We start from the raw sequence: 130,758 nt of genomic DNA on the forward strand, positions 1-130,758 counted from the left end.
TATGCCTCCTCCATACCCCACCCCTGTAGCCTTGGCTTTTTTTATTATTTTTTTTAAATTGATGCTATGTATTTATTTTTTATTTGGCTGCATGGGATCTTAGTTGCAACATGCGGAATCTTCGTTGTCATGCAGGATCTTTCTCTTTGGGGCATAGACCCTCTAGGTGTGGCACACAGGCTTCGTTGCTCTGTGGCATGTGGGATCTTAGTTTTCTGACCAGGGATCCTACCCATGTGCCCTGTATTACAAGGCAGATTCTTCGCCACTGGACTACCAAGGAAGTCCCCGCCCTGGCTTTCGAGTTTTCTTTTTTTTTTAATCACTAAAGAGCTACTGCTGCTGCTAAGTCACTTCAGTCATGTCCAACCTTGTGCGACCCCATAGATGGCAGCCCACCAGGCTCCCCCGTCCCTGGGATTCTCCAGGCAAGAACACTGGAGTGGATTGCCATTTCCTTCTCCAATGCATGAAAGTGAAAAGTGAAAGTGAAGTCGCTCAGTCGTATCTGACTCTTAGCGACCCCATGGACTGCAGCCTACCAGGCTCCTCCATCCATGGGATTTTCCAAGTGAGAGTACTGGAGTGGGGTGCCATTGCCTTCTCCGAAAGAGCTACTGGTACAGCATAAATAATAAAAACAGAAATGCCAAATTTGGAAAGTTCCCCCTCACCTACTTCAATTCCCTTTCCTAGGTGTAACCTGGTGAATGTGCATTCTTCTAGATCATTTACCAATACTGGCATGTGGGAGGCTGTGGGGGTGAGCATACAGGATTTTTTAAATATATAAATGGAATCATGCTTTATGTAGTTGTCTCCAGCTTGCCTTTATCATTTAAGTGTAGACCATTTTCTGTGTTATTTAACGTGGAGCTGCCTCGTTATTTTCATGGCTGCATGATAACCCATTGTATGTAACGATAGCATCATTTAACACATTGTGCCGTTGGAGGCTTTGCTTGCTTCCCATTTCTCTGTGACGACAATGCTGCAGTGAATTCCTTTGGGTCCATGTTGTTGTGCCATCTACTGACTTTGAGTGTTGCCACTGCCAGAAAACCCCTGGCTCCAACTATTCATACCCCAGGGTATCTCTGCTCCTCCGGAACTCATTTAAACCCTGGAGGAGCACCACCAGGCTCAGTCCTGACCTCTGCTCTCGCCCTATTGTTTTGCTGTTGTAGTCACAGTACACATTATGGCCCAACTTCCAGAGTCCTGACAACCCCACCACGTCAAAGTGAAAGTGTTGGTCATTCAGTTGTGTCCAGCTCTTTGCGACCCCATGAACTGTAGCCCACCAGGCTCCTCTGTTCATGGAAGTTGCCAGATAAGAATACTGGAGTGGGTTGCCATTCCCTTCTCCAGCGGATATTCCCGACCCGGGGATTGAACCTGGGTCTGCCACATTGCAGGTGGATTCTTTACCATCTGAGCCACCAGGGAAGCTCACCACATCATGGAAAGGTGCAAAAAGTACAGCTAGTGTCCCTCTGACTATTGGGAGGGAAAAAGAAGGCCAGCTACTCCAAATGCAATCAAGCTGGAGGAGGTGTCAAAGTGGTTTTTAAGATTTCCACTCTTACATCCCGAGATGGATTGAGAGTTCGAAACAGCAGTAATCACTGACATAGGAGACAGAAGCAGCTGAAGCGGTGTGAGAAACTCTCCAAAGCAGCAGGGGGAGCCAGGGTGTGTGTGTGTTTGTGTGGGTGTGTGTGTGTAGCCCTAGACCAAATGTCCTTGGCCCATGGATGAAGATAGCCAATCCTTGATCTAACATGTTGTTGTACTTTTGTCCTTTAAGATTTTCAAGCCCCCTCATCCTGTTAGAAGCAATAAGGGCTGATGAGAAGCAGGCTGTACTCTGGGCAACAGGAAATCTGGTTCCATTTATGAGTTCATCAGGCCCTGCCATGGAATTTTGAACAGCTTCAGTTTGCTTCCCTGTGTTTTGTGTTTTGAGACTCTCTTGTCTAGAGGTGCCATCTGCATCTTTGGGGTGCAGGGGTTAGATTTCTTGTTCTGTTTTCCCTACAAGGTAGTGCTAGTGTTAAAAGCGAGACAGGCAGGGAAGCTTTGCCATTTGGAGATGTTTGCTGGGTTTGACTTACCTGCTTGCATGTTTCCTTTTTTACTTTCTGGACACCCCAAATGAACATATGTTAGGAGTAGTGGAGGCTGGGGATGAACTTCCTGTGTGGCAGCCCTCCTGAAATGTATTTTTGCACGCACAAACACAAAGGCAGATGTTGACCTGCTCTCTCAACCCTTCGAGAACTCTCTGGGGAATGGTGATGTGGTCACTGTTGGAGTCGAGCAACAAACAAGTCTGCTTTCATCAGGGATGAACCACATTTGAGTAGTAATAAAGTTGCTCATGGAAAAGTTATTTAACTTTTTATATACAGCTTGGTGAATTTGTGCAAATTGACACCCCTGTCCCACTCAGATGACTGCTACCTAGGCCCAGAAGTAGAACATTACCGGCACCCCAGTAGACCCCTGTGTCCCCGTCCCAGTTACTAGTAGTGGTATAACCGCTAACGTGTCCGACTCTTTGCGATCCCATGGACTGTAGCCTGCCAGGCTCCTCTGTTCATGGAATCAAACCCAGGTCTCCTGCATTACAGGAAGATTCTTTACCGTCTGAGCTAACAGGGAAGCCCCAACCTTTCAATATTTTGTATTAATTTTGCTGTTTTGAACTTTATATAATTTGTGAAATTTTTTACATTTTGCATAAATCTTGTTCATTTATTCTCATTACCACATGGAATTCATGATAGAAATATACCACAGTCTACTTATCCATTCTGTGTTAGTTGGACTTGGGGTTGGTTTCCCTTTGGGGCCAGTTCACGTTATTCTGCTATGAACAGTATTGCATATACTTTCGGTGCCTGTGTGCATGCATTTCCGCTGTATACATTCCTCCAAGTGGAATTGCTGGGTCATGGGGTTTGCATACATTCAGCTTTTAATAGACCTTGAAACAGCAGTGCTGAGGGTTTGGAATGTGTTTTTGATAGGGGACAGAGCACAAGGCTATCGGGCCCCAGGCATCTAGTCCCCTCCCAGGCTTAAATTATAGGGAGCCAGAGCAAATCATTCACCCTCTGTGTTTCCTCAGCTGTAAAGTGGAAATAATCAGTATCTGCTCTGTTCCTTGCTGTGGGTGGGAAAGCCCTCTCTGCAAAATCTCAAGTTGCATGAATGGAAGCTGTCATTAACATGGAAGCAGGGGAAGGAGGCTTTTAATTATTAACGAGAACTAAAGAACAACTATACTTATGTGAATTTCCATTTCCAATTAAAAATCCAGAGATTAGATTAACTGCTCTGCTAGGCCAAGTGGTTTTGCCAGAGAGGCCTGTAGTATTATTCTCTCAAACCCAAACACAGAGAGTAACTCCCAAGCCTGCCTCCTCTGTATCTTACCAGAAGATTCCTTACCTGCTTGGAGGCCCAGTGATTTAGTCGCTAAGTCATGTCCAACTCTTTGCGACGCAGTGGACTGTAGCCCACCAGGCTCCTCTGTTCAGTGAATTCTCCAGGCAAGAATATTGGATGGGTTCCCAGTTCCTTCTCCAGGGGGTCTTCCCCACCAGGGGATCGAATCGAATCGAATCTGGGTCTCCTGCAGTGCAGGTGGATTCTTTACCAACTAAGTCATGGGGTCTTCCCAGTTCTTCCTGTCAGTCCCCAAATGCCTCAACTTCCTCCTTTCCTCTGCATCAGCCTGGATTTTCTTGATCTGAAAAAACCGTTTAGTGTGGCTCTGCCTAACTGCATCAGGGAAGCCAAAGGACATGTGCATTCTACGTCCTCTTGCATTATTAAACCTCAAGTTTCAGTGATGACAGGGAGGTACTTTGGTCTCACAGTGAAACTAAAAGTTTACAGGCATTTATTCTATCAAGGTTGTGCTATGGTAACTCAGGGGCTGTAAAAAATAATAATTAATTGAAAGTCATGTCAAAACCTCTTCCATCCTATTGGTTCCCAAGCAGATAGTCACACAAGTAGGTGGCAGTGCCCTCTTCTGGCCAAAGCCAGACTTGCATGGCTGTGGCTAAGGGGAGACGCTTGTGACTGGGGTACGGGGGCTGGTTGTCCACTTGGGAGCACACACATCTCAGGGTTAGTCTTGTGATAGTGGATCACACTTGGGAATCCACCCTCCCTTTCCTCTTTAAAAAGGAAAGATCATAACTATGATAGTTAATTTTATGTGTGGTTAACATTTAAATCGGTACTTTTCTACCTTCAAAATGCAGGTGGGCCTTTATCCTTAAGAGCAAATACTGAGGTTTCCCAAAGATATTCTGCTTCATGGCCACAACAAAGAAACTCTGTGTTTCTAGTCTAAAGATTTTAAATTCAATACTACAACATCAAAACTTTTCCCTGAATTTTCAACCTGCCCTACAAATTCCAGACTTGTCAGAGCCCACAGTCATGTGAGCCAAATCCTTAAAATAAAACTATGTGTGTGTATGTGTGTACAGTTGACCCTTGAATAATGTGGAGTTTGAAGAGTGAAAGTGTTAGTTGCTCAGTCGTGTCTGATTCTTTGCAACCTCATGCCTATACCCTCCAGGCTCTTCCATCCATGGAATTCTCCAAGCAAAAGTACTGGAGTGGATTGCCATTTTCTTCTCCAAGGGATCGAACCCAGGTATCCTACACTGCAGTCAGATTGTTTACTGCCTGAGCCACCAGGGAAGATGAAACCATTATTATGTCACAAAAGTAAGTTCAATAAATCTTGGTAATTATTTGAAACAGTAAAGTTATTCTTTTAAGTCTTAATATGAGGCTCCCATAAAATTTAATCTTCATCATACAGCTTATCATCAATTAACAGTTGTTTGCCTTCTGACAATTTAGAAAAACTTTCACAAGATTATTTAATTGGTCAAAATCTGTTATTTTTTTTTAATAGTGAAAACTTTTATACTTGGAATTAGCTGGCTGGACTCAGTTTAGATGATCCCAATTTTGCAGGCAACATCCAAAGCACCATAGGAGCCAGTCAAACATATGCCTTCTTCTCTCCGATAGGCCTGACCAAGGTGTTGACCTCAGCCACATCAGTGTCGTAGAGCTTCTTCACATCCTGTTTCATGTGGTGCTTCTTGGCCTTGACATCCACAGTGAACACCAGTGAGCTGCTCTCTTTGCTGTTTCCTTCGCAGTTGATTTGGTGGTGAGGGGGAACTTGATGATGACATAGTGGTCAAGCTTGTTTCTCCTAGGGGCGCTCTTCCAAGGATATTTGGGCTGTCTCCTGAGCTGCAGTGTTTTGGGACTTAGGAAGGTGGGTTATGTCCAGATCTTTTTTTTCGTGGCTGTGGGTGTCTTTCAGTACTGCTTTCTTAGCCTTCGAAGGCTTTGCTTTGGCTTCAGCTTTGGAGCAGCAGGGGCTTGCTTCCTTGCCCTCAGCGCCATCTTTGAGCAGTCAAGATCTATTTTGCTTTTTTTTTTTTTATTGGAGGATAATTGCTTTACAATGTTGTGTTGATTTCTGACATACATCAACATGAATCAGCCATAGGTATACGTATGTCCCTTACCTCTTGAACCTCTCTCTCCCACCTCCCACCCCTCTAGGTTGTCACAGAGCACTGAGTTTGAGCTCACTGCATCATATAGCAAATTCCCACCAGCTACTCTCTCAATTCATCCCACCCTCTACTTCACCCACTCTCTCCACAAGTCTGTTCTCTATGTCTTCATCATCTGTTCTCTATGTCTGCGTCTCTCTTCAGTTCAGTTCAGTTCAGTCACTCAGTCATGTCTGACTCTTTGCAACCCCAGGGATTGCAGCACACCAGGCTCCCCTGTCCATCACCAACTCCCAGAGCTTGCTCAAACTCATGTCCATCAGGAGTTGGTGATGCCATCCAACCATCTCATCCTCTGTTGTCCCCTTCTCCTTCTGCCTTCAATCTTTCCCAGCATCAGGGTCTTTTCCAATGAGTCAGTTCTGCACATCCAGTAGCCAAAGTATTGGAGTTTCAGCTTTAGCATCAGTCCTTCCAATGAATATTCAGGACTGATTTCCTTTAGGATTGACTGGTTTGATCTTCTTGCAGTACAAAAGACTCTCAAGAGTCTTCACCAATACCACAGTTCAGAAGCATCCAATTCTTCTGTGCTCAGCTTTCTTTATAGTCCAACTCTTACATCCATACATGACTACTGGAGAAACCATAGCTTTGGCTAGATGGACCTTTGTTGGCAAAGTCATGTCTCTGCTTTTTAATATACTGTCTAAGTTAGTCATAGCTTTTCTTCCAAGGAGCAAGCATCTTTTAATTTCATGGCTGCAGTCACCATCTGCCGCATTTCTATTGCTGCCCTGCAAAGAGGTTCATCAGTACCATTTTTATAGATTCCATATATATTCAATAATGTATGGTATTTGTTTTTCTCTTTCTGATTTACTTCACTCTGTATAACAGTCTGTAGTTCATCCACCTCATTAAAACTGACTCAAATGTGTTCCTTTTTATGGCTGAGTAATGTTCCATATATATATGTACACAGCCTCTTTATCCATCCATCTGTCGATGGACATCTAGGTTGCCTCCATATCCTAGCTATTGTAAATAGTGCTGCCATGAACACTGAGGTGCAAGTGTCTTTTTCAGTTATGCTTTTCTCAGGGTTTATGCCCAGGTAGTGGGATTGCTGAGTCATATGGTAGTTTTAATTCTAGTTTTTAAGGAATCCCCATACTGTTCTCCATAGTGGCTATATCAGTTTACATTCCCACAACAGTGCAAGAGGATTCCCTTTTCTCCACACCCTCTCCAGAATTTGTAGATTTTTTGATGATGGCCATTCTGACTGGTAAGACCTGTTTTTAAAGTTAGCCCAATGGTTATATTTAGGTGGAGGGATTTTTATTTATGTGTGTGTGTGTGTGTGTGTATTGTGTTTCCTTCAGTGATTCATCAGAAGGACCCATGAGACCTAGTAGCAGGTTATACTCACTGAGATTTATGATAGCAAAGGTTCAGAGCAAAAGCAGCAGGAGGAAGATATGCATTAATGGGATCCAGAGAGAGTCCACCCAGGCTTCCAGTGTCCTTCCTTGTCTGAGGTCACACAGGAGTACTCTTTCACTGTTGACCACGGACTCATCTGTGAACTGTCTTTGCCCCTAGAAGCCTTGTGAGTCTCAGAGTCCAAAGTTTTTATGGGGAGCTGGTCACATAGGTATCTCCTGTTATGCAACCAACCATGAGAAGGCAAACTCAGGACCCTAACAATGAAACCAGGTGCAGACCGTCGATTTTTATGTTAGTGCAAAGCAACCTGACAAGCAGGTAATGATATGGTCCATTGCTCCAGGTGTATATAACACACCCATCAATCACTAACAGAAAGAACACTCTAAGGCCACATTCCCAGGGGTTGGGTAAGGGTTAATCACGGGTCCCTTGAATACAGGTAGTGAGTAGGCAACCAGACCTGCTGAGTTAACTCTTTCCTCACAGTCTGTATTTCCTTAAATGTCTATGATTAACCTCTATTATTTAATCAGAAAAGTAACTATTAATATAAAGGCATCCATAGTTAATGATTTTCCTTTTTAGTCATTTAATGATGCTGCTTTATGATCTCAGTGTGCTTCCCTGTAGTCAGCAGAGCTGCTGAGAGAAGTAAAGTCACCCTACTAGACACTTCCTGGATGGCCAGCAGAGCCTTCATACTCTGAGAAAACCATAACAGGCTGGGACAGAGCACGGGAGACCTAGAGGGAACCACAGCAATACCTAGTTCAACTTCCCCACCTTAGAGATGAGGCAGTGGGAATACTAAGCAGTGGAAGGACTCACCCAAGGTTCTAATTTAGGTCTTTCAATTAAAAACCTATCTTCATATTCCTGAAATGGGAAAAGACAATGTTTGATCAGTTGCTTCTGATTAACTTCGGCAGAACTGAAGGAGCCCTGCCTGAACTAAGTGTGTATGGTCCAATCTCCTTTGGTCTACATAGAGGCTTCCCATCCCTTCCCACCAGCCCCTCCGTTCTCCAGTGGCCCTACAGAGGCACCAGGACTCTGTATCTAGAACCTTGCCCATGTTATTCGGCCAGTGGTCTGGCTTAGTTTCAGCTTTACTAAAATTTCTCTCTTTCCCCATCAGTGACTCTGTTATAGTTGGGAGATGGTATCTGTGGTGGCATCTGTCTCTCCGTGAGTGCATGCTTAGTCAGTCATGCCCAACTCTGACCGCATGGACTGTAGCCTGCCAGGCTCCTCTATCCATGGAATACTCCAGGTGGGAATGCTGGAGTGGGTTGCCATTTCCTCCTCCAGGGGAATCCTTCCAACCCAGGGATGGAACCTGCGTCTCCTGCGTTGGCAGGTGGCTCCTTTACCACTGAGCCACCTGGGAAGGCCATCCGCCTCACCACTGGGCTGCAAATTCCTTGAAGGCCTCTTGGAATCATGGTGTCCAGAGGGTATGATTACAGGCAGTGAAGTCAAGGGTTTGAGTTCTGGCTTAGCATCTCACTGGTTTATGTAATTTGAGTGAGTTACTTAATCGAAATAATACTGTCTCCCTTATAAAGTTACTGGGAACTAGTAACTTGATTAGCATATTGTTTACCATTCTAAAATGTTCAATGAAAAGTGAAAGTGAAGTTGCTCAGTTGTGTCCGACTCTTTGTGACCCCATGGACTATAGCCTACCAGGTTCCTCCATCCATGGGATTTTCCAGGCAAGAATACTGGAGTGGGTTGCCATTTCCTTCTCCAGGAGATCTTCCCAACCTAGGGATTGAACCCGGGTCTCGCACATTGTAGGCAGATGCTTTGCTGTCTGAGCCACCAGGGAAGTCCAAATGTTCAATAAATGTTGGCTATTATTTTTTTTAATAGGTATTACATTTATTTTGGCTAACTCTATTCTCTGATCTTTTTAAACAGTTTTATTGAGGTAATTGAGAGGTAGCATACACTGTATATATTTAAAGTATATAATATAAGTTTTAACATGTACACACCTATGAAACCATAATCAAGTTAATGAATAATACATCCATAATCTCCCAAAGTTTCCTTATATCTTTTTTTAATTTAAAATACTTTATTGCTAAAAAACGTTAACTTTCATCTGAGCCTTCAGCAAATTGTCCTCTTGCTGGTAGAAGGTCTTTCCTTATATCTTTTTGTAATCCCTTTATTTGCCCTCAGGCAATCACTACTCTTTCTCTATGGATTAGCTTCCATTCCTTAGAACTGTATATAACTGAAATCATATAGTGTGCACTATTCTTTTGGCTTTTCACTCAGCATTATTTTGAGTTTCATCCAGGCTCTTGAGTGTATCAGTGGCTCAGTAATTCTCTTCTGTTGAATTTATCAACTGCTAAGTAGATATACCACAATTTGTTTATGTATTCACCTCCTGATGGACATTTGGGTTGTTTCTGGTTTTGAAATATTAGAAATAAAGCTTCTGTGAACATTTGTTTACAAATCTTTGTATGGGCACATTCTTACATTTCTCCTGGGAATAGAATGGATAGATCATAAGGCAGGTAAAGATTAATTTTTTAAAAGAAATTGCCAAATTATTTTCCAAGTGCTTGTACCATTTTGCATTCTCCTCAGCAGCGTATGAGAGGTCCAGTTGCTCTGCATCATTGACGACAGTTGGTATGATCAGTCTTTTTAATTTTAGATATTCTAATAAGTGTGTAGTGGTATCTCTTTGTGATTTTAATTTTGACTTCCCTAATGACTAATGATGTTGAGTGTTTTAAAATATGCTTTTTTTTGCCATCCATGTATCTTTTTGATGAATTATCTGTTCAAAGTATTTGCTCAATTAAAACTTTTTAAAATTTTTTAATTCTCTTTCTTTTTTCTTTTTTAAATCATGAGAATATGGTAACACATTTACAGGAGACTTGGTATTTGCACTGTTTCAATGGGGTTTTTGTTTTCTTATTTTTGAGTTTTGAGACTAAAATTCTTAAAGAAATACAATTTATTAGTTTTTTTATTTTAGGGATCATGCTTTTGGTATTCTTATCCAAGGTCACAAAGATTTTCTCCTATACTTTCTTCTAGAAGTTTTATAGTTTTAAGTTTTATGTTTAAGTCTGTAAATGTTAAACTAACTTTTGTATATGGTGTGAGACATAAATCAGAGTAGTTTTTATCCCCCTTGGGTAGCCAATATTTCAGCAGTCTTAAGATAGTCCTTTCTCTGCTAAATCACTTTACATGTTTGTTGAAAAATCAATTTACCATATATGTGTAGTCTATTTCCACACTCTATTTTTCCCCCAGTGATCTATCTTCATGCCAACACTATACTGTCTTGATTACTGTGTCTTTTCCACAGTCATTTAGCTATTCTAGGTCTTCATTTTCAAATAAAATTTAGAATAAGTTTGTCAAGTTTTACACAAAAACCTGCTGGGGCTTTGAGTAGAATAGCTTTATATGTAAATTCAAGAAGAACTGACATCTTAACAATACTGTCTTCTGGACCATCGAGATATTCATTTGTTGAGGTCTCCTTTAATTTTTTTTAGCTATGTTTTGTATTGATCGTTTTCAGTGTGCAGGACTTGGACTTCTTCTGTCAGTTTCATTGTTATATATTTGACATTTTTGGAAATAGAGTAAATGGTATGATTTTTTTTTTTTTTTGCCATGCTGCAGGATCTTAGTTCCTTGACCAGGGATTGAATTCAGGCATGTGGCAATGAAGGTGCTGGACTGCCAGAAAAGTTCCAAAATGGTATGTTTTTTATTTCAATTTTCAATTGTTTGCTAATATAAGAAATTTGGTTGATTTTTTATATATTGAACTTGTATCCAGCAGTCATGCTAACTCAGTTATTACTTAGAAGCTATTTTTGTAGACTCCATAGGATTTTCTTCATTGACAACCATGTCCTCTCTGAATAGACAGTTTTACTACTTCCTTTTCAATCTGATTGTGTTTTGTTTCTTTTCTTGCCTTATTATACTGGCTTGAACCAGAACAGTGTTAAATAGAAGTGGTGAAAGCACACATCCTTCCCTTAGAGGGAAAACCTTCAGTCTCTTATCATTTAGTATGATGTTATCTGTAGATGCCCTAAAACAGATTGAGGAAGTTCCCTTCTATTCCTAGTCTGCTAGGAGGCTTTTTTTTTTCTTTTAACCAAGAATCAATGTTGGATTTTGCCAGGTGATTTTCTGCATCTATTGATACAATTTAGACTTTTTCTCTTATAGTCCTTAATATGGTGAATTATATAGATGGCTATATATAAATAATAGCTTTACTAGGATGTAATTCATAGAGCATAAAGTTCACCCTTTTAGAAGGTACAATTCTGTAGATTTTACTGTATTTATAGAGTTGTGCATCCATTACCACAATCAAAATTCCATAACATTTTCATTCCCCCGAAGAGAAACTCTGTACCTACTAGGAGTCACCCTAATTTTCCCCACTGTCCCCAGGCCCTGGCAATCACCTATCTACTTCTATGGTTTTGCTAATTCTGGACATTTCGTATAAATGGAATCATTCCCAATGTGGTCTTTTGTGACTGGCTTCTTTGATTTGGCATGTTTTCAAGGTTTATCTATGTTATAGCATATGTCAATATTTCATTCCTTTTTAGGTCTGACTATTTTATGGTATGCATACACCACATTTTGTTTATCTGTTTATCAGTTGATGAATCTGGATTGTTTCCACATTTTGGCTGTCATGAATAATGCTGCTATGAATATCTGTGTACAAGTGTTTGTGTGAACATGTCTTCATTTTTCTTGAGTATATACTTAAGGAGTAGGATTACTGGATCATATAGTGACTCTGTGTTTAACATTTGAAGAAACCGCCAGGCTGTTTTCCAAAGTGGCTGTATCATAATGGAAAGGTTTTACTGTTGTTGCTTTTATATTTCTGGCTGTGCTGGGTCTTGGCTGTGTGCGGGCTTTCTCTCATTGCTGTGGGGGGTGGGGGGTGGGGGGCTACTCTCTAGTTGTGGTGCACAGGCTTCTTACTGCAGTAGCCTCTGTTGTTTAGCACAGGCTCTAGGTGCATGGGCTTCAGTAGTTGTGACACCATGGGCCTGGTTGCCCCTCGGCATGTGGGATCCTCCCAGACTAGGGATCAAACCCATGTCCCCTGCATTGGCAGGTGGATTCTTAACCACTGGACCACCAGGGAAATCCCACAATGAGAAGGTTTTAAATTACAACTTCAATTTCCTTAAAAGATAGTGCTATTTAGATTATTGTTTCTTCTTGAGTGAGGATTGATAGTTTATGTTTTCCAAGGAATTTGTCACTTTCATCTAAGTTGTTGAAATTATTGGCATGTGAAAGTCGCTCAGTGGTGTATGACTCTTTGTGACCCCAGATTGTGCAGTCCATGGAATTCTCCAGGCTAGAATACTGGAATGGGTAGCCTTTCCCTTCTCCAGGGGATCTTCCCAACTCAGGGATCGAGCCCAGGTCTCCTGCATTGCGAGCGGATTCTTTACCAGCTGAGCCACAAGGGAAGCCCAAGAATACTGGAGTGGGTAGCCTATCCCTTTTCCAGTGGATATTCCCGACCCAGGAATCAAACCAGGGTCTCCTGCATTGCAGGTGGATTCTTTACCAACTGAGCTATGAGGGAAGCCCTTATTGGCATAAAGTTGTTAATATTTCCTTATTCTTCTTTTAGAATCTGCAGAATGTGTAAAAATGTCATCTCTCATTCCTGATACTGGTAATTTGTATTTCCTTTTTTTCCCCTGATCAGCCTGAAAGTAAAAGTGTTAGTCACTCAGTGATGTCCGACTTTTTGCAATTTCATGGGCTGTAGCCCTCCAGGCTCCTCTGTCCACGGGATTCTCTAGGCAAGAATACTGGAGTGGGTTGCTATTCCCTTCTCCAGGGGATCTTCCCAACCCAGGGATTGAACCTGGGTCTTCTGCATTGCAGGTAAATTCTTTACTGTCCGAGTCACCAAGGAAGACCCAAACTAGCCTAGGTTTATCAATGTCATTGATTAGATCAGCTAATTTAAAAAATTTGTGTGTGTGTGTGTGTCACTCTGTTATGTGGAAAATTATCTTCATCTAATAACAGCCTCTAAATATACTACTAGACAAGCTGTCCCAGAATTCATGGAATATAAAAGATCACACAACAAACTGAAATGCTTGGATTACAAAGTTTATTAAATAGTCAATGTAAAGCATAGTATGAGAAATGGGTTAGAAAGAAATCTATGGCAAGATAGGAAAATTGGGGTTGCTCCCAAGTGAGCTGACCAAATTATGCAATCAAGGATTTCTCTAATTTCTCCTTTGGAATAAACCCAGGGATGGACAGCCCATTCCCCAGTCAGCACAATGCTGACAATGATTCTTCCACTAAATGGCTTATCGAGTGTGGCAAAGTCAGGCACTTTGAAGCATATTAAGGTTATAAAAAGAAGACTGCCTCTTACACCAGGCTGGGAAAATATTAGTTTAATGGGACCGCAGAAAACCCAGATCTCTATGAAAAGGATCTCCCTGATATGGTTACCCTGGATGGTCAAGAGAGCCTAAAGACTTGAAACTGAGTTTATTGGAGTCTCTGCATTTGTCAGTGGGAACACAGCTGACTTAATCTAGTAGATAAAACTGGGGGGAAGGAAGTAGAGCCAGTCACAAGTCTTCCACCCTGTTGTGTGTGCTCTGTTTCACATCCTCTACCACATGGAGGCTTCTCTCATAGCTCAGTTGGTAAAGAATCCACCTGCAAAGAAGGAGACCCTGGTTCAATTCCTTGGTTGGGAAGATCCCCTGAAGAAGGGAAAGGCTACCCACTCCAGTATTCTGGCCTGGAGAATTCCATGGACTGTATAGTCCATGGGGTCGCAAAGAGTTGGACATGACTGAGCAACTTTCACCATCCACATGGAGGCAAGTACCCCCACTCCTGGCCCTCCCTCCTGCACACAAGGGTTGCCCACTTGGCCCTCTTATATTGTCTTCCGGTCACCCCTCTCCCAATTTGTCTCCTGCCAAAGTGCTGCTCATCCTTCAGATGGCAGCTCAGATGTCGTTGCCTCTGGCAAGCTTTACTTGACTCCTATATATTAAGTTATACTTTCCTCCCCGTCATTTATCACAAGTGTGAAAGTGAAAGTCGCTGAGTTGTGTCTGACTCTTTGTGAACCCATGGACTATACAGTCCTTGGAATTCTCCAGGCCAGAATACTGGGGTGGGTAGCCTTTCCCTTCTCCAGGGGGTATTCCCACCCCAGGGATAAAACCCAGGTCTCCCACATTGCAGGTGGATTCTTTACCAGCTGAGCCACAAGGGAAGCCCCTATCACAAGTGTAATTAATATTATTTAGTAGTTGTCTCTTCCACTAACTTGTGAGCTGTGTGAGAGCAGAAACTGAATACTTCACTATTAAATTACTAACATTTGGCAGAGTCAGTGGTTAATAAAAATAACAGTTGAATGAAAAACTCTTGGTGCTGATATATTTTTGCTCATTTAAGTTAGGGCTGTTCTGTCTGCCTTCGTCTTAGGTCAAAGTCTTTTCAATTCCCTTTATCCAAGGCTCTCACACACATTTCAAGAAATGACCCTCTTATCTATTCCCTGATCCAAGTAGCCCATCACTGTATATGGGCTAAAATCTCTCGTGTAATTTGGAGCAAAGGAGCCTTGGAAAAGCAGGGCTCTCTGTTTAAAAATGAGGTGTTCAGAGTTCCGAGTGGCCCGAGGCTCTGTAATGAATAGGTCTTGTGTACTCCCAAAGCCCAGCAGGAAGGAATGGTGTAGCTGTGGGCAGCCATGAAGTGAGTTGTGTTCCCAGGTATGCTGCTGCTGTCACTGGGAGTAATGCTGGGAAAGCTGTTCCAGGGTGGGGCTGGCCATTCTCTGGAATGTTGGGAACACAGGCTCCTCAGTGGTAGAATAGCTACACTCAACCTGTTTCAGTCACTTCCTCTCAGAGTACTTGCCTGCCTCTCATCCTACCGGAAACTCACTCATACAGTCCTTAGCCCACCCCAAAGTCAGCTGCTTTAAAACTGAGTAAAGATGGTAAAGAATCTGCCTGCGACGCGGGAGACCGGGGTTCAATCCTTGGATGGGGAAGATCCCCTGGAGAATGAAATAGCAACTCACTCCAGTATTCTTGCCGGGAAATCCCATGGACAGAGGAGCCTGGCGGGCTACAGTTCATGGGATGTCAGAGTTGGACACAACTGCGCAACGACCACATATTTACATGGGTGTGATTAGGAAACTGTGGCTGGAGCAAAGGAGCTGGAGGTAAGGACTGTCTCCCTCTTGTATTCCCCCTTTTTTTTTTCCTGCACTGGGGCTTCACTGTGGTGTGTAGGCTTTCTCTTGTTGTAGAGCATGGGTTCAGTTGGGTTCCAGGATGTCGGCCTCTCCAGTTGCCTTGAGCTGGGTTATTGCCCCATGGCACATGGGATCTAGTTCCCCACCAGGGATTGAACCCGCATCCCCTGCATTGCAAGGCACATTCTCAACTACCAAGGAATGTCCCAGGCCTTTTCCTGAAGTGCCAGATGCCTTGAATGGAGACCTGCGTCACAGAGGGGAAAGAATGCAGCCGGGGGCACTCACAGAGCTGAATTTTACCCTGGGACTCAATGGGATAATGCAATTCAAGCCCTTCGGAGACTGTAGTGCTCGAAACATGATAGCTGTTCGACTATTAGGTGCTTCCTGGGTCTTCTCAGTCAACTGCGCCTCCTGCATCTGGAACATCACACTGGATGAAAACGGCCCGTTTACTTTTCTCTTTGCTCTGCTAGACTGTAACACATAGAAAAAATGCCTTCCAGGTTCCATGATATGTTCATATTTGTTGAGTGCCTATGACATCAAGCAGTAAATTCTTTACCTGGATTACTTCATTTAATTCTTAAAACCCTGTGGAGGTAGGAATTATTGTTATCATCCAATGTGATATATCTTGTTCTAGTCACTAAATTGTGTTCAGCAGTTTTGCAACCCTGTGAACTGTAGCTTGCCAGGCTCCTCTAGACAGTGTATTAAAAAGCAGAGACATTACTTTGCTGACAAAGGTCTGTCTGGTCAAAGCTATGGTTTTTCCAGTAGTCATGTATGGATGTGAGAATTGGACTATAAAGAAATCTTGAGTGCTGAAGAACTGATGCTTTCGAACTGTGGTGCTGGAGAAGACTCTAAAGAGTCCCTTGGACTGCAAGGAGAGCAAACTAGTCAATACTAAAGGAAATCAGTCCTGAATGTTCATTGGAAGGACTGAAGCTGAAGCTGAAACTCCAGTACTTTGGCCACCTCATGCGAAGAACTGACTCCTTGGAAAAGACCCTGATGCTGGGAAAGATTGAAGGCAGGAGAGGGGGATGACAGAGGATGAGATGCTTGGATGGCATCACCGACTCGATGGACATGAGTTTGAGTAAGCTCTGGGAGTTGATAATGGACAAGCCTGGCGTGCTGCAGTCCAGGGGGTTGCGAAGAGTCGGACATGACTGAACAACTGAACTGAACTGACTGAGGTTCCTCTGTCCATGGGATTTCCCAGGTAAGAATACTGGAGTGGTTTGCCATTTCCTTCCTTAGGGGATCTTCCTGACCCAAGAATTGAACCTGGATCTCCTGCATCTCCTGCACTGGCAGGCAGGTTCTTTACCACCGAGCCACCAGTAAGTGGTATATAGGCCTGGTCAGGTTCCAGAACCTGTGCTCTTTACACTGTACAAATACGACCTCATCCTCACTCTAATTATGTTTCCCTCCCTTTTCTCCATTTATCCTGCCACCACCATGGAACATATCCTCCCAATCATCTCCTCCTGTGTGTGGGGACTGTCTTTACTCTAGGATTCTCTTTGTACTAACCTAACCCAATGCCTTATATAATCGGATGCTTTATAATCACTTCTCCACTTGCCTCATGCTGGGTTTAGGTATCTGTTATACTTTCACTAGACTGAGTGGACCACTGGACAGACTCTATGCTTTTGTGGGGTTTTTTGGCCACACTACAGCATATAGGATCTTAGTTCCTTGACCAGGGATTGAACCTCTGCCCTCTGCAGTGGAAAAGTAGTACCTAACCACTGGACCACCAGGGAGTTCCTGTGCTTTTGTGTTCTTAATGACAACCATCTGTTTCCTAAAGCAACTGAGATTTTGTTATTAGGAAAAAATAAAACATTGATACTAGGTATGACTGTATGCTACTGATATATATCTGAATTCTGGCCTTTCTACCTTTCTTAAAGAGGGTCTGTGTGAAACTGGGGTTTCCTTTCAGTATTATGTGCTCAGGCTCCATATGCTTTAGCATATAAATTGTACATCCCAAAGAGTATTACATATCTTTGGAGCCAAATAAAATAGAGTGAATACTCATGTATAGCCATCATCCCTATCAAGAGAACAGTATCAGACTCTATCAAGTCCTCATGCACACATCGCAATTGCCTCTCCTTCCAACCGTCCCCCTGGTAAATGCTAATATGCTTTTCATTAAACAGAGTATGAGTTGCTTGAGAGCAATAATTTTCTAACCAATAAGTCAGATGTGACCCCCACGTACTTTGTTATGAAAGGTACTAGCAGCAAATGGATATTCAAACGAAGTATTTTGAGGTTTCACTTTCTATTCAAACATTTCATCAGATGTTTTCAGTGAGCTGTTTCCAGTTCTAACTTCACCACCACTGCGGCATAATAATGCACTAAGCACAGATGTGTCAACTAAATTGTGGTCAATGTGAAAAATTTATTTTTGCCACAGCGGGGGACATGTGCTTTTATGACAATGCTGTCAGAATGCTAAGCTAGGAAGATGCTGCAGGTGGTGAAGATCAGTATTGAAACCGTTGGTGTACCAGTACACCACCACCAAGGAGAAATGGTTTCCTCGACTCCAAGAACTTTGCCATGTAACCATGTGAGAAGACTTGAGAACTTGGTTGTGGCAGCAGAAATTCTTCTAACAGCTTGATGAAGACTAGTGTGGTAACACCTGAAGCACTGAATCCTTACAGGAGAGCCACCAGTTTTGGTATTCAATGTGCCTCAGAACAAAAAAAATGGAAAACTACTCCTCCTGCCAACTGTTACTCTAGATATTTCTGAAGTGGTTTAACAAGTTTTCATCATTTATTTCCTGCCACTAATATACCCTATGTTGGTAATTTCACTGTCCCCTCCCCTCTACTATCATTATGAATGAGAAGCACTCCTATCAGCCCAGGACTGGAGATGAAATGCACTTCTACCAGAGATTTGCTGTTTGTATGCAGCAGCTAAAGAGCCTCTGAAACTGGACATAGTTTTCAGCATCACTCAGTTTGTGACAGGATTAAGTCAGGAAAGAACTTGGAGCTTTAAGGGAAATTGCTTCCAGAACGGGGGGAAAAAAGACATTTGAGGCTGATGCAGAAACCTTTGGACAGATGCCCAGAAAAGTAGGAAGCCTATTCCCATCTCTCCTTCTCAATATCTAGCATCTCTATTTAAAAAGTCACAGCTTCCTGGTCTAGGATCAGAATGTGCTCTTTTTGTTGGGAATTTTTTGAAGGCAATTGTGGCTGCAATTAAGTGAGATATTGTTCTTCACTTTAATAAGATGCAGTGTAAGTGCCACTCTAGATAATATATGTGAAGGAAAGGTCAATTATATGCTGAAACATGTTTTTTTTAGGATGATTTTTTTATCTCAGGAAACAAACATGGAAAATCTCCATTTGCATTCCAGTAGTCAAGATAACCATATAATTTATCCTTAAATCCAGACCCTTTTGAGACTACAAGGAGTGTGCTATTAATAAGTACACCTGGGCAACATAAACCAGAGTTGTCTCAGGCAAACTGGCATGTATGATCACTTATAATGCATCCTTTGTGTTTAATAAACATACCAACACACTGTGGACATTTTAGCCTTCAAAGTTGACTGATTCTGATTTTACCAAGGTCTTTTAATTTGCCTGACTTCCTGGTGGCTCAGACTGTAAAGTGTCTGCCTTACAATGCAGGAGACCTGGGTTCAATCTCTGGGTGGGAAAGATCCCTTCGAGAAGGAAATGGCAACCCACTCCAGCATTCTTGCTTCGAAAATCCCATGGATGGAGGAGCCTAGTAGGCAACAGTCCATGGGGTCGCAGAGTCGGACATGACTGAGCGACTTTTATTTGTTCTTAGTTGCATGTGAGACCTAATTCCCTGACCAGGGATCGAACCCAGGCCCCCTGCATGGGAGCAGAGTCTTAGCCATTGAAGCACCAGAGAAGTCCTGACAATCTGATTTTTTTAAAAAAGCAATTATACAGATACTATATATTACTAGATGTGTAATCTTTTAGTTATGCTAATATACTAAATAGAATCATTTGGCTAGAGGTAAGAATGTTCCACTTTTCCCTCTTGGTACTTTGAGCATTATCATCTGTTTTACAGATAAGGTAAATCAGCACAGGAAGCTAGTCAATTGCGCCAAATCACACTGCCAGGCTGAGCTCAAGGCTAAAAGCTCTGTGCATGAATCCCCAGCAATTGTGCTGCTCACTGAATCATGAACAGCTACATTCTAGAATTTGATCAGATTTCTATTACATACTCACCACAGGTGGAGACTTATTACCACCTTTCAGATGAGAAGTTTTGTGAAGTTTGTAAACAGGCTTTTCTTAGTTCAGGTCAATCGTCTTCATTCCCCTTCTATAAACAGACCAAGATCCAGTCCTGATAGTTAGTCCTGTAGTTTGGTCTTTTTTTGTAAAGATTTCTTTGGGCATTCAAGAAGGGATCCAGGTATTCATTAAGTTTAGCACTTGGGATTTTTCTGTGTTGCAGTAACTAAGCAACAGTTAAGAGGTTTTAACTTAGCATGTCCTGTATTGGCAAGTTTAAAAAAAGAACTGTCAGGCCATACTTGGCAGAACCTCCCTTGGACTCTCCCACCCTCTGTAGAGTTCCTGTACATCTTGGCTGCTCATCTACTAGTAACAGAGACCTCTTTTGTCTCAGCCACTCTGACAGCCTTGTCCAAGCCTTTGCCGCTTGGGGGCAGATGGATAACCAGTGTCTTCAATAATCGGTAGGGCTGACACTAGTGATTCGATCATCCAAAACCTTTTGCTAACAATTCTCACATCCATATTTAACCTACTTTAAAATGCTACACCTCTGAAGATTGTTTATGAAAATACAACTCAGTAAGTTAGCTGTGTAAGAACTGTGCTTATTTACCAAACTGCAAGGATATACATTTCAAACACTAGCTTTTTAAAGTATCTGATGAAACTCATTCAGCGACATAAACTGTGTGAAAGGTATGAAAGTGAAAGTTAGTCACACAGTTGTCTGACTCTTTGCGACCCCATGGACTATAGCCTTCATGGCTTCTCTGGCCGTGGAATCCTCCAGACAAGAATACTGGATTGGGTTGCCATTTCCTTCTCCAGGGGATCTTCCCGACTTGGGGATCAAACCCGGGTCTCCTGCATTGCAGGCAGATTCTTTACAAACTGAGCCGCTAGGGAGGCCTATGTGAAAGGTTTGCTATGTAACATTCAATGTTACATGGATTTGACTTCCCAGATATACAATTTTGGAAGCAGTGCTACAGCACTGAGGCAACCATGGCAGGCACATGTGAGATGGAGAAGCTGTTCTTAGGAAAGCTGCATTTTGCAGCAAAGCAGAGCAGAGTAAAACTTTGCTGTCAGTCACACCTGACTGTAACTCAGTTCCGTAACATACCAGGTTAGGCTGTCTCTACCTCTTAGCTGTAGTTTCATTATCTATAAAATCGAAACTAAAAACTACCTTTAGTTTTGTTGTAACTTAATTCCAGGTGTTAAGAATTCAGTGGGCCAAAGTATATAAAATGTACATTAGAGATATCGTTATCAGCTCCCAGGAAATGAAACTGGTTAAGTAGGACAATACATGAAGCTCAGTTTAACTTGGCCTCTTTATCTAAAAAGTTAACCAAATGAGTGTCTTCCTAACCTCCCCATAGCTTTGGAAATCTACTCAGTGGTGTCTTAAGGGGACAAGAACAGGTCAGGATGTCCACTGAAAAAGGCAGAGGTCTAGACTGATAATCAAGGAACTGCATATATAAAGGTATCTGGTACTGGGTATCTGAGCAAGGTATAATCTAGTGGACACAATCTTTAAGTCTTGATGCCATTCTCATGTAATTAGACCTTGGGGTTTACTTAACCTCTTTTAAAGATATTCTTACCCCTAAAAAAGGCTCTTTTTATCTGTCTTACAAAGCAAAAACTTATCTTGAGTGACACCAACACTTTAAGGATAGCTTAGAAATCTAGATGGAGGGAGACTCTACTGTAATCTGACCTCAGGTAATCTCAACTAGATGTGGTCTAAAATAATAGCTTTAAAAGTTTAAAAGGAGCCAAACTTTCTGTCCCCTCAAACACCTTATCTGTGTTATAAACAATATTGTGCCCCCTTTTCCCCCCTAATCCATGTTTAAGTCATATGCTGCAATGTAATGGTTTATGGAGATGGGACCTTTACAGTGGGAACAGTGTCCATTTAAGAGTCCGCTGAGAGCTTTCCTCTCTACGTGGGAGCAAACGGTGAGGAGCTGCTAGCCAGGAAGCGGCTCCCACCAAGTAACCCAATCAGCTGGCATCTTGATCACGGACTTCCTAAATTCCAGAACCGTAAGAATTTCTCGTTTGAGTCATCCAGTCTATGATCCTTTGTTACAGCAGCCCAAACTGACCTATAGTGGAACTGTGGAACTGCTTCAGGGAAAGCAGAGAGGAACCAAGCTGAACCTGCTGTCTTCACTCCTGGAATCTCAGAGAATTAACACAAAAACCTGCCCCCATGAGAATAACGTTCAGATGCTGTAGGAACAGACTCTAGGGCCAAATTCTCTTCCGGTATTAGAACTCTATTGCACTGTCTTGTCTAAAGTGTGCTTGTGTTAATAGTTAGGGTTCCACTTTAGAGATCTGCTGCAAAGGGACCAGTGCTGACTTTTAATATGGTGATGAGACTGCTTGTGTCAGACATCCAGGCAAGAACATGTCTGCCAAAGGAATGTCCTTTCATGATGGGAAAAGCTCCCAGCCCTGCTCCAGAGTGGTCTTATATTTCCCTACCTATTTCACAGCTCCACTTTAAGTGGGTCCTTTTAGGAGATATGAGTTAAGACATCAAATGCAAATTAAAAAAAAAAACAAACGTTTTTTTTTTGAGGGGTCCAAAGCAAAAAGCAGAAATCCTTTTCAAAAATAGAATATACCACAAATTATTTCACTCATTTATAGCCCCACTCATATCGGGTTTCAAGAAATGCTAGCAAACCCCCTGTGGACAGAAAGCAGCAACTTTATGCCAAGTTAACAATGTGACCCTTACTGCAGGCACAGCAGCATCTTTTGTAGAGGAAAGGAGGGGTGTGCGGCAGCAGGGGCAGATAGGGAAGGCTCCCTGATTTCATGTGCACAGATAACCTGGTTACAAAGAATAGGCCAGCCTTAAAGGGAGGAGAGGGGATCCTCACCAGGGACACTGCGTGGCTGAAAGATGGGTTTGTGGAGGAGGCATGTTCCCAGGCAGCCTTAGTGAATGCAGGTCACATGAAGGGGGGGTGTCCCCTCAGGCTGGTTTTCTTTCTTTATGACAACAAATTTGTAGTTAATTAGGCTCGGGACTTTTTCTGGGAAGCCCAGAATTGGGCCTAAAGATTAAAATAAGTGAAAAAAACTGCAAAACCATGAAAATACATTAAAAAAAAAAGTTTTCAGTATAATACACAAAAGCAAACAAGTTTATCTTAAAAAATATCAAGTATCACATCCATATACTATCCCTAATTATAATTACGTCTTAAAGCAACATTTGTCTTTGTTTACAAATACAGCAGCAGGTGATAAAACCTAACATCTCCAACGGATTGCTTACAGTTTATAATACAAACAAATGTATATGTGGCAAATCACATTTTAGGCAGTTTAACTTAAAATGCATAGACAATTACATACATTAAATTTGTCATTATTAAATCAATGAAAAAAATTACAATATCAAGGAAAAAATACAAAACCTTTATAGAGCACACATAAGAAGTCAAGTTTACTTAATGGCAACAAATCGGGATCTGCTGATCAGTGGCAGGCAGTGAAAGTGCCTTTATCCAGGGGAAAACTTGAAGAGGCAAAACATCCCGTTACTCTGTGTGCTTGAATAGTTCCATCAACAAACACTACAGTCTTGAAAAGCATTTTCTTACTTAAAAAAAGAAAAAAGGTATTCCATACTTTGTTCTTTAAATGCCCAAAGGCTAGTCCAAAACTTCCACCAGCAGGAATACTAAAATGTTTATCCAGGGAACCAATACTGGGTGTACTCATCAAATCTGTAATGCCTGCCCCTACCTAGGCTGTAAGCCTCTGAAGAGCCTCCTCTTCATCTCTGTATCTCTGGCATCTGACAAAAGCACCTGGATTATGGACATTTAAGTGTCTGCTGAATGAATGCAGTCTTCAGAGGCTTTCTATTGCCAGAAGCTTGCATGGCCATTTCTTTAATACCAATTATTTTATTGGCAATTTTTGTTTTACCTGGCAGAATTCTGAAATTAAAAAGAACAGTGCCTGTCCTCAACACTAAGTATTGCTCTATTAAGATAAAATTATAGTCTTCCCTGAAAGCCACCCATCACTTTCTATGCATAGTACAGTGGATCAGTGTGATCCATCTGAATTAAGCCTTATGCTTTTCAAAAACTTGAACACTTGAAGGTCTGTGCTTAGGTTTAATTTCCAAGGTTTGTAAACCAGGCATTTTATAAATCTAGCACTATTCAGGGTGAGAAAGGAAGACACTGGCACGAATCTCCTCGAAGTGTAGGCAACTGACTGATTTGCAAGCTAGGCACAGTATTTTAACTGAAACTCTTGAGTAGAGCTATATTGATATACACAAAGTTCCAAAAGTTGTACATCTCAGTACAAAAGGTAGCACTAATAACTGTGAGGTAAAAATATCAGGGGCAAAACCGACTTGTCTCCTAGAAAATATTCCAATATCCCACTGTAGCAGTGCGACAGACCACCCCCTTTCTTCTCTGTCCCTTTATTATTCTCTGTCCATGGAATCCTCCAGGTAGGAATAATGGAATGGGTAGCCATTCCCTTTTCCAGGGGATCTTCCTGACCCAAGGATCGAATCTGAGTCTCCTGCATTGCAGGCTGAGCAATTACTGTCTGTCCATTACTGCCTGAGCCACCCTTATTATTCTCTACTGAAAATGGTAAGCAATGAAACTAACAAAGGAAGGAGGCCCTTTAGTAATTAAAAAATGCACTTATTCCTGAATAATCAATATATTACTTTACAGAAAACAGGGCTATGCAGTCAGAGCTGTAAACAGCTATCTTCAAAAGCATTAGGCCAAGTCTAGTAAGACAAGCCAAGGCATTGTAAGCACTTCTTTAAGGAGCCTTGATTTTTGAGGACTGTGTGTATGAGTGAGGACCCAAGGTCTGTATTTGAATTTCTGCCACCTTTAGGCTCAACAATTTGAAAACCTAAGATCCTAACTCCAGACATACTATTCCTCAACACATCTCAACTATCTCCATCAAATTTATCTTAAAGTTTCTGCTCTGAAAGTCCAAATGCCAGTATATTTACTGCATACCCCCTTAAGGCCAAACATACTTTCTAACAAGTAGCCTGTTCCACAAACCAATCTCAGCCTAGCATAATTTGTTTTAAAATATTCCCTAGTAAAGACAAAAAACCTTAGATGCTTTCTTCCATTTTGCCCTTGAAACAACTTCTGCTTTTAACTCCACCCTGAACCCCAAAATACCTGCTGGCCCAGAGTATGTTTAAGAATTGAGATGTCCCTCCCCCAAGCAGAGAAATTCTACTTCCTTCAATTTTGATTCATTACAAAAATTTTCCCAAGTATCAGATGGAAAACCCTTAAAAAGCCAATTTTAAAATGGCAGTATCGTCTAGGGCACGCTGGGCAGTGTGGGTCGCAGCAGTTAATATAAGGGGTAGTAGTTCCAAATCTTGTATTCATGGCCCTTCAAATCCTTTAGCATAAGATTTTCTCTCATAATAATAGATTCCACGATTAAGATTCCCAAACTTGCTACCTCTTCTTCTTGTAGTCAAACATTATCCTCTCTAGTGTTAAATATTTTATCTAAAGCCAGAGCTGTCAACTTATCCCAAGGTAGGACAATGAAAATAAGCAAAAGGAGAGAGATCTTTGTTGCCATCTCACTTTTCCTATCATCCTTCCAAAATTAGCTAATATTATGATATTAACTGATAATTTAAGCTATGATACCTTCTAAGGCTACTGCCTTACAAATTGAAGGCTAGAACAGATTTCAAGAGTACTGTAGATAGCTGCCACTTGTCCCTGCAAAGAAGTGAAAGAAAAAGATTGTGCCACTATGAAAAAGCTAACATTCCCCAGTCTGAAAATACCTAAACAAATTAGTTTCAATTCTGAAAGCTTGAATCTATCATTTACTTAAGGGAGGCCTAAATACTGAATGTTACTCTAGAAAGTTGACAATCTTGCTTTCTTAAAAGGAGGTAGCTAACAAACCATTAAACTGGCAGCATTTGGCATTCTTGACATTTTAACTATGAGAGATAAAACCACCAAATATTTTCTTTCTAAGCAAAAGTAAGAGCTCCTGCATAAATCTCTCATATATTGGTCAAGAAAGTCACAAATACATTTTAGTAACCTAATGGATACATTCAAAATTTCAAAATGTTATTGACAAGTAACATGGTCAGTTCTATCCCAAATCTAAAAATATGATTTAAAGATAAGGTGCCAAAAAGCTATTTTGAAGGTTACAAACAACACTTATTTTTAAGTAACACAGTCACACTACTTTAAACTCAATTGTAGAGATCTATACTTTATGATTATGCTCAGTGTTAGAGCTAGAGAATAATTTTTGGGTGGCACTCATTCTTCTACCTATTTACCTGTCTTACTGTCAACAAATACAGAACTGAACTGTTAACCATAAGCACTTTACAAACAGATCCAGGAAAACTATGGGAGACACAATGATATAGCTTAACCAGACTCTGAAAGACATTACCATATTTCGATCACACTTCTACAAAGAACAGTCATGTCTGTATGACTGAGGTTCTCTAAACATAACTTCTGTGTTTGTGATAGACTCCTAGAGGGGGCCAGTTTTCAGTATCAGGGAGGAATTATGGGATGTGCCCCTTCTAAAAAATTGAGGGAAAGGGGACTACAGGAAGGGCCCTGTAGAAGAGTGTTTTGTGGGAATGCAAATTACTTATTACTATGAAGTAGTTCCCAGGGTCTCCTCCAATTTGAGGTTCCAGACAAACGAGAGAATTATTTCCTCCTTGAGCTCTTCCCAAAGCAATATGGACAGTTCAATCTATTCTAAAACAATACAAAGAGATCACCAATTCTCTAAGAATATAATTTACATTTACACGTCGGCCTGCATTAAGAAGAAACAAGTTTCCACAAAGGGCATATTTTAGCACTGCATGGCCCATCTGGCTAAAAATAAGACTTATCAGTGGAACTAAAAACGAAGGAAAAGTTTTCACTAAAAGCTCAAGGATAAAAATGAACTCAACATCTGACAGTAATCACCAACAGTTTTAAAATGTATATCCAAATTTTAACCTCAGAAGGACCAGGTTTATTTATCCTGTAGAGAGAACAGCTCAAGATGTTGAGAAGCATCATTTGTTTAAATTATGACAATGTGATTGTTTTCAAAGTGTGTTTATTTGGGGGAAAAAGTGATTATATAAGTGTTTAGTTTCATAATTTAAACAAATTGAATAGTCTGTTTTAAACAAATTGTAGCAAAGAGCTATTCAATATAAGTAATTACTTTAACTTTCCATAAAAACCAAATAAAAATCACATTTGAATAATTTCCGTTTACATTTTTATCTGATTGTATCCATCAGATGTACTATACATCCAAGCACAAGAGGCAGACATCTTCTGAGAGGTGCAAGAGTTGTTCTTTCATGAATGCCCTCTAAGAATAGGGAAACAGCAATTTTTATATATGCATTCATGTGCATATATCTATGTACTTCAAAAAGCAAAGCGTCATCTCTTCATCCATTGTTAACTTAATGGTAAGACTGCAATAGAAAAAAGAAAAAGTAAACTTCTAGATTTTGTACATGGAGTTTATTAACTCCTTGCTGTGACTTAAACTTACTGCTTAATAAATCCAAACAGCAAATCATCACTTATTCTGGCATACACTTAACTAAAATATTTAAAACCATATATACATGGCAAAAAGTTACACTAATGAAAAGTTTCAGGGACACTTTATTAAGATTAATTGGTTGTGATTAATCTGGTTGGAGATCTGATTAGTCCTTTTAAGAATAAACAGATTTTCTTTTCCCCTGTGGAGAATGTGACTTGGCTCAATTCATAGGGGAACATGGTGCTTTTCTACTTGGTCATATGCCCAAGACAGGTCCTCAACTAAGATGTCAACCCTACTCCAGCTTGGCTGACAGCAGAGCACACAGCATTGCATATAATTGGCAATGCAGAAGAGTGGGATAATCTTGAGCTCAGTACTGTGAAGGATCTAACATAACCCTGGCTGAGAAACACGACAGCTGCGTGAACGATGGGCAACGTTACACATTCATGGCTCTGGATTCTCTAAAAATCTACCTCTGTATCTAGCCAGACTGCGAGAGATGACTTTCATTGAACTTTGTGCTTTGGTTTGATGCTATTAAAACATTACTGAGAGAAGTTAAAAAAAAAAAAAAATCCAATGAAACACATCTCTGAGTTCACCTCAAGAATGCTGTTGAGGATACCGCTTACTACATTACAGATCCTTTGAGGGATATCTGAGCAATTTTTGTATTTATAATACCAGGAATACCTGTGCTTTCATCCTTTTAAATGCTTTATCTAAATTTGTCTGAAGGTTGAAATTTACTTATTTTATATATACACCCCTTTAAAAAAAAAAAAAAGGTTTAAAAGCTTTCTAATTGTCCATCCAAAACTGGAGACAGTTTTTCAGCTTATGGGACTATTACTGCATGTTAATAACAAATTAAACACTCACATGGGGGCCACCAGGCATCGGTGGAGCACCAGAAGGTCCTGAAGGCACTTGAAAAGGATTATTGGGAGTGGGATACAGTCCTGGTGTGGGATACGATCCTGCAGGGGCAGGATACGGCGCTGGTGGTCCCCAGGCTCCTGGTGGCACAGTGCCCCACGGAACAGGTGGGGCCGCCCCTGGTGCCTGGGGAGGAGGAGGAGCGGGGTATGGCCCTGGAGACGGATATGGCATATTGGGGGTGGGATACTGCCCTCCCATTCCTGGTGCCCAGGGTCCTGAAGACATGGATCCCCATGGACCTAAAGGACCAGCTGCAGTTGGATCTGTGGGTGCACCATATGGTCTTGGAAGCTCAGGAAAGGGCATATTTGGTGTAGGATATGGCCCAGTGGGGCCAGGGCCTGGATAAGGACCCCCAGGTGGGGGGCACGAGGGTCCAGAAGGAGGAAAGGGAGCCGGGGGTCCTGGAGGCGGTCCGGTGGGAGGCACGGAGGGGTACATCCCTGCTGGCGTTGGTCCAAAAGGCACGGGGGAGGGTGTTGCACTTGGCGGGAGTCCAGACGGCACGGCAGGTGGAGCACTTGGGTTATTCCAGGGGTTGGAACCTGGCCAGCCTTGAGGAGGTTGGCCGGGTTTTGTATTGCTCACAGCAGAGGTTTTGGCAGGGGAGTTTTCAGGTAGCGCATCTGCCAACTGGAATACAAAACAAGCATGTCTTATTGATCTTATTCAGGGACAGGCAATGCCATACACGATTATCAACCTATGAAGGATGGTAAGCTATAAGGTCAGGAATTCTTCAAAAGCCAAGCTGTTCCATTTAAAACCACCTCATTTAATACAAAATTTAGGAGTTTCCTTGAATATCAGCTTTACAATGCAAATTCCTCAGAGAAGCTCAAGTTTTCTAAATACAACTGATCAACACAGCATGAACTGAATCCTGGCTTTTCCTCAAACAAGTGACATACCCTCTCTGAGCTTTGGTTTCCTTTTTCAAAACAACAGTTTAGGGTTAACCTGAGGCCTAAATGAGATAACTCACTCAATGCACTTAACACAGTGCCTGGTATACAATTATCAATAAATGTTGGCTATAATTAACACTATCCGGTTAAAAGAAAACAGAAGTAAGCCTTTAAAAAATTATACTTAAAGATTCATCAAGAAATAAATACTACAGAATGCATTTTCAAATATTATAGCTAAATAAAGACAAATCATCCATCAAAATCACATGCTTAAAAAAAAAAGAAGAATCACAAAAAGCATTTCTTTTAAATTGGAAGACTTCGGGCCCACAGTTAGGACCATGTCTTTTTTCTAAGAGCCAAAAAACTTATGAAGAATAAATGCAACAACTTACCGAAAATTCATCAGACATTTTCCTAAAAACAAAACCAAAACAAAACAAAAAAAGAAGGAATATTTCAAAACCAGTTTATTATATTTTATATTCTTTAAGGAATTATGCATATATTATTTTATTTAAATGGAATCTTAATAATTTATAAAATGACTTTCTTCATGTAGGAAAAATCTCCAAAATAGTTCATACACCTTGATAAACTTCATCCCTTTTTACTGGCTATACAGCATATAAAAGTGATCCATAATTTACTTTGTACTCTCAAGTTGGTGGCTGTTTAGGCTGTTGCATTCTGAGTTTTTTAAAATGACGACACTGTGAACATCTCTAAACACCTATCTTTTTGAGTCTATTACGAGGAAAAAGCACTAGAAGTGAAATACACAGTCAACAGGTAAGGTCATCTAAAATCCATCTCAAAAAGGCCATCCCAATTTACACTACTTTTTTAAAGCTCCTCTTCCCCACTGGATGTTACTAAATTTATACATCATTTTCAATGACAGGTTAAAGATTGGCATCTTGTTTTAACTTACATATGATTATTAATTAAGTGGAAAGTAGAGCATTATTTAAATTTAATACCCCATTTAGACTTTTTTTTCTGTGAATATGCTTGGACCACTTTCTACTCATGCTATTTCCCAATCTATTCCTAAGAAAGCAATCACTTTTTTAGTTTTTGCTTGTTCCTTGATTTCATATAAACAGAATAATACAGTATGTAGTTTTTTTGCATTTGATCATTTACTAATTAGTACTACTAGTACCAGTTTGACTCAGTTGTGTCCGACTCTTTGTGACCCCATGGACTGTAGCCTACCAGCCTCCTCCCTCCATGGGATTCTCCAGGCAAGAGTACTGGAGTGGGTTGCCATTTCCTTCTCCAACTAATTGGTAGTACATCTTTTTTTTTTTTTTAATGCTTTGTAAGACATTAAGGGTATTAGATGACACACAAAAAATTCATCTATGCTTTCTAATAGTATTTATATAGTATAACTTGTTTAAAAATCTTGTTTTTCTTTCAAATAATAATTACTGAGTAATCTTACTCCTTGGAAGAAAAGCTATGACCAACCTAGATAGCATATTGAAAAGCAGAGACATTACTTTGCCAACAGAGGTCTGTCTAGTCAAGGCTATGGTTCTTCCCAGTGATCATGTATGGATGTGAGAATTGGACTGTGAAGAAAGCTGAGCGCTGAAGAATTGATGCTTTTGAACTGTGGTGTTGGAGAAGACTCTTGAGAGTTCCTTGGACTGCAAAGAGATCCAACCAGTCTATTCTAAAGGAGATCAGCCCTGGGTGTTCTTTGAAAGAAATGATGCTAAAGCTGAAACTCCAGTACTTTGGCCACCTCATGTGAAGAGTTGACTCACTGGAAAAGACTGATGCTGGGAGGAATTGGGGGCAGGAGAAGGGGACGACAGAGGATGAGATGGCTGGATGGCATCACTGACTCGATGGACACGAGTCTGAGTGAACTCCAGGAGATGGTGATGGACAGGGAGGCCTGGCGTGCTGCGATTCATGGGGTCGCAAAGAGTCGGACACGACTGAGCGACTGAACTGAACTGAATCTATCTTTTCTTAACTGACCCAACAAGCTACCTTTAACACATTCTACAGCTGCTATTGATAACAAACACTGAAAATCTATCTACCATGCTAAGTGCTTTAGGTGCATAATCTCACAAATAGATGCAGATTCTATTACCACTCCCAGTTTACAGCTGGAGAAAAGGAAGCTTAGCAAGTTAACTTGTTTCAAGTCACAGAGCTAGTGACAAACACTGAGATTCAAACCCAGGTACAGTCTGATTCCAAAACCATCAGGCCACAGAGCCTCCATCATTTCCCAAAGGTCCTGTGAACACTATTCTACTGATCCACAGTATAACATTCCATCTTATTAGGGCAGCTTTATACTTTTAAACAAATTTTATGACCTACGATTACTATTTTTTCGGGTTTTCCTGACTATTGTCATGCTTCTTTTTTCTAAGTCACTTTGTGAAACCAACAAAAAATCCCAACACCACAATGATAAAACATAATTAAATTTACAGATTTAGGGGACATTTGATATATTTAAAATATAAAAATATTATCATTTGAGAAACAAGGTATATCATCCTGGTTCCCATCACTGTCATTTATTATCACTCAATAGTTTTTAAAAATCAAGACTCCTATACATTTTTTGTGAGTTAGATTTCTAAATGGTAAACTTTTTTTCATGGTTGTAAACCGGGTCTTCCATTATGTTTTCTAATTGGTTGGTTGTTCATATATGGGAAAAGCCTTTTAAATTTTAGTGTTACTTTTGTAAGCAGTGACATTACTGAATTATTTCTGAAAGTCTCTCAGCTGAGTCTCTGGAATCTGCAGATAAAGAATTATGCCATTAGCAAGAAATAATTTTACCTTCTCTTTGCAATGTTTATACCCTTTTTCTCTTTTGCATAAGCTAGAATTTAAACAATGAAATGTTAAATAAGATAGTGCGAACACAGTAGTCTTCCCAACTCTCCTGGTAATGCTTATAATGTTTAAATATGATTCTCATTTTTAGTTTTGAGATTTAAAAAAATTACAGTAAGGAAGTGTCTATTTATGCCTATTTTTGCTAGATTTGGTCCTTTTTTTTTTTTTTCTAACTTAAAAAAAAACCCACTGAATTTCTTCAGATTTTTTGGGCATCTAAAGATTTGATCTCACTGTTTTTTTCTCTGCCCCACTAGTACACAATATAGTTATATATATGTTGCTTAATATTGAGCCATTTACAGTTTTAGTTCATGTGGTATGGTTATTATGTGGAATGATAAAATGAACAGGAAGCCTGCAGTCACAACAGCTATAAATTCATAAGCTCTTAATTTCATAAGATTCATAATTCATAAGATTCATTCATAATTCAACAGCTCTTAAATTCATAAGATTAAAAACACATCATGAATGTATAACAAATATATTTATCCATTTGTTTCCATGTTAAGGTTTTATACTAAAAAGTAATATCACACAACAGTAGATTCTTAGGACTAACACTTGAAAGAAAGTTGATCCATGCACAAGTTTCAAGTCTACCTAAGACAAACATTCTTTTCACACAGGGTGAGCCGTTTAGAAACAGAGAGTGGTTCTGTATCAAAGTTCACATTAATTCTGGAGCAAAAAACCTAACTAAGCAACCCCATTCAACTTCACCTGGTCTTACAGTTCAGGTTTTTAGAATTACTCATTTCCTTCTTAGTTTTGAAAAACTATGGTTAATTAATCATAGCATGACATTAAAATCTAACTCTGGCTTTCAGAAGTTTAAATTCAACATCAAATCCTGGAAGATAGAGGAAATAATAAAACCTTGAAAGGGATTAGAAATAGAGGTCACTTCCTGTTTTACAGCACTGCACTGTAAAGCAACTTGTTCTCCTGCCCAAACAGTTATCAACTGGAAACATTCCAATTTACAATTTGGGGAATACTTTCACCATAAACTGGTTAAAAAAATAGAGCTGGACATCAGTACTCCAATCTAGAGTACAATCCAATAGAGTGGACATCGAGTAGACTTGCAAAAAAACCCCCAAAACAACCAACAAACCATTGGACTGCCAGGAAATCCCCCCAAACCCTAGATTTTCTCGAGGAAGAAAAAAAAAACAACCTCCAAAACATACAGATTATGCTAATTAAGATGAGTCTAATGGGATCTTGAACTACAAAAAAAAGTTTATAATCAAGGAAGACTTTAATTTTTTGTTTTGGAAAAAGCTAAAGCTGTCACTTCGAAAAGTTTCCATTAACACTTTATGGCAATACACATCATGTGTAAAATAAATCATTGTATTTTCTGAGGAGCAATTTTAAAACAAGAGTACACAATTTCTTTCAACTAGCACTAGAAACATAAAGCATTTCTGTAACACCTATGGCCTTTAGAATAAAAACAGTAATTCAATCATGGGGGAGTTTTAAAAAGTTGAATTACTGGTGAGTACTGGACAAGGAATATTTCAAAGGGCCATCAAACTGTAGGAGTCAAAAACAGTATGGGACTACACAGTTATGAAACCTGGACACCAAATCTTTTGTCTGAATCTTTTGACAAAGACAGTTTTTAGCCAGAGACAATTTTTCTCATCAGCAAAACAGTTACAATTCCTGACTACTTCACAGATAAGTAAAATATCTAAAAATCTACAGTTATAAACAAGATATTTATTAAGAGTCACTAAGCAAAATCAGGATTTTTGCATTGACTTGTTTAGTATGGGGAAAGAATACTAGAAATATATTGTACTGAAAATATAAACTTTGAATGAGCATTTTTATGTGATAGTTTCTAGTATTGGCATTTATTAGCCAACACTCTGTTTTACATTTGGACAACTCAAGAAATTGGGATCTGCATGTTTTTGAACATTTTAAATTACTGAAAAATATGTAATTAAAAAAATAACTTTTCAACAAGGTCCTGTTAGTCCTATTTTCTACACTCATATTTATTGGAACCTAAGTGCCTGGTACTGCGTTGGGCCTTGGGGAAATCAATAGTCTTAGGGGGAATAAACACTTAACGGCAGTTCAGTCTGGTGGAGAACTACCATTTAAACAGTAGGCTTACCTGGGTTAAGTGCAGGGCACTATGGGAGCACCCTGAAGAGCTCCTAAAGGTATCAAGGAAAGGATTATCAAGGGAGGAATCCTGAGGAGTCCTGTCTTTGCAGTGTGGGAGAACAAAAAGACCTGGGGTAGGTCCTAGGGAAAGGAGCAGTTTGTGCAAAAGCTGGGGCGGGACGTATAAGCAGATTAGATTGGCTGCAATGTAGAAAGGGGAGGAATATGAAAGCTTCAACCAGAGATTCTCTAGACCAAAGTTTGATCATCTCAGAGATAGCTCACCTCAATGAATCTGTTACTTCAACTATAATAATGGGTTCTTAAGGTCAGGGCTAAATGGGTCAGGACTAAATGGGACTGGTAAATCAAGTGCCTATAGTAAAAGTGCCTAGAAAACATAAATAAACATATCATCTTCTCTTCCTCGGTGTACGGGCTATTGCATATGGCTACAAGCCTGGGGGCGGGGGTCGGAGGGAAGTTCAAGAAGGAGGGGACATATGTATATACCTATGGCTAGTACAGGCTGATGTATGGCAAAATCCAACACAATACTGTAAAGCAATTATCCTTCAACTAAAAAAGCATTAGAAAAATAAAGGCGTGCACACCACAAGTATTTAAAACTAGGTAATTTTGCAGTTCACTGGTGGGCTCTGGACAAGCCAAGCTGTGCCAACCCCAGAGGTGAAAGTTGACAGTAGTATCCACCTCACAGATTTGCTGTGAGACTTACACAATAAATCTCCTGGTCACCGTCTGGCACGCAGCAAAAACTCAACAGGTGTCAGTTTCTACAAATTGCTATGATAGGTTTGTAAATTTTTACCTGCAGTTCTCAATTTAGAAACTTCTAGAAATGAAAGAAGTGTTCCCAAGTTTGACATAAAACTTACTTGGTGGACTTCCCTGATGGCTCAGACGGTAAAGCGTCTGTTTACAATGTGGGAGACCTGGGTTCGATCCCTGGGTCGGGAAGATCCCCTGGAGTAGGAAATGGCAACTCACTCCAGTACTATTGCCTGAAAATCCCATGGACAGAGGAGCCTGGCAGGCTACAGTCCATGGGGTCGCAAAGAGTCGGACACGACTGAGCAACTTCACTTTTCATCGCTGCACAAATATTAATGCTGGATTGGGGACGCTGCCCCGACTCCGCTGGTGTGATCTCTCGTCTTTGCACCTTATCGTCTTTTCTAAAACCTAAAGATAAAATTTTAGGATTTCTGAATTCCAAAACACACTGGTCCCAAGGATTTCAGTTAAGGGGCTGTCTCTAGGTCTCCGTTCCTCGTGGAGAGAGGAAAAGGGACACTCCAGTACACATAACTCAAGTTTCTGAAACAAACTAGCTTTGAATAGAAAGTTCAGAGACACTCGTATTGAGAAAAATGTCTATTCCTCCTGCCCGAAGACCACTATTCCCGAACAAAGAGCTTCTGAAAGATTTCTGAAGGGTAACTTCGTCTTTAATGGAGGGTTCGTTTTCAAAACAAACTCACAGCCATCAAGTGTACGAGCGTGTATTTCTTTAGTAGCAACCCTATAAAAATGTTTTTCGTCTTCTGTCAGATGAGTATGCTTCTATGCTTCAACATTACGATCCCCATTTATTAAAAGCGCTACTCTTGGTTTTCAGAAGAAAACGGTCCAAAGCCACCAGGCGCTCCTAAATCCTAAAATAAGGGAGCACTACAGAACTCAACACTTCTCAGTTTGTCATGGATATTCATCTGAGTATCTGCTAGGAACTCCTCTAGAAAATGATGACCAAAAAAAAAAAAAAAAAAAATGATGAGCAAAACCTCATATTGCGAATAATCTTAAACTAGCACCAAAGACTCCTACAAGAATCTTTCAGCCTTCCTCTCCCTTTCATTAGCAATTAATAAGTAGGGGAGGGAGTCGGGGCCAAGGGGCGCTAGGCGGGTAGCCCTTCAGAGCCCAGCGAACAAAAGGAGTCCGGGATTAACCGGAGCGAACCGGCCTCCGAGCGGGTCGCGCCCGCCCGGGAAAGGGTGGGGGAGGGGCCAGGCCCGCTCCCCGCCCCGCCCCCCGAGCCAGGCCTGACGTCACCCGCCGAGAAATCCAGCGGTACGACGTCACCCGCCCCCGACGCCTTCTCCTTGGGGGGTTAGCGGGCTGATTGCCCACAGCGGAGAGGAAAACCACGGGGAGAGACTCTTAGCCCCCGGCCCCCGCAAAGAGGCGTCTGAGGCACCTCCGTTACTGTCCCCGCGTCCCGCTTGGGCGGGCTCCCTCGCTCTCCTCCATGACCCGCTAGCGCCGAGGCAGCCTCACCCGGCAAGATTCGAACTCGCAGCAAGATCTAGAAGTGGCGATGGGTCCGCGAGAACTGGGCGCTGAAGAACCGAGCGTAGCCCGACCGACGACGGCAGCGGAGACGGAGACGGGGGCGGCAGCAGCACCAGCAGCGCGCGGCTCCTCCTGGCGCCGGAACAGGAAGCGCCGTGCTCGGACGCGCAGCCCCCACCCGGCTCCGCCTCCCCACTGGTCGGCGGGGCCCGGCCGCGCGCGCCCTCCTCAGGGGGCCGGTGGAACTGCGGCCAGCCAGTCCACGGCTGCTTGGCTGTTTTTCTCTCGGTGGGCGGGAGGAAAGATCCCTAGTTTCCCGGAGTTCTGAGCGTCTAAAGGAAACGCCAGTGGCGGGTTGCGTTCTGGCAGCTTGGAGGAAATTGTCTCCTGGAGAGGCTTGAAAGCAAGTTCTGGATTCCCTACACTTGCGGCATTTAAGAGTTAGGCCTCGAAGCTGGCTAGGTGTGAATGCCTTCTAACCCGGGGCACAGATCCGTTGGCCAAAATTGTGGAGAGCTAAAGGAAATGGCAACCCACTCCAGTACTCTTGCTTGGAGAATCCCATGGAGGGAGGAGCCCGGTGGGCTACAGTCCCATGGGGTCGCAAAAGGTCGGACACGACTGATTTTTATGTATTCTATGTAAAGCAACACGGCAGAAAAGTGAAGACGTTTGCAAATGGCTTGACAAATTGATATTAACAAAAGGAATGGATATCTTTGCAGGTTTTTTCTGATCAATATTTTTTTCTCCCCGTAGTTTAGTTTTGAATAAACCTTTACCTATCTACTCTGTGACAGACCCCAAAGGGGTCTGACCGCAGCGGTCAGGGAATGTGCTAGCTAACAATGAAGATGTCATAATTACGTGTTGTGCAAAATATACATATATAACACGTACATATGTTTTAGTGTAAAAATTAAAACGTATGCAGTATTATTAGATTTTATTTTCACTTGCTGTTAGTGGATTGGTGGGTGGACGTTTTACTATTAGCTTCTTAAACGAAGACTTATGTGGATTTATTCCACAGCACACGTAATTCCCATACTGAAAAACGAGCGATAGAGAAACTTCAAACACCTAAGCCTGGGGAAAGTGAAAGAGGAGAGTGAAAAATTTGTCCTAAAGCTCAACGTTCAGAAAACTAAGATCATGGCATCTGGTCCCATCAATTCATGGCAAATAGATGGGGAAACAGTGGCAGACGTTTGGTTGTTTTTTTTTTGGCTCCAAAATCACCGTAGATGGTGACTGCAGCCCTGAGATTAAAAGACGCTTACTCCTTGGAAGCGAAGTTATGACCAACCTAGACAGCATATTGGAGAAGGCAATGGCACCCCACTCCTGTACTCTTGCCTGGAAAACCCCTGGCCGGAGGAGCCTGGAAGGCTGCAGTCCATGGGGTCGCTGAGGGTCAGACACAACTGAGCGACTTCAGTTTCACTTTTCACTTTCATGCATTGGAGAAGGAAATGGCAACCCACTCCAGTACTCTTGCCTGGAGAATCCCAGGGACGGGGGAGCCTGGTGAGCTGCCGTCTGTGGGGTCGCACAGAGTCGGACACGACTGAAGTGACTTAGCAGCAGCAGACAGCATATTAAAAAGCAGAGACATTACATTGCCAACAAAGTTCTGTCTAGTCAAGACTATGGTTTTTCCAGTAGTCATATATGGATGTGAGTTGGACTGTAAAGAAAGCTGAGCACAGAATTCATGCTTGTGAACTGTGGTGTTGGAGAAGATTCTTGAGAGTCCCTTGGAGACTGACTCAAGAGCAAGATCAAACCAGTCAATCCTAAAGGAGATCAGTCCTGGGTGTTCACTGGAAGGACTGATGTTGAAGTTGAAACGCTAATACTTTGGCCATCTGATATGAAGAACTGTTTCATTTGAAAAGATCCTGATGCTAGGAAAGATTGAGGGCAGGAGGAGAAGGGGACAACAGAGGATGGGATGGTTGGATGTCATCACCAACTCAATGGACATGAGTATGGGTAAACTCCAGGAGTTGGTGATGGACAGGGACGCCTGGCGTGCTGCAGTCCATGGGGACGCAGAGTCGGACATGACTGAGTGACTGAACTGAACTTAAGCCTGGGGAAGACACATCTTTGGATAAGGGCAGTGGTCTATGGAAAAGGATACTAGTGTGACTTACTTGATCCTCATAGGAGGCTGCAAATCAGCAGTGCCCTGTGAAGCCATGGGAATTCAGAAGGAACCGTAAGTCAGCAAGAGTGCTAAAATAAGTTTTTGATATTTTGCTTATCATAGGGGTCATTGTGCATTAATACTGAATTTTAAAGTCACACCAAAAGTTATTTTCATTACTGGGTTTATGGTTAAAAAAAAAAAAATGCCCACATTTAAGTGCCTCACTCTAGTCCTAACCATGAGTGACCAACAGCCTTCAGCTTTTCCCATAATCCCAGTCAATAACTGAGCACAGTGGGAACTATCAAATTAGCTCATTCCTGTCCCATGTGGGCTCCAACAGGCAACCTGTTAGGAACTAAATCCACAGCCTGGCCTTTTCAGAACTGCACTGCCCACCCTACCCAGTGCTTCCTTCAATTTCTTTTACAGATGTCAGACCTGCAATGTGGTAGAGACTTCACCACCTTTCCCTGCTTTCTTTCTTATTCGTGTGTGTGTAACCAACCTAGATAGCATATTCAAAAGCAGAGACATTACTTTGCCGACTAAGGTCCGTCTAGTCAAGGCTATGGTTTTTCCTGTGGTCATGTATGGTTTTGAGAGTTGGACTGTGAAGAAGGGTGAGTGCCGAAGAATTGATGTTTTGAACTGTGGTGTTGGAGAAGACTCTTGAGAGTTCCTTGGACTGCAAGGAGATCCAACCAGTCCATTCTGAAGGAGATCAGCCCTGGGATTTCTTTGGAAGGAATGATGCTAAAGCTGAAACTCCAGTACTTTGGCCACCTCATGCAGAGTTGACTCATTGGGAAAGACTGATGCTGGGAGGAATTGGGGGCAGGAGAAGGAGACGACAGAGGATGAGATGCCTGGATGGCATCACTGACTCGATGGACATGAGTCTGAGTGAACTCCAGGAGATGGTGATGGACAGGGAGGCCTGGCGTGCTGCGATTCATGGGGTAGCAGAGTTGGACACGACTGAGTGGCTGAACTGAACTGAACTGAAGCAGTTATAACCACTGGACCACCAGGGAAGTCCCATTCCCCTTTATTCTTCAAAGGTGTCCATCGGCCTTCAATACATCTCTTGTACATTTAATCACATTTTGACATCTGTTTCTGGAAGACCTAAAATGACACACTAAAGAACTGAAAGGAAAATGTGTAATACAGATTTAAAAATTTCTCTAAGTTGAACGTGTCAGGTAAGGATATACACAGTAGTGTTTTGAAAACAGACTACAAAGCCTTTGGATTTTATATATGAGGTTTTAATTAATAAGAAATGAAAATGTATTCAGATCAATTTATTTGAACTCACATCCAAGAGGGAACATTCAACTTCAGGATTAGAAATAAAAAAGGAAACACTCTACTTCTTTTTAGGTAAGGGATGGATCATACAAGGCTGATTGATGAGTACTAACAGCTTTGTGAAGTTACTAAACTCTGTATATTCAGGTATATATCTAGTTCATACTTGATTTATACAGAATTTATCCAATTCTAGCAAAGTCAGCATACTTTAAGTAAACCTCCTTGAGTTTTATACTTAAGTCTGAAAGCTTAAATTTGAATAACTATGGCAAAAGTGATTATCTTTACTTCCTGCAAATGTAATCAACTTTTAAAATAACATAGGCAAACATCAATTTTACATAAATCTTATTAAGAATAAGAGGAAATTGCAACTGTTCATCTAATTGCAGAGTCTAAACCATAAATTCAAATTGTACCATTATCTTTATTGTCAAATCAAGTCAAGAAGGCCTTTACAGACTAAAAGAAATGAATGTGAATCTGCAGGGTTCTCTAAGGGGATACTTTGAAAACCTGTCATCACGTTAGTACTTAACAGCTATACAGAAATATTTAAGTATGCTCCAAGGGTCACCTCTTAACTAAAGTAACCCGCAGGAAGTCAAGTGACATATATTATCATCTATATTTTATGTGCTAGGAAATTAAAGATATAGAATTGAGTAATGTATTCAAAATTAAAAAGTAAAGACTGTCTTTATTTGAAATAGGAGTCATGTGCCTTAAATTCCTTTTCCTTGGATTATATCCATTAGTCTACATTTTTATTTAGAAGCCATAGTTACTTCCCCTTTGTCTCCAGTATCTTCATGTGTTAATAGTACAGACTCTTGTAGTGTTGCTTATTTCTAGACCATTAAAAGAGAAAAACCCCTTGTGCTTTCTGTCCATTCTTTAGAAGTAAAAACGAATGAAAAACTGTGTATGTAAAATGAAGATTGTAAACACTTTTTTTCCACAGCAGAAACAATAATCTGCTTGACTTAAAATCTTTTATTCATTTGGGCATTAAATTACCTAACACACAATCTACTTTACATTTAAACATTGTTTTCCTTGTGTTGCCTCAGGGAATGTCGTATAATTAAGTCCACTTCCTGTGAAATTTCCTCTGCCAAAATCAATGTATAATCTATTTGACTCTGATTATAGCTAAACGTGACAAAAAATATTTTTAATGAAAAATAAGAGTCTAAGAGTTAGGTCTCAAGATTTTCATTTCATAGGAAGGAAGCTCTCTATTACATGGATCTATAAAATGATCCAAATTTCAGAGAGGCAGGAAGCTGATAACTTGATTTATCTTCTTAATGGCTTTGGCTCATGAATAAATGATAATGGTTTGTTTTTCTTATAAAAAGAAATGGAATTTGTATAATGATGAATCCTATTTGCCACATTTGCTCTACTTTTTAAAGAGGATTTCTAATTACTTAGACATTCTTTATATTATTTACAATAAGAAGTCAAAACTTTAACTGAAAGCCATTTTTTGACCACAGTTTGCCATTAGCTGAAATTCAGGAAAGAACACAAGTCTGATCACCAAATCAATAAATCTAGCCACAGGCTGACTAAAAGCTTCCTTTAATCTTCTTCCTATTAGGTCTTCCTTTAAATTAAACCATTCCATGAATTATTTAAGTGAATGGCACAGTTATAGAAAGATCAGATATAATTCTTCATACAAAAATGCTCAGGTAACCTAAAAAAATCCATTCAGCATGTTTCGGGAAGTACAGTATGAATCAAGATGCTGTAGCTTAAAAAAAGGGGAGCCGGGCTTGGGGGTACTCTTGAAAGCTTCAGAGAGAAATAGAAAAATCAAGTTTATTTCCTGGTTAGTGCAGGATGATTCCCAAAGCGCATTTAAGTGTCTGGTCCAGACTAGCTATTAGCGATTAAGTAGTTCCCTTTCACTGTCAAGGCTTTCCCCTGAGGTGATGCCTAAATTCTTAATTTTAATATTTTATCTTGTTTCTTTTAGTCCCATCCTCTCTCACCAGTAAGCACGACATTTCCACCATGCTGAATGCTTTCTCCGACTCTGAAATTTACACTTTTCAAATGTTCAGTGTCCAACTTAGCTACAAAATTTATATTTATATATCTCCCCACATTGTTCCTCTCAAAATTTATACTCATTTACTTACACATAATTCCAGTAAGTATATTTTTAATGAGTTAATTTCTGAATGCTGAATCCTCTTTCAAATGTGTCCTCAAAAAGTCACTGAGAAAGACTTCACCTTTCTAAATTCCAATCCCTTCATGCTCTAAAGAATTCTTACTCTTCTTTTTCCTTCATGGTAATCAATTCCCTTCTCAAATCTTACATTTCTACTTTCCCAATTTCTTTTCACTGTAGCAAATACCAAAGGAAAAAATACAAACTGTTTCAGAGTAAATGAGTCTCTTTCCTGCTCTCATTTATTAGATCATCTACTTCAAGGCTATATAAATGGCAGTATTTTGAAAATGTTAACAGCTATCAATACCTTGAAGTTGAAAAAATAAGAAAGCCAGAGAAAATATATCACAAGCAACCAGTTTGAATATATGAAAGGCTACTTAGATCTTGATTTTCATATAAATACTAATTTTTACCATTATAAAAGACAGCATATTTTCTTTTTCTTTATAAAATTACCTTTAACAGAATATTCATTAGCTAATCATTCCTTAGGTTTTTCTGTATTGATAAAAAGTTATCTTTAAAAGAAAAATATTTAAAACAATATTGTTTCATAGAAACAGAAAGTCTCAATATCAAATTCTGATAAAAAGCTATAATTATGGGTAGAGTCTAACCATACTGTTAATTTTCTTCACCAAAGATGGATGTTTAGGAAGCGTTATATTGGTAAATAAGATAAGCTTCTCAGTGATCTACAAAAGCGCCACAATAAAGATGAGGTAGTATGAGACTGTCCAACTTTTGTAAAAGGGAAATATCATCTTTAGAAGCGATATTTATCCTGACACTGATGTTATCCTGAGCCTCATCACTGCTGAGAGAGGTGCTATTTTAGTAGCTAACCCTCACTGGAACCAAGACAATCTTGAGATCACTTGAGAAAAAAAGATGCTAGAAGATAATGGTATGAGATTTTCTTGTTCAATTTTGTGATAACTGCTAAAAACTTATTTTAAAGCAATTAATTTTAAATGCCATTTTTATGTTAACAGCAAAACTGTAGGAAAGGGAAATGCTACTTCGACATAAAAGCAATACTTAAGAAACATCTATTCTAACTGGGAAATTTGAGTCAAAGTTCTTTCAACCAAGTAGAAACAGCTTCCTACTAGATAAACTAGCATCAAGAGATCAATTTACTATATTAAAAATGCTAATTTGTATAAAGGGGTAGACAACTCACCAGAAGAAATAACTGTCTAGGAAATTTATTATTGATTCTTTAAAAAAGAAAAGTTAAATAGGCTATCACTCCATTTATTTTATTATATTGGGATAATGTTCTCTACAAAATGCTTCTCTGTTCTTGAGATGCTAAACTTAAAAATATTATACCCAGTGCCCAGTATTGTTCAGTATGGCATAAGCAGTATAGCTCTCAAAATGTTTTCCTTTTTCTGAAGCCATACTAAAGATATGTTAGTTCTGAAAATAGGAATAGTTACCTGAAATCTGAAGATCAAAACCAGTATTAAGTTCCCTGAATACTAAGCTCCATGTTTACTTCTTGAATCTTTATTCAAGCTCAGTTCAAAATAATGGAAAACTACTTAGGTCTCTTTGGTTACCAATGGAAATTTGTGGCTGTTTATAAATTGTGGCATCTCTCCAAAGTAACAGGCTGTTTCTAAAAAAGAGCTAAGCAGAAGCAACAGTTCACAAGTCAATACAGAAAAAACCCCAGTTGCTTTATTATTTAGTAATTACTAGTTCCTAATAGTAGTATCATTATTTTTAAAGCTTCCAGTGAGAAGGGAACAATACTTATGTTCTGAAGATGGTAACTCTTCCAAGTTTGAGAGAAAGATCTATTCAAGGAATAATGACCATGCCACATTACAGAAGAATAAATTCACCTCTAAGATATCATGTCCTCATTTGATTCTTACTGACCTGATAAATCAAATTTAGTAATTCAGCTTTACAATTAATATTTAAAATGAAAACACATCAAGTTTGATTTGAAGCCATTGTTAACTTTTAACATCCCTATTAGTAAATTACAACACACACACCTTTACTGAAGGCTTTTACAACAAATGAAAGGATGATGTGGAAACTATATCTTATGTATAGGAATGCCAATGACACAGGTTAACAAAGCGTTTTATATGTTATATGTAGGAAAAGAAACAATTATTTTTAAAGAAAAGTATGAAATACAGATTATTTAAATGTGTTTGCAATGCCTACAAACTTCAAATATCCCTGGATCATAGTTAAGTTACAATTAAGAAAAGAAAAAAATTAAGTAAACAATCTACATGGTAAAAACAAAAACCAAACCTGGTCAAAAATATCCATTAACCCCTAGTGTGTAACAATTATTATTGTTCAACAATTACTGTATCCTAAGAAAAATAAACTGATCTGGAAGTAAAATTTAGGGCAGAAGTTTATTTTGGACTTCAACTGCCCTTGTAGAAAAATTCAAAGTGGTATAATAAGAAAAATAAAATATTAAATGAAAATACATATATAACCACACCCTTGTTCCTACCCTTTTTCTAGCATTGTTGTTCTGGTGCATCAATCCTGAGTACTCTAACTTTTGATTTATAGTGATATTCCTTCAGATATAATTTCATGGAAGAAGGAATTGGAAGGGCATCAATGCCATCGTAAGTTGTACAGTTACAAATAACTGTTCTGCATATATGCTGCAGGGAAAAGGGGAAAGTCCGAATTAAAGGAGTGGATAAAAGCGGTTCGAAGAACATACAGGCACTCGGGTCCTTATAATGCTCTAGGAGCCCAGTAATGTCAGGCGAATGGAAGACACAAGGATCATGTGCATCAAAGCTAAAGTTGTGATTCCACTGTTCAATTCTCGCGTGAAGAGAACGACTATAGCGTCTAAAACTCACGGAGAACAGATAGTCTTCCTGTGCTGAATCTCGCAGTAAAAAGGTGCCTTCTGGTTTTCCTTCTAGTAGAGCTTCAGCTGCATATTTATCCATAACACCCCAGTAACATGGATTATTATTGATCTGAAGGAGATCTGGTACAAGACAGTGGACATAATCAATCTGAGTATGGTACTTGGGAGGTGTTTCCAGTTGCAGGATTTCTTCATCAATTTCCCACTTGGGTTTGTTTCTTTTCCGGGAACTTGTGCAAAGTGTTATAATTTCATCATCTGAATCCATATCACTATCTTCTATGCTGTTATTTGAGGCCAGGTTCACTATAGAGTCAGTCCCAAGACCACCTCTACCCGAAGAACTGTTACTGGTTATGACACAGGGCTGAACACTGGTATGTGAGAAGCAGCTCACCTCTTCCATGTTTCTTCGCTGCTTTAGTTGACCATCCCTCAATTCGCTCTGAGACAAGTCTGTGCTTACCCATTCATCTGATTTGGGACTTATAGGAGCAGTGTGTCGTTTAATAAAATGCCACCTAAAGGCTAAATCTGATCGAGGTGGGAAAGGACACTTATCTAACATGAGTTCACTGATATGAATTTTTCTTTTAGATGGAAGCCCTGAAGAGTGCCGACTACTACAATTCTTTATTGGAAAACACTGCCCCACAGCATCTTGCAGTTTCTGTTTAAGAGATCGGCCTAAAAATCTATGCCCACAGGAATGATCTAAATCCAACTCGATAGATGAACAGCTGTGCTTCCTTTCTTGGCTCCTTAAAGGAACTTCAGTTTTCTCTATAGCACTGACTGTTTCAGCATCTGAACAACTTTCACTCTTTTTTGACCAAGATAACTTCTTTCCACTCCACACATAACCATCCTTTCTGTCAGCACTTCGACTCCGGCTAGTTTTGGGCCTTACATCAACATTTTTACTATTACTTTCACTATTTTCTGCCATTTTAACAAATTGTGCACAAATTCCAGTGTTATAAATAATGCTTTTTCAGTTTTTCCAGTAGAATGTTTCTTCTGGGTACTTTCTGGATGTATCTAAGGAAAAAAAATAAAGATCATTAAGTGTCTGTCATTAACATTGCATAGTTTATATATCAAGTCCCAATTATATACAAGATGAAAAGGGATAGTTAATACACTTTTTTTTTGGTTTTTAAAAAATTAATTTATTTTAATTGGAGGCTAATTGCTTTATAATATTGTAGTGGTTTTTGCCAAAGATTATTAATATACTTTTCAAAAAAGTACTGGAAATGTTGGAAGGCAGTTCCAAGATATTTTGTTCTCATTTAAATAAACTACTTTACCATATACTAATAATTCTACAGTGTCATTGAGTCAACAATCTGAGTTTCTTTCCCATAGCTAGTTGTCAATGTGAATCAAAAAAGCTAAGCATCCTGTCAGCCAAAATATATGTCTGAAATATGAATAATTTGTGGTTTATTTTTAAATTTCACAGCAGACCAGGGAATTCTTTGTCAGAGATGAGAAAACTATGAGCTGGTAATTAACGATCACTACCCTCCTTCTGGGTTCAATCCCTGGGTTGGGAAGATTCCTTGGGGAAGGGAAAGGCTATCCAACTCTGGTACTCTGGCCTGGAGAATTCCATGGACTCTACAGTCCATGGGATTGCAAAGAGTCAGACATAACTAAGCGACATTCACTTTCACCCTCCTTGTAGGCTTCCTCAGTGGCTCAGTGGTAAAGAATCTGTCTGCAATGCAGGAAATGGGTTCTGTCTGCAATGGGTTTGATCCCTGGGTCAGGAGGATCCCCTGGAGAAGGAAATGGCAACCTGCTTCAGTATTCTTGCTGGGAAATCCCACAGAGAAAGCTGTCGGGCTATAGCCCACAGAATCAAAAGAGTCAGACATGACTGACTTAGTGACTAGACAACAACAACAACCTTTCTTCTCTCTCATTTTCTTTTCTACTGATTGAAAATATGAATAATTTTAAGTTATAAAAGCTGTTAAGAATTTATTAAATAAATAATCAGCACTGAACAGTAGAAACGTCATGCAAGAATTCCTAACGTAATTTTTGTCAACTCATTTAAATATTTGGTCAATTTCACTATTAGTCTACATAGTGTGTGGAAAATTTGGAATTGGATAAAAATGTGTTATTTTATACATACACACACACACATATATTCTTCCTGATAATTTCAAAAAAACAAACATAAAGTTTATAGGGCAATGCCTTTCCTATGAAATTGGCTAGATACCCCAAAATTTATAATGTAAACAAAATTTTAAGATTAATAATAATGATCAGTCATAGATAAAAACTACTTAGCTATTCTTAGATGGAATAAGATTTAAGTCCAAGTTTGGGGGGAGGGATGCTATAATCTCAAGTATTTTATAAATGGATATTGAATTTTGTGATTAAGAAAATCAGTTGTACTCAATATTCTCAACCATCCCAACAGTCAAGAAAATGTTGAGAGCTACCAGAATCCATTTTCATAGCAGCGGAGTTTGAAATAAGCATCTGCAGTGACAAATATGATTGGGATGGGCTTAAATGTATGAACTAATGATAAAGGCTTGCCATATAAAGTTGCTGTTGTTTAGTTGCTAAGTTGTGTCTTACTCTTTGCAACCCCATGGACTGTAGCCCGCTATGGTATTTTCTAGGCGAGAATACTGGAGTGGGTTGCCATTTTCTTCGTCAGGGGATCTTCATGACCCAGGGATTGAACCCGCACCTCCTGCATTGGCAGATTCTTTACCACTGAGTCACCAGGGAAGCCCTTGCAATATAAAGTACCTGATTACTAAACAAAGAATAGCATCAGGTGATTATACTTATTATTTTGATTTAGTGAGCTCACTGGTACATAATCATTTAAAATTCACAGAGAAAAAATATTTTAAAATCTAAATTTGAAAGAAACATGATCACTTAGTATACCAAATTATATTTAACAATATGCTTTGGTTGTTCATTGACTAAATTTCACTGAACAAAAATAAACAGGCAGAAGCTACAGAATATGAAGAATATGAAGTCATTGATTAGAAGAGTCTCTTATTACTAAGAGCTTATACTTACACTTTTCAAGATTAAAAAAATTAAATAGGAGCCCCAAGCATTTTTTTGTTAATACTACATACTTTCAACTTTTTTATTCAATGTGATAATGTGAAAAGTATATTATGTAAGATTTAAAATATCTAGTTTTTATTTACTTTAAAAATATCAAAAGAGCAAATTTTAAGGTCAACTTTACTCCACTGCATATAAACATGCTCATCTTCCTTTATTTGTTATCAGAGCTAATTCCACACCTCTGCTCTTGATGACATTTCCATCTTTACCAGGGTCTGCTTCCATCACTCTTCAAAAACAACCAAGTCTCCTATAAACTTTTCTAGTGATTCCAATACTTTCTTTAGTTATAATTGCTGCTATCCATATTAAATTTCTTAATGAATAGCTGGTTTCCCCTCAAAAAGAAAATAGCTTTGGTTTTTTTCTAATTATAAAAGAAGTGATGATGCAGTTTAAAAATGGCTAAGTGAAAATCTTTTTGCTCCACCTTTCTCTCAGAAGTCAGCCCAAAGCAAGGGAAAATGAGCAATAAAAACACAAATCTCATCTTCAGTGAAACTATCACGTATCTATACCCTGAGTGACAAAATACAAGGACAGAAAACAAACAGAGGAGCAATGACTGACTCAGCAGTGGAGAGGTTGGTGACACCAGGCACAGAGGCAATGCTGATGAGAAGACAACGGAGCAGGCAAAGTCCAGAACACTCAGAGGCACCAGATTCTACAGAAAGTGTGTATGGAGAACAGGTCAGAAACATGGGGAAGCAGGTTGAAGATTTGTATTAGGGCAGTTAGATCTCTCTGGTTCTTACTCTCATACTTAGAGGAGACAGGATTTTATTATTTGGAGAAATTGAACCAGAAAGGCTCAAGACTTTGGATACCAGGCATAGTAAGGATAGATGGGAGGCCTGGGACTAAAATCAGAAAGTTTCTTGCTCCATTCTTCCATCCAGCTTCCAGAATTCCAGTGGTCAAACTTACACCTCCCTAATAAGAGATTGGACAATACTAAACTGGAGAAACAGAATAACCAAAGAGAAAAGATCTACAGATTCTGGTAATTGGAAATCCTCCAATAAAAAGCTGGAGGGCCACCCAGGCATTCTGTGAGGCTCATCCATCCATAAGCCATGCCTACTTACTTATACTTTCAGACAGCATTGTTGTGCTTCATTTATAACAGGTCACTAGACTTTTGAGGAAAGCCTTTAAAATAAACAAGTTACTAAGACACAAAGAACTTCGAGGGAAAAAGTAACCATGAAAGTAATAAAAAATAAAATAGATTTTGTACTAGCCATATGACCTTAAAACCTCAGTTTCTTCATCTGGAAAATGGAGACACTGATGCTATATATTTCATTAGGCTGGTAGGAATTAAAAGAAATAAGGTATGTAGAATACATATGTAGCTCAGATTCTAAATGGAGCAAGTATACAATAAAGGTTAACATATTTCTTTTTTAAAAAAGAAACAGACATTACATATGTTGTTTTATTATAGCACCCAAGACAGTTTTATAGAAATAGTACATAAGTAAAGAAATCACTGAAATACCTCTGTCTCTAGCCCAATGCTAACTATAAAGTTTATGAGCACATATAACTTTCAGGATGATAACTAATATTTCAAAACAAAAAAGGATTAATAAGCTAGACATAGCTAAAACTCAACAGACTATGAAGTATGAAGCTAAGAACAATCTGACGTTTTCCACCAGAGAACTGACTTCCAGCCTCACTCAAAACAAGTTTAAATGCTAACATAATTGATTTATTTTGGCAAGGCTTACCAACCTGTACATAATAAGAGTAATCAATCAAGTATCTCTGGATTTTAGGTTAATTGTTCTTACATATATTAATACTACAGGTATCCAAAAAATAAAGTGAAAAATACCATTGTCCTAGATGAATTTTCCATACCTGTACTTGAAGAGTTAATGCACAGAAAATCTTCTGACTGGTTATCTTTTGGTATCTAAGCACTATAGCCTTATATAAATCTTACATAGCTATTCTTTTAACAGAAGACTCAGTTCATGCTTCAGAAGTTGCACTTTTTATAAACTGTTAAGGAAAAAGATATATTTGGTAAAATATACCGTATCAATGGGTTTCCCTTGTAACTCAGTGGGTAAGAATCTGCCTGCAGTGCAGGGGACCCGGGTTCAATCCTCGGGTCCCCCCTGCAGAAGGAAATGACAACCCACTCCAGTATCCTTGCCTAGAAAAATCTCATGGACACAGGAGCCTGGTGGGCTGCAGTCCATGGGGTCGCAAAGAGTTGGGCACGACTGAGAGACTAACACTTAGTTACTTACCATATCGATATATTGGCCAGAATGTCACTTAATGTTGTAGTCTTCAAAGCAGGAAGAAAATTTAACTTCTACTTATACTTGTCTAAAAATTAGAAAACTCTATTAATATTGAATATATGATTGGCAATGTTCCCATTACTCATTGTGAGATGGGTACTTCTCTGATGAGGTGCTGTTCTGGGGGGAGGAATGGGAGCTCCAAAAAGCTAAGTACTTGATGGCAACCCTCTCCATTTCTTTGTGCACTTTTAGTGGATCACAACTGCTTCTATGTTGTTGGAATACATTTGTGGATTATATTATCTTACATAAGAGAATCTTTACAATACTTTGTGAATAGACATGACCATGGAAATTCTATAACACCAAGTTTGCTAGTTATCTCAGGGCAGAGTTCCATCACTCAGTTGTTTCCAACTCTTTGTGACCCCATGGACAGCAGCATGCCAGGCTTCCCTGTCCTTCACCATCTCCCAGAGCTCACTCAAATTCATGTCCACTAAGTCAGTGATGCCATCCAACCATCTTATCCTCTTTTGTCCCCTTCTCCTCCTGCCTTCAATCTTTCCCAGCATGAAGGTCTTTTCTAATGAGTCGGCTTTTTTTTTGGCATCAGGTGGCCAAGTAGTGGCTTCAGCATTATTAGTTCTTCCAGTGAATATTCAGGACTGATTTCCTTTAGGAATGACTGGTTTGATCTCCTTGCAGTACAAGAGACTCTCAAGAGTCTTTTCCAACACCACAGTTCAAAAGCATTAATTCATCAGCGTTCAGCCTTTTTGTGGTCCAACTCTAACAACCATACATAACTACTGGAAAAAACATAGCTTTGACTAGACGCACCTTTGTTGGCAGAGTGATGGCTCTTCTTTTTAATACTCTGTCTAGGTTTGTCATAGCTTTTCTTCCAAGGAGCAAGCATCTTTTAGTTTCATGGCTGCAGTCACCATCTGCAGTGATTTTGGAGCCCAAGAAAATAAAGTCTGTCTCTGTTTGCACTCTTTCTGCATCTATTTGCCATGAAGAGATGAGCCATGATCTTATTTTTTTGAATATTGAGTTTTAAGCCAGCTTTTTCACTCTCCTCTTTCACCTTCATCAAGAGGCTCTTTAGTTCTTCTTTGCTTTCTGCCATAAGGGTGGTATCATCTGCGTATCTGAGGTTATTGATATTTCTCCCGGCAGTCTTGATTTTGGCTTGTGCTTCATCCAGCCTGGCATTTTGCATGACGTAGTCTGCATATAAGTTAAATAAGCAGGGTGATAATACATAGCCTTGACATTCTCCTTTCCAAATTTTGAATCAGTCTGTGGTTCCATGTCCAGTTCTAACTTGCTTCTTGACCTGCAAACAGATTTCTCAGGAGGTAGGTCAAGTGGCCTGGTATTCCCATCTCTTTAAGAATTTTCCACAGTTTAGCTGCTAATATTATAAGACAAGTTATGTATTTTTCTTTTTCAAAATGACAAGTGTTCTTAGTTTGATGACCTTTATTGGGATAATAAGCAGCTCTGAGAAGTTGCTTAGCAGATACATTAAGAAAAAAGGCAAAACAAAATATTTCACTGGCTATTCATGGTTTAGGTAACATCAGAATTACTACTGAGAAAGTAACTGCTTTAAAAAAAAAAAGGCTATGGAGAGATCTTTTTAGAAAAAGAAAATATTCAGAATTTCCTTCACTATTACATGATTTTGTTACAATAATGATAAAAATGTATTATATAAACTCTGGTATCTTTACACTTAAACACATGACAGAATATCTAATCTCTTCTGAAAGTTGCATTAAACCAAAATTCACAAAATTAAAAAACTCAATTACATTTCTCTCAATAAAAATAACATTATTAATTTTTAGTGAAAAAAATCTATTTTTAAAGACTAAAAATGAGTTTAAAAAAACGTTTTGGTGTCTTGCCAAACGTTTGTCTATACACATGAAGTTTGAATGTTAAAAAACAGTGTAAGATTCTGAATCTGAATGAGTCCCCTCAACCCCATAATTAATAGTTGGAGTTTTACATAAACTTTGTAAAAATGAAGTAGAAGATGAGATACAAAATGAAAAAAAAAAACCAGTGGCTTTACTACCATTTTTATGTAGTATAGAAATCAAAGATGATATCTTGAAAAATGTTGACACATCAACAGTCTTTGTTAGTAACTGCAAAGAAGCTTTTCTTTTTTTAAGAGAGTGAAAGAACCACTTGGGAGAAGACTGCTTTGACTCTTGATTCAACAATTAATTTTTTATGAAGGCATCTAAGTTACAATACCTTGGGGACTACACAGTGACATTTTTAAAATTATTATTTCTTAATGAGGAAGTGGCAAGTGTCTAAAGTAAGTTGATATAAAAGCCTTTTTCAAGAAATCAAGTTCCCAGATTCACTAGCCATTTGATCCCAGGTTCTACAATCAACTGCACAGATAGTGATAAAAGACTGAATACCCAAAGTGACCATCCTAGACTAACAACAGATTTAAATGACATTTAGTTAGTTCTCTGGAATAAGGCTGGAAAGATGATTTTAATTCAAATTTCCATTGAAAACTGTTGTAAAAGTTAGTAAACAAAGGGTTAAACTTCATTTACCTAGAAACTTCATTTGTATTCTCTATGATGTTAGATAACAGAGGATTATTGTATATATTAATTAGTCGTTGAACTACTAGCTGACGGCTACTTAGGACCAGAATTCATCTAAGTATTAAATTTGACCGTATAAAGAATAATTTACTATACTATATAAAGAATTCACAGCTAAAGTATTATTCTGGTAGTATTTTCCTTATTATAATCTATTATTCCAAAGTTTACCTGCTATTATGTGTCCCAAAACTCCTTGAATGCATTCTGATCATAGTCCATGATATTTAAATTGGATTCTGTGGGTCAGAGTCCTTGATATTTGATCATAGGCTAATATTTGAGTTGGATTCTAAGGAAACACTTAAGAGTCCACAAATGGAATATACTGGATAGTACACGACAGATAAATTCCTCACAATGTTAATCAAAAAACATGAAAAATTTTTTTCAAATGTTTAAGTGAGAAACATCTCTGAACTATAAAGTGCTTTTTTCTCATTACAAAAGCAATTTTCCAGTAAATATTTTAAAGTACCTCCTTTTCAATGCTAACAAGCCATGGCTCAGGGGACTTAACTGATTTGGAAAAAGAGAAAAGTGAAAGTGAAGTCGCTCAGTCATGTCCGACTCTTTGCAACCCCATGGACTATATCCTACCAGGATCCTCTGTCCATGGAATTTTGCAGGCAAGAGTACTGGAGTGGGTTGCCATTTCCTTCTCCAGGGGATCTTCCTGACACAGGGATTGAACCCAGGTCTCCCACACTACAGGCAGACGCTTTACCCTCTGAGCCACCAGGGAAGTAAACACACACACTGATTGGCACCACTATACCCTTTCTTGGAGAAGGAAATGGCAACCCACTCCAGCGCTCTTGCCTGGAGAATCCCAGGGACAGCGGAGCCTGGTGGGCTGCCGTCTATGGGGTCGCACAGAGTCAGACACGACTGAAGCGACTTAGCAGCAGCATACCCTTTCTTCCTTTCTCCAAACGTTCTTAATTTCCTACATTTTGCTTATACCAGTGTTCCCCAATCTGAACTTCTTTGTACACTAGTGCTAGAAGGTATTAATACGTGTTCTATAGAATTGGAAGTTTCATTATCAAACAAGTTTGGAAATCACTTCCCCACTGAAAGATAGCAAAAGGTTAAGAAACCTGATTGGGCCACAGTTTCCTATATTTAACTCAAAGTAAACACTTTTTGTGGAATAAACTGTGGGAGAAACATTAACTTGGGCTAACATTAAAATGAATGTACATCATGGGTATGCAAGCTAAAGAGAAATGTCTAGGACCAGTCACTGAAGAAGGTTAATCTAGAGTGAAGAGGGAACAGAAAACTAACGGCTGGCACTACAAACTTCTAAAAGCACAAAAACCGTAACAGGATTTCAGAAACCAGAAGCTTAAGATACCTGATTATGACTCTCAGAGAATAAATTGGATTGTACAGATCTATTTTGTCCTTTCAATTTATAGTTTTTTAATTATAAAAATAAAAATAATATATACATATTATAATATAGGAAACATTCAGGCAGGTTCAAAAAGGAGGGGAAAAGATGGTAATTCAATTACCTAGAAGTAATCAATTTAGACATTTTGGCCAATTTCCTTGCAGTCTTTCTTCCTATGAGTATAATTTGGTCAAAAGAGAAAGTTTTTAAGTTTTAAAGGTCCCTAAAAAATTAACAATCTAGTTTTTGACTATATCATATTAAAAAATGAAGCATGGTGCAGATGAAACAGCATGAGTTACTGTTGATCAAGCTGATCATCAAGCATGATCTAAAATCTAAAATTTGTCGCTTACTAGCTGTCTCTCCTGATTTTTAAAATCTCATTCAGCTTCAGTGTTCACATTATTAAATCTGGATAATGCCAGCTGCCTCATGTTTTTACTGCCAGGGTTAAAATGTATGAAAATAGCATACATTGAGCTTAATGAGAATATGTATTACATTCTGCAATATGTTATGTTTTCTCAGAACCTTCCATGTAAAATAAGCTAATTTCAAAAAATAAGAGCTAGGAAAGTGGTAATAAGGAAAAAGAATGAAAGGAAACACAGGCTACATAAAAGGCTAGAAAATCCACACAAAAACATATCTCAAAAATCTGAGGCTGAAGATGCTTCATCATTTCTGAAATATCATAAAGCTCTTTTTATTACTCCTGATATTAAATATGCTCTTTTAAAAAAAGTTTTTAAGTTTCAAATTCTTGAAAAATATTATGGGTATAAATAAATCAATTTCAACAGAAACAGTAGGCAAAGTGTTTTTTTTTTACTGATCATAGATTCTTCTTTTCATGGCTTTATGATAATTATATATGCTTACATTTAAGCCTAGGTAACAAGTTTTACATACAAACCAGTATAATGTTATTCTAGACTTAAAATTGCCTTCATATTCTGATAAAACTAAATTCTAAGTTTTATGGCAACAGTTATGACTTGGAGAGGCAGTCTGGCAGACTACTTGGATCAGAAGTAAAAGATCTATTTCTGGTTCTGACACATGGTTAGGTGTGTGACTTTTGACAACTCATCACCTTACTGAGCCTTGATTTTTTTTATTGATAAAACAATGATTATATCTATTTTGTTGTGGTAAGGATCCACTGTCATTGTAACAACACAGGAGTCAAATACTAGCTGTCCTTAGCCAGCGGAATTGGGTAGGTTGAGAGAAGGTCTTTCACTGTATTCCCTTTAATACCTTAAAAATTTTTATGTATGCAAGTATTATTTACCCCCAAAATAAATTAAATAGGCTGGTAAGTTTGACACTTTCAGAGATATAAAAATCTTCAGATTTCTAAACTGTCTTCAATATTTTTTTTACTCTGTTCTCAGTTTTGTTATTACTCTCTTCTTCTAACCTTATCTTTCATAAGATTAATAATTTTTATATCAAATACATATTTTATTAAAAAGGAATTTAAACATTCCTCCCATAAGGCAATATTGATATGCCTCCTGGATAAACTAAGATTATGTGATATTATTATTATATAGGTCATACTGCCACAGTAGAATGGTAATATACTCATGTTTTCTTACGCTATTGTCCTTGAGAACAACAATATTTGTGAGCCTAAGGGTAGTATGAATGGTCACCACAGAGCAAAGCTAACTAACCTTCACTGCAGTTGAAGCTGCGACCTTGGCATCATTTTCAGTGAGTTCATTTAGCTATCCACTCCTATGAGACATACACTGCTATGATAAATTCATTTGGAAAACTCTGACAGCCACATAAGTGGCAGCCTGCAACACTGGTTTCTTTTTAAAAATCTATATTATCTTAAATAACCAGGCAATTTTTTACTAAGATTCAAGTTATACACATTTCATTACCACACTATTGTCTTGTATGTATTATCTGAATGTTTGTTTCCCTCAACAACATCATGAATTAATTGAAGACATTAAAATTTTTGTTTTTAAAATTTGACTGAAAAATGGAAATGTGAAAACACATTGGCAAAAGCAAGAATACACCTTTTAATGTTCAAAAAATTTTACTGAATAGTGATTCAAACAACTCCATTTTGAATGAACCATTAAATGCCCACCCAAAGTACCCCATTAATAACACAAGACAATTACTTTTATACATTCATGAGTATCTTCTATGTACTGTAACAGTTCTATGGAAATAGGTGTCATCTTCATTTTAGAGATGAGGAATCTCACGTTCAGAAAAAGTAAAGAAGCATATTCAAGGTCACACAACGAGTAACTGTGAGAGTCAAAATTAAAATCTAGGTTTGTTCAGCTTTAAGGCCCAAGCTTATTCCATACATGTTAAATCTGTAAAAAAACAAAACATATATACATTTTTTTTTTAACCTATGAATCAAATGGCTTGATTGCTAAGGCAGAGTTAAAGGAGAGAAGCGCGAACACCATTCATAGTTTTAAAGTCACATGGTGTTACAGATTTTATAGTTAGAGCATTTGATACCTACAAATCTTGTTCCAAATTTGCAGATTCTTCTTATGCTGAGCTCTGAAAAGTCCTACACTGAAATCTCATGATGATATATTGATATATTATCGGACTTCGTCTCGAACCCCATAGTCTATGCAATGATATTTACTTGGATTAAAAAAAAACAGAACTAGAAATCGGTCTATCTAAACAATGAAACATCTCCGGACAAAAATTAAGTCACTCGGAAAGAATCACCTCAGGAATCTTTTGCTCTTGTGTAAAAACAATAGGTTGGTTATTTCCCCACAAATCCCAGGTTCTTTTCAGCCAATCACTCTTCATTTGGAGCCTTAGTACTTAAAGCAACACCTTACACAATGCCAACACGGTAAGAACAATACTACGGTTTGTCTAAATGTGTTTGCAACTTTCCCCAATGAAACTAGACTGAAAAACAATGGGGAAAACTCTACAAAGGAAAAACGTTTCACTTAAGTCATAATCAAATTCCGACTGAGACTAGAAGGTGGGTACCACAAAAAAATATCAGTTGTGAAGGTTTTCATGAGAGATCGGTCTCCCAACATGGAGAACGTAAAGATCCAACCAAAGCATAAATTTAATGGCCAAGACCTTAGCAAAGATCGCAAGGATCCAATGAAGTATTCAACAATACACTTTAGTTTAGCTCTTCTTTTATAGATATAAAATTAGATATGCACTTCATTGAACTTTAGGTGGAGTCTGAATAGGGAAACACGAATTACTTCAAGGGATACATGTACAATGTCCTATAGAACAAGCATTAATGTACAAGCCGCACCTCCAGGAATCGTGAACTGAGATTAGGTCTTTTCTCCTTTACCGCTATAGAAATGACAAGATGAAGGCGTCAAGGATGCCAAGATTAAAGGCTTGAAAAGGGTCTCGTCTTCCTTTTCTTTAAAGAACAAGCCCAGACATTTCATTCTCTAGCCCGGTCCCAAGGAGGGGCTGGACCCGTTCAGGGACCCGGATATGGCTGCCAGTGAGGAGCGCCAGGAAAGTAGAGGCAGACCCCGCGAGGGCAAGGCCAAGCAGAAACCACCCTTCCCCCACTCACCTCTCGGAACGCAGTTTACCAGGGGCTATCCTTGGAACTGCCGCCATCACCACCGCCATCACTCTGGGTATTCGCTGAGGTGGACAAGGGAGGCCCAGCCACTCGGGCACCTCATGTAACTCCTACGAAGCGACTGTCTGTCTGCAGGCCCCCATCCTGCGGTGCCGGGTTCTCGTCGCAGACATCGCACTCACTGCCTCCACCTGCTCCGCCGGCGCGGCCACCACTTCCGTGTTCGGCTCCCTCCCTTTCTTCCTCACTCCCCCAGCAACCGGCTTTTCCCCGAGCGGCGTGCGCGCCGCTGACGCCACCGCCCGGCGTCCCGGGTCTGGACCGCGCTGGGAGTGGGCGGGCCGGCGCAGGCGCAGTGTGGGACCACGCCGAGCGCGGGAAGCGTCCGGCGCCGGCGCTCGCTCCCGCTAGCCTTTCCTCGGCTGTGGAGGTTCGGTCGTCTAGGTGAGTCGCCCTTCTCAATGGCCTCGTCCTTGCCGCCCATCGAAGACAAGCGTGTTCTCTTCCTGCCTATGTCGGACGGACCCTTCGCTATATTCTGTTTGCGCCCCTCGGGTCGGGTAAAGGGGCTGCCGAGGGCGTGTCCCGCAGAAGACTGACCTCCCTTCTTTACCATCAGCCCCCGGCTTTCCTGTCCTTTAAAATAATACTAACTTTTATCAAACATTTTCAGATAAGTAAAGGAAAAAATGCCTGCCACACAGAAGCCCATGAGATATGGCCACACAGAGGGACACACAGATGTCTGTTTTGATGATTCTGGGAGGTAAGGTACTTTGAGAACCAAAAAAGGAGGTTTCAGGTGTGAATATTAGTTATTATTCTATGTCATGTAACTAGTGCTGCGTAAAGTGGCTCATCCAGATAGAAATAAGGTTGAAATCCAAAATGGCACATGTGTTGTCCATAGATTTACTGTTTCATTCAGCCCAGCGTGGTAGTTTTAGTATATCAAGAAAGCTAAGGAGTGTGAAATCTTACTTCCAGAGGAATTGGAAAGATACGAGCTTTGCCCCACATTCCCCTTTATGCATCTCACATTATTAGTTATTTTGCCAGAAAGCTAGCTGCCTGATTGTCAAATTTAGTGGTTAATTCAAACTTTTTGGAGGGCCTTTTGTGATGCTCTTTGCTTTTTAAAACTGTTCAAAACTTTTTGATATGTTCCCCCACCCCCACCCCCCGCCCCCAACTTATTTCCTCTGCTTGATTCCTAGTTTGTGATATTTTGTCAGGATTATTCTAGTCCCTTGGAGGGGTATAATCTATATTAACAGTCTACACTCGGAATAGGAAAGAGTTTTACTTGAGCCAAACTAAAGACTATAGTCCAGGAGATACAGATTAAAGAAGCACTTGAATTGTGTTCTGTTGAACTACAAAATGAGGGAGACTTAAAACAGCCCAGATTGCAAAATTGCATGAGTAGTTTGTCAGAATTATGATTGGTGTGGGCAAGAAGTAAGGGTGCTTGTTAAGTAAGGATTAGCTGGAGTCCAGTATGATTGTATAGTTATAAGGTTGCAGTTGGCAGCTGCTAGCAGATACTGTTTTGAGAACAGCTGGTGGTATCCTTGAATCTGATATAGTTCAGAAAATTCAAATTCTCAGCAATTCAGGAATGTATTTGAAACCATATCCACAATGCCCACCCAGCTCTAATTTGAATGCCTGAGTTACAATTAGTCCATTTTAACTTTTCAGCATATTCTTTTCTTAATCGGTTAAAGCAGTTGTACAGTGTATGTTTGACAAGCCATAAGACATGTTGATATAAGTAGCATAGAGTTTACATTAAATCATGTATAAGCCACAGTGATTTCCCCATATCTCACTGTGTGAATATCTCTCCCAGCTTCCCTTTTAGCTTTCTGAATTCCTATTCAGTACTGTCCAGTTGTGTGGCTTCTGCTGTCACTCCTGTATTGATTGATTCACTGAGAAAATACTGCATGTCTACTCCACTGGGTGCTAGAGATACAATAGTTTAAACAAAGCACAGTCTTCTCCCTCATTGACCTTAAAGTCTTTGTAGATTGACAGAAACAGAATACAAATTAATTACAAAAAATGCATTTAGAATTACAGTTAGAGTTATTAAGTGATATGTATAGTGATAAGCATATAGGAGGGGGAAGTTGGCCTAGTTTCAGAAGGGAGGGATATTTAATACTGTGAACTTGGATGAAATCATCTAGGGATGGAGTGAATGTTTTATTTTTTTAAGAGATTGTAGGTCTAAGCCCTGGGCACTCCAGAATATTAGGATACCAAATAGGAGAAGGAGGTGTAGCCAAAGAGGATAAGAAGGGATTGTAAGAAAAGTAGAAAATCAGGAGACAAGAATGGTATCAGTAAGCCAAATAAATGTTTTAAGGAGGAGGAAATACACTATGGCAAATTCTGCTGGTGGGTCAAGTTGAGGGTATTTTTATTTGTTTTCTTTTTTAATGGAGTGGTAAGAATAAAAGCTTTGTTACAATGGATTTAGGAGAATAGAAAATGATTGGAGTTTATGAGGATGACACTGAAAGAATGAGAGTAGTGGAATAGGAATGTGAAGTCAGGAAAGGTAATCTTTTAAGGTGAGAAAGATTACAGCATATGTTTCAGTGGAGAGGAACCAAAAGAGGGTTAACCCAATATTAGAATAAAAAGGAGAATGGCTATGGTGATGTCTTTGAGTGGATGAGAGGCGCTATGGTAGAGTAAAAAGCAGGAGGGATTGGCCAGAGATAGGAGCACGGTCAGTTTTATAAACAGAGGAAAGGAGCACCTAGAATGAATGTGGAGAACATGTGGATAATTTCTATAGACTGTTTCTGTTTTCTGAGTGAAATAGGAAATAAAGTCATTAGTTGAGAATGGACAGGAGGTAGAGGTTTGAAGGAAGAGGAGTAGATATGAGATAGGTGGTTAGTAGAGAGGGTAAGTTGAATGAACTAGGGAAATGTAATTGGATTACAGGGCAGCACTAAAGGCCTAATTCAAATTAATAGTTATGAATTTAGATTGGGATGAAATAATCTGGTTCTGTGTTTTCTCCAATTCTGTTTAGTTCTGTAAGTGCAAATTTATTAATAGGCAGTGAGTTGGATGTTTAACCAGGGTTGTTGTTGTTGTTTTTTTTTTTTTTGGTAGTCAAAGTGAAACCCAGAGGATTTATTTGAGTATAACATAAAGAATTCATTTTAGTGACAGTATGGATCTAAACCAGATTAGGAGGTATGTGAGAATTTGAGGGAATGAGAAACAGTGAAAAGGTACTTTCAGTAGATTGTAGATAGAATTGTAATAGAATTTAAAAATAGTGAAACAATAAGTGATTAAGATGCTTAAAGCAGATTATGAACCAATTGCAGTGTTGATAAAGACAAAATTTGAGTCTGAGATGGGATGGAGGTACAAGATCAAGTATCAGAAGGTTTCATCTACATGGATATTGAAAATACAGAATTGCATTAGGAATAGTGTTAGAGAATAACAAGGAGCCTTCTGCTTAAAATTGTTAGGGAACAAGGGATTTCTCTTGAAGAATTTGTAGCTAGTCTGATGACAGTTTCAGGCTTTTTTTTTTTTTCTCCTGAGAGAGTAGGGTGTGGTGATAGAATGGCCAGGGTAATAACGTGGGGTCCCAGAGGGATATAGAAAAGAAGTCAGCCACCACTTAAGAAGGCTGAAGAGGAAGCAGTGTTTTCAGAGGAATGTTCAGAAAAAAGCTGATTTTGCTGGTCCCTGACCATGAATCTCATGAGGCCCACTGGAAGGGTTAGGAAGGGGTGGTTAGATTAGGGAAAGAGCATTGCTGTGGGAGAGAGGATAAAGGTGTGATAGAATTAGTCCTTTGCTTAAAAACTTACAGTGGATTTCTTCATTTATTATCTAACCTAGGACACCTTTGAGAATGGAGAGAAGGGTTTCAAAATAAAGTACAGTTTTTTAAATTATTTAATGATTGGCAAATTATTCTTTTTAATAGATCTGTAACATACTACTATTTAAAAACTATTTCAAGACAATGTTTTTGTAAAAAAATTTGTGTCAAAACATTAAAAAAATTTTATCAGTTAACACCTGTTGTCTCTGAAAAGAGGTGTTATGTTATGTCAAGAAAGGGTTGGAAAGGGAGAGATGGGTATCAGTGGTTGTCTTGCAGATTTACCTACATGTTGAGGTGAGAACTCGATTCATGGCACTTGTTACACCGCAAACAAGATCATGGCAGAACCTGAAAGGGAAAAGAAGTCTGTCAAATTCACCAATTTTGACACAACTAGTGCTAATGTGTTTTAAAGTGAAAAATTAGGACAAATTTTAATGCAACTAATACTGATATATTTTAAAGCAAAAAATTAGGATAAATGCCAAATCAGCGGGGTGCATAAATCAGGAATGTCCAGGGCAAACTGAGACTTACAGTCCTCTTATTTATTTCTTATAGAACTGAATCCAAACTCCTTACTCTGGCATTAAAGTCAATCTACTTTTTCCCCCCTCAGTTTCCTGGCATGCCTGCTCCATGTAAACTCCCCTATGCTTTACTAATTTCTTATTTTGATTCATGTAGTATTGTCTGTTTGAAACTGTCCTTTTTACCAATCTCAGCATATCCAGTCCTACCTGTCCTTTTCTTACGAACCCTTCTGACTTTCCAAGTGGAAATTAATTTTTTTCTCCTGAACATCCATAGTTTTGTTTTTATTTTTGGCTGTGCTGGATCTTCATTGCTGTGTGGGCTTTCTCTGGTTGTTACAAGTAGGAGCTACTCTCTGGTTTTGGTGCACAGGCTTCTCATTGTGGAGCCCTCCTGTTGAGGAGCATGGGCTTCAGTAGTTGCAACATATGAACTCAGAAGTTACCACTCCTGGGCTCTGGAGCACAGGCTCAGTAGTTGTAGTGCATGGGCTTAGTTGCTCTGCTGCATGTGGGTTCCTCCTAGATCAGGGATCAAACCTGTGTCCCCTGCATTGGCAGGTGGCTTCCTTACCACTGAGCCACCAGGGAAGCCCCCATCCATAGTTTTTTATATGGCTACTCTTTGCCATTTACCATTTTATTTTTGTATTTTATTTACTGTTGTGTCTAGAGAGGACATAACAAATGAATAACATCACTCAGAAAATAAGATTTGAGAGATGACAGATAGCCACTTGAATAATCAGCTTTGGATAATTGAGCTCTTGCATTCATCCATTTATTCATTCAGCATTTATCAAAGCTTCTGTCAGAGACTGCTTTGTGCTGTAGGCACAATGGTAAGCGAAGTAGACCTGGTCTGTGTCCCTGTTGTTACAGAGATTACAGGTTTCACTGTCTTACATTATTGCAAATATCTAAATAATTTTATGCCACGGAGAAACTGTAGAGAACATAAACTTACATTTTATTTTATAGAATGAGAGGTTAACAGTCCTTGTTATTGAGGTTAATATATGTAAAATAAGGAACCATTGGCTGATAACCTTGATTTAATTAAAAAAGAGATGAAGTAGCATTCTAAAAAAATTAATAAACCTAAAACTGGGTGACTTTTTAATGAGTGTGTTTCCTTCACAGCTGTATTGTAACTTCTGGAAGTGATGGTGATGTGAGGATTTGGGAAGATTTGGATGATGATGACCCTAAATCCATTAATGTTGGAGAAAAAGCATATTCATGTGCTTTAAAGGTATTGCAAACAATTACAGCAATTGATATGAAATGACACTGCCATGTGATGTTTGGATGAAAAATATTTTTATAGAAGTTCTGAATGCAGATTTTTTTTTTATTTCTCTTATGAAATAATATTTTAAAATGTGTAATAATGCCATAATTTAAAAATTTTTACAGGTAAAATCTGAGAGGTGATTAATGGATAGTGACAGCAGTTAAAATATATGCAAGAAATTATACCTTATCTTTAGAGTTTTAAATGTTCCTATTCTCCTTTGGAAAATTAACAATATATTTTCAAAATTTTAGCTCACTAATTCACATAACTTGAGAAATTGTACTGGAAAAAAGGACTGTTTCATTAACTTCAAGATACAGACTTATTTCATATTTCTAATATTTTATTTAAAGTAAATATGGGAATGAGATATAGGTTCCTTGGAGAATGGAGCTGTGTTTTCAGAAGGACTTTGCAAACTAAGTATCTGAGTTTTTATTTTTGATGAATTTTGAGTTAAGTGTATTTTATTTGGATAGAAAAAATAATCTTTCTATAGAATTCATATATTTTTCAAACCTAGACTCATTAAGGTAGATGAGATGGTCTTAAATACTTTACATATTCTTTTTTAAATAGTCATATAGAATAGAAAATGTCTTCCCAGGAGAAAAATATAAATGACTGTTGTACATTAAATATGAGCTAAATCATAGCAAGGTTATGCTCAAAATCCTTCAAGCTAGGCTCTAACAGTATATGAACCAAGAACTTCCAGGTGTATATAAGCTGGGTTTCGAAGAGGCAGAGGAGCTAGAGATCAAATTGCCAACACTTGTTGGATCATGGAGAAAACAAGGGAGTTCAGACAGGCAGCTACTTCTGCTTCATTGACTACGCTAAAGCCTTTAACTATGTGGATAACAGCAATCTGGAAAATTCTTAAAAGAGATGGGAATACCAGACCACTACCTGTCTACTCAGAAACTTGTATGCAAGTCAAGAAGCAACAGTTAGAGCCAGACATGAAACAACTGATTCAAAATTAGGAAAAGAGTACAACAAGGCTATATATTGTCACCGTGCTTAAATTTCTATGAAGAGTATATCATGCGAAATGCTGGGCTGGATGAGTCCCAAGCTGGAATCAAGATTGCCAGAAGAAATATCAACAGCCTCAGATACGCAGATCATACAACTCTAATGGCAGAAAGTGAAAAGAAACTAAAGAGCTCTTGAGTGTGATAGAGGAGATTGAAAAAACTGGTTTGAAACTCAACACTAAAAAAACTTAAGATCATGGCATCTGGTCCCATCACTTCATGACAAATAGAAGTGGAAAAAGTGGAAGCAGTGACAGATTTTCTTTTCTTGGGCTCCAAAATCACTGCAGTGGTGACTGTGGCCATGGAATTAAAAGATGCTTTTGCTTGTGGAAGGAAAACTATGGTAAACCTAAAGAGCATATTCAAAAATAGAGGCATATAGTCAGAGGTCCATAGAGTCAAAGCTATGATTTTTCCAGTAGCCATATACTGATGTGAGAGTTGGACCATAAAGAAGACTGAACACTGAAGAACTGATGCTTTAAAATTATGGTCTGCAGAAGACTTGAGGGTCCCTTGGACTGCAAAGAGATCAAATCAGTGAATCCTAAAGGAAATCAATCCTGAATAGTCAATGGAAGAACTGATGCTGAAGCTAAAACTCCTATACTTTGGCCACCTGGTGCAAAGAGTGGACTCATTGGAAAAGACCCTGATGCTGGGCAAGATTGACGGCAAAAGGAGAAGGGGATGGCAGAGGATGATATGGTTAGATAGCCTCACAAAGTTGGTGGACATGAATTTGAGCAGTGCAAACTCTGGGAGATAGTGGAGGACAGAGAAGCCTGGTGTGCTGCAATCCATGGGGTCGCAAAGAGTCAGACACAACTTAGGGACTGAGCATCAACATCATTCAGCCCACTAGAAGTCCCATGTTAAGTGCTAAAATGTTTGGCTTTAGGAATGGAATTTATAGTATGGTATATGGCCGTGTAGGGTTGGCCGTGTAGGGTTGGCTGTGTAGGGTTGGCCATGTAGGGTTGGCCGTGTAGGGTTGGCCTCAAAGTTCATTCTGGTTTCATAATGAGATGAAATCAGTTCTGGTGTGGTGAAGCCATAGAGTGCAGGCTGTGTTCTACCCAGCTCATGGCTCCTGTTGGGAGAAGAATTCCCTCATGGAAATAACAGAAATCACTCAAGGCTTGTGGCAGATAGAGTTTATTGAAAAGGAGCAGAGAAAGTTTCTGACATAGACATCAGAAGGGGGTAGAGAAAATACCCTTGTCATCAGTTTGAGCAGAGCGTTACATACTTTTAATTCGTCACTAAGAATAAATTAAAAAACTGTTTCAAGGTTGTAAAAGCTCTATTGGACCTTTCCCCCCCATAACATACATCTTGAGATAACATCAGCACAGGATTAGCTAGGGGGGATGTATTCCTACAACAGTCTTGAGGGAAAAACAGATTCTCAGACAAGATATGTGGTTACCATTATAATCATTAACATGGAGTTAAAAAAGAAGAAAAAAACATAACACGTGTGCAAGATGTATTGTTTGTGGAGTCTATGTGACTAGATGCTTTAAGGCAAAAGAATGTATAAAGAATGTTGGTCTCCCCTCCTCCTTGAGGGTCCTTGGACTCCCTATCAACTGGCCTAAGCTTTAGCTGTCTCAATAACATAAAATAAAAGCCTGAATGAACTTTTTGGCTAACCCAGTACTTCAATGAAAAGATATTTCCAAATAGCCATGCAAAGTTGACAGTTTTGCAATGTATTTCATTTAAAGCATAATTGGTTATAAGGAAAATACAATTAGGTGCTTTAATTGAGAACAAAGCAAAAAAAAAGTACCACCCTCCAAAATAGTAAAAGTGGGATGTATCAATGTATCTGTGAGTAGTTAACTATTGTTAATACTTGCCTAGTATTTTATACTGTCTTTTTTTTCTGGGAAAAATCAAAGCTCATAGGAAGGTCAAATGGCTCGTAAGGAACACAGTGGGTCCAAGTTATCCTTTACTGGGGTTCCTTCCTCCCTGTGTACCAAGAAAAAGAATAGTCTTGACCTGGTCCAGAACACAGCTCTGATCCTTTGCATGGTTTCTTTTTTTTTCTTTCGTTTTTACTAGTTGACATTATATACTGGTAGTGAGTTGATTTCCTAATAGATTTGTTTGAAAATGACTTAAAAGCAAGGCCTTTATTCCGGGCTTGCAAGGGAGTTAGTGTAGTTATGTATTTTAACATTTTCACATGAATAGAGGGCTAGTTAAAGTTGTGTTAAAGAACTGCCAAGATTCTTTACTGGAGATAACTGAGGATGCTTAGTATTCTACTAAGAAATCTGTCTGCAAAGTAAAGAAGAGCCAGGTTGCAGAATTTCTGCCCATGCACATAAATAAATAGTTGGTGTTTTAACAGTTTGGCCAAAGAACACTTTGCACCATCAGTGTTGTGTTGAGTTGTTTATAGTTTTTTGTTAATTCTCTTCTTGTTTTCACATTTAAATTATTGTTAGCTTATCTTCAACATTATCAATTTAGTTTATTGTGGGTTTTTAATTATATACAGTAGTTGCAAACAGGCATAAACAGTATTTTTCACCAGTGTTCCGGTAATTGAACTCAGAGGTGTTTATCACAGTTCAAATTTGAATTGTCTGTACTGTTGTTTGAACAGATGGATACATCTCCCCAAATACTGCTGTATGGTAACTTGCCAGTATATTACCAGGTTCTTTTCCCATTAGAATGGGAGTAGATGCGGCAGATAAGCTGAGAGATCCCAAGTATGCAAATACGGCTAAGACCTATTGGTGTAGGGTAAAGTAAGTTCATTAACAAACTTGAGTAGTTTGTGTTTTTCAGCAGTTATTATTCAATATAAATTAATAAATTGACCATATGATATTTTAAGTTGTGTGTGGGGTTGGTAGACTATGTCTTGCCCATCAGGACTTAATTCTTCCTGGATAAGTAATAAAAATTAAGGTGGTAGGGCAGATCCTTAACCTTTTATGATTCTTAGCTAAAAGCTCTGCAGAACAACAGTGTTTGCTGATCATATTCAGATCCTAAAATTTTCTATGTATTCAGGTGTTTTTATAATACTAAATAAACACTGCACTTCCATTACAGGGGACCTGGGTTCAATGCGTGGTTAGGGAACTAAGATCCTGCCTGCTATGTGGCGTGCTTAAAAAAAAGGGAGCTGTGAATTCTGCATTTAGACTTCACCCTATTCCACAAAGACATCTGATGCTTGTTTTCCGGAACATAGGGCAGCACTGATAGCGTGTCCATTGTGCTGTTCCCTCATTGAGACGAGCTATGCTTTCTTGTCAGATTCTCTTTTTTTGTGACATTTGGAAATCCATAAAACACTATTTAATTATTTTTCTTGGCAGAAGTACAAGAAAAATCAGAGGCTGAAAGTTGGGCTGATGAAGGGGGAATTAAATTTTCTAAAGACAGCAAATAAGTTTTTCTTGCTAATAGCTATTTCAGAAAAGTTGTACATTGAGTGATTATTTTTCTCTTAACATGGATTCAGTTCACTTCAGTTCAGTTCAGTTCAGTTGCTCAGTCGTGTCTGACTCTTTGCGACCCCATGAATCACAGCACGCCAGGCCTCCTTGTCCATCACCAACTCCCGGAGTTCACTCAGACTCACATCCATGAGTCTGTGATGCCATCCAGCCATCTCATCCTGGGTCGTCCCCTTCTCCTCCTGCCCCCAATCCCTCCTAGCATCAGAGTCTTTTCCAATGAGTCAGCTCTTCGCATGAGGTGGCCAAAGTACTGGAGCTTCAGCTTTAGCATCATTCTTTGCAAAGAAATCCCAGGGTTGATCTTCTTCAGAATGGACTGGTTGGATCTCCTTGCAGTCCAAGGGACTCTCAAGAGTCTTCCCCAACACCACAGTTCAAAAGCATCAATTCTTCGGCACTCAGCCTTCTTCACAGTCCAACTCTCACATCCATACATGACCACAGGAAAAACCATAGCCTTGACTAGATGGACCTTTGTTGGCAAAATAATGTCTCTGCTTTTGAATATACTGTCTAGGTTGGTCATAACTTTTCTTCCAAGGAGTAAGCGTCTTTTAATTTCATGGCTACAGTCACCATCTGCAGTGATTCTGGAGCCCCAAAAAATAAAGTCTGACACCGTTTCTACTGTTTCCCCATCTATTTCCCTTGAAGTGATGGGACCAGATGCCATGATCTTGGTTTTCTGAATGTTGAGCTTTAAGCCAACTTTTCACTCTCCTCTTTCACTTTCATCAAGAGGCGTTTTAGCTCCTCTTCACTTTCTGCCATAAGTGTGGTGTCATCTGCATATCTGACGTTATTGATTTCTCCCAGCAATCTTGATTCCAGCTTGATTACATTTGTAAATTTTTTGTTGTTGTTTTTTACAGGATTTTTAACTACTGAGGGACTCCCAATTAGTTCATTTTTACCAGTGTTTCTTTTATTTTTCTTTTAGAATGGAAAATTGGTCACTGCAGTATCTAACAATACTATTCAAGTGCACACATTTCCTGAAGGAGTTCCGGATGGAATATTGACTCGCTTCACCACAAATGCAAACCATGTGGTCTTTAATGGGGATGGTACAAAAATTGCTGCTGGATCTAGGTAAGGCTCTTTGGTATCAGAAAATGAAATAATATTAGAACAAAATGGCCTCATTCATTGGACTCAGGATAACATATTCGGGACTCTAGTCCTTCTTTGTTGTTGTTATTTAAGTATTATATTTTAGTCTTTTTCTGGTAAAGGTTTTTGATGATAAACTAGTGCTTCTTTGTGAATTGAGGTATATTGCTTTGTTGACAGCCTGCTAAGTAAATATTGGAAAAGACTGAGGAAAGATGATAGTTGGATACAAAATTTTAAAAATTATTTTAGACAGAATGTACATTGTACTCTTGCCTGGAAAATCCCATGGACGGAGGAGCCTGGTAGGCTGCAGTCCTTGGGGTCGCTAAGAGTCAGACAGGACTGAGCGACTTCACTTTCACTTTTCCCTTTCATGCATTGGAAAAGGAAATGGCAACCAACTCCAGTATTCTTGCCTGGAGAATCCCAGGGATGGGGGAGCCTGGTGGGCTGTCGTCTATGGGGTCGCACAGAGTCGGACACGACTGAAGCAACTTAGCAGCAACACTGTACAGTTAGGAGTTTTGTTTCTCTTGATGCTTATTTGTCATAGGAAGAAAGTGTAATTGGTGAATTTCTGAGTTGGAGTAAAAGGCCTAGTGCTTTTTTTTTTTTTAAGATTTACTTAATTTTTTGGCTATGGTAGGTCTTTGTTGCAGAACACTGGCTTTCTCTGGTTGTGGCAAGCAGGGGCGACTGTTTGTTGGGATGTGCGTACTTCTTATCGTGGTGGCTTCTCATGTCGCAGAGCATGGGCTCTAGGGCTAGTGGGCTTTAGTAGTTCGGTGTGGGTAGTTGCGGCTCGAGGGCTTAATTGCTGCACAGCATTTGGGATCTTTCCAGACCAGGAGTCAGACCAGTGTACTTTACATTGCAGGGCAGATTCTTAACCACTGGACCACCAGGGCAGTGCTGGCAAAGTGCTTTTAAAAATGATTATTACTGTAATTAGATTAGCAAGTAATAGAAGCTTAAGATTTAACTAAGGAAGCCACTTTCTAAAAGTATTTGTATTGAACATATAGGAAACCTTGAGTTATGTTTTATAGCATCTTTATAGAACAGAAGGAGAAGGCAATGGCAACCCACTCCAGCACTCTTGCCTGGAAAATCCCATGGACGAAGGAGCCTGATAGGCTGCGGTCCATGGGGTCGTGAAGAGTAGGACACAACTAAGCGACTTCACTTTTTGCGTTAGAGAAGGAAATGGCAACCCACTCCAGTGTTCTTGCCTGGAGAATCCCAGGGACGGGGGAGCCTGGTGGGCTGCCATCTATGGGGTCGCACAGAGTCAGACATGACTGAAGCGACTTAGCAGCAGCAGCATAGAGCAAAACTAAAAGGTAAGTTATTAGATATGGGTGCCAGATTTCACATGTTGCAACAAAGAAATGATGGCATTTACTCTGGTGTTTTTGAAATATTTGGGTCATAGCTTTTGAGAGCCTTTGCATTGGCATTTATTGATATACATTACTCTTTTTGTTCTTAGTGACTTTCTAGTCAAAATTGTGGATGTGATGGATTGCAGCCAACAGAAAACATTTCGAGGACATGATGCCCCTGTTTTAAGTCTTTCCTTTGACCCTAAGGACATCTTTCTGGTAATCATTTTTTCTCCTCGTTTTGCATTTTTTGATGAATATGTTTAAAGCTGTAAGAAAATTAGCATAAAATTTCATGCAATTGATAAAAGCCTGTTTGAACCAGTTTCCATATAGTATTATGGGTCTAACTATAGAGAAATCTATTGTTTCATTCCTGCAGGCATCAGCTAGTTGTGACGGATCTGTCAAAGTGTGGCAAATTTCAGATCAGGTAAACTCATCAATTTGAATTTTAAACTGTTTGCCTATTTGGTCATATATTGGGTGTTACATAATGTATTATTGGGCCAAATTAGTAATTCTTTTCCTTCATAGTTCGTTTCTTTTCAGTAGCATAAAATACTGGTTTTGTGATTGAATTCCATGGTAATTTCAAAAGTAAATATGTTGAAGACTAATTGATTTTGTACCCAATCACAAAGGAAATTATAGATTTATATTTCATTTTTAGGTTTGGTAAGTCAGTAAGGGAAATTTGATCGTTATATATTTACAAACTAATTACCATATTTTGGTCCCTAGATGTTGGGGATTCAAAAATAAGACATGGGCCATACTTGATTTGGAGAGTCACACAATTTATTCTAACCCAGCCTGATAGTAGTTTTAAAAGAGGTATGAAGAAGGTGCTTTCTGGATCAGCGGAAGGAACAATTAATTCTTCCTGAGGCAATGAGAGAAGGCTTGGCATTTGTGGGGATGATGTGGCTGATGAGAAAAACATCCCCTACAGATACGATTCAGCTCATAGCCACAGTCCCTTCCCTCATGTTTGAACTGTTTAAAAGAACTGACTTTGACAGCTTGATATTTTACAGTAAATCTCTCAAGTTTCTTTTCATAGTTACTTTAAGATTTTAATGTACTGGGGGTTTTTGTTTGTATTTATTCAGTGAGTATATTGTTTGTTTGTCCTACATAGGAAATACTCTTATTGAGTTAATTATTTAAGACTTGTGCTCTTTATAATTCTGAAAAACTTAAAGGAACTTAGGTAAATCAAATACTGTATTATAATTAGGTTAAAGTGAATTAAGTTGCTTTTTTCTGAGTGATGTATCAGTTTGAAGAAACCATTTATTAAATGTATTTAGTGCTGCTTATCTTTTGGGGAGAATTTTCATAAAGGGAAATAAGTTTTTATTTTGCATTTTATTTTTCATTTTTATTTATTTAAAATGGTTATTTTTCAGTCAGAAGACTTGGATTTTCCTGTTTTTTTTTTTTTTTAATCAGACATGTCCTGTTAGTTGGCCACTGCTACAAAAATGCAATGATGTGGTAAATGCAAAATCGATCTGCAGACTTGCTTGGCAGCCGAAAAGTGGGAAGGTGAGCGACTCTCATTTTTCAACCTTTGTTTTATTTATGTGTTTCGGTCCTTGTTGCCTTTGAGTGTAAGAATAGTTTTTTTAATTGTAACTATTTCATTTATTCTATAAATTTTAGAGCTAAAGCCAATTAATTATTATTGAAAAGTTTTAAGAAACATTTCAACTTTTGTCTTTTTTTCTATTTTTTTTTCCTTTATTTTTCTAAATGAAACAATGTGGAAACAGTCTTGTTATGTTAACTTTTACTACTAGTGTTTAACATCTTGGGGGTACTTGTTGATACAGTTAGACAATGGAAGGATATGAGACATTTGAAAGAAGAGAAGGAGAATATATACAAGAAAATGCTTGTATCCCAAGAAAATCAACTGAGGGAAAAATATTACTGATATGAAAATTCAGTCTGGTAGTCAGAAGCAAAATTAATATATGAAACTAGTAACAGTCCTGTATATAAACAGCAGCCATTTAGAAACTATGGTGGGAAAAGATAAAATAACTTGGAGTAAACTCCAAAAAATGTGTAAGAGCCAAATAAAGAGAAACATGCTACCCAGAAGGGTAAAAGAAAACTTTAGAAAAAAATTTATCCCATTCTTTTTTCTAAGTTACTTATTTATTGAGGAATAGGTGATTTACAATGTTTCATGGTGTCAGATATACAACATAGTGATTCAGAATTTTCTTAGACTGTATTCCATTTAAAGTTACATAAAATATTGGCTGCATCCCCTGTGCAATATATTCTTTTAGCTTATTTATTTTATACAATATAGTTTGTACTTCTTAATCTCTAGCCCCTCTTGCACTTCGCCTCTCTTCTCAGTGGTAACCACTTAATTTGTTCTATTTATCTGTGAGTCTGTTTCTGTTTTATTTATTCATTTTATTTACTTATTTTATTTTTTAAATTCCAGATGTAATAACATACAGTATTTGCCTTTCTCTGACTTATTTCACTAAGCATAATACCTCCTGGTTTATCCATGTTGTTGCAAATGAAAATATTTAGAAAAGTACATTAAAAAATATATCCCATTATTTGAAATGAATTTTTGATATTACTATATCAGTTATTGCCTAAATTATTTATAGTGTTGAAAACATACAATATAAAATATCAGTAAGATGTTTAGGGGGACCAAAGAACTTATTCTAAAGCCATATGGAAAACTAAAAGTTTTGAAAAAGAAAAATGGCGAAATCTAGTTAAATATAACATATAATGCGCTATGGAAATTAAAAGTTTGCTGCTTACTCATGAATAGATATCTATTAAACAGAGAGGTAGATCAAGCAAATGTGGGAAGTTAGTATATTAAAGAGGTGAAGAAAAGGAGATTAAATAAAGGTACTGGCAAAAGGCATAAATACCAGGAGGTGAGAATTACTGAGAACCATCTTGAGGCCTTCCTATCACATGGTGAATCTCATTATATAGATATTTGCTGTATTGTTTTTCAAATTCTCTGTGTATGTGAAAATTTTGAGAAGAAATTTATAAGTTCGGTAATATGAAAAAAATATTTCAGTGGCAAAGGACAAATGTAAACTGAGAGCTTGAAATAATTATAATTTAGAGTTCATTTCTTTGATAGTCAAAGAGTTCTTATAAATCAGTAAGATCCCAATAAAAAGATGAACAAGGACATTAGCAGACAGTGTATAGAAAAAGATACACAAATGGCTTTTACATATGAAAATACATGCAGCCTTTTATACTAAGGACTTCCCTAGTTGCTAAGATGGTAAAGAATGTGTCTGCAACGCAGGAGTGGAAAATTCTACAGACAGAGGAGCCTGGTGGGCTACAGTCCATGGGGTTGCAAAGAATTGGACAGGATTGAGCAACTAACACTTGCTTTCATACTGAAAGAAAAATTGAAACATCATCTGTTTTTCATTTGTCTGATGCTCAAACTTCAAAGGGTTGATATAAACTGTATGGAGGAGTATGTGGTAGTTTTTATTGGAATGCATGAACAATAGAACTAGTTCTAGGCATATATTCTGTAGATATATTTGGCACATACGCACTATGTATCATGTATGGCAAAAATGTCTTATCATTATTTGTAGTAGCAAAAGATTGTAAACATCCTAAATGTTCTTTAGTAGAGAATTAGTCAAATTGTGGTGTTTATTCCTGGGAGTGGAATACTCTGCAACTGTTAGAATGAGGTATATCTGTGTCTTCACAGGGAATACTCAATCTTTGGGAATACTCAATCTTTAGAAATACTAAAAACATCAGGCTATAGAGCTGTAGATACAGATAGTAGATAGAATGCTGTTTATTGTTTCTTTGCATATATGTACATAATGCATTCATGTATAGACTGTGCTTAAGTTCTTTGCTTTTGGGAAGTAGAAATAGGATTTAGGGATTAGAGAGAGTTACTTTTCAATGTATACCCTTTTGTGTCATGGAAACTTTTATGAGTACATTCAGCATTAAAGTGATAGTTGAGAAATCTGGTATGTATTTTTCTTTGCTTATGAAACAATAAAATTTTAAAAACCATACATTTTTTTGGTAAGTGTGAAAAGAATATGTCATTTTTTACTAATCTATTTCTTTGGAAGAATACGTAAGAAGATAAGTTTCCTTTTTCTAAGATACACAAAGTATTGTGGCTCTTTTCTTTCCTTCCAGCAAATGAGATGAATTAAAAAAAAAATTTTTTTTTGTTTGGCCACACATTGTGGCATGTGAAACTAGGACCAAAGGTTAAACTTGAACCCCCTGCAGTGGGAGCACAGAGTCTTAACCACTGGACTACCAGGAAAGTCCAAGATGAATTTCTAGATCCACAGTGCTTATATGCCTCAAGAAATGGTATTAAAAATACGAGTATTATAAGTGCTTTGTTTTTCAGTACAAGCAGTTGAGTGATCATCACCCATTCTTTGCTTACTAGGATTTTAAGTAACCTTCTGAGTTTGGTTACTTGCCAATTAAAATATAGCTTTGCTCTTATTTGGATGAATTTTCTGCTTTTTTTTCCTCTTTAAACCTAATGTCAACTTCTATTTAAATCATTTATCTTTCCTAATAGTTATTGGCAGTTCCTGTGGAAAAATCTGTTAAGCTATATAGAAGAGAAACTTGGAGTAACCAGTTTGATCTTTCAGATGATTTCATCTCTCAGGTAGGTTTTGTAAGTGATACTTTCAAGAGGCTAATGGGAATATTTACTGCATAATTTGCTTTAATACAGTTACAGTTAAATATTGTTAGACATGGAGAAGAACTCCATCTTCCACCCCTCAGCCTTTCTTCATTTAGCAAATAATTGGACAGTAGATAAGTCTTTATTAGGTTCTTATTTGACCATTCTCCTTTGTGAAATTTGATAAGAAAATCTTTTAATTTGTAAGAAGTCAAATGCCTAGCATAGTATTAGAATAGATAACTCTCACATTATTAGTAGTAAGCATTTATTGTTAAGTGAACTTCCTTGAGACTTGTTTATTAGACCCTGGAATTTTAGAACAGGAAAGGTTGTTGGTCTATGTCTCTGTCTCACCCTCACCCTCTTTTCTCTCATTCTATCCATTTTGCAGTTAGGAAACAGGCCCAGTAGGTCAGCAGTTATGCTCCTTAGTATGACTCACTTCACTTCCTGGTTCTTCATCTTGATGACTGCTAAGAGGATAACTTGTGTTGTCTCTCCAGGATAAAAGCAGTTCTTAGATTCTGTTTTTAAAATTGTGCTCTTGTAATTTTCTGATGATAAGCAAACTAGTAGCTGCTATTACTTTGTTAAGTATTACTGGAAAAGAACATTAAAAAATAAATAAACTTTGTCTTGCCATTTGTGTATCAGATTTAAGTAAAAATTGGATATAAAATTTTGAATTTGGTAATAAAATGAGTTTTTTAGTTTCAAATTAAATAAAATAGTTATTTATTAATTGTTTTTCTTTACTAGACACTGAATATAGTAACCTGGTCTCCTTGTGGACAGTATTTAGCTGCAGGGAGTATTAATGGTTTAATTATAATTTGGAATGTGGAAACCAAAAATTGCATTGAAAGGTATGATTCAGTAAATCTTTTGTCTCTTTTTTGCTTATTTCTATTAGATTTTTGCTTTTTATTAAACATTTCAAATTTGTAATCATTAGATTGTTAAAATGCACACTAATACATTTATCAAAACTTTGCTAAATAAAATTTATCTATAGAAATGGATAGCTTATAATTTTCTTGACAAGGTTTTAAGAGCTTACATTTTAATTTTTAGGGTGAAGCATGAGAAAGGTTATGCAATCTGTGGCCTGTCATGGCATCCTACTTGTGCTCAAATAGCTTATACTGATGCAGAAGGAAATCTGGGGCTCCTGGAGAATGTTTGTGACCCCAATGGAAAGATGTCAAACAGTAAGGTAATAAGTAATAGGGTTGAACAGTTTCTTCAGTCTTTCTGTGGTCGTATGAACTTGGGAAACACTGCAAACTAGGTTACCTTCTTTGAAAATTATAATTTATGTTATTAGATGTTCAGTAATGCTCTGTCATAGAACTGTTTAAACTTGTTTTATCCTAATGTTTCACAAATACCCTTTGCTAAGGAACTTTTTTCCCTCCATACAATGTCCGTTAATATTCCATGGCTCTCCAAGAAATGCCTTTGTGAAATACTGCTTTAGTATTCATGTGTTCTAGGAATTTTTAGTTAAATGTTTTATAGATGAAAATTAGAGTTAATAGCTGTAATTTAGTTTAACCTGAAGTTTTTCTGTCCTGCATTAGCCTTAACTCTCAGAGCTTGTTTTACATATGCTCAAATACCTGATACCTGAAAGCCCTACCAAAATGACTGAATTTTATTTTTTTATGTTTATTTATTTATCTTTGGCTGTGCGGGGTCATTTCTGCTTTCTTTAGCTGCAGCGAGTGGGGGCCACTCTCCAGCTGTGGTCCATGGACTTCTCGCGGTGGTGGCTTCTGCCGCGGAGCACAGGCTCAGTAGTTATGGATTTCTGGCTTAGTTGTCCCATGGCATGTGGGATTGTCCCAGAACAGGAATTGAACCCAATCCGCAGTCAAACCCAACCCAACCCAATTGAACCCAATCAAACCCAGTCCGATTCTTAACCACTGGACCACCAAGGAAATCCCGACAATCTTTTTTAAGTGCATGATCTCATAAAGGAGATAGTTAAAATGATGATAGTAAAAAAATAAAAAATCTGGAAGTTGGAAAATAGAAGGACAATTAGAAACTAGATTGAACTTCTCAAAAAGCTGAGTCCTAAGACTGCAATGGGGGTCAGCTGAGGTGCCATTTAGCTTGCTTGACTTAGTCCCCAAAATTCAAAATTTGGTAGCCCTAGGTATATAAAAGTGTAGCTGGAAACAGGAGGGTTGATTTAATAAGCAAATAGACCCCTCCAGTCTCAGCAGCAGTGAGCACAGCTGGGTGATTGTCCTCCCTAGCCCGCGTACATTCTGGCACAAAGCTGGAGACTTGTCCTCCAAGTAAGGTTACACTGGGTACCACTGAGTGGTGTTGGGTCAAGGGGAAAAACTGTTCTGAAAAAGAATATATGAAAATGTATATATTTGAACATTCGGATTTCCAGCTCACTTTTCATACTTGGCTCCCAGAGCATTGTCAGCCAGTCTTATGCTTTTCAAGCAGGAGATTGGAAGATCTTTGGGGGAAATCTGTGTAGGGAAAAAGACCAAAACAGAGAGAAGAATTTTTTTTCTGAAGTATAGTTGACGTACAGTATTATGTAAGTTACAGGTATATAATATAGTGATTCCCAATTTTTAAAGGATGTATTCTACTTATAGTTGTTAAAAAATATTGGCTATGTTTCATGCTGTACAGCATATCCTTATGGCTTATTTTTTCCTAAATAGCTTTATTGAAGTACAATTGATACAAAGTAAACTGTACATACTTGAAATGTATGATTAGGTAAATTTTGAAACCATAACTATAATCAAGATAGTGAACAAATCCATCATCTGTTTTTATATTAAACCTGTAACACTGACTATATGTATATATAACATTGATAAAAACAAAAAGTAAATTGAGAAATAATTTTTAGTTCAACAAGGTCCTATTGTATACCACAGGAAACCTATGATAAACCATAATGGAAAAGAATATGAAAAAGAAAACACATATGTATAACTCAATCAGCTGAAATTAACACTGTAAATCAACTGTACTTCAATAAAATTTTAAAGAATTTTAAAAAATTTGTTATAATTTAGTTTGTCACCTCTTATAAAACCTTAGCCCTTCTATTTAGAGTTGTCTTCTCTCTCCTTTTTGCTTTTGTTTCTCACAGTACATATTTCTGTTACAACACCTCTAGCACTGAGTGGCCCTCTCTGTAAGGAAAAGATTAAAATCCTCATTTTTGATAACAAAGTTAAAAGCAAATTTATTACCAACTTGAGTATGTAAACATTTAGGACTATGGATAAAATAGTTAAATACCTTCTTTTAGCATTTAGTTATTTAACTATTTAGTCATATGAACTTAGAAATATTTTTCCTGTTCTCTTCATTTTTTAAATGTCAACTTTCCAGAACACATTTATATGCATTTCCACCTAACAGATTTGTGATATAGTCCCTTTCAAATCCATTAATGGTGTTCTTACTAGACTTTTATTCCCAGCTATAAGTTTTTCCTTTGACTTAACATTGTATGGTTTTTATTCATTCTGTGTTAATAACTGTGATCTTTACAGCATAACTGCTTACTGCTCACTTCTTAAAGTGATTTCAAAAATTTTTTACAGTGACATTCAGTACTTGCAATATATTCATATTCCTAGGAATCAATGATAAATGTTGAATTTAATTGCCACTTTTATTTTTCTGTTGGTTCTGTTTACTTCTATAAGCATCAAAAAATTTCCAAAAATATCCCCAGAACAAGCTTTAACTGAGATCATTTAAACATCTTACCTAAGCAGTATCTTGTTCAAAAAGAAAATAAAGAGAGAATATCTTATAGTGAGAGACTTTTTAAGGACTCATAGGTGACTTCTTTTCTGGATAATGATTGTGAGGAATAAAATCTTGCTTTATATTTGGATATTCACATGTATTCTTTGCGTGTCTGGCTTATACTTCCAACTTATCTATAGACTATAACGCATTTAAAGTAAGGACTAGGTCTTTCATAATGTAAATAACAGTCCTAATAAATATATTTCCTAACTGTTTTTACCAAGGCATTTGCTTACTCAGTAGAGTTTATAGGTACATGTTAAAAGGTTGCCTTCTGAGTAATTGTGTTTATCTAAATAGTTCACTAATGCTTTCTTATTTGTATTAATTTGTTCAAGGTGTCTAGCAGAGTAGAAAAGGATTATAAAAATCTTTTTGATGGAGATGATACAAGTAATGTCAGTGACTGTCTAAAAGACAACGCAGTCAAAACCCACTCTTTTTCAAAAGGGATTGTGAATGATGAGGAAGATGATGATGACCTTATGCTGGCTTCAGGTCATCCTAGACAGCGAAGTCACATCCTTGAAGATGATGAAAACTCAGTTGGTATGAGTTGACTGTGAATTTTCCATTTTTTATTAAAACTATTATTCAAAGTCAGTATTGAGTTGGTAAGTAAGGAGTACATCGAAGGCTGTATATTGTCACCCTGTTTATGTAACTTACATGCAGAGTGCATCATGAGAAATGCTGGACTGGATGAAGCACAAACTGGAATCAAGATTGCCATGAGAAATATCAGTAACCTCAGATATGCAGATGACACCACCCTTATGGCAGAAAGCAAAGAACTAAAGAGACTCTGGATGAAAGTGAAAGAGGAGAGTGAAAAAGTTGGCTTAAAACTCAACATTCAGAAAACTAAGATCATGGCATCTGGTCCCATCACTTCATGGCAAATAGATAGGGAAACAATGGAAACAGTGGGAGACTTTTTTTGGGAGGGGCTCCAAAATCACTGCAGATGGTGATTGCAGCCATGAAATTAAAAGACGCTTGCTCCTTGGAAGAAAAGCTGTGACCAACCTAGACAGCATATTAAAAAGCAGAAACATTACTTTGCCAACAAAGTTCTGTCTAGTCAAAGCTATGGTTTTTCCAGTGGTCATGTATGGATATGAGAGTTGGACTATAAAGAAAGCTGAGTGCTGAAGAATTGATGCTTTTGAACTGTGGTGTTCAAGAAGACTCTTGAGAATCCCTTAGACTGCAGGGAAATCCAACCAGTCCATCCTAAAGGAAATTAGTCCTGAATATTCATTGGAAGAACTGATGCTGAAGCTGAAGCTCCAATACTTCAGCCACCTGATGCGAAGAACTGACTCATTTGAAAAGACCCTGATGCTGGAAAAGATTGAAAGCAAAAGGAGAAGTGGACGACAGAGGATGAGATGGTTGGATGGCATCACTGACTCAATGGACATGAGTTTGAATAAATTCTGGGAGTGTTGGACAGGGAGGGGCCCTGGTGTGCTGCAGTACATGGGGTCACAAAGAGTTGGATATGACTGAGCAACTGAACTGACTGATGATTGAGTTGGTGAAGTGTTGCCATACTATTAAATACATATATTGAAAAACATTTCATCCTTAAAAAAACAATGATCTAAAGCTTCTGCTTTAGCAGCCTAGAAAAAGAGGAAATTAAATCCCAAGCAAGCAGAAGGAAGGAAATAATAAAGAACAGGCTACAACATGGATAAACCTTGAAAACATTATACTAAGTGAAAGAAGCCAGTCACAAAGCTATAAATTACATCATTCCATTCATGTAAAGTTTCCAGAACAGAGAAATCTGTGGAGACAGAAAGTATATTAGTGGTTGCATAAGGATGAATAGAGAAATAGAGGGTGATAGCTAAGAGGTACAGGGTTTCATTTTGAGGTGATGAAAACATTTTAAAATTGTGCTGATGGTTGCACATTTCTATGAATATACCAAAAACCATGAAATTGTACACTTTAAATGGGTCAATTATATGGTATGTCAGTTATATCTCAATAAAGCTGTTAAATTTTTTTTGAAGAGTAGACAACCAAAAGGTATTTGTTGTTGTTCAGCCACTAAGTTGTGCCCAGCTCTTTGTGACCTCATGGACTGCAGCATGCCAGCTTCCTTGTCCTTCACTATCTCCTGGAGTTTGCTCAAACTCATGTCCATTGAGTCGATGATGCCATCCAACCATCTCATCCTCTGTCGCCCTCTTCTCCTCCTGCCCTCCATCTTTCCCAGCGTCATGATCTTTTCCAGTGAGTTGGCTGTTCACATCAGGTGGCCAAGGTATTAGAGCTTCAGCTTCAGCAATAGTCCTTCCAATAAATATTCAGTGTTAACTTCCTTTAGGATTATCTGGTTTGATTTCCTTGCTGTCCAAGGGACTGTCATGAGTCTTCTCTAGCACCAAAAATTTGAAAGCATCAATTCTTTGGCACTCAGCTTTCTTTATGGTCCAACTCACACATCTGTACGTGACTACTGGAAAAACCATAGCTTTGACTATACACATCTTTGTCAGCAAAGTAATGTCTCTGCTTTTTACTATGCTGTCTAGGTTGGTCATAGCTTTTCTTCCAAGAAGTGAGCCTCTTTTCATTTTGTGGCTGTAGTCACTGTCCATAGTGATTTTGGGGCCCAAGAAAATAAAATCTATCACTGTTACTTCACTTTTTGCCCTTCTAGTAGCCATGAAGTGATGAGACCAGATGTCACGATCTAAGTTTTTTGAATGTTGAGTTTTACGCCAGTTTTTTTATTTTCCTCAGGAGGCTCTTTAGTTTCAGTTCACTTGTTGCCTTAAGGGTGGTATCATCTGTATATCTGATGTTATTGATATTTCTCCCAGCCATCTTGATTCCAGCTTGTGCTTCTTCCAGTTCAGTGTTTTGCATGATGTACTTAAATAAGCAGAGTAACAAAATACAGCCTTGACATGCTACTTTCCCAATTTGGAACCAGTCCATTGTTCTTTGTCTGGTTCTAACTGTTGCTGCTTGACCCACATAGAGGTTTCTCAGGAGAGAGTTAAGGTGATCTGGTTCTCCCATCTCTTAAGAATTTTCCATAGTTAGTTGTGATCCGCACAGTCAAAAGGTTTAGCATACTCAATGAAGCAGAAGTAGATTTTTTGGAATTCTCTTGCTTTTTGTATGATCCAGCAGATGTTGGCAATTTGATCTCTGGTTCCTCTGACTTTTCTAAATCCAGTTTGTACATCTGCAGGTTCTCAGTTCATGTACTATTCAAGCCTAGCTTGAAGGATTTTGAGCATTACTTTGCTAGCGTTAAACCAAAAGCTAATTCTTTGAAAAGGTCAATAAAACTGCTATATCTCTATCCTGATTGATCAAGAAAGAAAGACACAAATGCTTGATATAAGTAGTGAAGGTGTATCATCATTGTGTATCCCATAGACCTTCACTATCCAATATTATGGCCACTAGCCCCTTGTGGCTATTGAGCACTGAAAATGTGGCTAGTTCAAATTGAGATATGTTGTGATTATTAAATGTGACAAGATTTTGAAAACAGTACAAAAAGAATGTAAAATATCTGGCCTTTTTTTACATTGAGTACTTACTGAAATTATATTTTAAATACAGTATATTATTAAAATTAATTATACCTGCATTTTTTTACTATTTAAAATATGGCTGTTAGAAAATCTTAAATTACATTTATAACTCACGTTATATTTCTCTAAGATAGTACTGCTATTAACAAATGTTTAGTAACTGAATGTTATGAACAACTTTATGCTTATAAATTCAACATCTTAGATGAAATGGACGGATTCTTTTTTATTATTTACCTCGTTTTGGCTATGCTGAGTCTTTGTTGCTGAGAGGGCTTTTCTTTAGTTGTGAGTGGGGGCTATTCTCTAGTTGCAGTGAGGGCTTCTCATTGTAGTGGCTTCTCTTGTTGGGGAGCATGGGCTCTAGGGCATGCAGGTTTCAGTAGCTGAGGCATGTGGGCTCAGTAGCTGCAGTTCCTGGGCTCGAGAGCACAGTCTCAATAGTTGTGGTGCATAGGCTTAGTTGCCCTGCAGCCTGTGGGATATTGGCAGATCAGGGATTGAACCTGTTTCTCCTGCCTCGGCAAGCAAACTCTTTACCACTGAGCCACCAGGGAAGCCGGAAATGGACAAATTCTTTGACAGGCACAAACTGCCAGGCTAACTCAAGAAATAGGTGACCTGAATAGTTTGGTATCTGTTTAAGATATTGAGATTATAATTAAGAACCTTTAAATAAATGATTATTACAACTTACATACTAAAATTAACACATTTGAACATTACCAAGTAAAATGCCAATGTTAATGGTAAATTGTGCTACATTTAAAGCATGCAGGATTTATAGTATAGTACTCCTCAGATGTTTAGTCTTAGGAACTCATTACATTCTTAAACTTTTTGAGGATCCCAAAGAAAATTGTTTGCCAAGTTATGTTTATTGTTATTTACTATGTTAGAAATTAAAACTGAGAAATTTTTAAAATATTCACTTTAACAACAAACTCATTATATGTAAACATAAATAATACTTCTTATGAAAATAACAATTAGAAAATAAAAGTTAGAAAAGTGGTGTTACTTTACCCTTTTGCAAATCTTAGCGTAGAAGACAGCTAACTGAATTCCCTCACATGCCTCAAGACTCAGTCTACTGCCATACATGTTTTGTTTGAAGTATATGAAGAAAATTTAGCCTCACACAATATATTGTTTGAAAAGGGAGAAGTATTTTTAATAAGTCTATTGAAATAACTACAGATATTCTTCTTTGATGCTTTACCAAAATGCAGCAAATGATAGTTTCTTAAAGATTACTTGCAATGCGGAATCTGAAAACTTGCTGGTGAACTTTCCAACTCTCTTATTATGTTAAAATCCATTGGTCTAACTTGAGCTTTGAATGGATCTTTTACCATGCTTGATTCTGTCACATATGCATTGGTAATTTGGAAAATGCTGGTTTATTGAGCTTTGCAGACCTTCTTGATACTGGCACGTTATTGAGAATATTTGTTAGTATCATTACCAATCTTATCAGAAGCGGTCAAGTTCATGGTGGCAGATACAGGTTTTTCATTATTCTGATTTTCACTTGAAAGCTCAAATTTTATCATTAACCACAAATTCTGTCAGTTATTTTTCTTAAATGACCAGTTCACTTCATTTTTAAGAAGATGTTTACCACATTCCTGAGTTGGTATAACTGTAGTTTATCTGGCATTCTTTTAGGTAAAAATGCTGTTACATGAAAAAATTAAGCTTACAGCTCAACAAATGCTTTTTTTTTGGAGACAGTCATCCCAATTCTGTATACACATTTCCCATTTTAACACAGAGAACATTTTTTTAAAGTCTATGCAAAACTCAAAATTTAATAAAATTAATATTTTTACTATTTTTCCTGCAGTTGGTTGACAATACATTGACTGCTAATACACATTGGTGCCACTGACTTACTTCATGCTAAGGTACCAACAGTTTAACCCTCTGACGTTTGAACTATTACCACAGATATTAACACAGTGAAAGAGGCAAATAGCATGTTAGTATTATTAAATATGATTGGACATGGTTAGTAGATTTCACAATACTTTTCCAAGATAGCTGGTATTTATGATTCTCTAATTATAATCCTTTGTTTTCTAGATGTTACAATGCTAAAAATTGGTTCTCATCTTTTCAAAGAAGAGGAAGATGATCAGGGAGGCAGCATTCATAATCTACCAGTTGTAGCATCCCAGAGGCCATTTTATGATGGTCCTATGCCGACTCCCCGGCAGAAGCCATTCCAGTCAGGTTCTACACCTGTGCATCTCACTCACAGATTCATGGTAAGCCGCTGGTCTGCATGTAACTTTAAAGTAGTTTTATCTCACTTTAACATTTTATCTCATTATAGTTAATTTTGTTTGGTAAAAAATATGTTTTAAAAACCTTCATTAACTGACTTGGAGCACTTTGGTTGCTTATAATTTTGTGGTTGGTTTATTTTATGGTTAACTAACAGTTTTAATCTTATTTCAATCTGATTTTTGAAAATTGGGTTAAATAAAATTCTGCTTCACAAAATGACATATAATGAACATAAGTAAATGTGACTGTATATCTTGCAGTTTCTCTTGACTGTGCTTCCAACTTTTATTTCTCATGTTAGTTTTATATAGAAGATTGTACAGATTCGAAAAGACTAGTTAGAAGGTGTTTTTTAGAAAGTATAAAATAGTATCAGAAGGTAATAAGTACTGTAAAAAATTGTCTGCCCCTTTTACCCATGCTACTGGAATTTTTGCTCCACAAGTGTAGAGATTTTTCTGTTTTGTTTATTGATAGCACTTAGAACAAGGTATGGCACAGTAGGCATTTAATAAATATTTATGGATAAACAACTACATTAACTTTTTGTCTTAAATTTAAGAGCTAAAAAAGTTTAATATGTTTATTTGTTGACTGCTTGAGTTTTTCCACTGAGGACTTGAACAGTTGTCCTATTTGAATGGTATGGTCCTGGCATAAATTTATAGATAAATATTAAAGGTGATGTTTTATTTAAAAAGAAAAACTTTTTATTGTCTCATCAGTCATCATCATCAAGTGATAGATCTTAATTTTTCTAATATTGTTAAGTACTTTATATTAATAGTTATATTTGTGGTAGAATAAAGGAAACACTAGGGCTTAGGGGGAGCCAGTAATGTACATGAGTGGAATACAGGTTTTCAAATGGTATCAATTTATGCTGCCTTATAATGTATATATTTATGCCATGACTATAAACCATTTGGTTGGGCCAAAAAAGTATGCAGTCATTTATATCCATATTTGTAAATAAACTTTTGAAATGTTTCCTTTGAGGAATTTAATGGTTCAACTGTTCAAAGGCCAATTGTAAAATATTTTTTATGAAAGTAATATACTTTAAAAATATTAAGTAAAATACTACATTTGCTAATAAATATGTGTGTACCTTCTCATGAGGAAAAGGATAATTAGTAATTGTTGCTCTGATGCTCAAGTATCTCCTGTTACCTGAAAGTGGTTGCTTCCATAACTTAATCCCTTATGCAGACTACATTATTTGTTAATTTTTAGTATTTTAGCCTGCTGATTCTAAGAACTTTAATCTTTCTCACTTGTATTTAACCTTAACATGTTTGTAGGTGTGGAACTCTATTGGAATTATTCGCTGCTATAATGATGAGCAAGACAATGCCATAGATGTGGAATTCCATGATACCTCTATGCACCATGCAACACACTTATTGAACACTTTTAACTACACAGTAGCAGATCTTTCCCATCAAGCTGTTTTGTTGGCATGTGAAAGCACTGATGAACTAGCAAGGTAAATTCAAGATTTTTAGGAGAACTTCATTACTGTTGAACTTTGAAATTCAGTACATAAAGTTGTAAGACAAAAAACAAAATTATAAATCTTTTGTAGTATGGAATTTCAGGTCGAAGAACTTAGTACAAATACAGTACACCTATAATACCTCAGAACATATGTCTGATTTTGCCTGATTGTCCCCTTCTTTCATAAGAATAATATACATATTAATTGTAAACAAGCAAGTTTAAGTAGTACAGAATTTTTAGAAAATGAAAATTGCCTGAAGAATTCTTCTCTCAAATATAATTACTCTTAACAATTAACATTTAGTCTAATTCTAGTTGAACAACTGCTGATCTGGGTTTTGTCACTGTAGATTAGATTTGCAACTTCTCTTTTAAAAAAGGGAGGAGGGAACACATTGAAAAATTTTATGAGTACTATTTATCATTTTGACTTTTTGACTTAATATACTTCAGACTTCTTAGATATGTTAGTAGGTAGGTAGGTGGGGTAGGTAGGTAGATATGGAGACAAGAAAATTAAGCTGGAAAAGCAATGGATGCAGAATCTGTATTTTTTTAAAAGAAGAAAGCATTTTATTCAGTTTTGTTATTTCAGCTTGCCCTCTCCTGTTAATTTTTTAAGCTGATCATGGTGCTTATTATACATTTGATCATAGATCTTACTAACTCCCAGGTTATTTGAAATTAAAATCCTTCTGACTGATACACTCCTTGCTGCTCAGTGTATGGTCCACAAACTACAGGCATGGTCACCTGGGAGCATGTTGAAAACAGAATCACAGACCCAACTCCATACCTTCTGAGTCAGAATCTGCATTTTAACAAGATCCTCAGGTGGAAGAGTATGCATTAAAGCCTGAGAAATACAAGATTGGGTCATTTTAATATTTTAATTGGTTTCCTAATTTATGCAATGTAAAATCAACTCAGTACTTGATTTTTGAATTAAATCAGTTTACTCAGTCACTGTTGACTTAGTGTCTAACTCAGAATATCTTACATAATTAGAACATTTATTTCCATGTGCAGTTTTTTTTAATTGAAATATAGTTGTTTTACAATATTATATTAGTTACTGCTATATAGAAAAGTGATTCAGTTATATATGCATTCTTTTTTATATTCTTTCCCATTATGGTTTATCACAGACTATTGAATATGGTTCCGTATGCTGTTCATTTGGGCCTCATTGTTCATCCAGCCCTATATATATACTAGTTTGCATCTGCTAACCCCAGACTCATAAGCCTCCCCGCTGCTCCCCCTGCAGTTCTTCCCTTGGCTCCATGTGCAATATTGATTTCAGATTGTTAGGATTGTTATGATTTCCTGATTGATGATTGTTCTTCTTTTTGTTTTCCTAGATATATTATTTCACAGTCTTGGACAATATTATCCTTTTGTTTTTAATTTTTTATTGAAGTATAGTTGATTACAATGCTGCATTACTTTCTGCTGTATAGCAGTGATTCAGTTGTACATATATATTCTTTTCCATTGTAGTTTATCACTGGATATTGACTATGGTTCCCTCTGCTATACAATAGGAACTTGTTTACCTATCCTATATATACATTAGTTTGCATCTGCTAATTACGAACTCCCAATCCTTTCCCCCCTCCCCACTTGGCCACCACAAGTCTGTTCTCTATGTCTGTGAGTCTATTTCTGTTTTGTAGATATGTTCATTTTCATCGGGGCTTCCCACTCCAGTATTGTTCCCTGGAGAATTCCATGGACAGAGGAGCCTGTTGGGCTACAGTCCATGGAGTCACAGAGTCAGACATGACTGAGTAACTGACCCCTCACCTCATTTCTGTCATATTTTAGATTCCATATATAAGTGATATCATATGGTATTTTGTCTTTTTCTGATTTACTTAGGTCAGTTTTTTTTGGCTGTGCCCACGTGGCTTGTGGCATCTTAGTTCCTCAATCTGGGATTGAACCCACACCCTTGGCAGTGAAAGCAAGGGGTCCTAACCACTGGACTGCCAGGGAATAATTCCCATTGCCCTTTATTTTAAATTTGAATTTAAAATTACTATTCAGGAAATCAGTATTGCCTCTGATTCTAAATACTATGACATCTACATTCTGAAGCTTGAGTTTCATAACAACTTACGTGTATATATAGATGGAAAAGTAAAAAGACTGGAAGCACAAATCAAATTGTTAGCAGTGGCTGGTAATCGCCCTGGTGTGATAATATTTAATTTTTTTCCTCTTTATTCTCCCATATTAAAGGTTTGTTTTTGTCTTTGGCAATGAGAGCACTCTTGCTGATCATTTTGATGCTTCCTTTCTTTTAAAAAATATAGTCATGATTTTTGTATGTGTGTGTAACCTTGGATCATGTTCTGCTGATTTTATCCTGGGTTTTTTTCCATTTAACATGTGAGCATTTTCCTGTATCTTTAAATATTCTTTAATAACATGACTGTGGAAAGTTTTAACATAGTACATTTTAAGGATATTTCATAATTACTTTCTTAAAGCTGTCTTGTTTATAAACGGTCATTTTTTTGGTATATTATATGGCATATAAAGATGCCAGTATTTGTGTATAATAGAAAAATAAACTTTTATTTTGTTATTGTTTATCAAAAATAAACTATTTGATTTTGTTCTATTTGTTATAATAGAAAAATAAACTATTTGACTTTGTTACTTGATTTTGAGTATCATTAGTTTTATATATATATACAATATCAAATGTGAAAGTTTGATTGTTTTTGTCTTGTTTAGCAAGCTTCACTGCCTGCACCTTAGTTCTTGGGATTCGAGCAAAGAATGGATAGTAGACATGCCTCCAAATGAAGATATTGAAGCCATATGTCTTGGTCAGGGATGGGCTGCTGCTGCCACTAGCTCCTTGCTTCTTCGCTTGTTTACCATTGGAGGTGTTCAAAAAGAAGTCTTCAGTCTCCCTGGGCCTATTGTGTCAATGGCTGGACATGGAGAACAGCTTGTCATTGTTTATCACAGAGGTAGATTTTTTCCCTAGTATTTTATATTCTTTTGTATTCTTCATATTCTATCTTCAGTACCCGTCATTGTGCTAAGACTTGTCTTAATAGGTTACTGATCTGGATTAATTTTATGACTCACAAGTCAAAAAATACAGTTTGAGAAACTATCCTGGGTTATTTCTTTAAGACCCATGGCTTTAGTACATCTCTGTGTTCATGACTTGTAAGTTAGTATCATCAACCCTACTCCCTTCTTGTATCTGCAGACTTACATATCCAATTGTCAACTTGAAATCTCTATGTAGAGTTTTGATATACACCTCAAACTTAACTTGGTCACAGTAAAGCCTCTGGGCTTTTTTTCCCCCACTGAACTTGCTTCTTCATTTTTTGATCTTGATAAATGGCGTACTACCAATATTCAAGGCAGAAATGTAAGAGTTATCTTTGATCCTTCTCTTCCCTCACACCCCTAGCATCACTTGTATCAGCAAAATCATATCATGTCAGTGCACACAACACATTCCACACCTCCACTAAAACCTCAGTCCAAATGAGACATCATCTCTTAGGTGTTACAATAACCTCCTAACTAGCTTTTCATCTTCAGTTCTTACTGGTAGTTTTTTAAAAACATAAATCCAGTCACTTCCCTCTCCTGCACAGATTCCTCTCATGATTTTCTGTTGCTTGTAGAATAAAACTCAAACTTGTTTTCACGGGTGGCAAAGTCCTACATGATCTGACCTTTGCCTGCCTCTTCAGCCTCATATCTTACTACGTTTTCTCTTGTCAGCGATTCTGGCCCTACTGACTGCTTTGTGTTCTTCGAAATCACCATGTTTGTTCCGTTAGGCCCTTTTTGTTAACTGTCCCCTATAGTGCTCCTCCTCTTACCATTTGTATGGCCAGCTCCAACTTGCAAACCATCTCTCAGTTTAAATTTCACTTTTTCCAAAGGTCACCTTTGTCCAGTCTAAAAGTAGCCACTCCGTGTGACCCTCTGTATCACATTAGTATTTTAATCCTCAGTGATGACCCTTAGTATTTTCTTTCTTTTTTAAATTGGTTTTTCCTCTCCTACCTGAATATGAATTTGATGAGAACACTGACGTTGTCTTATTTACATTACAGCCTCTACCCGGTACAAAGAAAGCTCTCTGTAAATACGTTTTGAGTATTTACAGTTATATTCTTGAGAATTACCACTTTTTGAATATTTACAGTTATATTCTTGAGAATTACCACTTATAAATCTCAATTCTTGAGAATTACCACGTACATTACCACTTTATGTAAAGTTTTACTTTATGTAACATACTGTTCTAATGCCTTATTGGTGCCTCAGATAAAAAGATTATCTATAAAAAGTACTGCTAATTAATCTAGGAGCTTATCACAAAATAACCTAAATTCACAGAAAATAATTTAGATTAATTGTTTTAACTATAATTTAGCATTATAGCTAAATAACCATTGATACCTGACTTATATTTACATTTTCTCACTAGGTACAGGATTTGATGGGGATCAGTGCCTTGGAGTTCAACTGCTAGAGCTAGGGAAAAAGAAAAAACAAATTTTGCATGGTGATCCTCTTCCTCTTACAAGGAAATCCTATCTTGTATGGGTTGGATTTTCAGCTGAAGGCAAGATAAATTTATTTATATTAAAGATATTTTTCAAGAAGAAAGTTGTTTCATTATTTTATTCCTAATTAATTTGTTTAAAGATAACTTGTCTATATTTTATGTTTAAATTACTTTATTTTAATATGTTAACAGAACTGAAAACTAGGATTTCCAGGCAAGGTAGCCACTGTTTTATGTACAAGATGTCCTCTTCTGATTAGAAAACTTACTAAGAGGGAAATAAATTTTTCTGAAAGTTTATTAGCTAGCAAAGAGGAGATACAAATACCTGTTCAAGTTGTGGCTTTTCTAGCAGAGTCTACGTGGAAATCAGGAATTTTCTATCGCTGCATTGTTCACTACAGTAACCACCAGCCAAACGTGGCTGCTGAGATCACTTGAAAAGTGGCTAATCTGAGTTGAGATGTGCTATAACTATAAAATACTTTTCCAGATTTGGAAGGCTTAGTATGAAAAAAAGGATGTAAAAAATTTCAGTAATTTTTTTTTCATTGATTACATGTTAAAATGATAGTATTGGATATTAGATTGAATAAAATATATTATTAAAATTGCCTTCACATTTATCCCCCTTTTCTCATGTGGCACTAAGAAATTAAAAATTATATTTGTGGCTCACATATTTCTACTGAACAGTGTCCTGTTGTAGACTCAGTGGGTTATGACAGATGTTTGAAGGACACTAAGGCATGCCTTATTTTAAGGCACCTGTCAACCCTGTCTTCTGGCTTAAATATTTCTATTCTTGATGATTCATCATTGGAAACTCCAGTTTGTTTTTCAAAATCCAACCATTTCTGAATGTGTTTTCTATTGAGATATTAGTCACTTATGCTTTAATAATGTGATCATTAATAACTTCCATTTTTATCGGTTTGGTTTTTTTCTTCCAATTACCTATCAGATCTAGACCCTGAGGAAACTGCTAGTAAGAGGGATGTGAAGTCTCAGATAAAGAAAAGGACAATTGGGAAATGTACCGTGCATTTCCTGAAATGGGGGCAGAGTAGGTGGGGAAACAGGGATGCTTACTTGTTCCCCAGGTAAGTTTAGGAAGAGAGCAGTGGGGAACTGTTGGGAACAGAACAGTGACGAGACCAGGAGAGAGGGGGAGGAAGAATAGTAAAGACACATTTCTCTATATCATCACCTTGCATCAGGTTCTGCTCGTTTTTCCAAGTCTCTCTTGACTAAGGAATCATCAGATTCAAGTTTTAACTTCTTTGCTGAAATTGGCTTTTTAAAAAACTGCTGTCTTCCAGCAGGTGGCATAGTTTTCACTGAATTCATCAGGTTTTTTTTTTTTTCCGCCCTCTTTAAGTCATATCACTTGCAGATTTTTTTTCCTTTTTGTTCAGTTAAGTCTTACTCTGTGGTTAATGAAATGTTACAGGAAATAATCTTGGATTATTTGCCCTTTTGGTTTTTTTGGAGGAGGTGTTTGTTTTTGTTTTGAATTGAAGATTAAATGATCAGTGTGTGTTTTTGAAAGAAAGGTTTATTTAACAAATACATAGCTATGATTCCAGGTGATTTGTTTTTCTGTTGGTATATAGGTACCCCATGTTATGTGGATTCAGAAGGCATTGTTCGAATGCTTAACAGAGGACTTGGTCATACATGGACTCCTGTATGTAACACAAGAGAACACTGTAAAGGAAAATCTGACCACTACTGGGTGGTTGGTATCCATGAAAATCCCCAGCAGCTGAGGTGAGCTGTTAGAAAATGCTTAGTTGACTCTTTTTAAAAGTACTTGGAAATTCTTTATATTGTGCCTATCCTGTCAACTTAGTTAATTTATTTGTTTTCCCTAGTCACTAAATTAAGAATTTCTTTATATTCACTTGAAGTTTTCAACCAATTGCTTGACTTAGAGCTTATTGATCCCTGATGGTCAGTGGTTAAGACTCAGAGCTCCCAGTGCAGGGAGCTAAGATCCTGCAAGCCAAGCCATACCACTCAGCCAAAAAAAGAAAGAGAGAGAAACTAAGTTTATTAGTGTGACTAGCGTCATTTCCCCCAGAGAGGGGGTTTCTGGGTAAATATGGCATTTCGTATTTTCTTACAGCCTTTTATTTTAAACTTTGATTTAGAATTGAGTATGTAATTTAGTTACTTTCTGAGGTTTTTGACTTAATTATTGTTATAAGGGATTCCCAGGTGGCTGAGTGGTAAAGAATCTGCGTGTAATACAGGAGACTTGGCTTTGATCCCTGGGATGGGAAAATCCGCTAGAGAAGGAAATGGCAACCTGTTCCAGTATTCTTGCCTGGGAAATCCCATGGACAGAGGAGCCTGGCGGGCTACAGTCCATGGGATTGAAAAAGAGTCAGATATAACTTAGTAACTAAACAACATTGTTGTAGGGAGTGGGCTAGCAGAAATTTAGTCCTTGACTGCAAGTGTAGAATTCTCAGTACATATTGTCTCTATATTCAGTATTGTGTTGAGTATTTACCTCTTTTTAATGCATTTGGACATAAAACTTTTTTCTGCAAGTTGTATTCATTTAACAAACATATGTTAAAAGTACTGACTGTATGTTCTGTGCCCCATGAAGATAAATAGGCCAGCTCCCTGGAAGGGTTGGCTGGTAAAATCATTATCTTCTCCTGAGTCTATGTTCTAAAAGAGTTAAATTGCCTCCAATGTGGAAAAGAGTCCCTTAAAACACAGAAGACAAGCGAACTCACTGACTTTTGGAAACTTAGTCTGGACATCGGCCCCAGTTTTCTCCAGGTTGATATTTTTCAACTGTTTAATATAAGAGAACAAATTTTTGACTTACTTGAAAAAGAATTGAAATAATTTTGTTCCTTGGTAAACTGGTTTATTTTGTCATATTTTATTCTTTACTTGAGTTAGCGACAGTTTCTAGGAAACATATTCATTGTAGGCAGAACCCATCAAGGCAGCAGTTAGTTGAGTTTGTTTTTTCCTCTTCTTCCATGAAAGAGATATCTAACAGAAAAGATCATTTTACTTCAAGTCTTTAAAGTTAAGAAAAGGATAAGAAATGTGAATTGGTGCTCTACTTTAATGTAAATGTGGTTTTAAAGAAACTGTTAGTAAAATCGTAATCAGTTTTTCTTTATGATAATGGCTTACTATGACTAAATCAATAAAGTATTAAAGTTGTAAAATGTTTTTAAACAAGAGTCTGTCACTTTGTAGAGAAAAGAGTGTTAAGGCAATTAAGATTATTTCCAATGTTCCTCCTAATTTTGTTAATGTACATTATATATTTATGTAGTTGGACTTGTTCTTTCTGAATGCAAATATTCTGTCTTCCATTTTGCACAACTAAAATGGTTTTGTGTATGGGTGCATAATAGAATTGCTACAAGAGATTTGCAGACACTAAATATTCACATTGTCACCTGATACTGTGTGGTGAAAACCACTGATTTATATGAAATTATGAAAGGAGGAAGAATAAAGAAAATGAGATTTATGCTTAAAAAAATTGGAACTCTAAAAACATGTTTGTTTTTATTGTATAGTCACAAAAAGAAGAAAAAGGAGTATTTAAATCTTACAGGGAAGGGGGAAACTATGTAATTTGAAAAATATTCCTGGGTATTGCTACTTATTGATTTTTTTAACTACTCTAATGGATATTTGATAATATTAGAAGATATTTATGAAAAGAATTTAAACCCAAAGCCCTAATTTTTGCTTAGTATTTTCCTTTAAGAAAGTCATCACTCAAAGTCCTGATTAAAAGGCTGTATTATAAATGGATGCCTTTTGCTAAGAATGGAACAAGGTACTAGTTTTTTAAATACCTTCATGAGCATTAGAAAATTTGTGTATGGTACTTAGAGTATGCAATTATGTTTTTCTTATAATTTGGAGTACATACATTAAAAGAGTATTCTACATATATAAATCACTGTGATGAATGAATATTTTTTCATTCATAAATTACGTAAGTACTCATCCTGATGGGCATGTATAAGTGCTTTACATATCGAGTCAGAAAAGTCCTTGCCAACTGAACTTATGTGCCAATTAACACATAAGGCATAGCAGAGCAGATAGATATACATTATAACCTTTTTACAATGATAGTGCATTTTCTGCTTCACTGTCACTAATATCTAATAATAAATACTTAACCTGTATTGGACATTTCATCATCTTTTTCTCTTATATGACACTTTCTACCAATAGTTACCAAGTATTTCCAAACTGAAGAATGAAAGTAAATATGCTTTATCACCTTTTTATCTTTAGGGTAATCTGTTTTATCATATGGATCCTGTGATAAGTATTTATGCCACAGTTTGTATATTTTGAAAGTGGGCATTTTGCTAAGGAAAATCTGAAAGGAGCTGATTTCATTTAGTGATTGTTCACGTAGTAAAGCTGATGTGGGAAGGGATTTTTGCAGTAATTGAAATATGTAGAGGGATAGTTTTTATAGTTAATCAGGCCTGAAGTATTTTTTTGTTTGTTTATTATAATATTTATTTATTTATTTCGTGGTGTCGTGTCAACTCTTACTTGTGGCACCTGTGATCTTCAGACTTCTTTGCATTATGCAGGATTAGTGGCAGCATGTGGGGTCTAATTCCCTCGCCAGGGATTGAATCCATGCATTGGGAGCACAGAGTCTTAGCCACTGGACCACCAGTTGTTCAGTCACTCAGTTGTGTCCAACTCTTTGCAACCCCGTGGACTGCAGCACGTCAGCCTTTCCTGTCCTTCACCATCTCCTTAAGCTTGGAGCTTGCTCAAACTCATGTCCATTGGAGTCGGTGATGCCATCCAACCATTTCATCCTGTTATCCCCTTCTCCTCCTCCCTTCAGTCTTTCCCAGCATCAGGGTCTTTTCCAGTGAAGTCCCCTAAAGTACTTTTTTAAAAGAGAAATTTGGAATGTTATTCCAAGTTACAAACTTTTGGAAAATTTATCATGTAACAGTTTTTATGATATTTTAAAAAAGTTTTTATTGTGAGACTCTTTCTTTTCTAACAGGTGTATTCCTTGCAAAGGTTCTCGATTTCCTCCCACCCTTCCACGCCCTGCTGTAGCTGTTTTGTCCTTTAAGCTTCCTTACTGTCAGACTGCCACAGAGAAGGGACAGATGGAGGTATGCACAATGCTTATCTTGACACTCAATTTGATGATACCTGCCTATAACACAGGCATTTAAAATTACTCTGATGACTTTTGTTCTGTATTCCTTACTTTATAATTAAATAATAGCAGTAGCTGGGAGGGAGGAGGTCTTGTGAACCCCAGGGTACCCAGTTGCCATCTCTGCTTCCAGGGACTTTGTCTAAGAGGTAAATGGGTATGACCATTAGGGCCTCACTAGGTAAGGCACTCACTGTCAGGCTTGGACAAGTTGTTGAGAGGATGTGCCTCCTGGAATTTTGTACCCTAGGCACCAGGCTTGCCTAAGTTTAGTTCTAGCCCTGTGTCATTGATATCTTGTAATTAGTAATTCTAAACAAGAAACAAATCAGCTTATACAAATCTAGTTTAACAAGTTCTCTGATCATTAACCGTGATAACTAAGAATCTTTAAAATGGTCTGCAGTTGACCCTTGAAGAACATGGGCTTGAACTGTGGGGGTCCATTTATACATGGGTTTTTTCAGTAGTAAATATGACAGTACTACATGATCCAAGGTTGGTTGAATCTGAGGATACTGAACCTCTGATTATGGAGCAACAGCATATAAGGAGGGCTCACTATAAATTACGTGCAGATTTTCACCTACACAGAGGGTAGGTGCTTTTGCCTGCTACATTGTTCAAGAGTCACTGTATTCCATCCCCTGTTTTTAAGTATAGAAGATAAAATCAAACCATAGTATTATACAATTTGAATTGCAAAGTAAGCTGTAGAAAGGAATGTTTCAGAAAATATCTTATTCAGAAACTGCTATCATATGATAAATGTTTAACTCTTGCCTGATAGTCAGCTGATAGTTGACCTAAGCCGTTGTTCCACTTTTGCAGGAACTGTATTGGCGTTCAGTTATATTTCACAACCATCTTGATTATTTAGCAAAAAATGGTTATGAATATGAAGAGAGCACTAAAAATCAAGCAACAAAAGAACAACAGGAACTTTTACTAAAAATGCTTGCGGTGAGTAAAATAAATACAGTGGGGGAAAATTTTTCTCTAGGATGAATTTCTTAATGGTATGTAAATTAGCAGTTTTCACAACCTAGAATTCTTAAGCTGTATCTGGTGGTATTGGCATTTTTCTCCCTTAAAAATACCAGTTTCCCAGTTGATGTTGCATTTAAATATTTAAGGTACTACCTCAGAACACAGGAAGAAATAAACTGTTTTGGTGCTGACTCCGTTTTTATTTTTGCCCCCTGGTCTGTACTGTAACAGGCCCTGTAGGCAGTTTGGATGCTTGTTCATAAAGTTTGAGAACTAGCTCCAGCTCCTGCTCCTATCATATGCAACAGATAAAGTTTGAGTGTCGACTTTCAGATCTCCAAGGCTGAATGAGCAGTCGTAAGAACTTTGATCAGGCTTTTAGAATGCCTGTCTTTTGTTGTCCTCTTAGGCAACTCTGTGTGGTAAAAGTTTGTAGCCAGTGACCAGGTTTGGTGCCCTGGATATTTAAATACATTTATCTTTAAAGATAAAAGAACTTTTGGAAAGATAAAGTTCTTAAGTTTGTGTTCTCGTTCTAGGTTGGTTTATGAGGAGGAATATAATGTAATTTCTTCCCTGTTCTTCTTGTATTAGACTGTAAGCACCTTGGGGGCCATGACCATGTCTCGTTCTCTGCCATTTACTGGGCACGGACAGTGTCTAATACACAGTAGACCTCAGTATTTCCTCAGAGAGTAAGTGGCCCAGACTTTTGGTTTCATTTTAAGGTTGAGAAAAAAAGTTCTGAGGGAAAAGTGATATCTAAGTCCATAGAACTGGTTGTAACTTCAGTCTCCAAAAGGTGGTATTCACCACCATCACCTCTATGTAACACTGCCTTGAGTTTAGTATTAAAGAAGTTTAATTAGTTTACTGTAGAGAAAGTTTTGTTCCATTTGCAAAGTCCCATTTGTATACCAACATGAACTAGTAACCTTTTTATTTCCTACTACACAGGTAAGGAAACCTGATTGAGTTACTCATGCTTTAGTCCTAGAGGAGCTTTTACCCTGGAGTACAGTGTTCCTCAGCAGGGTGGTCCTAGCACTCTGTTAGTTCTTTAGTATTCCTGTCCACTGGCAGATGCCCATAGTTCCACCTAGTTACTAGGGAACTATACTACTTTCATTTCCAAATGCCTCCTGAGGCAGCGTACCACCCATACTGAGAGGTACTATTTATAGATAAGTGATTCTGGAAAACTTGAGAAGGGTGTGCAAGTAAATACCTAAAGCGTCTGTGCTGATGAATCAGATTTGACATGTCTAAGTAACAAATAATACTTCCTTGAGTTGTGAGACTTTTAGTTGTCTTCAAAGTATTCATTTTTCTCATGTTGTAAATAGGTCAGTTATCTCACTTTGAGTTGTCAAAATTTATACCAGAAGAAAGTCCATGTTCTGTGAGAGATGATAAATGAGTGTTCTTCATTTTATATTGCAAGTATAAAAAATATAGCAAGAAAAAGGAGGTTGCTTGCTAATTTAGAAATTGTATAACTGTTTCTAGTAGGTAGAGATCATAGACAATCATATTTAGAAAGCTAATGGGTAAATCTACTTGCCCACAAATTCACTTAGTAGCTTTTGTGTGCCACTTCTGGACAAAGTAATAACAAATAAATCATTTACATTCTATTATTTGTTTCAAATTTGCTACCCTGTTTGGTGACTGCCGATGGTAGAATGGGCGGGAAACCATTTTTAAATTTTAAATAAATCCCTTACTCTTCTTGCAATTTATAACTTGAAATGTTATGTCATATTTCATTATTGATTGTAAAAGTCACTTAGGAAAAAATGCTGCCAATTAAACTGACTCACCATCAATTGTAAGATGCTTCCAACTTCAAGAGATATTAAAATGTGTAAAAATATGCATCTTAAAATCAGAGATACAGTCTCAAGAAAACTGTTTGTTCTTCCAGGAGTATCTGTCTTTTATTTTTCAAAAAGTTTTACTTAACATAATTTGATCTACCCGCCCTTTTCCTTTTAGCTTTCCTGTAAACTGGAGCGGGAATTTCGTTGTGTGGAACTTGCTGGTCTAATGACTCAGAATGCTGTGAATTTAGCCATTAAGTATGCTTCTCGTTCTCGGAGATTAATATTGGCCCAAAGACTTAGTGAACTGGCTGCAGAGAAGGCAGCAGAGTTGGCAGCCACCCAGGCTGAGGAAGAAGAAGAAGAGGATTTCAGGAAAAAGTTGAATGCTGGGTAAGAAATACTCAGTTGTTTGAGTTTTACCATCCTGCCATATTGACCTGGTCTTTTCACTGCTCTTTATTGAATAATATTGCTCTTTTTTAGTTATAGTAATACTTCTACAGAGTGGAGTCAGCCAAGGCTCAGAAATCAAGTTGAAGAAGATACGGAGGATAGTGGAGAAGCTGATAATACAGAAGAAAGACCAGAAATACACAAACACGGTAAAATACATTTTTAAGGCAGTTTAAAGATGAGAAGTGTCATGTGTGTGACTTCCCTCATTTTACTTGGCTAAGGGAAATTGAATACCCATACGTTTTCAAGGTGTCTTTTTGTCCTATTGTTGATTACAGAAGATTCCTTTATATTCCCATTTACACTATATTGTTTTAATTATTCTATAGGAGAGAGCCCATTTTTCAAAAGTGCAGATTCCTCTGATATGCTAGCTCTTAAGTCAGGTAAGACGTTTTTGATTTTGTAAATATCAAGGAAATTTTGAAGTAGTCCTTAAACTGCTACATCTACTCAGATACCCCTTACTCTTCAGGGCCTGTTTTGTTGTAATTGTTATTTTTAATCAGAAATGTTTGTGAAACTGTGTTCATTTAACAGATACTTACTAAATGCCTATTGTGTGTCAGGTATTTGACTAGAGGGAAGATACAGAAGTGAAGTGGATATGCATATTTGATCCCTGCATAAACTTTATACCAGTTGGCTTTTAAAAGTATATACATACATTATTCTGATTTTGAAAATATACTTTTACATGTGTACAGATTATTAAAAGAGCATATAACAGATGACTGTAATCTAGTCGGTGGCGGGAGATAGTTGGGACCCCAAGGAGGGCCTCATGGAATGTTTAAAGCAGAGATCTCAAGGAGGAATGAGGTAGCCAGGCAGAAGAGAATCATGTGGGCTTAAGGAACAGCATGTATGAAGTTTAAAGAGTGGTTCATATAAGGCAGAGAGCAAAGAGAAATTGGTGCTGGATGGTTTTGGAGCGGTGAACAGGAACCTAACCATGCAGATCCATGTAGGCCATGGTAAGGATTTTGGTCTTTATTTTGGGGTTGCCGGGAGGCTGTTGCAGGTTTTAATCAGGAGCATATATTCCCAAGTGAGATTGATAGTGACCTAGACTGGGGTGGTGGTGATTGTTGAAGAAAGGGAGGAATTGAAGAGACATTTCCGAGGATAACGTAAAGGGTATGGAAGTTCAGGGTGTGGAGAATGGCTGTCAGTTTCTGGCTTGAGTACTTGAGTGAGTGATGGTGCCATTTACTGAGTCAGGAATAGGGAAATGTATCTTTAGATAGGAGGATGATGAAATTACTGTGGGCTGTTTGGGCCAAGAGCTCAGGAAAGTAGTATCTCTGGGATGCAGATACAGAAGTTAAGATTGTTGACATGAGTATAACAAGTTAAACCACAGGTATGTGTAAGTGAGCACTGGGGAGGATCAAAGTGAGGAGAAAAATGAGCTTAGGCTTAGGGAATCCCCAGCATTTAAACATCAGGTAGAGGAAGAAAAGAAAGTGAGAACAGGGAGGAAGGAGGTAAGCCAGGGAATGCATTATCTCAGAAGTCAATGGGGAGATACTTTCAAAAAGAAAGGAACCCTCAGCTGTGTGGAATGCTGTTGAGAGGTTAAATAAGGTGTTGGCTGAAAAAGATAACACCAGTTTGGGCTACATAGAGTTTATTGAGTTCTTAGAAAGAATAGATCCTGCAGGGTGGTAGGGCTGGAAGCCATGTTTTGGTTGGAGGAGCATATGAATAGTGAGGGAATGGGAATAGCTGTATAGACAGCTCTTAAGAAATTTGGCTGCTTAGGGGATGTGAGAGAAAATTATATGAGGGGTGAGGGTTGTGTGTGGCAGAGAATGTGTTTGTTTTCTGTGTTTCTTTAAGTTAGGAAACTTAAGAAACCAATAAAGAAGGAAAAGTCAAAGCTGATGCATGTAGCCATTGATCCAGTTTCTTGAAAAGCGGGAGGGGTGGAATCTAGAGCACTTGTAAAGGAATTATTAACTAGCTAAAATAAGGCACCATTCTTCCTTGGTAATGTGAGAATAGAGTAGATCTCTACATACTGTATTTGTGTTAATATATTGCATAGTGGCAACTTGGGTTAGCTCTGATCATCTAATAGCTTTTATTTCATCTTAACAGTAGGAAGGAGGTCGCATATAGTTATTAGTAGTTTTAAAGTTGCAAAGTACAGTATTTTCATATAATACAGATTAAAATATTCATTATTATTGTAGAAGTCAAAAGTCTTCTCAGTTTTATGACTATTAAGTGAGGGTTTCTTTCTTATGAAAGGTGCAGTTATCTCTAGCAGCCAAGGACGAATAAACCCCTTCAAGGTAAACTCTTTCCAGTGATGTTTTCTATTACTTAAATACATTTCCATACAGAGAGATATTTCCAAACTACCAGATGACCCTCCCCAGACTTAGAGGCATTAAAGACTGCAGCAGATTTAATTTTAAAATATTTAAGTAAGTAAATATTTTAAAATAAAAATGAAAGCAGCACTAGTTCACACTTGGACCAAGAATTTTATTTTCTACTTATCTTCTAAGAACCTACAGTTATGAAAGGTACTCCCTATTTTTCTTGGGGATGTGGTATTTGGGAATATGTGCATCAGTCTTAATTTGGATTCAACCAAATGTATTCAGTTCTAAAGGTTAGACTACAATATAAACTTAATAGAAATTTAAAGGAAAAACAAATCTCTTGGGTTTTTTTCCTTCTTTAAGCTTTATGAAATGCTAATACTAGTTTGCTCTTTAGGTATCAGGCAGTTCCAAAGAGCCAGCCATTTCAGTGAATTCAGGACGTTCAGCTAATATTTTAGACAGTATGAACAAATCATCCAAGAAATCTACTGCATTTAATCGAGCTATAGATGATGAAAAGTCTCCAGTTATAAAGCCCTTGATTCCAAAGCCAAAGTCTAAGCAGGTATGATTTCAACTGCCTCCATCTACAGTAAACAGCTCGTGGTCTGTTTGTCTTACTTTAGTTTTGTTCACTCTTTCAGGTATGAGACAGGAGGCCCCGGTTGTTTATAACTGATAGTGTAGTGAGAGCAGTGGTTCTCAATTCTAGTTTTGCTTTGGAATGACTTTTTAAAAATATTAATACTTTAAATCATATTATACAGCTGCCAGATATTTAAGAAAGTATTAAAAATGCTCCCAATTACACCAAGCCAGTGATTTTTGTAAGAGATGTGTATTAGCATTTATTTAGAAGAGACTCAGAGAGCCCCACTCATTCCTGCCTCCTGGTCCTCATGACCTTGTGCAGCCCCTCCCCTCAAGTGTGATGGGATTATCCAGTAACTGTGACAATGATGAGATGTCACTTCCATAATTGTATTACTATTAATATATAGACCCAGGACAGGGACTCAGGCATCTGTCTGTATTCTTTTCGTTTCCCAGATAGTTCTGATGCCTGTCCTTGTTTAATGACAGTTAGCTTAGTAGCTGGCCCTAATCTTTCCTGTTCTGTATTCTCAGTTTTCTTCCCAGATTTTGTCCTAATTTTGGTAATTTAATCCCAGATTTGTCATCAGTAAAATAGGTAAACTCATTTGAGGTATAGTTTTTTGGAAGTTTTGTATGCATGTGTATAAACATTTACTTTTAACAGAAAACTTTAAGACTTACATGTTAGTGTAAGAATTCTAAATAATAATAGATATTTTTCCACATTTTTCCAAATTTGCTCGTAAAATATAGATAGATTTTGTTGCAGTATTCACATGTTTGTTTTCACAGGCATCTGCAGCATCCTTTTTCCAGAAAAGAACTTCCCAAGCTGACAGGACTGAGGAAGTAAAAGAAGAAAATCCTAAAAATTCATCATCTGAAACCCCAGCTGTGTGTCCTCAAAACACTGAAAACCAAAGGTCAGTACATAGAGAAATTTAGTATTCTCAAGATGCAGTATTCCAATAAAAGGCACATAGAAGTAGCAATACAAAACTGTGTGACTCTGTTATTCATTAATATAAATAATACATTGGCATAGGTAGTGGGCATTCTGAAATCATGTAATTTTAGGGAAGCCACAAATATTGATTAGTATCTATTTACATTACTTATTAAAGTATGCTTTGATAAACTATCTGTGTTTTAAATTGTGGACACATTTTACTGAGATACTATATTTTTTAATTAGTTCATTTTTTCATTTGTTTGTTTTTAAATAATATAGTTACATGGGAGAAACACAGTCACAGATACAAAAAGATGTGTGGTGAAGAGTAAATCTTTTTTCTATCCACTCAGTTCCCTGTGCACAAATACTCACTGCACAATTTCTTCTATAGCCTTCTTGAATTATTCTATGCATTTTTTTTAGTTTACAGAAATGATAATATGCACATTGTTCTGTGCCTTATTTTTTTCACTTAAGAGCAGGTTTTGCAGATCATTCCTTTTTACTACATGAAGAGTTTCGTTAATCTTTTTACATTCATTGAATGGCTGTACCATAATTTATTTAGTTCTCTGAAAGTGGACAAAAAGTCATTGCTGGTCTTTTGCTGGTACAAATAGTAGTACAATTAATAATTTTATATGAATATTATGTACATATAGCTGTAAGATGGATTCCTGTATGGTTCAAGCTAATGTACACTTACAGTTTTGAAAGATACTGCAAAATTGCTCTGCATGGATGTTTGTATCCCCCAGCAATTTGAGTCCCTGTTTGTCCACCAACTCATTATGTTACCAAATTTCTTGATCTCTTGTATGCTCAATTTATTTGAAATACATCAGCTATACTGAAAAAGTCACCATTTCATTTCTTAAAATTTATTTCTTTTTGGCTGCACTGGGTCTTTGTTGTGGTCCACGGGCTTCTCGTTGCAGTGGCTTCTCTTGTTGCAGTGGGCTCTAGAGCGTGTGGGCTGTAGCCGTTGCAGTGGGTGGGCTCAGTAGTTGCAGTTGTCCGGCAGCATGTGGAATCTTCCCTGAGCAGGGATTGAATCTGAATCCCCTGTACTGATAGGAGGATTCTTAACCACTGGACCACCAGAAAAGTCTCACCATTTCATTTTTAACTTTATGTATCTCATGTAACCGGTATCTCATGTTCAGTTGCTCAGTCATGTCCAACTCTTTGCAGCCCCACGGACTGCAGCACTCCAGGCCTCCCTCTCCATCGCCAACTCCCAGAGTTTACTCAGACTCATGTCCGTTGAGTCGGTGATGCCATCAACCATCTCCTCCTCTGTCATCCCCTTCTCCTGCCTTCAGTCTTTCTCAGCATCAGGGTCTTTTCAAATGAGTCAGTTCTTTGCATCAGGTGGCCAAAGTATTGGAGCTTCAGCTTCAGCATCAGTCCTTCCAATGAATATTCAGGGCTGATTTCCTTTAAGATTGACTGGTTGGATCTCCTTACAGTCCAAGGGACTCTCAAGAGTCTTCTCCAACACCACAGTTGAAAAGCATCAATTCTTTGGTGCTCAGCTTTCTTTATAGTCCAACTCTTACATCTCATATTAACCAATTTAATTTGAGGGGGTAGCTGTAGTTTTTATTTTTTTTATTTTGTCCTAAATTTAATTTAGCTATTAAACAGTGAAATTTTTATTTAAGAAGATTAATTTTTTTATACTTTCAACAGCCTATACAGAAGAAAAGTGATCAGTAAATGTTAAATATTTGCATTAAATCTTCAGGTGTGACCTAAAAAACAGTTTGTGTCAGAACTGAAATCTGGTAACATTGACGTTTATGCTGTGTCCATGCTTTACATAATGGTAGAAAAACTGACCTAGGCTCCCAGGTCAGCTGTGCTAGCAGGAGAAAGGAGCTTGAGAGAAATCATGAAGATTTCAAATAGCTGGTTTAGGGAATGGAGAAAGGCTACCAAGAATTCATGGGAGGGTTTTATTGGACTAGAGGGGCTAAGGAAGATTGGAGACCTTGAGCATGTCTCATTAAGGAGTTCACAGGTGCTGTGCTTGGAAAATATAAATGTGAATAATCCCTTTGAATTGATCTTACAAAGGATTTCTTTCAACTCATTATTCCTTCAGTCTTTAGGCAGTTTTAAGTAATATGTAATTATGAATATTAACAAGTATAATTAATTGTGTCTGTCTTACATTATATATAGGTATGCAAAGACTAATGGTTAATTACTCACCTGAAAAATCGTAAAACACTCCAGAACTGTCTTAAGTATAAAATTTTTTTTTTCTTAATTGCTATTTTAGGCCTAAGACCGGGTTCCAGATGTGGCTGGAAGAAAACAGAAGTAATATTTTGTCTGACAATCCTGACTTTTCAGATGAAGCAGACATAATAAAAGAAGGAATGGTTCGATTTAAAGTACTGTCAACTGAAGAAAGGAAGGTAAGAATAATTGTACTGAGATTGAGACTTTGGTGAATTCCTGGCTTTTAAAAATTCTTATAGAAAATGCTTTTTTTCTGTGTTTTAAAATTGAATACACTCAACCTCTTGGTGGAGAGGAGATTCAACAAGCAAAATGTCAGTTTTGACATCTAGATCTATATAATAATTATTTAGTGTTGATGGTTAATTTTTTGGCAGATATACTACCTACATCTGTATAAGTTTCTGCATATTGTAAGTTAGGGGAATAGCCCAAGAAAAAGTACATTGCTTTTAAGTCACAATCAAATAAAATTAGTAAGGAAAACTGAAATTAATTCACATTTTTGGACAACTGCTTTAGAGTCCTTGTAAGCAGAATTTCTTAAAATACTATTTACTTACACATTGAATACTAAATGAGAATACTGCTTTGTGAGGAAACAATCCGTGTTCTGTTCTAGCCTTTCATGTGGAAATTAGGACAGGTGACTTGTACCTATCGCTTCTTAGGTCATTCTCTGCCACGTAGAAAAAGGCTAGGAGCGGCTTTCTTTTACAAGGGGAAGGAATGTGTATGTTGTATCAAATCTCAGACTTACCTTCCCCAGGGATGACAAGGGTGCAGCAATGGGTACCTTGTGACATAGATATTTTACCTTGATAAACTGGTTTTACAAAATAAATGTATTGCAAAATGACGAAACTAGAAACTAGTCTAACCACCTCTCACCTTCTTTAGAATCTCATTAGCATCTTTGTGTTTCTCATTTTTTGTGAGCATTTATAAAAGGATAAAAATTCTAAAGTATTAAATAAAATGGCATCTGAATGAATAAGACCATAAGCTGAAACTGTCAGCTTATGCAGGAAAAGAGGAAGAGACGTGGCAAAACTTGTGGTCGTGTTTTTGAATACTTAAAATGTAATCAGTATTTTTAGCGTAAACCTTAAACATTTCTTAAATCCAGTCTGTTAACGTGAAAAATTCTACAGGTCACATGTACCCTTTTCAGTAATAATGACTGGGAAGGAAAATAAAGTAGGAGGAGGAGGAACTGTTAGAGATTAAAAGAGGTTTAAGAAATAAATGAGTGAACCCTGTTAGGTTCTCGCTTACTGAATAGAAACCAATCCCAAAAGAACATATACCGTATGTAATTGTGATATGACAAAGTGATGGGGTGAAGATCAGAGTACTGATTGCCAGGGGATGGGGCCTGGGAGTGGAATAGGGCAGGGCAGCATGAGGGATACTCATGCTTGTGGAACTGTTCTATATCCTGAATGTGGTGATAAATACACAGCCTACAGTAGAATTACACACATACACACACAAGAGAGTTGAAATAAAAAGAAGGTTTTATCGATGTCAATATCCTAGCTGTAATAGTACAGTATAGTTTTGCAAGATGCAACCATTGAGGGAAACTGAGTAAAGGGGACACGGGGGCTTTCTGTATTATTTCCTCAACTGCATGGAATCTCTATCTCTAATCTCAAAATAAAAGGTTTCTTTTTTAAACAGTACCTGTAGTTATAGTGTTTTGCTCTTAATATGGTTAAATACAAGCAGAGTTTAGATTGAAATATTATAGTTAGAATGTAAATTTTTTAATGTACCCTGCAATTAAATAATAAGCAATTTATTTTTTTTTTAAATGAGAACCCTTAATGATTAGCTTCACAATTCAAGTGCTAATTATGCTGCTTTATGGCATAATGTTTCCTGTAAAAGTAAAGAAATCATTTCCTTCCTATTAATTTGTTATTTCCTAAAAATCTTTTCTCTTCGAAAATTTTTACAAAGGCATGGGCTGCCAAGGCCAAAGGAGGAACTGCAAGTGATGGAGCTGAAGAAAAGAAGCGAAAACGTGTGGTCGATGAAAGTCAGGAAACTGAAAACCAGGAAGAAAAAATGAAGAATTTGAATTTACCTAAAAAGCAAAAACCTTTAGATCTTTCTACAAATCAGAAACTGTCAGCTTTTGCTTTTAAGCAGGAATAGAGTAAGGAGGTAAATTTAGAACTTAGGAAAGTAATGGATCTTTGGTGAATCTAGACCTTTAAAAAAATCTGTAGGAAACTTTTTAAGTATTTTTGAAAGAGTTTAAAGATTGCTGTTTGTCTTTATAAGATAATCCAGTAACTATATTGGTGTAAGTAGCGGGGCATCTGTAAAAACTATCATCTCTGCAGATTGCTCTGCCCCCAAATGGAGGGCCATTCAGAAGCACGACCATGGCCACTGACTGGAGGCCACTGTCATGTCCCATTGGAAGCTGGATTGATTTTGTTTCTTACCTTCAAAATCATCAAAGCCAAGGTCTTAAAACCTCTGAGCATTGAAGCACCTTCTAGAGTGTTCCTTGTTTGGTAAATATCACATATTGGCAAGTGCTACGAAAGTCCTCTTCCAAAGTGTGTTACTATAGATTGCTCTTATGTCTATACTGGACCCAGGGGACCATATTTTTTTTCATATGGGCCCTAAACATGTAAATAATTTTGTAGATGAGACCTTTGTTTTGGAAATTTCTTCATATATTACTTTTATCTGTTTGTATTGCCTGTTTTCTTAAAAATAAAACTTACATTTTCATATTTAGCTTAATACTGTCTTCACATTGTATTTCCATGAAATGGAAGTGTTTCTAGAAAATATATTTTATGTTTATTACCATAATTTTCACTACCCCCATCTTGTTTTTGTTGTTGTTCAGTCGGTAAGTCACGTCTGACTCTGCGACCCCATGAACTGTAGCCTACCAGGTTCCTCCATCCATGGGATTTTTCAGGCAAGAATACTGGAGTGGGTTGCCATTTCCTTCTCCAGGAGATCTTCCCGACCCAGGGATTGAAACCCGGTCTCCCACATTGTAGGCAGATGCTTTACTGTCTGAGCCACCAGGGAAGCTCATTTGTAAGTGTTACAAACCCCCATCCATAGTACTTCAGGCACTCTGTTTACCAAATCGAATCCCTTGAATCTGTTTATCACCTCCACTGTATAAATCATAAGGGATTTGATTTAGGTCATACCTGAATAGCCTAATGGTTTCCCCTACTTTCTTCAATTTGAGCCTGAATTTTGCAGTGAGGCGCTCACGATCTGAGCCATAGTCAGCTCCAGGTCTTGTTTTTGCTGACTGTGTAGAGCTTCTCCATCTTTGGCTGCACAGAATATGAAAGAAAGTGAAAGTGTTAGTCGCTCAGTCATGTCTGACTTTTTGCAACCCCATGGACTGTATAGCCCACCAAGCTTCTCTGTCCATGGAATTCTCCAGGCCAGAGTGGATTGCCATTTCCTTCTCCAGGGGATCTTGCCAACCCAGGGAGTTTAGCCCAGGTCTCCCACATTGCAGACAGATTCTTTACCATCTGAGCCACCTAATTTCAGTATTGACCATCTGATGATATCTGTGTAGAGTCGTCTCTTGGGTTGTTGGAAAAGAGTGTTTGCTATGACCAGCGTGTTCTCTTGGCAAAACTCTGTTAGCCTTTGCTGTGCTTCATTTTGTACTCCAAGGCCAAACTTGCCTGTTACTCCGGGTATCTCTTGATTTCCTACTTTTGCATTCCTCTCCCCTATGATGAAAAGGACATGTATTTTTGGTGTTAGTTCTAGAAGGTCTTGTAGGTTTTCATACAACTGGTCAACTTCAGCTTCTTTGGACAGCTTCTGACCTGGGGAGCTTACCTTCTGGTGTCACATCTTTTTGTCTTTTCATACTGTCGATGACGTTCTTGTGGCAAGAATACTGCCATTTCCTCCTCCAGTGGACCATGTTTTGTCAGAACTTTTCACTATCACCTGTCCATCTTGGGTAGCCCTGTACAGCATGGCTCATAGCTTCATTGAATTACGCAAGCCCCTCCTTCACCCTCATCCTGTTACACATTAAACACACAGAGGTATTGAAGATACTATTTTGATAATATTGAAGCTCAGCATATGTTCCTGGTAAACTACTCTGGTTATCAGCATCAGCAGTGCTTTATTGAGCAAATCTTTGAAGCCTTGATAAGAGAGTAATTGAAGAGTGAGAAAGTGTTTAACTCCTCTTTTGTTTTGAACAAACAAGATTAAATTAAGTAGTTCATACATTTTTTTGGTTAGTATTCTAAGCAGAGCTTAATACAAATGAGCCACTTTATGAGGGACAGTACAGGGGTACTCTGGGGTAGGAAGATAGTAATAAAATCAAGTGATTGAAAATTGAAGGTAGTTTTAGGTTGGAAGGGACAAAATATGTTGAAATTTTAGATGTATAGTGGCCAAAGGATATTCCTTGTCTCATGATTAAGATTGGGAAAGCATTTCTGATTTTTTATATAGGAGCTTGTATTGAGAGGCATTGTAACACAGGTTAGGAGCACAGATTTCAAAGCCATACAGACTACCTGAGTTCAAAGGCTCACTGTAATACCTACCAGCTAAAAAGCCTTGGGCAAGTCGTAGCCTTTGTCCATTCACCTGTAAAATGGTTATATTAATAATATGTAATTTAAAGGTTGCTAAGAGAATTAAATGAGGTAAAAGCACTTACCTGGCACATTGTAGTGTTTTATATACTTATCAGCTATTGTTACTATGTTGTTGGCTAGTTAATCTGGCTTTGTCATTAAGTTTGATTCTGAATTAATTATGAATTAATGTTGGTTTCCAGATCCTGAAGTAAAAAAATTTTTATATTACTTTGGAAGCATGCTCATAGATAGGTATTTTGTTTTTACTTCTCCAGCTTGCTTATCACAGTGTATAATTCTTAAGGATATTATATACTTGAGTGTTATATTTCAAATTCTTGAGTTTTATATTTCAAATCCATAGGAACCTGATGATACCAAGAGTTCGCAAAAAGTTTTTTCTTTTTTCTTTGTTTTTTGGGTGATGCTGCACAGCATGCAGGATCTTAGTTGCCAAACCAGGGTTTAAACCTGTGCCCGCTGCAGTGAAAGTGTTGAGACTTAACCACTGGTCAGCCAGGGAAGTCCCTGTAAAAGGTTGGTCTACATTTGTTTGGTTGAAGGAAAGTTTCTGTATTGACCTAGTTTAACTTACAAATCCTGAATAGTCATTGGAAGGACCGATGCTGAAGCTGAAGCTCCAGTACTTTGGCCACCTGATGTGAAGAACTGACTCATTGGAAAAGACCCTGATGTTGGGAAAGATTGAGGGCAGGAGGAGAAGGGGACGACAGAGGATGAGATGGCTGGATGGCATCACTGACTCCATGGACATGAGTTTGAGCAATCTCCGGGAGTTGGTAATGGACAGGGAAGCCTGGAGTGCTGCAGTCCATGGGGTCGCAAAGAGACATGACTGAGAGACTGAACTGAACTGAACTTAAAAATCAGAGCTCATAAATGAAGAAATATCATCCCTGTTTCTTTTCTATATAATATTAAACCTCTTTTAAGGAAAAAATCTTTTCAGAGACTTGGAACTTAATGGTAGGAAAATGCAAATGGAAATAAATATATTAGCCATCATCATGATATCAGTACTGTTGCCTATTTTGAGCTTATGTTCTATAGAAAGTGGTCTTGTGCTCAATTTCATTCTTCAGTAGAAAAAGCTTCTCAAAGAGCTTATTTTATAACTTGATATTCAAAATGTCATCTTCTAATTATCCCAGAGAGCAAGTGAGTGAGTGCTGGGTTATGCCTACCAACTGTGGGGACAGTGGTAATCTACAACCACTCTAAATGCAGCAGCCTGAGGTAAGCCATTGTCACTACCATGGAGCAGATCCCTTTAGACAAAAGAATGAGACCCATCTATGTAGAAAGCGTCTTACTCAGTGACTGGTTGTCTTAGGGGCCTTTTTGATTTTCCAGCTATTTTATAATGGAAGTATGTAATTCCCCCCAGGTGTTTATTTTTAAATTTTTTTTAAACGTACAGAAAATTTCAAAGAGTACAGCAAACATACATATACACTTTATCTAGATTGACTGTTGTTGACATTTTGCCATAAATGCTTTGTAAAACAGTTTTTCCGGAACCATTTGAAATATGCAACATGACACTTCACCCCTTGGTACTTCAATATATATCCCCTAATAATAAAGACATTCTTCTATATAACCACAATATCATTATTATAACAAATTTAACAGAAGAATATTATTGCCTAACATGTATTTCATACTAAAATTTCACCCAAAGTGCCCATTAGGCTTTTCCCCTTCAGATCTAAGATCAATCAAAAGTATTGCATTGTATTTAGTTATTAGTAGTACATACTTTAGTTATTAGTATTACATACTAATAAAGAATGAGGAAGAACATCACTCCCAATCCTAATACCCACAGATGACCCCTGGTAAGTGTGTATGTCATTAGGCTTTTTTTCTGTATATATATTCTTTTTTTATTGTTTTCACATAGGTGTGCAGTCCAAATTCATGGTCGACAGAGGGTTAAAGGAAAAATACAACAGCCTGAGCCTGTAAAGTGCAGCCTTTAACTGGTAGTATTCCTGTAACTAAAACCAGTTTCTACCTACTCAGGAACTGTGTCATAAAGAGCAAAAACTGATGGAGTGGAAAGTAAACATATTGGAGTCAAAAAGCCAAAAGTTGGTTCTTTGAAAGACTGATACATTAGGAAAAAATCAGACAAGATAAATCATTATACAGAGAGAAAAGCATAAATAAGTAATATTCGAAGTAAAAAGGAAATTATTAGTGACAAAATCTACAGATTTTTTTTTAAAGTTAAGAAGCTTGGGGACTTACCTGGTAGTGCAGTGGATTAAGAATCCACCTGCCAGGATATAAAATTAACACACAGAAATCCCTTGCATTCCTATACACTATCAATGAGAAAACAGAAATTAAGGAAACAATTCCATTCACCATTGGAATGAAAAGAATAAAATACTTAGGAATAAATCTACTGAAAGAAACAAAAGTTTCTTATAGTTTTCTCTATATATAGAAAACTATAAAACACTGATGAAAGAAATCAAAGGTGACACAAATAGATGGAGAAATATACCATGTTTATGGATTGGAAGAATCAATATAGTGAAAATGAGTATACTACCCAAAGCAATCTATAGATTCAATGCAATCCCTATCAAGCTACCAACAGTATTTTTCACAGAACTAGAACAAATAATTTCACAATTTGTATGGAAATACAAAAACCTCGAATAGCCAAAGCAATCTTGAGAAAGAAGAATGGAACTGGAGGAATCAACTTGCCTGACTACAGACTCTACTACAAAGCTGCAGTCATCAAGACAGTATGGTACTGGCACAAAGACAGAAATATAGATCAATGGAACAAAATAGAAAGCCCAAAGATAAATCCACACACCTATGGACACTTTATCTTTGACAAAGGAGGCAAGAATACACAATGGAGAAAAGACAATCTCTTTTAACAAGTGGTGCTGGGAAAACTGGTCAACCACTTGTAAAAGAATGAAACTGGAACACTTTCTAACACCATACACAAAAATACACTCAAAATGGATTAAAGATCTAAATGTAAGACCAGAAACTAAAACTCCTAGAGGAAAACATTGGCAAAACACTCTGACATAAATCACAGCAGGATCCTCTAGGACCCACCTCCTAGAGTAATGGAAATAAAAGCAAAAATAAACAAACGGGACCTAATTAAACTGAAAAGCTTTTGCACAACGAATGAAACTATAAGCAAGATGTAAAGACAGCCTTCAGAATGGGAGAAAATAACAGCAAATGAAGCAACTGACAAAGAATTAATCTCAAAAATATACAAGCAGCTCCTGCAGCTCAATTCCAGAAAAATAAACGACCCAATCAAAAAATGGGCCAAAGAACTAAACAGACATTTCTCCAAAGAAGACATACGGATGGCTAACAAACACATGAAAAGATGCTCAACATCACTCATTATCAGAGAAATGCAAATCAAAACCACAATGAGGTACCATCTCACGCCAGTCAGAATGGCTGCTATCAAAAAGTCTACAAACAATAAATGCTGGAGAGGGTGTGGAGAAAAGGGAACCCTCCTACACTGTTGGTAGGAATGCAAACTAGTAGAGCCACTATGGAGAACAGTGTGGAGATTCCTTAAAAAACTGGAAATAGAACTGCCATATGATCCAGCCATCCCACTCCTGGGCATACACAGAAACCAGAACTGAAAGAGACACGTGTACCCTAATGTTCATCACAGCACTGTTTACAATAGCCAGGACATGGAAGCGACCTACATGTCCATTGGCAGATGAATGGATAAGAAAGCTGTGCTACATAAACACAGTGGAATATTACTCAGCCATTAAAAAGAATGCATTTGAATCAGTTCTAATGAGGTGGATGAAATTGGAGCCTATTATACAGAGTAAAGTAAGTCAGAAAGAAAAATACCAATACAGTACTTTAATGCATATATATGGAATTGAGAAAGATGGTAACGATGACCCTATATGCAAGACAGCAAAAGAGACACAAATGTATGGAACAGTCTTTTGGACTCTGTGGGAGAAGGCGAGGGGGGGATGATTTAAGAGAATGGCATTGAAACATGTATATTATCATATGTGAAACATCGCCAGTCCAGGTTTGATGCATGAGACAGGGTTCTCAGGGCTGGTGCACTGGGATGACCCTGAGGGATGGGATGTGGAGGGAGGTGGGAGGGGGGTTTAGGATGGGGAACACATGTACACCCATGGGTGATTCATGTCAATGTATGGCAGAAACCACTACAATATTGTAAAGTAATTAGCCTCCAATTAAAATTAAAAAAAAAAAAAAGAATCCACCTGTCAATGCAGGGGACACCAGTTCAATCCCTGGTCTGGGGAAGATTCCACAGGCCAGCTGCAGAGAAACTAAGCCTATAGGCTACTGAGCCCATGCTCTGGAGCCCATGGCTGAGCCCATCCTCTGGAGCCTGGGAGCCACAACTACTGAACCTGCATTCTGAAGTTACTGAAGCACTTGCTCCTAGAGCCTGTGCTCTGCAAGAGAGGCCACTGCAATGGAAAGCCCGTGCACCACAACGAAAAGTAGCCCCTGCTCGCCGCAACTAGAGAAAACCCACTCAAGGCAAAGAAGACCCATTGCAGCCAAAAATAAGTAAGTAAAAATAAGAGGCTTATGATGGTCAGTTTTATGTGTCAACTGACTAGGCTACCATTGTTATTTAATCAAATTCTAACCTATATTTTGCTATGCAGGTATTTTTATAGATTGTTTTAAAGTTCATGACCAGTTGACTTTAATAGATTATCCTACATAGTCTGTGTGGGTCGGATTCAACAAGTTGAAAGGCCGTTAAGAGCAGAACTGAGGCTTCCCTAAGGGAGAAGAAGAAACCACACCCTAGAAAGCAGCTTCCGCTCATGCCTGTTTTTCAGGCTGCTTTTCCTTAAGGTCTACCCTATGATTTAGGGTTTTAGTCCTGCCTTCTGGCCTTCACAATCATATAAATCAATTCTTGCAATAAATTTCAATATATGCCTCCTACTGGTTCTGTTTCTCTGGTTGAATACTGACTAATTCAAGACTTTTAAATAGCTTTATGACTATAAAGTGGAAAATTCTGATGAACAAGTTTCTATTAAAAAGACCAAAATACTTAGGCATAAATTTAACATATGTGAATTATATCTGCAAAGTTGTTATTTAAAAAATTGAATCGTTACAAACTTTTAATTGCAAAATAAATGAGTCATGGGTATGAATATAGTCAATATAGTTCAGCATGAATATAGTCAATAACTATGTAACATCTTTGGTGACAGATTGTAACTAGATGTGATCATTTGGAAATTTATAGAAATATCAAATCAGTACATTGTGGAGGCCTGGCATGCTGCGATTCATGGGGTCGCAGAGTCGGACACAACTAAGCGACTGAACTGAACTGAACTGAACAGTACTACAAGTCAGTTGTACTTCAAAACAAACTTATAGAAAAAGAGATCAGATTTGTGGTTTCCAGAGGCAGGGGTAGAGGGGAGGGGAATTGGATGAAGATAGTCAAAAGGTATTAATACAAATTTCTAGCCCTAGGATAAGTTCTAGGGATGTATCTCAAAGTGTTGGATATGACTTAGCGACTGAACAACAACAACAGTGCAAAACATGATATAATTAACACTATTGTATGAGATATATGAAAGTTAAGACAGGAAATCCTGAGTTCTCATCACAAGAAAAATATTTAATTTCTTTTGTATCTGTATAAGATGATCACTGAACTTATATAAGATCACTGAACTATAGAAGATATTCACTGAAATTATTGTGATAATTACTCCATGCTGTATGTGAGTCAAATCATTCTGTTTTACACCTTAAATTTACACAGTACTGTTCATCAGTTATATCTCAATAAAACTGGAAGAAAAAAAAACTGACTCAAAGAAATAGAAAATCTAATTAGTCTATAATCAATTTTAAAAGTTAGTCTATATTTTAAATACTTCTCTGAAAGAAAGTCCCCAGCTGGGTGAATTTAAGAGTCAAGCTCTATCATAGTCAAGTAAAAGTTACAACCATATATTTTTGATATAGCAGCTGTCATTAACCTTGATCTCAAAAGCTGACAAGATTACTTTTAAAAAGAAAAATTGTAAACAAATCTCATTCATGAACATGGAAGAAAAATCCTAAGTAAAAATTTTAGTCGGCCAGATCCAACTTTGTGTTTATAAAGATACTATTTAGTTATCCCATTGACTTGATTGCAAGAATATAACATTGATCTAGCATTAGAAAGTCAGTTAATGTTGATTAAAGGACAAAATTAAAGTATCTTGAATAAAACCATGTATCTTGTTTAAAGGTGTTTGTGCCATTCTGGTTTTTTCTGACACTTTTTGGAATTAACTTTTTATGTTACTGAACTGTTTCACTCAAGGACATGTAAACACACTAATGTATTCATATAATGAGGCTAATAATATAAGCATAAATTTAAACTAACACCAAACTTTTTAAAAAGAGAAGAATGCTGTTATTCTTTTAATTGTGAATTGTATTTCATTTACTAGAACTCTCTCTTTGGTTTTCTCCAGGTATATTTTTCTGTCAGATTGTATGTGTATTATAATTGTATTGTAGATACTTGTTGATCTCACTAAGAGACCCAGGTTTTCAAGGGAAGGAACCATGTTGGTGGGGTGATTGGCATAGTCGATACCATATAATTTTTGGAACTTGGTAGGCTTAGGGTTTATATATTTCCTGTACCACTGGAGCTATGTGACTGTGGGAACAACTTAACTTCTGTGATTCTGTTCCCTGTAGTCCTTGTAATAGAAATGACAGCGATTTTCTGCTCAGACCTCCTCAGAGAACCTCATAGGTCACATCCCCAGAAGGATAGCCACTTATCACTTGCTATCACTTCTCCAGGCCACACCGCACCAGAAGTGCACAACTGACCTCAATATGCAGTGATCCCATCTCTCTTCCTGAAATTTGGAATGTGGACACCAAAGCAGAATCAGTTAATCAGAGGAACCGAGCTTCACAAGTATGTAAAAGCATGTGCTGTAGCCATAGCAGGGGAAAGCTAAAGTTGTGGGGAAGCAGAGAAACAGATAAGCAGAGGAAAACCCTTTTGCTTCTCTAATGAAAACACACAAGTGGGGAAAATATTAAAAACAAACAGATGTTGTCAGGTAATCATTATCTCAGATGCTTTTGTGGCCCCGATAACAGAAACCCTAGAGAAAGAAGGATGAAGAGTAGCGCTCTAATTCTTAAAGAATGCTGCAGAGCAGATTAACGGCAAATAAAGTATTCAATGAAAGTTGGAACCTGGCTTCCACGGAGTGTTGTTCCTCTATGAAGACAGATGGTTTGGAATTGATATAGTTGGTTTTTCTAAAGAGGGAGGAGTATTAATGTGGTTCAATGAGATAGAGACTCTTCATGACATCATTTCACCCTCAAATGTTATAGCAGCTGATTAAAAATAGTAGCTTGGCATATCTAAAATATATAAAGAACTCGCAAACTCAGCATTAAAGACAAATGTAATCCAATTAGAAATGAACAGAAGACACAAACACACATTTTCCTAAGAAACGTTTTTCCTAAGAGGATATACAGAAGGCAAACACATGAGAGGATGTTCAAGAGTATTAGCTATTAGAGAAATACAAACTGAAACTATAGTGAGATTTCACTCCATACCTATCAGAACAGCAAAGTGAAATATAATGATAACACCAAATGCAAGTAAGGATGCAGAGAAACTGGGATCACTTGTATTGCTGGTGGGAATGTAAAACTGTACACCCATTTGAGAAAATAGTTTGATAGTTCCTTTCAAAACTAAAAGGAACTTAACTACATGACCCTAATTACCCTTTTAAGCACTTATCCCAGAGAAATGAAGACTTATTTTTGCATGGGAAATAACTTGTACATGACTGTCATAACAGCTTTATTTTTATAGCACCAAACTGGCAACTACCCACATGTCCCTCAATGACTAAATAATCTCTAGTACTTTCATACCATGCATGACATACTACCCAGTAATAAAAAGCAACAAATTACTGATACAAGCAACAATTAGGATTAACTTCAAGAAACTTGAGCTGACTGAAAGAAAGCCAATCTCAAAAGATATTTTGATGCCATTCCACTGCATGATTCCATTTATACAACATTCATGAAATAATATAGAGACAGACAATGTATTAGTAGTTGCCAGGGTTAAAGATGGGGAGGGGGGATGTGGCTATATAGGAGTGATAGGAGCAAGTCTTAAGGTGATGGTACAATTGAGTATCTTGATTACGGTGGTGGTTTCACAAGGATTTACTTGTGATAAGATTGCACAGAGGTACACACACACAAATAAGTCTGTGCTGGTGAAATCTGAATAAGTGTTATAGATTATTTCAGTGTCAATTTCTTGGTTTTGATATTCTATTAATATCACTTTGTAAGATGGTAATACTGGGAGGGGGGGATATCTGAGGATGTCCTACAACTAGAAATGAAAATTTTAATGAGGCATCTCTACCTCGAGGAAGAGAATTCATATCCCTGACCCCTAATAGGGATATAAGCTCTTTAAGAGCAAACATGGGTTTTTGTGTATTGTCAAAGCCTGGCACAGTGCCTCTCCTAAACAAGATAATCAATATGTTTTTCTTATCAACACTAATAAAGGATTCTGAGTTCACAACTGAGAAACCTGAATGTTTATTTGTATGCTGCTTCTGCTAAGTCACTTCTGTTGTGTCCGACCCTGTGTGATCCCATAGACAGCAGCCCACCAGGCTCCTCTGTCCCTGGGATTCTCCAGGCAAGAATACTGGAGTGGGTTGCCATTTCCTTCTCCAATGCATGACAGTGAAAAGTGAAAGTGAAGTCGCTCAGTCGTGTCCATCTCTTCGCAACCCCATGAACTGTGCCTACCAGGCTCCTCCGTCCATGGGATTTTCCAGGCAAGAGTACTGGAGTGGGTTGCCATTTCCTTCTCCAGTTTATTTGTGTAGTTATCAGTATACCAAGAAAAGTGCTCATTAGCATTTCGAAGTCATTTTATGATTACTTTGCAGAATAAAGTGGTAATAAGAAAAACAACTTTATTTGAAATGTTCACAAGAATTTGAACATAGTAAACCTCTTCAACTCAAACACTGACACACAAACAATAAAAAAGATTAAAGAGTATCATCATACATCATTTTGGCAAAACAAGATGGTCCAAGTTCTTGTCACAAATTATTGCTTAGTGACATTTTTCCTGTCAAATGACTAACTGGATGAAAATACCACATTTCTTTTGTGTCCTTTGGAATATGTAGGTCACATCGATTATTGAGTTTTGAGAAGATTCATCTACAATATATTCATCTGAAAGCTCATAACCTGACCAATTTTGCCATCATTAACAGAGTCTAAGAGTGCTGCTACCTGCCTCTTTGTATTTATCTTCTGATTCATCTAATAACTTTGAAACATCTTCCTGTATCAATTTCCTTTTATTTGCCACTATGAATGGAAAATGAAAAATTCTGAATTCTCAATTTGTTCTATGAAATCTTGAAGCGAACCATCAAGATAGTCCCTCTAAGTCTTCTTTTATTCCTTCTTGAAAATGAAGGCAATATTCTGGGTACTATGATAAGAAAACTGCAGGATAATATATTTTTTAAAGACAGTGTATCATCTTTTAAGGAATTTCATCATTTTCCATTTTTTGTACAACTTAATTCTTTTTAAAATATAGCTAGGATAAGTTGGTATATGATAAGAGTTCCCTAAATGATGAAGTGGCAAAACATGAAGTAAGTAAAATAAGATCAGTAAAATCCCATAATGTATCTTAGATTTATAAAAGTGTCAGTGGCCCATATGGTAATAAATTTTATTTTTAAAAATTCTGTATTCCCTTCATTTTGGGGGAAGACCTCTAAGAAGGAAAAAATCATAAAATAGTACTCCATATAGAGAGTTAGAACTGCCCCAAAAGAAAATTTAAAAACTAGTTTCAGGTCCAGCAGAACCTGATGTTATTCCATGGGTTAATGATGAGTTGTTGCTAACTCGCTTTGGATAATGAGGTTACAAGGACAGACACTGTTGGTTGCCCACCGAAAAGCCTTCCCCTCTTTTTACTTAGTTTAATGGAACCCTCATTTCGCTTTGCAACAGCAACAATGGATGTAAGCCATTCTTCTTTGCCAGCAGCTGGTCTTTGGGTGGCTGTGTTTTAGCCAATGAAATAAGGAGAAATCTCCTGGGGTTGGAGGTAGGCGAGCTTCTTAGAAAGTCTTCCTCTCTGACAAAGAGGAGGAGGTAGTTTTGGCTTCACTTTCCCTGCTGTGTTTGAACACTTTATGCTCAGAGCGACAGCAGCCATCTGTGTCTGGGGAGGGCAGACACTGACAACATGCTGAGCATGACTAATGAGAGAGTCGGGAAGAGCCTGAGCCCTTGATGACATTACAGAGTCCCTGAGCCATCCCTATAATGTCATCTCCAGGATTCTGGTTAAGTGAAACAGTGTCTGCATCGTTTAAGCAGGTGGTTCCCATCCTTGGCTGCATTTGAGAATGAGTCCTCTCAACGCCCAAGTCATACCCGAGACCAATGAAATGGGATTTCACCAGGTAGGAGTCAGTTTTCCTAGGTGATTCTAACATGCAGCCATTTTGAGAACCACCGGGTCAGGCCACTTTTAGTTGGGCATTCCATTTCTGGCAGGAAAAGAAATCCTGCATGATGCAGTTTCTCATTGAAAACATTTATTTCAGTCAGATAAAACTCAGATTCTCCAAATGGTGAAAAGATCAGAACCAGTTTGTTTTCTCATCAGTTTTGGTTCATCCATCTGTGAAACATTCATAACATTGCAGTTAATTTCCACAAGTACTTGGATGACTGGCTGGGACAAATGTACAGTAGCAGTCGCGATGCTAAAAATAAAAATACTCTCAGAACAACAAAGAAACATGGCTTTACACAACTCTGTTAAGCTGTTTTCCATTCTCTTTGTCTTTGTAATTTCCAATTTGTTTTTTTAATGCTGGTATTTTCTGGCAGAATGGGGTGGTAAGTCTGCCTAGAAGACGGGTGTGTCTTACAGGCAGCAATGTCTCTGAGTTTCTCAGGTGTAAAGTCATCAACTGAAACCAAGTCCCCCTAAAACCAAATTCCTCTGAGGAGTTTGTGGTTAACCTCTCTATCCTAAACTTTGTTCCCTGTCTTGTCCCCTCTGACCTCAATCCCATGCTGAGTGAAGTTTATAATCAAACCAGAGTCAAGAGACTAAAATTGCTGCTGTTGATAACATTGTTAATATGCTAAAATGGCTACTGTCAACTTATCACTGACATACAGACTCAGATTTTCTCTAGGTCATGGACCACCAGACCAGAGACTCAAAACTGTCGGCATCCTGACTCTCAAAACTATGATTAAGAAATATCACAAGAAAGACAAATATTGTATGATACCATTTATATGTGGAGTCCTAAAAAATGATACAAATGAACTTATTTACAAAACAAATATAGACTCGCAGACATAAAGCAATAACCTTTGGTTACCGAAGGGGATGGAAGGGTGATGGATAAATTGGGAGTTTAGGATTAATATATACACATTACTGTATATAAAATGAATAAACAACAGGACCTACTATATAGCACAGGAAACTATAATCGCTAACTTGTAGTAACCTACAATGGAAAATAATCTGAAAAATAATATATATGTATAACTGAATCACTTTGCTGTACACTTGAAACTGACACAACATTGTAAGTTCACTGTACTTCAATTTTTTAAAAAAATGAAGAGAGAAATGTCACAAGATGACATTTAGCCCATTTCTTTGTTCTTCCCATTAAACCACCCCCCTAACTCAAAGACCAAGTGACAGTGGATCTGAGGCTTGTCTCCACTCACTTGTTTGGCAGCCTGCAATAAACCCTTACCTGCTGCCAACACCTGCTATCTGTTTGGTTTTCAGCGCTGCAGGCAAACAATCCCTTGCTAAGTTATGCAACCAAAGAGCATCAGGAGACTCCCATGTAAGGAGCTGCCCCATCAAGGCCATAACCATCCATCATCCCTGCTCACATCTGTGTACTTACAGAGAGAACAGCTGTAAAACAGAACCAAGCAAACAAAACAAAAGGAGGGCATGGTAACATTTTCTAATACTCCAGTGTTTTAAGACCTGTGTCTGAAAACTGTCAAATTGCTTGCTGGATTACTGACCACCCAATTTTTTTCCCTTTGCCTCTAGAGATCCCATTAAATAATGGGAAAGGAGTGAAAATAAAAAATAAACAGATCCACAAAATTGAGGATGAAGTGAAAGGAATGAGGGACATTCATGCATGAGAGGATTCAGTACATTTAGGAGGACAGGAAAAAGAGAAGGCCACCCCAATGAACAAAGCAGGGAAACTATAATCCAGGCCCACTCTTTTCCTCATTGGCACACTATAGGAGATCTCATTCAACTGCAGATTAGGGCTCAGATCTAGGGTAGAGTAAGAAGTTTTGTGTCTCTGAAAAACTCCTAGGTGATGTCCCTGAGGTTGTTCTGGTCTGTGGACCACCTGTTGAGTAAATAACAGGGAAGAAGATATAAGGAGGGGCTACATAGCCCAGAAGAGGCACAGTCTGCCCTGGGGAAGCTGAGCGAGACTTTGGATTGGAGCAGGAGTGAGATGTGGGGCAGGAGTGAGATGTGGGGCTGGAGCCAAGGAGACCAAGTATAAGTATGTACTGAAAACCCATTACCACTGGGTTCAGACAGGTAAACGGAAGAAAGCTAGTATGGTGACACCCTAGCCCATAGCTGCAGAATTCAAGCCCAGAGTTACCCAATCTTATACTTTTCAATAGAAGACAGAAATCTAGAATTTGTGTGAAATCTGAATTTGTTTCATTCTTGGCAAGTAATTAAATTGGAAGGTTGTTCTAAGGAAAGTGAGCAGATTTCCTAGGGCAAACCAAAGCAGCGAGTTCTGGTACTGGGGGAAGGGGTGAAGGGGGTTGAGAGGAATGGGAGGGTAGGGGATGGTGTTCCTACATGTTCACCGAGACTGAGAAGGAAAGAGTAAGCCACAGACAAAACACAGGTGCCAGGACAACGACTGATCAGGTAGCAGCTGGGAGTTGGGAAATCACAAAGATACAATTCAGGGATTTGGCGGAGGTAAAAGGTGGAATCCCCCTTGGTTTGACACGGGAATCTTCTCCACTGAGAGACAGCTGGTCATGATCTGGCCTTGTGGAGAAGGTCTCTCGAGCTTGATTCCTGGTCACATCATCATGGAAGCATAAATTCTTGTCAGTTTTCCACCTTGTAAGATGAACTCATAGACAAATTATGGACATTTGTGGTTTTTTTTTTTTGACATTTGAATGATGCTTCTAGGACAGAATGAAAATGTTGGAAATCAGCAATGTAAAAGTAAAGGTAAAGCTTTTAGGTGAAGGGAAGAGGGTAAGGAATTAGTTTGCTCAATATCCTCTGCTTACCAAGCTGGGGGAAGTTGGCATTCTTTGGTGGCTGGAGCCGAAGCTGAGACTTAAGTATGTTGACTGAAGGTACAGAGGTGACTAGTATAAGAATTAAGAATAATATTACTAAGAGAAAGAAGGAGTAAATGAGCTAAATTCTTTTCTTTTGTGGTATAAAGTTAAAACTAAATGTCCAAGTTGATTAGAAGGAACAGCAGTAGAAGTATATTGTTTTGAGATGTGTAAGTTTGGAAAAAACCCAAAGCAAAAAGGATTGCTTAAAAGATACTGCCTCTGACAAGCAGAGCTGAGTATAGACCTGTGGCTTTCCACATCATAAGGTCATCTTTTCTATTTGGTTTTTGGACTATACATGTATATCACCTTGATTAATTATATAAATGTCTCTCTATGTTATAGAGAGATATTTTGAAAACATACACTGAGTAGTAAATTATAGGACAAGTATCACAGAGAACATCTCAGTTCACATGAAGGAAGTGGTTGTAAAGACGTGTTGAACTCACACATAGCATTTAGTGACTCAAAGCTAAGAGAGAAAGAAGGAGCAAGCATGGTAAAATGTTTGCAATTAGGGGATCTTGCAGAAGGCACATGGGAAATTTTATGCTATTTTTTGAATTTTCTTTAAATCTAAAATGATATTTAAAGATATTTAAATGATATTTAAGAAACACTGAAAATCAGGTAGTTTTTCTTCCTCTTTCTCATACAAGGCATTTCAGAATCTTTGAAGAATAGCTTACAGGAAATTCCAAGTGTGGGTTCCAAATTACAAAATTGTGTTTGGAATAACATCCAGACAGTTGAAGGCTAAAGTAAAACAACAGGTTCTGCACTTTGCAGGAAAGCATCCTGTGTTGTCTGGTGGAGCTTCAATATTTTCTTGGCAGCTGAGAGGAGCAGGGCTGGTAGGCTTAGCTGGAGGCACCAGCTGACCAGAGTAGGGACCTGTGGTGACGCTGCGCTGTAGTCCATGACTCTGCTGGAGACAGAGCTGCCAGTTCAACACTGCTGGATCAGGAGATAACATTACCCATTGACTGTGCTACTTACATTTCTTCAGCTGCCCCCTACACACTGGGCAAGATCATAACCTAATTTGACCTCTGTTAGTAGAAGTCCAACTGCTCCTTTTCCATTTATTTTGACTGGAAATGAATCTCGTTTAAAGTATATATTTATCAACAGCATTTATTGATTGCTTAGCATATGAGAGCCCTGATCTCATAGCTTCTTGAACTGGCTCCTCTTATGATCCCCATTTTGTGGATAAAGAGGCTAAGTTTAGAAGTTGAATAATTTACACAAGATCACATTGCTTGTATTGGGTTGACTAAAAAGTTCGTTCATATTTTTCCATAACATCTAATGGAATACTTTAGATTTTTATGTATAAGTACAGAATAAGAAAAACTACTTTATTAGCAAATAGTAATTTACTTATCTATACATGGTACACATTGAAGACCCTGGAAAAGGTTATTTTTATTTATTTGTTTGTTTGTTTTTTGGGTTTTTTTCTGTCTTAATATAAATTTATTTATTTTACTTGGAGGTTAATTACTTTACAATATTGTATTGGTTTTGCCATACATCAACATGAATCCACCACGGGTGTACACATGTTCCCCATCCTGAACCCCCTCTTCCACCTCCCTCCCCATCCCATCCCTCTGGGTCATCCCAGTGCACCAGACCCGAGCATCCTGTATCATGCATCAAGCCTAGACTGGCAATTCCTTTCACGTATGATATTATACATGTTTCAATGCCATTCTCCCAAATCATCCCACCCTCGCCCTCTCCCACAGAGTCCAAAAGACTGTTCTACATCTGTGTCTCTTTTGCTGTCTCACATACAGGGTTATCATTACCGTCTTTCTAAATTCCAAAGGTTATTTTTAAATGATTGTCCGTGAGTGACAGTCAGTGACAAAGTAAGAGAAAGAGGAGATTTTATCAAATTAACTGGGTAGTAAGCCAGTTTTTAAAAATAGCTATGAAAATGTTGTAACATGCAAAAGAAAAAAGCAGGTTGCCAATGGAATATAACAGTGTAAAATAAAACAACCATTTGTACAAAGTAAAACTATTAAAAAGAAATATAGCAAATTGATAACATTGTAGTGAAATTAGGGAATATTTTAATCCTATCAAAAATAATTGTTATTTTTCAAATAAAAAGCCTATACATCATTATTAAAAATATGTTTGCTGAGCAGTCACAAAAATCTACTTAGTGAATATCAAAGTAAATGTCTTGCCTGCAGAGATTCAAGCAACATAATTTTTTTTTAAATCAGACTTGGAAAGATAAAGGAAATTTAAAGTGAATAATATTTACACTTAAAACATGGAAACTTCATATACTGTTTGCTAAATGGTTTAGCAATAACTTGACTTTTGTTTTGCTTTAAATGTACTTGCCAGCCTGCTCCCAGTGGAAACAGAGAGAAAATGTCAGGGTAGACCTTGTACAGGAAAATCAGATTATTTTTTGGGTCACTCCTGATCCTCAACAATAATTGTTGAAGATTCACTGAAGGATTACTCCTTTCTTCTGGTCAGAAAACCCTAGGAATAAATCTCTTCTGCTCTGTTTGCTGGGCACAAAAATACCCACCCAACCTCTTTCAAAGAGACTGTAGTGGCCTCAGCAGATGGCTCTTTATTCAGTGTAAAATCTCAAGAGAAAGATGGTGTATAAACATAACCTTTGCTCATGTCCCTCTGGCCAACATAATTCTAATATTTATAGAAGGTTTCCAGGAGCCACTTGATGCAACAGCCAGGTGACCATAATGACAGAGGAAATTCACCTGAATTGGTTCAAGATGTGTGTTGCTGGGAAACTATGTCCAGGGGCAAATAGTCATATTGATTCCCAAGAAATGATGACACTAAGTGAGTTAATAGACAGGTGCAGGCACACAAACACCATTTAGGCTCTTTTTTTGCTTAGAAAGATAAAAGGTTTGATCTTATTTTGTGTTAAAGCTGATGGAAGATTTTGAGGACAAAGAGGAGTAAGGAATGATTATTTACTATAATTACCATATTATTAATAATGATTACTTAGGGTACTTTTGCAAGGTCCTTTGCATAAATTATTTCTAATTCTCAAAATGACTTTCCCCTTTTTGCAAATGAAGAGATTGCAGCCCACAAAGATTATGTCCCCGAGGTCACACAGGAAAGGGTAGAATTCAGATTTGGAATCCAGGTCTGTCAGACTTCATCCTGGACTATTTTTTACCATACCTGCCAAATGATTATTTCTTTGTGGTCAGAGGAAAATATGAAAATAAACATCAATAAACTACTTTGTGGACCCAAAAGAATGTTGAACATAGCTTTAAATTTTGCTTATGGAAATTGAATTGGGTGTATGTTTGCCAGTGAAAGTTTTTTCCTTATGTTTTCCTGATAATATGAAGGGAAAATATTTTGGGTACCAATTAGATTTCATGTATGTAGAGGGAAGGATCACATCTCTCTTGTGTCCTTGATGACCATCGCAAAATGGGAGCAGACAGGAATCACCCAGCTTCCAAAGTTGAAGTCAGCTAGGTGTCACTTGCTAGCTGTATGACCTTGGAAGTCCCTTAGGCCATCTGAGTTTCATCTACATATAAGGAAAACAGTACCCCTGTTGCAGAAGTGTGTAAGGGATTTGAATTTTCCTTCACAATACTGAAGGCAGAAATCACATTGTTTTCTAAATCAAATTTAATATGACTTCAACTCCTACTTGTCAAGGTGGGGCCTCTTCTCTTGGAGGACCACACCAGAACAGAGGGTTGGGAGGTGGTATTTGAGGGGATGTAGAAAATAGAACTAGGTCTCTGTTACTCAGGCCACCTGATTGCCCCTGGGATGCTTGTTGTCGAAGCTGTCTGGATCACCCTTAGGGAGTGGTAATGAAGGGAGTGAAGGGTAATGAAGGTGTGAAGGGAGCCGCTTCACACCTCCTCCACCGGTTGGAGTGGTAATCTGACTCTGCTTCCTCCAGGACTGCAGCTGTTGGTGGCCAGACTTTAGGTGGCTGGAAATAGCACTGTTGAAGATAGGCCTATCATCCAGAGAAATCCCTCCCCAAACTCCTCTTACCCAGTCCAGGCAGAGTTTCCCAGTGCATATGCAGCTTCCTTTACACATAACTTTTTAAGTAAAAATGTGTTAATATTAAGTGCACAATAATAATACCACCAGAAAGAGCAGATATTGCAAAAATCTTGCAGGGCTCTGGGGATGCCTGAGGTATGGAAAACATTTGTCTTGGCACAGAGCTGTTCAATAGAAATATCACATGAGCCACAGATTCAAGCTCCCGATATAATTTAAATTTTTCTAGTAGCCACATTAAAAGAAAACAGGTGCCATTAATTTTAATAATATATTTCATTCAACCCAATATATGATCATTTCAACAGGTAATCAATATAAAAATGATTGATGAGGGAGTTTGCTGTGGTCCAGTGGTTAAGAATTCTTGCTTCCTTCATAGGGGGCACAGGTTCAATCCCTGGTTGGGGAACTAGGATCTCACGTGCTGTGTGGCTTGGCCAGAAAGTAAGAAAATAAAATAAATTATTGATGACATAGTTACTAAATTTTGAAACCCAGTGTGTATTTTGTACTTAATTGCATTTGTTTCTAAATATGGTTTTTCAGACTAGCCATATTTCAGGTGCTCTAAAAGCACATTGGTTAGTGGCTACTGCCCAGCACAGGTTGAGGGGAGGTGAGGTTATATTCTGCCACTTAAGCTTCCAAATTCTACAGAGGTTATTACTAAACATTTTTGCTCCAGTACCTCCAAAAGAATTTTAGAAAATCGATCTGTCCCTCTGTCTTTTGCCTTGGATAATTGTTTTTCCTTTTCCATTGGAAATTTCTACCATTTTACCTTTTCTGTTGGATCATCAAAAATGCAAGAGTTTCAGAAAAACATCTACTTCTGCTTTACTGTCTATGCCGAAGATTTTGACTGTGTGGATCACAACAGACTGTGGAAATTTTTTAAAGAGATGAGAATACCAGACCACATTACCTTCCTCTTGAGAAATCTGTATGCAGGTCAAGAAGCAACAGTTAGAACCGGACATGGAACAACAGATTGGTTCCAAATTGGGAAAGGAGTACGTCAAGGCTATATATTGTCACCCTGATTATGTAACTTATATCCAAAGTTCATCATGTGAAATGCTGGGCTAGATGAAGCACAAGCTGGAATCAAGATTGCCAGGAGAAATATCAATAACCTCAGATATGCAGATGACATCACCCTTAAGGCAAAAAGTGGAGAGGAGCTAAAAAGCCTCTTGATGAAAGTGAAAGAGGAGAGGGAAAAAGCTCACTTAAAACTCAACACTCAAAAAATGAAAATGCAAATAGATGGGGAAACAATGAAAACTGTTACAGACTTCATTTTCTTGGACTCCAAAATCACTGCAGATGGTGACTGCAGCCATGAAATTAAAAGACACTTGCTCCCTTGGGAGAAAAGTTATGACCAACCTAGATAGCATATTAAGAAGCAGAGACATTACTTTGCCAACAAAGCTCTGGATAGTCAAAGCTATGGTTTTTCCAGTAGTCATGTATGGATGTGAGAGTTGGACTATGAAGAAAGCTGAGCACCGAAGAATTGATGCTTTTGAACTGTGGTGTCAGAGAAGACTCTTGAGAGTCCCTTGGACTCCAAGGAGATCAAACCTGTCAGTCCTAAAGGAAATCAGTCCTGAATATTCATTGGAAGGATTGATGCTGAAGCTGAAACTCCAGTACTTTGGCCACCTGATGAGAAGAACTGACTCCTCGGAAAAGACCCTGATACTGGGAAAGACTGAAGGCAGCAGGAGAATGGGATGACAGAAGATGAAATGGTTGGATGGCATCACCAACTCGATAGACATGAGTTTGAGCAAGCTCCGGGAGATGGTGATGGACAGGGAAGCCTGGCGTGCTGCAGTCTATAGAATTGCAAAGAGTTGGACACGACTGAATGGTTGAACTGACTCACCTTTTCCCTGCCTCACACACACATTGTTAGATTGATTACTAAAAGTTTTATAAGCATAAATAGTTATAAAGGATATATTTGCAGTGTATTTTAAACATGGACTTTAAAATATAACCACAGCAGCATTCTGAGAGTAATCAATGGAGTATAAGTACTAAAGTACTACCATTCAGTAATACAAATATTGAATAAGCTCTTCCTTTTCTTCATCTTTTTCTTAAACTTATATTTCCATTTCTCTTCCCTCTACTGAACTTTATTCAGCATTCACATTTGAAAGTCTCTTAGTTGTTTGCCCTTGCCAAGCCTCTGTACAAGAACTTGAGTATAAATTTAAATTAATAAAATATTTCAAATATTTTTCAAGTTATTCTGGATTGAGTTCTCTCTCCATGAAGTAATACATCACAAATACAAATACAAAATGTGCTAAGTGTTAATAGTATAATTTTTTGGAAATTTATTTCTTAATGACAGAATTGGCCCTCCACCTTCTCATAGTTCATGTGGCCATGGATGAATATTATTTATTGCTAAATGAGACAAGATTCAGAATCCATTCCATTCCAATTTTTGTCTTTATAGATATGA

The 130,758-nt window shown here is 37.8% G+C and overlaps 4 protein-coding genes across 6 annotated transcripts; 1 reads left to right on the forward strand and 3 right to left on the reverse strand.

The window, feature by feature from the left end:
- Window positions 1-26,802: 26,802 nt before the first annotated feature.
- MAPK1IP1L (mitogen-activated protein kinase 1 interacting protein 1 like) lies at window positions 26,803-36,609 on the reverse strand. The gene is made up of 4 exons (XM_068965652.1): window positions 36,476-36,609; window positions 29,539-29,560; window positions 28,173-28,865; window positions 26,803-27,207 (listed from the first exon to the last, which is right to left on the reverse strand). Exons 2-4 carry the CDS (start codon window positions 29,554-29,556, stop codon window positions 27,196-27,198), a joined length of 723 nt encoding a protein of 240 aa, XP_068821753.1. The 5' UTR covers window positions 29,557-29,560; window positions 36,476-36,609; the 3' UTR covers window positions 26,803-27,195.
- Window positions 36,610-43,896: 7,287 nt separating this feature from the next.
- SOCS4 (suppressor of cytokine signaling 4) lies at window positions 43,897-45,998 on the reverse strand. The gene has a single exon (XM_068965794.1). It carries the CDS (start codon window positions 45,996-45,998, stop codon window positions 44,676-44,678), a length of 1,323 nt encoding a protein of 440 aa, XP_068821895.1. The 3' UTR covers window positions 43,897-44,675.
- A 12,805-nt stretch (window positions 45,999-58,803) lies between these two features.
- WDHD1 (WD repeat and HMG-box DNA binding protein 1) lies at window positions 58,804-108,150 on the forward strand. Its single transcript, XM_068964855.1, has 25 exons — window positions 58,804-58,880; window positions 63,671-63,782; window positions 69,311-69,462; window positions 70,979-71,090; window positions 71,254-71,304; window positions 72,330-72,425; window positions 75,487-75,579; window positions 76,363-76,469; window positions 76,678-76,819; window positions 79,758-79,968; window positions 85,083-85,267; window positions 86,594-86,778; window positions 89,541-89,782; window positions 91,276-91,413; window positions 92,973-93,129; window positions 96,404-96,518; window positions 97,397-97,528; window positions 99,554-99,771; window positions 99,865-99,983; window positions 100,167-100,223; window positions 102,097-102,140; window positions 102,574-102,744; window positions 103,569-103,699; window positions 106,022-106,160; window positions 107,953-108,150. Exons 1-25 carry the CDS (start codon window positions 58,804-58,806, stop codon window positions 108,148-108,150), a joined length of 3,384 nt encoding a protein of 1,127 aa, XP_068820956.1.
- On the reverse strand, window positions 95,813-110,590 carry LOC138073258 (craniofacial development protein 2-like). 3 transcript variants are annotated; one of them, XM_068964857.1, is made up of 7 exons: window positions 110,577-110,590; window positions 109,843-110,033; window positions 109,521-109,730; window positions 109,185-109,316; window positions 105,952-106,046; window positions 103,458-103,617; window positions 95,813-96,280 (listed from the first exon to the last, which is right to left on the reverse strand). In XM_068964857.1, exons 2-4 carry the CDS (start codon window positions 109,928-109,930, stop codon window positions 109,216-109,218), a joined length of 399 nt encoding a protein of 132 aa, XP_068820958.1. In that variant the 5' UTR covers window positions 109,931-110,033; window positions 110,577-110,590; the 3' UTR covers window positions 95,813-96,280; window positions 103,458-103,617; window positions 105,952-106,046; window positions 109,185-109,215. The 3 variants fall into 3 exon arrangements, with proteins under 3 accessions (XP_068820958.1, XP_068820957.1, XP_068820959.1); XM_068964856.1 differs by lacking the exon at window positions 110,577-110,590 and having other exon boundaries at window positions 109,843-110,357; XM_068964858.1 differs by lacking the exons at window positions 95,813-96,280; window positions 110,577-110,590 and adding an exon at window positions 99,636-99,725 and having other exon boundaries at window positions 109,843-110,357.
- Between the last annotated feature and the right edge of the window lie 20,168 nt (window positions 110,591-130,758).

This window comes from Capricornis sumatraensis, chromosome 2 (genome assembly GCF_032405125.1).
Source record: "Capricornis sumatraensis isolate serow.1 chromosome 2, serow.2, whole genome shotgun sequence".
NCBI classification, from domain to species: Eukaryota; Metazoa; Chordata; class Mammalia; order Artiodactyla; family Bovidae; genus Capricornis; species Capricornis sumatraensis.

Bases quoted from the DNA above. Each gene is read 5' to 3' on its own strand.
- SOCS4 (XM_068965794.1), bottom strand. From the start codon at position 45,998: ATGGCAGAAAATAGTGAAAGTAATAGTAAAAATGTTGATGTAAGGCCC.
- WDHD1 (XM_068964855.1), top strand. From the start codon at position 58,804: ATGCCTGCCACACAGAAGCCCATGAGATATGGCCACACAGAGGGACAC. The intron at 71,091-71,253 runs GTAATCATTTTT...TCATTCCTGCAG, and splicing joins ACCCTAAGGACATCTTTCTG to GCATCAGCTAGTTGTGACGG. The intron at 99,984-100,166 runs GTAAAATACATT...ATTATTCTATAG, and splicing joins ACCAGAAATACACAAACACG to GAGAGAGCCCATTTTTCAAA.
- LOC138073258 (XM_068964857.1), bottom strand. From the start codon at position 109,930: ATGGTCCACTGGAGGAGGAAATGGCAGTATTCTTGCCACAAGAACGTC. The intron at 109,731-109,842 runs GTAAGCTCCCCA...TTTTCATCATAG, and splicing joins AAAAGATGTGACACCAGAAG to GGGAGAGGAATGCAAAAGTA. The intron at 109,317-109,520 runs GTAAAGAATCTG...TATTCTGTGCAG, and splicing joins GAAATTAGGTGGCTCAGATG to CCAAAGATGGAGAAGCTCTA.